The sequence below is a fragment of the Aquila chrysaetos genome, chromosome 3 (assembly GCF_900496995.4).
Source record: "Aquila chrysaetos chrysaetos chromosome 3, bAquChr1.4, whole genome shotgun sequence".
NCBI classification, from domain to species: Eukaryota; Metazoa; Chordata; class Aves; order Accipitriformes; family Accipitridae; genus Aquila; species Aquila chrysaetos.
In genome coordinates, this window is record NC_044006.1 from 32,186,187 (window position 1) to 32,328,437 (window position 142,251).

The following is a 142,251-nucleotide window of genomic DNA, read 5'->3' on the forward strand; positions in this document are numbered from 1 at the left end:
GCTATTTCCTTACCACCTGTATCCAGAGAGAACATACTGTGGTGCCAACCTTTACTGTCTTTGCTTAGTTGGTGGTTAAGGGTATAAGTCCAGACCCAGCAGAGAATATAGATATCTGCCATACATTTCTCTCCTGGTGAAATGTGCAGCCATCAGTTAGTCCCCATGGCTGTCTAGATTGTGCATAGAGGCAGAGAAGTGCCTCCAAATAGAATTCATTATATCCTCCTCAGAAATGCCAGCCACAGATAATGGAGGAGAAAATACTGAGGAGTAAGTTTTAATTCCTGTTTGTCTCTGGGGGGAAAGAGCCTTACTTCGTGTCATGGAGAAGCACCTTATTCCACTCAGGATGAGTGGTTTGTCCTTCTTTCCTGCAAGTGGGTGTCAGGGTCCTTTTTGGGAACTGGCAGAGGAAAATCACCCTTTGAAGCTGAGCAGGTGGCAGGTGTTTTATCCTTTTTGCCAATAACAAAGTCTGTTAAAACCTCTCTTCCATGACATAAGAGACCCAGATCCAGTTCTTGCCTCCTCCAGTGGGGATTCACATACATGCTTTCCATTTCCTACAACAATGTTGGGAACAACAGGCAATAAACTATTGTGAGTGGAGGGCTGGGGGAGTATTTTCTGTCTTTCCTGTTGAACTGAGCCCATTTTTGCATTTTCACCATTGCGTCTGTGGACTGATTTAATGTCATTTGGTGCTGAAATGGATATTTTTGTTTTGGAATGAAAATTTTGATCAAAAATACCCATTCTGTTGCCAAATTTTCATCTTCTAGCAGCAGACTGATTTTTAAAAACACTTTTAGGTGGGGAGGTTTTTTAAAGTCTCTGCAGAAAGCAGATTCCTAGTCAATAACTGAATTTTCAAATTATGGAGAGTCCCAGTGTGTGATTTATGTTATGAGTGAAGTGAAGAATACATGAGATTCTACCTTTGTGTCTCATTTCCAGCCTTAGGAGAGCATGTATCTTGAAGCAACCTTAACTGTCACTAAAGAAAACAGTTATATGAATTTGTCGCATGAACTAATCCATTCATATTGTTAGCTTCAATGTATGAAAAAATTCTGCAAAGAATGAGTGAATTTTAATTTTGTCTGTGAAGTTTAGCTTTGTAAAATTTATGACTGCAGAATTCAATTAAAGTCAGTGGAGTTGAGCCAGTAGAGAATTTGACCTCAAAAGAGGTCTCATGGTCTCTCATGGTCTCAATAGATCAGTTTGTTAGTGGGCTGTCAGTTCCTAGAAGTCAACTGCATTCGCCCTGGAAAACAGGAATAACTGTAAACAACTCTAGTAGAAGCTTTAAAAAAAAATTGTTTTCTTTCATGCCTGGGTTTTCTGTTTCATTGTGGGGCAAATGTACCCAGCTCTGAATTAGGCAAAATTGCCCTTCTGACTTGGAAAGTGTATTGGCATATCTCCAGGTAAAAGGGATGAGATAGGTATTACTTGGAAGAGGAGGGAAAAGGGATGAAATAACCGAGTGCAACAAATTTGCTGTGCATTTTCTGTCATTTTTATCTCAGATATATGAGGTGCTTAATGAAAGCTGCGTCTCATAATACCACATTTCCACGCCCTTGGCAGCACTACAGAGGTCATATGTTCACACAGAACAATTCTTCGGTGACCTCTCTGATGTGCTGAGCACAAGCACACTTTTCTTTGCCCTGGGCATGCTGTACTTCTATTCCCACTTGTTTCTTCAATAAACATACATATTGTGTCAGGTATAGAGAACTGCCAGTGGCCTCATTTCTGAAAGCTGCCTCTGTGTCTGTCTCAATATATCTCACTGAGGAGCCTGACAATTCAGGAGAGCACTTTTCATTTGAGTGGTCCCTTAATTTCCAGTCTATCACCTTTGGTGATCAGTGGCAGGAATGTGGACAACCCCTGCGGGCAGACATGACAGCAGTAGGTGTAATGTTTGTTGATTTTTGACCCTTCCTAGGTGACAGCAGCAAGCCCCTTTCCTGAAAGAGACCAGAATGGAATCATTGTGGTTTTACTTGAATGAACTTTCTCTATTTTTTTGGTTTGCAATTAGGATGAGGTGGCACTAACAGTTACTTCTCCCGCTGGATTTTTCTTATGACTGTATGCAGGAATGGATGCAATTTCCTCATAAGGTCAGGTTGTTCTAAAAGTCTGTGCAGAGTCATGCAGATGTATATAAATTAATTCAAAAGTGAATCCTATGTTTCTCAGAGTGTATAGGCTGGTCTTTAACTCTTGTTGGTTGTTAAATTCTGACCCTGAAAGCTTAATTCCCATCATTTTCTCAGGTGTTTGATCATCCCAAAGCCTTGCAAAGTTATACCTAGTGCGTATTAAAGGTCTGCTAGAAGCATGAAGCAGTGGCCAGAGGGACGTGCAGGAGGTGGTCCGTGGGTCACAGATCGGGTCCAAGGCAAGTGTTGTCTGTCAGACTCCTAAAAAGACTTGGAGATTCAAATTCACGTCTGGGTCAGAAAGCTCTGCCAAGGCCTGACTGTAAAAGTGATACATGTAAATAAGCTGATTAAGAGACAGTTTAGTAGTGATGAAATTCAACATGTGCAGGGAGCCAGCAAAAAGCCTCCGTACCCCATCACGCTCCCATTAAGCTCTTCTTTTGACTGCTGTATGCACCCCGTGAAACAACATTTCACCTACAGCAAAGACCATATATACACACCGAGATTTTTTTCTGTGATGCTGTCGGAGTCCGATATTCTCTGACCAGGCTCCTTCAGATATTCCACAAGGAGGGTTTAATGTTTAATATCAAATGGACTTATTCGATATATTTTTACATATGATTTTGATTTAGAAGAGCAATAGTAGCAGTGTACCGAAGGCATAACACAAGCATGGTATCACAATAGTAATATACAGTGGAATCCCAATACAAATGTGATTCCCAGTCTCTGCATGCTCCACTGTGACCACGCTGGGTGTCCCCAGCCACCCAGCCTGTTTGGCGCGGCGCTTTGCTGCACGTACAGCCTGGCCTTCAGGCCCGTGTTGTGCTGCACAAATCCCTTGGCCACAAGATAAACTTTGCAGTTAATTGTAGTGGAGGAGCCTGCAGGCAGCTCCCTCTTGGCATGGGTGATTAGCCCTCCTGCGTGTCCATGCCGTTATCTAGGTGTGCGGCAGCAAGTTCTCATGTGAACATCCTTTCAGTTTGGCAGTGGAAATGATGAATAGAGTTGTTTCTTGTAAGAAAATCCTGTAGTAGCTCCAACAACCAAAATGGGGGAATAAATCCTCTTCGGAAGGATGTGTGGGGGTCGGAGGCCCATTTGATGCTACACCACCTGCAGTTCTCACCGGCTAACGGGACATAAGATCATCTATACCATTCTCTCCTCATAGAGTTAGCTATAATAAATAGCATTTTAAATGATACCTTACAGAGTCCATGTGCCTTTTTTACTGTTATCGTAATGGACTTGCACCTCCTGGTGCAACACAGGATGAAAGGCGGGGTGCCTGCAAATTTAATAATTGCTATTATTACCATAATTACTGCCCAGGCTTTTCTAGTCCTATTTGGGCTTACACATGCAGACTTAGGAATTTGAAGCAGCAACATTAGAGCATTTAATGTTTTCATTTTTCATCATTATACTAAAACTAATAACCTAATAGTAAGCAGTAGGCTAGCATAAACATACCCTCAAAAAACCCCAACAGCTGTAACACTGGATAAATATACCTCAGTTTATAAAAGAATCAAGCATGTCCCAGAGAATTAAAAAAAAAAGACATTTTTTGACAAGGTTTCTCTGTGCAAGTCTGGAACTTACTGAGAGAGCCAAGCCGATTAAACTAGACTGCTTCTGGCATTGGAGCTGCTGTTGAACTTTTAAGAAACAGACAGGCACCTTGTGGATTTGCTGGCTGCACGTGCACGGGCTCAAAAAGCCATCAAATACACTCAGGGGCAGAGAGGTCCATCAGGGGCTATTAGAGTGGATATGACATCTGGCTCAAGAAGTCTCTAAGGCCTGAGATGGCAGCAGCTGAGAGGGTATTTCAGAGGAATTACCCATGCATGGTAGCCCAGTCCCAACAGCCTTCTCATAGACATCTGCTCCTAGCAATGTTTAGAGACAAGACACATCCACCTTCCATCTGATCCCATATGTCTGTTAGTTCTTTTGATTTCTTTTGTCTTGGGAAAGCAGGGTTGAATTATTGAGGTGAAGGAAGAGAAGTGAAAAATACAGTATTAAAGTATGCATAGGCATATTCCCGAAATACAGTTAACCTTGCTCAGCAGATAGAAGTCAAAGTGAAAATGTCTGTCTGGCAGCCTCTCACATTTAAAACTTTGCATATACAGGTTTAGATAAAAAGCTATATATATACAGTACAATAAGAAGCTAATTTGTTCTTGGCAAATAAAATAGCTTTGAAACCGTAGATAAATGATTTGTTTGTGTGTGGGTGATAATCGTTTGCACTGATGTGAAGCGACCTCAGAGAGGTCAGCTTTTGTCCTCATGGATCTTAATCAAAGTCAGCTGGACCACGAGCATGTGCGGCTTCATGGAGCCCCATTTTGGATTTGTGATGATTAATGTTTTTTGTCACAGTTCTGCCCTGTACCCTGGCCAAATGAGGGCTCCACTGTTCTTGGCGCCATGCCTGTTCAGTGATAACCCTTTCCTCAGAGAGCTCACAGGACAGACCGTGACGAGGGGGGAAGATCAGAGAACAGTGCCCTGTCTGTTGTCACAGGGTAGCTGACTAGGGTTTAGGCCCAGTGCATTGAATCCCTGTCCATTATCCAGTGTTTGCAGACCACTAACCATGGCTCCCATGACTATAATGAACCAATGACACTTAGGGCCTTTAGCTTTTGGTCATCTGGTACTGAGCAGTCATCCAAAAACTTTTAAAATCAGGCATTCAGTGGAAATGTTAGGTTCCTGGTACATTACTGTTTCCTTCTGCCTCTCCTTGACATTCCATGTTCCCACATCTCTTATTTCCCCAGGAAATAAGTATTCTGCCATCTGTCTTCCCCCTCTTGATGTCTGCCTTACTCCAAAGAATTATGTCCCCCCCCCCCCTTTTTTTTTTTCCAGAAACAGTCTACCAGGTACTATCTGCTTAAAATCCAAGCAATCATTCTAAACTTCTCTGGCTTTGAAGTCTGCTGCTGTTATTTCAGGCCAGAAGAAGGTCTGGAGGGCTCAAAGCTTGTCTACTTTTCCCAACTATCCCATCTTTACACAAGGTCTAGTACCAGATACTGCCTCCATCTACAGACTTGTCCTCCCCATGTACTTAGACCATCACAGCTGCAAGGGCACTTGTCTCTTCACGCTTACCCAGGATACAACAAAAAATATTTATCCTCACCATGCTGATGTACAACATGTGCCGTTTGTCTCTCTTCATATGTCCATAGTAGATTGGCACACATATGTTTTTTTAAGGGGAGGATTGTTTTGTCCTGAACTTATTTAAAGGAATCTGCCACCACTGGTAGATGGAAACATTTTGGAGGGAGGCCTTCCTTATATGTGTGAGTCATTTGAGGAGGAAAACCATTTCACCAGAACAGTATGACCATTGGGAAGCGCTGAAGACGACTGAGCAAGGAGTGAAGCAAGACAGGTAAGAAGGTGCAGGATGCCTGTCATGCTGAGGGGCCAAAATGTGCATTTGGCTTTGGAGGAGGAACAGTGGGACAGGATACCGTTAGGATACCTGTCTTGGGAGACAGAGGAAGAAACTAATACCTAGGCAGACTGACACCAGCTTTCGAAGTGTTCATATGAAATTACCACCCTTCTTATTTTGTGCTTATACTGCTGATATGGCCAAGCAAGTAACTGCAGTGTTTGAGAGAGACAGCACTCTTGGGTGTGGCTGGTCTATACATCAGCTGCCTTTAACATGTCTGCCTTTGCTGTGCAGGTACAATGAATCCTATGGTTGACAGGGCCTATTGCTTAGGACTGACATAACAGACTCAAGTTACAGGCAGGATCTCTGTCACTTAGATTTTATATTGTCCCTGGCACTCATACTTACACCCAGGGCTGACTCAAGGCACAAAGCTGCCTGACGTAAGCCAGAGGTGCTGCCTTGAGAGGGTTCATAAACCCATCAGCCAATGCTAAAACGGTGTGTCCGATGTGCCCTTATGGAGGTCATAAATATTCAGGGCACCAAAATGGAGACAAAAGGAATGAACAAAAGGAAAAATCACAGATATACCGAAACTGGATGCATTTTTCACATCCAGTGTATTATTTACCATTACTGTCATGAACTGGAGAGATGGTACTGTACTTTTGACTGCAAAGGTGAATGAAGATAATGAAACACAGTGAAGATTGCGGGAACATCGCAATCAACGTGCACCTTGCCCTCCAGCAGACCCAGCTTTGCACTCCAGTTAGCAAGGAGTTCTCTTCCCCCATACTGGATAAGAAAAAGCTTTTCAATCTGTTAGAATCAAACCCGTGATTTTAGTAAGTCTCTCTATATTTATTCAGTTGGTGAACAAACAAGCTATTTAGTGTAGGCTGTTTTCAAGGAGGAACTACATAAGGGTGAGTCTGAAAATTAGAAATGGTTGTTATAATCACTATTGCAGGAATCATTCTACTCCTTTGTGTGCTGGTTGTTTCCTCCCATGGGTTTCTTGTTCTGTACAACTGAGTTTAATGGCTAAAATTGCATTTCTGAGCCTATGAACAATCCTAAACAATTGTGGTTTAATGTTAGTGCATAGAAAGCCATGAAAAGAACTTGTTACATTGACTCAGAGTTAGTGAAGTAAAGCAACAGTGATAACAATGCTGGCAGCTGGACTTGGAAAGAGTTGTAATAGAACTTTTTTCATCCACAGCTCTTGCACTCAAGGAGATAACCTGACCTGCATGGAATTGCAATGGAAAGGATTTTATTTAGGAATTGTAGAGTTCTCAGTCAATTTGGTCCATTCCTAGAAGAGCACAAAAAGGTGATAGAAATGTTGCTACAAGGACTACTTCATACTTTTTTGAAAACATAGGGAATGAATCTCTTCTCCTGAACTAGCAGTTTGTCAGCAATTACTTCTGAACCATGAAAAGTGAAACATTATTCATTTAGAGTTGTCAGCCTCACAGAAATATTCCATGTTGAGCAGTTTTTCACAAAGCAATTTTTAAAGGATTAAGTCCAAAGGAGTAGTTTCTGGAATTTATCCCCATTCATTGGAGATGGTGCATTTCTTTGAGTACAACAGTGAATTTCTTCTAAAAGCATGGTATGTATTTATCAGATTCCTGTGGTCAGTTTTATGACAATGGAATATATATGTCAGAACATAACATATGTTTGTAGGCATGGCTAAAAAAAAAATGAACAAGTTTGCTGCAAAGCTCTGTGAGCTTGGCTTGCAGCTTGAGGGCAGGGAGCAAGAGGGATGGGAACAGTCACTGTTACTCCTGGAGAGCTCCTCCCCTTCCAGCAGCATAGCATGGCTGTCCCACACCCTCTCCTGCTACAGCAGCTAGTTTGGCTTTCTAAAACTCAGGCATAGCAAAATAGACAAAGGGCTGTCTTTTTCTGCTGTCCCAGCAACCTGCTGCCCTAATTATGTGCTTATTTAGCCCGTGCCTACAACTTGTGCTGCCTCATAACCATGTGATCAAGGCTGTCCCTGGGGGATTTTAATTGATTAAAGCAGCTCTTGATTCTTTGGACAAGAGATGCAAGGTATAAAGCTTTAAATCTCAGGAAGGGAAATAAATAGATTAGAAAGTATTTTGGTTCAGCTTCAGAATTAAATTCTTATCTGTTTCAAGACCGCACAAGAAGAAGATGTGGACCGCAAAACTATTAGTAGCACAGAGTCATATATATGAGGCAGAAGATTCAAAAGCTGAATCTAAGACACATCATTAGCTTTACTGCTGCCATAAAGGAATAAAAACATAAACCAGCAAGTAGCTGTCTAAGGTAGTTCGAAGGAGCCATCAGTGAAACTCCGAAAGAGAAGAGGCAATGTCTATATCCAGCTGTTATTCAAAACTCAAAAAAGAGGGACAAACTGAATTTCTCATGCCATAGCTGTGAATTTGCTTTACGGGGTTTTTTTGTCTGTGATGACAGAAAACTATAGGGCAGTAGATGCTTCCAAAGATTATTAAAAATTAGTTTTGCCACTGTGTAAAAGAAACAAAAAACTGCATTCTTGATCTCTGAGGAGAATCACATGTGACATTCTTCAAAAGGTAGATTTCAGCTGTGATTTGTGACTTCCTTGCTTGAAAACCTAGGGAGCTATCTTCCTAAATTTGGCAATTAACAAGGTATGCTGCTATAATCATAGAATCATACAATCATCTAGGTTGGAAAATACCTTTAAGATCATCAAGTCCAACCTAGCAGCGCCAAGTCCACCACTAAACCATGTCCCTAAGCGCCACATCTACACATCTTTTAAATACCTCCAGGGATGGTGATTCAACCACTTTCCTGGGCAGCCTGTTCCCAGTGCTTGACAACCCTTTCGGTGAAGAAATATCTCCTAATATTCAATCTAAACCTCCCCTGGGGCAACCTGAGGCTGTTTCCTCTTGTTCTATCGCATGTTACTTGGGACAAGAGACCAACACCAACCTTGCTACAACCTCCTTTCAGGTCGTTGTAGAGAGCGATAAGGTCTCCCCTCAGCCTCCTTTTCTGCAGACTAAACAACCCCAGTTCCCTCAGCCCCTCCTCATAAGACTTGTGCTCTAGACCCTTCACCAGCTTCGTTGCTCTTCTTTGGATGCATAATATGCAGAATGTTCACCTGAAACAAATAGAAAATGTGCTTTTTGACTTGGAATAAAATGTTGGACACAAAAATGGCCTAGAAACTTTATTTCATTTAAATGTCCTGACTCCTGCTGGCCCAGGGGGTGCCAAATTCTTTAGACAGCTCTGCCTGCATTGCTAGTTCTCACAGTTGATCGTGAGGTAAAGAGGTGAACGTGAAGACAGGAGGTCTTTGGGAGCAGAAACTTAGTGAATGAAGGGTCTTTGTCAACACTGATGAAAAGTCCTGGGAAGAAAGTGTCCAGGAATATTGATGGAAATGATGAACTGAGCTAAAGGACTTCACGCCCTTCTGCTGACATCAACACGAATGGTAAAAAAGGCAGTGAAAGCTTAGGAGGAAAGGGAGAAGCCGTTTGTTTACTGGACTTTGCAAAGAACGCACAGAAACAGGAGACAGACCTTGCTCCTGCGAGCTTGCAAAATACCACGCAAGAAACCAGATTCATCTTACTGCAGCTACCAGTATCTTCTTACCTCCATTTTTACATTAGCACTTCTCTCCATTTCACCCTACTGCTCTCTCTTCAGAGAATATTTTGAGGCCTCTTAATATTCCAGCATCAAATGCTGTATGAGCATTACACAAGGAGCAGGTGCAGTTCTGTGGTCTCTTGAGATGTATAATCATCCATCCCCTCTCCTGATGTTGCTGCTGTGCTGTCACTCTATAGGGAAATGGAGCAGTATCTGCTGTGTATCCTGTGTAAATGTGATACCATAAATGCACTGCAGAAATGTGTCTGCAACAAACACTTTATTCATGTCCATAATATTTTCTAGTTTCTAGTGCTTTGCTATTGATCATAGCAACTGGTATTAATCTATGAATCTGCCAATATCAGTCATTGTCTTTTAACTCCACATATTCATGCTCAATGGTAGCAAAAGCAATAAATGTTTCCTTTGGGCTGTTGGCAATCCAGCTCATTTGTCATTTTTAAATGGACACCTGGGGCAGATTCTGTCCAAGCAAAACAAATCAATACAGTTAGTTACACTAAATGCATTCAAACAAGAATACTTGAAGGGGGAGAAGAAAAAGGTGCTGCAGCAAAGGAAATGATGGAGAGGTACACATGCTACAGGCTTGGCGAAGGCTAGGGAAAATGGCAGCAAGTTTAAGCTATGCCTTCGGAGTGAGGAAGGGATTGAGGATCAGGTGAAGGAAACTATAAAAGGGACAATAGGACTGAGGAGGAAACTGAAGAAAGGCCAAAGAGGTAGGCTTAGGAAAAAAAGAAGATAAAGTAGTGGATTTAAGATGGGCCTCCAGGGTTGAACCAGAGGAACCGACGAAACCAGTTACCGTGCCACAGACACTGGGCAGGCCTGGAGAGGAGTCTTGTTTCTAGTTCATTTGATTCAGGACCAGTGTTCTGGACTTTGAAGCAGCTGGGGGATTTTATAGCCCATATCACTTATGCTGCTATCATGGCTTTAGTGTGGCAATAAAAGTCACAAGAAAAGCAGCTCGTGCAACAGCCCAGTGCTTGGAAATGGCGCAGAAAGAATCTCTTATGTCTGGTTTTATAGAAGTAGATAATATAGAAGGTAGGGTTTGTTTTCTTTGCAAGCATTAAATTTTAGTCACTGGTGGGGGTTAGTTGTAGCACTGGCTGAAGTGGGTGTCGATGTTTTTTTATTATTATTTCAAACTGTTCATGTTGGATGGTAGCAAAAAGAATATGCTTTTCTGTGGGGTAAGCAATCCAGCTAGCTTGTCATTTTAAATGGACACCTGAGACAGATTCTGTTGCAGCAGAGCAGACCAATACAGTCAGTTGGACTACATGCATTAAAACAAATACATTTCGATGGGAGAAGAAAAAGATGTCACAGGAACAGAAATGACACAGGAAAAAAGAAAGGCGTTACATGCAACAGCCATGGAATCAGGAGGGATGGGAGGCTTTGTGTTCACGTGCTAGATATATCTGAACTGATGCACCAAGACCATGATTAAACCAGCTTTAATAATGTGTTGTCATCAAAAAGAGGAAATTACCTCCACTCCCAAAATGAGCAGACTATGGAAGGCTGCTTATAGATGTCTCACAAGGCTGCAGCTGGTTCCTTGTTCTCCTTTCTTTATTCAAAGGCCAAAGATACTGTAATCCATTAAGATCATTATGAGAAAAGAAATCAAAGAGGTGCATTTAGTTTTTTAGATTATGTGAGTCTGAATCCTAGAACAATAAGCAAATGGTGGCAAAGTGGTTGAAGTGTCTCACTGTGATTCCAGAGCTCATGCCTCTGGCAAACCCATCCTGCACGCCGCAGGATGATCCTTGGCTGTAGCTGATCACACAGGTCGGACAGGTGATGGGAGCAGGATATCACTGACGTTGGTTTTACGTATGTTTCCAGGTATGTGCTAGCTCCACTGAGCAGTCTAGGTTTGGCAAGAACTCCAGCAAGACTGCAAAACAGGTGGTGCCAGTACGCTTGAACTTGAATAGAAAGGTAGCCCTGAGACCGGGGGGCTACTAATTTCGGGGGGCTGAGAAAAGGCCTCCTGAGAAAGCACTTGTTCCTTTTCCAAGAGGCGGGGATACGCCATTCTTTCACCCGCAGTGTCATCTCTAGGCAAAACCCTCTTTCTGTCTTTGCTCAGGAAGGGAACTGAGGAATACGATTTAGGGACAGCCAACATCATCCTGCTGTATCAGCTGCAGGCAAAGCCAGATCCGCGCTTCCGGAGAGCGGAGAGCCGCTGGCGAGGGGGAAAGGCGGCAGACGCGGCCGTGGTGCGGCAGTTTCTGCCGGCGGATGGTCGGTCCCAGCACGACCTCCCCCCACCGCCTCCGCCGCCGGAGCCTGTCCCCCGGCGGCCGTGCATGAGCCGGGCTGACGGGCAGGGACTGCACCCCGGCCCCCCCGGCCCTCCTCCCCGGCGGCGCACAGCGCCCCGCGCCAGGCACGGCCTCAGCCCGCGCCCCCCGGCTCCCCTCCTCATCTCTGGGTGCAGGAACGCTTCGGGTGCGTCGGCCTCCTTCCTCCACTCGAATCAATTCATCCGGATTTTCTACCTGCAACTTGTCTGGTTGGGGCCGTTTGTGGGGTTTTGTTGGGTTTGTATTTTTTTTTTTTTTAAATCTATTTGGAAACACGGGAGCGGAGGGCGAGCGAGCCCCGAGTGACTCGCCACAACCCCCCTGCGGGGCGAGAGGCGCGGGCAGCCGCCACCTCCCCGCTCCCAGGGTGTCGTCCCGTCCCCCCCCGCCCCCCTTTTCTCCTCAGCCCGGGGCGGAGCGGGGAAGCCGCGGCTTACGGAGGTAGGTTGGGAGGCGGCGCGGGGCTGGCCGGCTGCGGGAGAAAGGCCGGCGGGGGGCCGGGGGACCCCCGGGGCGGGGAGGAGGCCCAACGGCCGCCGCCCCGCTGAGGCGAGGGGGGCGGGCGGCGGCGTCTCCCTGCCGCTCGTTTGGGGTTTGGTTTGGGGTGGGGGGGTGGAAACTTGGTGCTTTTTCGCAAATCGCGGTCGTTGTGTGAAGCTTTCTCACCCGGGACGACGGTGCGCTGAGGGAAAGCTCTGCGGTTTAGCCGCTGATTTTGGGGGGCCGTGCGCTTGTTTTTACTTCATTTCTCCTCCGAAGGAAGGCCCGTGGAAACCTCCCCGCAAGTTTTCATTGCGGGCTTTAAAATGCTGCGGGTGTTGGGTTTTGGGTGTTTTGGTTTTTTTTTTTTCCAGCACTTGAAATCAACACTGGCGTGCAGACCACTTCTAAAATAAATGCTAATGCGTTTGTATCTCTCCAGTTATAGTGTGAAGAAAGATATTTATGGTGCTTGCCTACCCACCCTATGAACAAACAGGTCAGTACCTAAAGTAAGTGGGTTTGATGCTTCAAGTAACTTGGGAAAAGGAATTTCAACATGCAAGATGCACTGTCATTCATACATATATGTATTTAACCTAGTTAAACTCAAAATGTTGGTGGCATGAAAGTTTAGCCCATTTTCCTTTGCAGGCAGGAACTCCTTTTGCTTGAAGTAAGGTTTAAAAAGTGATCCTTCTAATATGCTCCTGTGTGGCGCAGTGCACTTAATTGGGTGTGGAAAATACATATTTATGCTTTTTCTTGCTTCAGGATGATGTTGTTTTAATAATGGAATGCAACTGCTTTTTGATTCGTCATTAAAATCTTTTATTTGGCTTTTTGCCAACAAGTGGGCAATGTTAGCAAGAGTTACTTATGTTACAACTCTCTTTAAACTGTGCAGCATCAAGGTGGCTGGTAATTTTCTCTTAAAACTGGCTGATGATTAAGATAATAAAGCTATTACCAAGCCAAGACAAGAAAGTATTGGAAGAGTAGTTTGGCAGTAAACAAGGAGCCCATATACATTTAGAAAAGGGGGTTAATGAGTGTAAAAAATGACATTCTGGAAGTGAGATGTGTCAGGCTGAAATGAAGAGTTTCCAAAAGCCAATCTGAGTTAGATTTCACAACAGAAATCAGAAGACAAGGAAAGCGTCAGCAGTGGGCAAAGCTTAAGAGTGTAGCTAGTCCCAGAACAAAACAAGTAACTTGCTTCTCTTTGGAATGTGAACATCGATGTTGGACCATGGCTACACAGGCTGAAGAACTCATGGGGTTTAGAATATGGAAACTTTGTGAAGAAGCATTTGTTCTGCCTTCTCCCTCACCCCTCCATCTGTTTGGAGCTAAGGAGCAGACCATGTGTTGCAGGTACAACAGGGCTGACCCAGTGTGCTGTGGCTGTGGACTGTGTAACAACTTTTAGCTCCTGCCCTCAGCACAGATTGGCATTGGCAATTGCTGAAACAGCAGGGCAGCCCCGAACAGCCACTGGTATATTCCACGGTCAGTACGGAAGAATTAGGAGATGGGAGTCAGGATAGATCACGCCAGGCTAACTTGATATTTCTGTGCAAAAACAACTGATTTCTGAAAATGAGAAAGGCAGGAAAGTTCTCATTTTTGTGTTCCTCTGACACTTCTAAGCTTGCCATCTCCCACCAGCCACCTCTTTTCTCCTCGACCCATGTGGAGCATAAGAATTTTTGATATGGGGATTGTTGGTACTCAGACGTACTGAAAGGCCCTTTGGGGTGAAGAGCTGCCTGGCCAGGGGCATGCAAAAATAAAGGATGAACAGAAATTACAGGAGATGTAAAACATATTTGAATTCTAGGAAACCTTTCTAGAGGATATGAACGTATAAACAGCCTTATTGTCAGTATGCAGGTTTCATGTCACCTTTGGGTTTGCCTAACATAACTACATGTTAGATTTTCTTAGATTTAGTAACTATTCATCGCAAGATCTGTGAGTTAACTGTATATTTTATATTTTATGTGTAGTGTAGAGTGATAATAATAGGCTCCGCATTAATATGCACACACATGCACACAAACATACTTCCTGAATACATCAGCAGTTAGAAGAAAGATGCCTACTTTAATGTTCTTAAAACCTCCATTGTTTCTTGCTGAAGCAGCCTATGTCTATTACAGACACCAACCTTGCACCTCTGGCAGAAACATCCAACTGTACTCAGCAGCCGCCAGCATTGTGTCTATATGGCTGTGGTTGTGTCTATGTTGTAGGTGTGCATGAGATCCTTGAGTGTGCACTAGCCCCAGCCTGCCCATTGCTCTCATTTCCTGAGGCAATGGGAGATGGTGAGCATGCATCTACTCATAGGCACTGTGGGAAATGAGCAGACTGGCACCTGAGGGTGGAATCTGGCATCATTAGCATGACAATGTAGACACACCCCTTCTAATAAAAAGTTAGTGGCGGCAAAAGACCAGGCAGTTCTTGAGGAAAACACAGAATTTTCATGTAGCGTAATCTAGTTGATGAAATGAGATTTTATGAGGAGTCTCAACTGATTCAGGGCTTCAGGCCTTAAGACAGAATCACTGAATCCTTTCACATTCCTTAAGCATTTCCCATTTTGTTGTTTCAGGATGCTCACCAGAACCCCAAGCGTTGTTGCCCAAGTCTTCCTTCTTCTAAGCATAGTTCTTGTCATTGCTATTGCAGTGATTCAGTTAAATCAGCAACAGATCCTCTCCCCAGGGCTTAAGGTAAGTCTTAGAATACCTAAGGAAGGAGAACAATGTTTTGAACTGATATTTAATGATGTTCCTTTCTAAACTAATTGTTGTGGGGTGATTCAAATGAGCTTACAGTCATAGATTAATGTTTAATCACATCTTCATCATGGGAAAACTGAAGCTGAGAGAAAAAGAGAATTGGTCAAGATCACAGAGTCAGAGGAAAAGCATTCCTTGATTCCCTTTCTGTAATGCCCACCACACAATGTCTTCTCCAGGACTGAAAGGCCAAGCGAGGAGAAAATGCCACTGCTTTTTTAATTTTTGCCAGAGATTGGAAATAATTTTAAAATAATTTTGAAGTGGGAAATACCTGGAGTTTAAATTCTGCCCCCAAGCACAGCTAGGAATTTCATGCTGAAATCTTTGCAAACTGCTCCTGTGGATCAAAAGCATTTGGGCTGTAAGTGTGCACTTCATGATTTACCACATGTTGGGACTTGCTGGATGTTAACAGAAGCAACATAGCTTCATGAGGAGGGGCAGAACAAACTGGAAAAGACAAACTGAAATACTCTGGAATTCGGGCTTTGCCTTGTGCTGCTGGAGTATGTGTGCAGTTATTCCTCAGTGAGATGTACACAATTGAGGACAAAGCTGTAGAAATTAGCCTTCTAGAGATGCTGTGCAGTCTGGCATTTTGAGTTCTTTGGTTTTTCTCACGATAGCTACAAGCATATAAACCTTGTCAGATCCTTCTTTGAAGTCCTTTCTACCTTTCCCTCTGCTTATGTATTTAACTGGATAGTTCACATACTGATGGCGATAGGCTAATGTCTCATTACACTGCATGGGATTACAAACACCTTTGGCTTTGTCTGAATCATTTGGTGGTGTATGAGTCAGACAATGGGATAAAACTGTATTCTGATACCAGTTTTATGTGTTTGTGTGGTGTGGCAGGGTGTGTGTGCTGGGATCTTGCATGGGGACACAGTGCTTCAAGCTTACTCCCTGTTACGCCCCAAATTGCTTGCAGCAGCCTTACATCCTGCCAATTTTCATGCAAGGCAAGGCTGGACTGACACGTAGGCTGAAGCCACTATCTAAAAGACAGCCTACACATCACTTGTGTTTGTCATTAGTTCAGTTACACATTCAGAATGATAAAATTGTCTACCTTACTCTTTGAGCAAACCATCTGGAGCTGGTTGAGGTCAGGAGGTCTGCTTCCTGAATCATAACAGCTTCATGGCTGGTCCTGGAGGAAGACTGGTGGTTCCTCTGCTAGGTGCCTTGGCTTTAAATTTCTTTTTGGGCTGTAAGCCTGCCAATGCAGAAAATCCCAGCTGATTTGGAGGACCCTGTGTTTGATTCCTGAGATTCTGGGTAGTGCTCAGTGAGTGATTAACACTCGCAGGAAGTAATTCTTCAGGAGCAGAGGGAGGACTTTGGTATGCCAGTGTGAAATCCTCCAGTAGTTAGTTGATATGATGGAGCCTGGAAATGGCAGTGTCCTGAAGTTAGTGATTGATTAAAATTAAATATGGCAGTAACATGATTAAAACAGACTTACTCTTTATAAATGGCCTTGTTCTTCTTCTGGCTCTTCTCCATGAAACCAAAGCAGCAACTGAAGGATAACTGGAGTTTGTGTTATCTGCTTCATAATAGCTCTTTCCCAGGATGCGCGTTTAGAGCATCCAGGTTCGTTCCTTTGTGGTACAAGAGATAAATTATCTGCTACACCACTGATGTTTTAAAGTGTTGTTGCAGAATTAAATATTTTGGTTCCTTAGTGGTTGGGTATCTGAAGATTCAGCCAGTGATTTGTGAAGGAAGGACCTGCCCATGTGCATGAGGCTGAGGCACTGAAAGAACTTATGACTCACTGGCACACAATGTGAAGTCAGAAGACTGATGAAGAGAGCACAAACATCCTTAGTGACATAGTTTGTGAAGAAGTCCAGAATTGTAAATGATGCTAGCTCTGAATGTAATGAGCCTTTGTTGTAGTGGTTTGATAGTAGTATCCATGGAGCCTTTCACCTTTTAGTTGATCAGGGTAAGTATCACCTGGATAAATATAAATTTTCATTATCTAACAGTCCTCTAGGAAACAGACTAGACTGGTATTGCTGGTAGTTCTTTGGAGGCCAGGAGTTTGTAGGATTACAGTGGAAGCTGGGAACTAATGAGGTGTGGAAGCTGAATGGTTTGCCACCTGAAGCAGTGATCTTTCTCAGTTAGACCTGAGGCTCCCCAGGGAGGCAGTGGGATGAAATTTATTGGCCTGCTGCAGGGCCTCTTACTGCTTTGCAGCTAGATGGAGGCTCTCATTTTTCAGTATTGTCAGGCTCCTGGGCATCTGTCTTTTTTTAAAGAAAAAAAGTTGACAGAAAAATGAACCCTACACTGTGATTCCTACCAATTAGATGACTTTGGAAGAGGGGCCCAGCTAAACATCCTTTCAGGGGTCATAAAGAGGTGTTGTGGTTTAACCCCCGCCAGCAACTAAGCACCACGCAGCTGCTCACTCACTTCCCCCCCGCCCAGTGGGAGATGGGGAAAATCGGGAAAAGAAGTAAAACTCATGGGTTGAGATAAGAACAGGTTCATAGAACAGAAAGGAAGAAACTAATAATGATAATAAGAACAATAATAAAATGACAATAATAATAATAATAATAATAAAAGAATTGGAATATACAAAACAAGTGATGCACAACGCAATTGCTCACCACTCACTGACTGATGCCCAGTTACTCCCCAAGCAGCGATATCTCCCCAGGCTAACTCCCCCCAGTTTATATACTGGGCATGACATTACATGGTATGGAACACCTCTTTGGCCACTTTGGGTCAGCTGCCCTGGCTGTGTCCCCTCACAACTTCTTGTGCCCCTCCAGCCTTCTTGCTGGCTGGGCAAGAGAAGCTGAAAAATCCTTGACTTAGTCTAAACACTACTTAGCAACAGCTAAAAACATCAGTGTGTTCTCAATATTATTCTTGTACTAAATCCAAAACAAAACACTATACCAGCTACTAGAAAGAAAATTAACTCTATCCCAGCCAAAACCAGGACAAGAGCATAGGCAAAATTGTGGTTTTCTTCCCTTCGTGCAGTTTGCCTTCCGAGTTGCTACGGTTTTCTGCTGCCATAAAAGATGGGAAAGGGGGAAAGACTGGTCTGGTGAGCAGTAGAATGGGAGGGAGAAACCTGTCCTTCAATCCCACAGAGAGTCCAAGTGACCTGGGACAAGTCACTTAAATATTTCTCATTTACTTCATAAATAAACATGGGGTGATATTGATTGTCTTTCCCTCTTTGTTGTCTCACACTCTGGCACAACCTGTTGTCAGTGGCAAACTCTCAGGTGGACTGCCTAAACCACTCAAAGGGAGAGGTTTATGGGGCAATTAGAAAAGAACCAGAATGTTACATCATTCTCACTGTGGACTATTATGTACTTTACCTCTTTGCTCGTAGCTTCATGGATCCCTTGTGCATCCTTGAATCTAAAGCCTGCGCTTAAGTATCAACCCTTCAGTGTGCAGGCAGTGTAGCTGGGATAATGGGAAATGAACTTGCTGCAAAATCAGGTCATAACACAGTGTTATCTATGTGTCAGTGTGGATTCTGAACCTGATGCTGAAAGGAAATGAGCATTCTCCACCCCCACTGAATTCATTATTGAAGATATGTAGTATGTTCTTTGTTTTGCAGCCAGATTCATTCTGTGCTTGGCTGTTGGATTCATGCCTAAGCACCTAACACTAGAATTAATCTCTCTTGTAAATATACTGTGCATACATTTTCTAAAGTGTTTGATGGTGCAAAGAAGTACAGCTGCATATGGGCCTTTAAGCTGTCACTGTTTGTTTCTTGATCTAATGTTGTTGGGTTTTTTTTCTCCCCAGTATGGAATAGTCCTTGATGCTGGATCCTCTCGGACTACAGTCTATGTCTATGAATGGCCAGCAGAAAAAGAAAATGACACGGGAGTAGTAAGCCAAACCTTCAAGTGCAATGTGAAAGGTGAGCTCAAATGGAAGTTCCTTATTTCTTTCTAGCCTCCAAAAAGAGGTTAACTGGAAGCTTATACAGTTTTTTTCTGCTGTGTTCCCTTTTCAGTGCTGGGAAGCTAGAACTGGTGAGACTATGTCTATATCTGTCAGCATCAGTCCTTCACCTACTGATACAGCAGGTGCTCTAATCTGCAATGGAGAGAGGAAATTTTAGCTAAACTGGATTTACTCCATTGCAGTGCATGATTGGTGCAGACAGAATTCTATCTACAGGGAATCAGGCCCTGTAAAAGTTTAGTCCTTGTGCCCTGAAATAGTTTCTTTTAAAAGGAAAGTATAAAATATATTTTAAAATAGCTTGGAATAAAAAATCTTTGAGAAGAATGGGCATCTAGCCCTTGTTAGATGTTAGCCATTAATTTTGATGGAGGCAAAAATGGGTGTCACCTATGCTATAGGAGTTTGACAAATTAGTTTTTATTTTCCGGAAGCCTTAGTGATGTTTAAAAAAAAAAAATCTTTGCTGTTTGAGTCAGGATTCCTAGAGAAACAAGGCTTATGCAGTTCATCTGTAATTGTTCTGTAATTATTTGGAAAGAGGCAACCGAAGGGAAATTATGAAAGGCGTGCAGAAGGTGAACAGGAAGAGCTTCTCCATACTACAGAACTAGGGAGCGTCTAATAAAATTATCAAGTAAAATAGCTAAATTGCAGAACTGTTTCTGACAGGAGGTCATAGTTGTATCAAATATGCAGGTCTGGCCTTTGGCTCGGGAAGATCTATAGTTGTGCACTGCTAGAAGGTGTCCCATGACAAGTACCACTGGCTACCTGCCTTGTCTATTATGTGAGGTTTTGCATTGATTCCTCTCAGAGGGAGGATGCTGGACTAGACTGACTTTTGCTCACACTCCAGTATGATTAAGTATATGTTCTAATAGCTTGTTGTGGATTCCTTCATAATAGCTTTTGAATCTCTTAGTCAACTTCAGTGACATTTGACTAAGCTTTCAAAGATACCAAAGTTCCACACATTTTATAGAGACAGGTGGCCAGGCAGGGGAAATAAATCCACATTATTAAACAGTAGCTAGACCACAAGGGATTTCTACAGGAAGCCAGACTTCATAAATTCTGCTTGTCTGAGTAATGAGCTTTAGCTTGTCCTCTAAAATACTGACTTCAGCAGTACTGCTTTGTTTAGTGTACTGGTTTGGGTTTGCAAGTTAGGTAAGAGGAGAAGGTAGGGCAACTCAGGAAGTCTCAGTGCAGATTTTGTTATCTCTGATAATAACTTGATAATAACCGTGGCATTCAAAGATAATTTTTCCCTTTCCTTCTCTCCATGCAAAATCCTGCATCCCTCTCTGTGTCTGGAAATAGATCCTGGAGGTGTAGCCATAGAGGTCCATGAGTAACTAGGAAATGAGTAGAAGGCAATGGTTTCTTAACAGCACCAACATTTCCATTTTCAGCGTTAAATATATGTGTGGACATTCTTAGCAATTTTAGAACAAGGAAAGGAAAGTAAGTGTAACATGCACAGAAATAATGCACTGTCATGTGCCTGGTGGTGGGTCCTTACAGACTGCAGGAATGGTGGCCAGCCTGTTGAAGTGGGGGGTGCACTCTGCTAGCTCATGTCTTGACTCTTTAGGAATGTTGCCTTTAGGAATTCTGGTGTGAGAAAAATGCACAGAGAAACTGCATTATTCTTCCTCTTACAAAATGACAGAGGAGTACTTTGTGAATTTGTTTTAATTGGTTTAGATTTTGTTTTGCCTCTGGGGAATACAAAAAATTGTGAAATGAAGGAGTCCAAATTTCTGTGAACTGTTCAGGTCCAAAGGGGCCTTAACTGTAGTCAACCAAAGTACTCCTCATCCTCCAGTGTACAAAATCACCAGGGTTCGCTGCTCCAGTCTTGGGTGACTCTGCACTGGAGGAGACAGGGCTTATGGCGGCAGGGACTGGTGAATACATCTGTCAGTGTTTCTTTAGTGACCCTCTAACTATAGCCTTAAGCGCTTAAATTGGAGGATGGTTTTGGGCATACTGAGAGGCAGATGTTCACAGACCTGCTGAACTTGAAAGTCAAATGATCAACTACTCTTTAAGTTCCATGGTGGTTTTATGATTTCATTTCTGCCTTTATTAGGTACCTCTGCCCCTGTATGTAGGAGCCAGCCCCAGATCAAAACCCTTTCTATATAGTGCAATTAATCTGTCCTGGTCAGGCTCTAAGCATCGGCAAAGCAGGCAGTTGTCCTGAACAAAATGGTCACTGCCTTGTTACCTGCTCTGTTTGAACACTGGGAGATGGAGGTTGCTGCCACCAAGGGAGTGTGAGGCAACAGCAACTGCCGAGGATGTAAAACAGCAGTTGCTGCTCTGGTTTCCTCTGATAACAGCTTTCCTTCCAGCTTCAGGCCTGCCTGTGCTAGGCTTAAGACTTTTAGAAAGTCTTACTCCAAACCAGGGCTGTTAACTTCTAATGATGACATGGTAATGTTTATGTTTAAGTTCATACTGTGGGAAAGGGAGTGATGGAGTGTGGAGTCTGTAAAGTCTTACCTATTTCTTCTTCTGTTTTTATCAATGCAGTGTGGCCGAACATAAATGGTTTCTCATTTTAATTCCGTAAGAGCCAGCTTTTCTTAGCTTGGGATCAGGTTGTGAGAGAGATGGCTGTTACAGGAGAACTAGATGGAATTCTGGCACAGTTGTTCTCTGTGGGGCAATGGCTTCATGGGAATGCCTGGATTTCTCCCTTTGCTACTTCCTCAGCTAGGAAATTTTAGTAAGGAATGTTTTTATTCACACCCAAGTTGAGCCTTAACAAGTTGAGGTCCTGCTGGTCCTTGGAGTGTTGAGCAAGGGAGGAAAGACTTTGATGTTAATTGTTCAAATAGTTATGCCTTGTGCAGCATGGTGAACTCTCATTCCTGCTACTTGAAGGCTTTGGAAATTTGGAAAGCTGTGATATACTTAGTAGTTCATGCACCAGCCTAGAGTTGGACCTCTATGACTTCAAGAGCCATTTGCGTGCATCTTGAAAATTCACCAGCAAGAAATTTCACCAGGAATTCCTTGCAGAAGCTTCTTTATTTTATTTTCAGTTGAGAGCATTGAGCTGTAGAGGTGCCATGGTGTCCACGACAGTTGCAGCAAACCCCATTAGAAAATCTTTGTCTTAGGTTATGGAAGGAGGGCTTTTCTATACTTTAGCCGATCAGAGAAATTTTGCATCCATTAGACATGCTATTTTCTACAGCATTTGCCATGAGTAAACCTATTTTCCTCATGAATATAGCACTGCTGTCATTGTGTTGTTACATGGTTATACTGTATATCTTACTCTAGGTATGGTACTATAGGTGTATAAGTATACACACAGAAATACAGGCAAGCAGTTTGCCAGTATCTTCTCTGTCTCACACAGCTGAGGCAGTCACTACATTGTTTATTCCTTAAGCACTCGTAGTTTTCCACCATCCTATCCTTGTTTGCAGTTACAGGAGGGAGGGGGGAAATCTCTTTCTCTTAACACATTTGCTAATTGGGCTAATTTGTAGTTGGCAAAGCAGAATGAAATCAATCTACTTGTTCTCTTTTAGGCCCTGGTATATCCAGCTATGAGAGTAACCCTGGAGCTCTTGCCAAACCCTTTGATGACTGTCTGAATAAAGTCAAGGAGAGAATACCAGTTCATCTGCATAAAAACACTTCTGTTTATCTGGGGGCTACAGCTGGCATGAGATTACTGAGGTATGGCAGAAATTTGCACTCCTCTGTATGCGTACTAGCATAGCGGTTTGTGAAAACAGAATGTGAAAAATGTACTGGATGCATTTTTATCCATTGGAAATTGGCCATCTCGAAAGGAAATGGAGCCCAGCCAATTTAATTTAATTAACTTTTTTGGTAGGGAAAGCAGGGCTGTATAAAAATCCTCTGTTATGCCATATTGAAAAGGAATGCTTGCTTTATTCTGGAGAAGGCAAGAGTTTAATTTTCTGTTCTATATCTGACTTAAAATTCAGTGTTATGTAAACAGATAATGTTTGTGTGTATCTGTAGGCATCAAAGGTAGATTAAAGCTAGACACTGCAGAGTTTTCTGAGTGTGAATGTGGTGTAATGTGGCTTTTGGGGTCTGTCTGTGGCTTTAGCCCTGGCACAAACTGGCTTTTAATGTTTGTTCTGTGGCTAAACAGAGTGGAAGGAAAGACTCCAGGACTGTTTTAACCAGTAGCTGTCATATAAGCACTCGGTTCACTAAAAAGAAAAGTATATATAAGAAACAAAACACCCATGAACTTGTGTGATAAAGAGTGAAGGTTGTACATAGTGGGGGAGTTACTTGCTGAAATGATGCTGGATACTTGGCTGTTCCCTATCATAAGCTTCACTTTTAGGGAAACAATGTCTGGTTTTTATTAGGTGATTGTAGGAGTTTTCTTGAGTTGCTAGTCAGTGAACAATAAACATGAAATTGCCTTTCCAGATGCTCAGTGTCTCATGTTTTGTGAATTGCTTAGGTTGCAAAATGAAACGGCAGCCAATGAAGTCCTTGCAAGCATTCAAAACTACTTCAGAGCACAACCTTTTGAATTTAGGGGTGCAGAAATCATAACTGGGCCAGAGGAAGGGGTGTATGGATGGATAACAGCCAACTATTTAATGGGCAATTTCTTAGAGGTGTGTGGAAAAAACTGCATGCTTTTCTTTTCACTGTTTCTCTCTTACAAATGAGAAGTTTGAGAGGACATGCCTGTTAAAACATCATAGCATCGTAGCCAGAACTTCCATTTTGCACTGAAATACATAACAGGGCCTTTTGTGGCAGCAATAGAACAAAGCAAACATAAATCAAAGAATGTGATGTTACAGGAATTTGATATGGCAAAGGTAAAATTGTTGATCCACAAAATAGGACTCTTCCCTAAATGTCATCGGATGCCTTACCTAGAAACAGAAGCTGGATTGCTTTTAAATGCATTGGTATGTTAAGTGTGACAGGTGTTGATTGTCTTGACAGTGGTGCCAACTAAAGATGTTTTCTTCTGCTTTTCTGTGACTTCCTCAGGTGGTTGCTGTCCCTGCAGCTCTACTGGTAAAGGACCTGCACAGCTTAGGGGTCTCCAAATTGTTTGGCAGTGTTGGCTTGCTTGTCTTAAGCAGACAAGACTGAAGCAGTGAAGGTGGTTAAGTTGGTGTGGCCAAATGTGCCTCAGCTGAGCCAGAAATCACTCATACACAGTTCATTCCAATACTGCTGGCAAGCTGCAGGCTATGAGCAGTGGGCTGTGATACCAACTGTCTTGTGCAGAAAAAAGTGATACCAATATAAAAATACTTATGCCATCCTTGAACTCAGAATAGGGTTAGGCAGGAGACTCATAGCAGAGGGAGTCAAATGTGTTGGAAGATCCCTTTTTATATATAGATTTTCAGTATAATTTCATTCTCAGTAGAAGCTGTACCAAGATGATCAACAACTGCTCATCTGCATTCATGGCAGCAGTGTGCTGCCCTTGGCATTAACTGCACTTCTTCCAGATAGTCTTGCTAGGTTGAAGGAAATTTCAACCAAACCCCTGAGTATTGTTAGCTGTCCTGGTTGAATGGTTCCTGTTAGATCATGGCAATTAGTAAGCAGGAATTAGTTGTTGGTGATCTGAGTGATAGCTCATGGTGAATGTGTTGTTGACTCTTGCAAAGTTAAGAAAAATGGTATTGGAATCACACATTCTGGAACAGTTTTTCTCATCGTGTGCATTTCATGCAACAAAAATGACGTCATGAGGCTTCAGGGTGGTGTCAGTCTTCTACCACATGAATTTTAATAATCCAAAGATCAAATTCCATATGGCAGATTCATAAGGACTACTGAAGGCACTGGAAGACACTGTGAAGCCAGTTTAGTATAGGGAATTGCATGAAGACCTATGTGTGGAATATCACTAGTAGGAGAGAGAAATTTTTACCATTCTTGTGACAGTAGGCTAAGAGTCAAATTCTGCTAGGGACTGTTAATGGCAATCTTTTACTGTAGAATTTTCTTGTGAGTGTTTTTGCTAGCCCATAAAGTTTCTTTTCCCTTCTTGTGCATACATTCATATCATTATGCTCAGTAAATAATACTACAGTAAATACTGAGATAGATAATCATAAAAAAATCTGTATTCTGCAGTGTGACTCTGTAGATCAAGTACAGAATTTGGGGGATGTTTTGGGTAATAGGGAAAAATGCCAGCTGAATGGATCAGATTTATTGCTACGACAGTTTCAGTGAAGGAAATGTGCAGATTATGGGTCCTTGTTCTTTCAACTTTGGAGCATTCATTTGGCTTTTCTGTGGTTTTTTTCACCCTATTTTCACTCTCTTTTTCTGTGTGATCTCTTGATATTCTATTCCTTTTATAATTCTTCCTGCCTTGAAATAAGCAAATCTTCATACTAATTCCATCCAGATTTGTGGGTATCTGGACTTCAATTCCCTGCATTCTAGTACAGATATTGATCTGGCTAGTCCTGTGCTTTGATCATTGTGCTGTCCCCTGAGTTGAAAGCTACACTGCATTCCTTTTTCCATCTTTCAAGATCATTTCACTCTGTGAAAGTACATCCCTCTTATGTAAAAAAAATCTGCATTTTTTCCTCAGAGCTAAGATTTTTTTGAAAGGGTGCAGGACAAAGAGGGGGGGGGAACTCTCAAAAAGTTAAGAGTAGAAAAGCCTGAAGGGCGAACAAGCAGATGATATTTCTAATTAGCCTTGGTTTTATTTTTACATGTAGAGAAACCTTTGGAGGACATGGGTCCGCCCTTACAGAAAAGAGACTATGGGGGCACTGGATCTTGGAGGAGCTTCCACTCAAATTTCATTTATCCCAGAGGACTCTCAGGAGAACTTCAATAGCACCTTGCAAGTGAAGTTGTATGGTTACAACTACAATGTCTACACTCACAGCTTCCAGTGCTACGGAAGAGATGAAGCTGAGAAAAGGCTTTTAGCATTGCTGCTCCAGGTCTGTTTAAGACGCTTTGCTATGTTGGTCTTGCAGGTGTTCAGTAATTGTCTGAGCAGGTTCTTAGGCTTGTGTTCGCTTCCCTTTGGTGGAGTTAGGAGACCCCAATAAGAGCTCTTACGTGCTTAGTTGTGAACAAATGCACTTAGGTTTCATACAAAGACCTTCATATTTGTTAAAAATTGGTGAGAGTTTTGTACCATTTGACAAAAAGGCCCAACTAGTCCTGTAAGTGTTCTGCTGATCTTGCCAATGATTTTTTGAGAAAGGAGTATCTATGACTTAAAATGATCAGCAATGTTGTACTGATCGGCCATGACAGAGAAGAAAACAAAAATACATGCATATGTGGTTTAAAAAGATTCCCATAGTTATTGTCAAATTAGGTCTTTCTTGCTTTTGAGTAGCCTTTATTGTTTGGGGTTTTTGTTTTTGTTTTTGTTTTTTTTTTTTCCAGAAATCAAACACCAGTTCCAATGTGGATAATCCATGTTACCCTCAGAATTATAATACTGTATTAATGATCAAGTACTTCTCTGGCAGCCTTTGTACACAGTCTCTGAGACCAGCAAATTACTACCCAAACCAGCTTGTGAACTTCCATGGAACAGGAGACCCAGGTCTGTGCCAGGAGATGGTTTCTCTATTGTTTAACTTCACTGCTTGCAGAGACAGAGAAGACTGTCCATTTAATGGAATACATCAGCCAAAAGCTAAAGGGAATTTTGTGGTAGGTTTGCAAACACAGCATTTCTTCTTGAGCTTGCTTGCTTTTGATTTCTGTAGTTCTGAAAGTAACAGACCTGTCATCTACTCCTTTTCTATAGGCTTTCTCAGGATTCTACTATACAATTAATGCTTTGAATTTATCTGGGCACTTTTCCCTAGCTGAATTTAATTCAAGTATGTGGTTTTTCTGTTCACAGAACTGGGCACAGGTAAGTAGGTTGGTTTTTTGTTTGTTTGTTTGTGGGGTTTGTTTTGTTTTGTTTTTTCTTTTGTATCTGTAAAAGGGAAATATAAAAAGAATATGGACTGGACAAGTATTCAGAACTTTTCAGAAGGTCTGTATCAACATCAGTGTTTGTTTTCCCACTACGCTTCAAACCATGTAGTATTTTTAGCATGCTTAAAACTTGGACTGGGTTTCGAAATTTCATTTCACAGTTTTAACCATGCTATAAAGATGACATGGAAAATTTAGGAACCATAACATCCTCGATCTTTTATGTGCAGTTTTATGTTTATTTTCATTTTTTACTGCATAAACTGGATTACTGTCAGGGTCTTTCTTTTTCTAAATCTCCCTATCTAATTGTCCACAACTTTACTTGGTGTTTCTGAAAAATGCTAATCAATTCTAATTAGAATCCAAAGTATTCTCTAGTTATGAAAAACAAATGCTTTTGGTTTTTATAATTTACATGTTTTTAAAAAACCTTTTGCTTTCAGCTCCAGTTTATGCTGCCTAAATTTGAAGAAATATATGCTAGATCCTACTGTTTTTCAGCCAATTTCATTTATTACTTGCTTGTATATGGTTACAACTTCAATGCAGAAACTTGGCCACAGATACATTTTCAAAAGGAGGTGAGTAATAATCATTTCCTCTTACTGCTACTTTAATCCAAGGAATTTTAGAAGGAGACACAAAATGCAGCAGTCTACAAAGATATAATGGTTGTAAACAGCCTTTGTAAATGATTGTCAAATGTCTGGCATAAGCCAAAGCCACTTTTCAAGCCTCAGTAGCAATTTCAGCCTGGTTCCAGGGGTTGCAGCTTTACTTGGAGATGCTGCCTAGATTCTTTTAAAGAGCTTTAAGAAAGTATCAAATCATTGTGTTTTAAACTTTGTCCCAGTTTGTTGAAGTAGTGGCTTGCTCTAGGCAGTGATCTGCCTGAAACACCTTGCCAGTCAAGGTCAGTTTGAGCTAACCTTGCTCAGCTGGACAGGAGAACTCCCACTTTTCTGTCTGCTGGCAGAGCCTTGGGGGAACCGGCAGAGCCGGTTTGTAGTCAGCGAGTGGTGATGAAGCAACTAGGGCAGTTTTCATCCTCAGCTGGCACATCCATCTGTGCTGTAATCTGGTTCTCTGGAATAAGAATGTATATTGATGGGGTATTGGCTTTTACTTGGCAGAGGGAGAAAGCTTACATTTATGTAATAGCTGAATTTCTCTCTTCCCTGACCTCAGTTTTTCTCCTAAAAACCAGAGTACTTGGAACGAACTTGTATACATCCATGCTAAAGCTACTGCTAAGAAATCTTTGCTTCCAAATCAGAAGGCATGGCCACTATCTAACCTTGGCTGTTACATCAAGAAGTGTGGTCCCCACAGTGCTCTGTGACTCCATCCTTTCCTCTCTGCTACTGTACAGAGCCTTATTCTAAAACCTTGTCCTGGACTATCTCTTAATCTCCATACAGTTTGGAAATGCTTCAGCACTTGCATGCAAAACCAACACCATAGGTTGTAGATTTTCATGGAGTATTCTTAAATGCAGGGTATGCTGGCAAGCTGTGAATGAGACATCATAAGCAATGTTTTCTGAACAGTCATATCTATTACTGGTGCACTAAGGAATCAAGTAGGATTTTCTTGCCTTATTTTGTCTTCTGGTGGACAACCATTAGCAGCTCTGGAGGAGTGTCCTAAGTTTAGGCCTTCTACCAGGAATCAGCATAAAGCTTACTTTGGGATCTTAATCTGGACCTGGTGGGGGGTGGATTTGTCTCAATATTTAAATATATCCTGCATTGTCCCCAGCAGATAGGAGCAGCCAAACACAGCAACATTTTTCTGTATTTAGCCAAGACTATACAAATACTGAGCAAACTAAAACCCCAAAAGGCTTACTTGAAATTAACACCTCTGTTACCTCGATTTTGCACTAGGGTAATCATGAAACTCCAAAAGGAAAAACTACATTCTCTTAATTAGATCTGCCCCTACTAAAATAATAAGATCTAATGTTAACTGATCAGCTAAGCTACCCCAGAGATAGCAGCACAGTTTCTCCAAGAGTGGAGGGTGGGGTTTTTTGCCTATGCTAGGAGTATATTTCCTTTTATTTGGTGAACACAACCAGTGAAAAGAACCTGTTGCTGTAGCTTTCTTTTTATCAGTTAAACAAAAGGTATTAGGATATACACAACTACAAAAAGGACTAAATATTATAGGCCCTTATGGTCTCCTACAACCAGTAGCTGACTGCTTAAAACTGTTCATTAAAGACATTAAATCATTTATTAAAGTTCATCCCTCAACTTCATCATGATGCTTTTTATACAAGAACAATGAAAGAGGTTTGGTTTCCCAAATTTGCTTCCCCAAATTTAAGTACACTACTTATGGGCAGCCATTCAGGCAAACTCATCTCTGTAGTTGCGAAGTGGGATGACTTGTAATAAAGACGGAAAGTCAAATGAGTTTGGGAGAGCTGGTTGGTTGTAGAAGAACACAACTTCAGCTTTGTCCATCCAGTAGTATACCCTAGAACTACCTGGAGTGATGGTGGTGCAGGCCCTTTGAAAAAGAAAGTAACCTGTGCTAGAGCGTAAACCAAATACATTATCTTGTAGCTGGCCCTCTGGGCTAGCCCTTGTTTAATGAGTTCCACTGATTTCCCTTGAAATGCCCCCCGCCCCCTTATTTTTTCACTCTGTTTAACAATACTTTTTTCTTTTTTCTTTTTTTTTCCATGTTGTGGTTTGATTTGCAGGAGGCAGTCATGTGTACTTATATTTTATATGAATAGGCAAACCATTATTGGAGCCTGGGCATGTGGGAGGAGGACAAGGGACACTCTATCTTCAGCCTTTGATCCTGTGCTTTTCAAGTGGCAGGATGATGATTTAATGAAAAAGGCAGTGGAAAATTTATAAACTCTGATGCTCAAATTGGAAGTGGGGAGACACAGAAAAGCAGGAGGACCATGGAGCAAATACAAACATAACACCTTTGCTTTTGTTTCACCTGTTCCGACATAATTTTCCACTTACATTTTTTTTTTAAATGGAAGAGCCTAGTGCCGGCTCGTTTGCAAGCACAAAACCAACTGTGGAACAAAAGATGATAAGTAGAGTTCCTGCTTTGGGGACTTTACCCTGGTGTCCTCTTTGTCCATGTTGGTGGGACTCTTTGTGGGTTTTTTTTGTTTGCTTAAACTAAATAACATCCTAGGATTTGGCTAAGATGAGGGGCTAATTCTAGGAATTAGCACGGTAGTGCTGATGGGGGGTTTTTTGGTGTTTTGTTTGTTTGTTTGTTTTGGTTTTTTTTTTTTGTAAAGTGTGTTTCTTGCACAGAAAATCCCATAACTGGCTGCTTGCATATATACCACACATCCTTGTACCCATCCATCTAATACCTGTGTCCCACTTCTTTAGCCCAGTGACCAATTTTATTAGCTTCCTCTGGAACTACAAAAAAAAGGTACTTTGAAATGGTTGTGTATCTTCTCTGTATACTCCACTAAAGTTTTCTCCTTGCTAACTTAAAGGGCAGTTGCCAGCATCAGCAGCTGAACTTTTGGAACCTCTTTTCTCTGACTGAAATGTCTATGGGAATACAGGACTTTTCTGTCTTTATTTCAGGTTGGTAACAGCAGTATAGCATGGTCACTCGGTTACATGTTAAGCCTCACAAACATGATTCCAGCAGAAGGCAAGCTGATCCAATTACCTCTGAAACCTGCTTTGTTTGCTGGGCTCCTCGTCTTCCTCACAGCTATGGCATTGTTGTGTCTTCTCTTCCTTGTTTACTTGTGCATTGTATCACATAATCGGAAGAACATCAGTCATGTTGAACATGTATTTATTCCAGAATGAATGAACTTCATGGAAGACAAAACAAAAATTTTATAGTGCTATTAAGTAGGACTTTATTTTTGAAAAATGGAGGGCGAAATAAAGACAGGCAAAAAGACCTTGGGACCAGAAGCATAAATAGAGAAGAGACACAAAGGAATCTGTGATATGGTGAATTTGGAGTGCTTTTGAAATATTTTGGCAATTGTTTCTATAAAACCAGATTGTCCGGTGTGCAGCAGAGAAAACATGGGCAGATAGGTCACTTTGCTTGGTAAGGGATTAATAGCCTTTTCCTTCCGGGTGTGTATTTTTTTGTTCATTAACTCTGCGCTAACTGGTAAACTCAAGTGATGATGGATTTGATCATGGCGGTGGTTGTTTAAGATAAAATCAAACAAGTCGGTAGGAATTATGGGAGGCGGGAACATGGCAGCTGTTCTTGTGTGCAGTGCGACACTAAAAGCCCCCAAATAATCTAAATTCTGAAACTGGAACAAGCACATGGTAATGACAGGAACTGAAAGGAACAGCTGGGATAGAATTGTTTTTATTGCTGTTCCAAACAGATTGATCCCTACCACATAAAGGTGTAATAAACTGCCAGTGCTTCTCAGGACTTTCAAGCCTGTCTTAAAACTGAGCTATATCTTTCAGTACCATGGAGATCTCAGAATGCCTCTGCTATGGTACATAAGATTTGCTTTGAAGGTGGAACAAAATGCTTTCATGCTTTAGTAACTGTACCTAAATTTAACTGTACCTAAATTTAAATGTCTTGTAGTTACCTCCAAAAGCCACTAGGGGTTTCAGTGTCATTTTCTCAGAAATAATTTCACAGAAATACTTTTTGTAGGTTCTCATACTGAAACACTGACCTGTATTCCCCACATATTGTTGATCTCAGGCAGTCGCAGTCAGTACTGACTTGTCATGTACATATTATTTCAACTGCCTGGATAGAGTCTCAGACCCGGGACCTTCTGAAGCATTAACATGTTCAGAGCCAAGAGGAATAGAAGCCAGTCTGCAGGCCAGCAGAACACCCTTTCTCTAGTGGGTTCGGGAACTCATTGCTAGAACTGCAGTCATGACTGTAGTGCCTTGATCAGCCTTTCCACTGTCCTGGCCTCAGTGTTCCTTCAGCAGTTTTGGGATCTACCTAGCAGATGCTTCTGTCAAACACATTAACTCCAGAGCTTTCCTGGAAGTGCTGCTGCCTTCATGCTCCGAAGAGCTGACTTCCTTGAATGCCCAGGTATTCTTCACCAAACCTCTCATTCCCTTAAATCATAAGACTACAATTTTACCCACTGCTCGAGGAGTTCTTCACAGTCAGTGCCCCTTTTACCTGCCTGTCTTTTATATAGCTTTGGTCTTCTTCAGCTGGCTTCTGAAATAGCCCTTGAAAAACCCTCCTGCCCCATAATCTGCCATCTCTTCCCTTTTAATTCCTCTTAATATTGCTCTAACATGATCTGTGAAGCTGCAAGGGGAATACATCTGAAGGGCCTTAGAGTTAGCAGAAAGAAGGGATTGTTGTACTCTTCAGAACCTGCAAGAGGAGAAAAGAGCATCTCTGCTTCACTTCCCTCCTCCCCTTCTACCATGTCCTTTCACGCAGATTCAGTACCTACATGGAGCTCTGTATTTGCCCACGTCTCACAGATAGCTGCTGCCACTCACTTTAATACATTCCTCCTTTTCTGTCTTCTCGGGATTGCTTCCCTCTGTGTGTAGTTTCCCTTGCTTGCATCTTACCTCTCTGAAGGGGTGGTTATTCATTTCATGCGTGGAGCTTTTCAGTGTGAGAAAGTGAAAACTAAAAGGGAAGTTACCACATTCAACATCTATTGCTAACAAGCTAAAGCCTGTGAGGCTGTCCGAGTAGTATTTCCACGCAGATGTGTTGCATGTAAGATATCTACCTGTTGATGCATACACTCAAAAGTCAAGTTAACATTGGATTATGAATCCCAATGGCACATAATGTGATTGCTATCCCAACTTCATCTATTGCCTGTATTGATTAGTTTGTGAGATAGGAGAACAATGGCCAGTATTTTTACTCATGAATAATATTTTCAATTTCTGTCTTTTTTTCTATATCACCTTCTTACTTTCAGGTTTGGTTATGGGGATGGGGTTCTGTTTTCTTTGTTTTTCACAGGCTGATAGATGATTTGAAAGGAACTAAATATCTTTTCAAATGGAAAAAAGAAAAAAAAAAGGAAGAAAAAAGTTAGTGATTTTTCAAGAGGATCAGCAGTGAGAGCTTTGTCCCTTCTCTGTTGGTATACTACTCCATCCTGTCAGTCTTACTGGAGTAGCAGTACTTAAAATAAGGCAGAAGATATTACAAGATGATGAAGTGTTCTGTGGCACACAAGTTACATGTGATAAAACATAAAATTTAACTTCAGAATGCATGGACATTACAGAGGATGGCATGAGATAAAAGCCTTATCTTATTTTGTGTGATTGATCTGGAACTGCAGTTAAGGGTAAAAAAAGACAGTTGGATGACACCATTAAAATGTTTTCTTCAGCTGCTAAATTTCTGCTGAAAACTATATTCTAGGATATTTACTTGCCCTACAAAACCTTTGCTTGTGAAGGGCAGGGCTATTCAGACATGGTTTTCCGCAAACGGAACATGCTTGGAAGTTACTCTCCTTAGAGCTGGCAGCTAAAGAACAAGTAAATTTGTTCAAAAATCATTTGGACTTCCAGATGTATTTAGATAGAGCCAGTATCTGTTCAAAGAATGCCTTCCCTCCATGAATCGCCTTCTGTTCTCCTTTTCCAGTAGTTCCCTCTTCTCCCTATCTATATAATCTCTTTCCTGTATCACCAGGATACCCACCTGCTCAGTGTTCTCTCTCCTGTTAGTTTCAGCTGGGAAAGCTGAAATTATTGAACTTCCAGCCAGGCAGTTGCACCACCATAGCTTATAGCTTCTTCCAAGCCAGCACCATGGCTGCAGTTCAGCGTTACAGTAAAAAACCATGGCTCGGGCACACAGCCAGCTTTGCTACCCTTGGCTGTAGTGGTTGCTTCTGGAGGGGAGGGGAGGCAAGGGGGATGGTAATGGCTTCAGTAACCATGGCTAAATCCTCCCCCAACTGTGAATCAGAACCAGATCAATGGGTGTAACATTGTCCTGTCATCTAGAGCTGAACAGATCCCTGGGAGAGCCAGTGTAGTGAACAGCATTTGGGAATGTGTACAAACTATAGGTCATTAATCTTTTTATACTCTTTACTGCCTGCTTATGAAGATTAATAAAATTAAGTTGTGAAAAGCTAAGCCAAGTGTACTTTTTATTTTTTATTTGCCCAATACCAATATTTTCATCCTGGTAGACAAGTGATTCGTATTAGAGGGATAGGAAATCTCTGAAATGCTTTTCTGGGGGATGGAAATTTGCAAGCTGCAAAACTGATCCTGCGAGATTCTGGAGTGGACAGTGCTCCTTATCTCCAGAATCCATATTCTCAGCAAGGAAACCCTGGTGGTTAAAACCAAGCCACTTTTCTGATTATTATTTTTTTTAATATATATTTACACAACACTTATAAACACATATAAACAACTTCTACTTTTAAACACTGTTAACGTTTCACTCAGGGACACTGACACTTTATAGGGCTTCTTTCAGGTTCACCGCCATAACATCAACCTGAAAGCTTACGTGCCAAAGAGAAGCAGCAATTCCCAGTTATCACAGGCAGTCGATCGAGATACAGATTGGTTAGAAAAAGAACTGTTGGGCATTAGGAATAGGGACAGGATTATGTAATATGAAAATCCTCATCTATGGAGAAGCAGCAAGAAATTAATCCACCAGAAGAAAGAGATGAGAAATGAAATGCATATGGACATTTCTCAAGGGGGGTGGCGAAGTGGCAAACTTCTCCTAAAGCAATATGCAAACTTGGCAGAAGAAAACAGTAACTTGTACTGCATGGCATAATTCAGCATTGATAAGATCAGTTTAGAGGACAGAAAAGTTAACAACACTGAGTATGATAGTCTACCATACCCAAATTCGGGGAGTTTTTATTCAATTTTTAAATTCAATTATTATTTCAGGAACAATGTATGTTCACTTGGATGGCAGTGAAGTCTGTGTATCACAAAAAGTGCTCACCTGTACATAATTTGAGTGCTTTTCTGTGTAGTAAGAGGAAGGCAGTATCTAGTTACTTGCTCAGCAACTGTCGTGGTTTAATCCCAGCCAGCAGCTACGCACCACGCAGCCGCTCACTCACTCCCCCGCCCCCCACTGGGATGGGGGAGAAAATCGGGAAAAGAAGTAAAACCCGTGGGTTGAGATAAGAACGGTTTAATAGAACAGAAAAGAAGAAACTAATAATGATAATGATAACACTAATAAAATTACAACAGCAATAATAAAATGATTGGAATGTACAAATGATGCGCAGCGCAATTGCTCACCACCTGCCGATTGACACCCAGTTAGTCCCCGAGCGGCGATTCCCCCCGCCCCCACTCCCCAGTTCCTAAACTAGATGGGACACCACATGGTATGGAATACCCCGTTGGCCAGTTTGGGTCAGCTGCCCTGTCTGTGTCCTGTGCCAACTTCTTGTGCCCCTCCAGCTTTCTCGCTGGCTGGGCTTGAGAAGCTGAAAAATCCTTGACTTAGACTAAACACTACTGAGCAACAACTGAAAACATCAGTGTTCTCAACATTCTTTGCATACTGAACTCAAAACATAGCACAGTACCAGCTACTAGGAAGACAGTTAACTCTATCCCAGCTGAAACCAGGACAGCAACATTTGTGTAGGCCTAGTGGATGTTTTAATTTAAAAGCGTATTCATGGGAGAAAATGTTTTTAAGTCCTGAATTGTTTTCAGTGTTTGATGCTAAGGCACAGCGCAAGTTTGATGTTTTTTATGATGCCTCGTCCAGTCATTTATGATCTGAACAGATGCAGAAATGCATGCGTGCAAGTTATGTAGAACAGATGCAACCCTCACAGACTCAATAAGTCATCAGTGCAGTCACTAGTGACATTTGAGTATCTCTGCCATAAAACATGCAAAGGTCATTAAAAAGACCAAGATTTTAGGTAACCTCCCTTCCTTCCTCTTAAGTAGTACTGGAGAGTAATGTTAGATCAAATGAAGAAAATGAAAACTACTGTTTTTCCAAATCACTGCAAAATGAAAGAATCCAAAAGCCGTCACCTTTTACTGACTCAACCTAGAACATGTTGTTTACATATGACTGGTTTAATACATGTATTAATATATTACTGTTGTAAAGCAAAGTAAAATAAAATTGCTATAATGGTATTCTGGATGGGACTTTCAAAAATACCTGATGGAGTTAAGTGCTCATTAACATTTTAATGATCCATTCCCTGGGGACTTGCATAAAGTATCTACACCATTTAAAACTGCTTAAGTGCATTTTTTTACTTGCTCTCTTTTATTGTAAAACTGTACAAACTATGCTTTAGACAGCTAAATTGGGATGTTTCATTCCACTGTTGACAGAAGAGACGGAAAAATGAAGGTCAGATCTATTTTCCAGCAGTGCTCTGCAGTACATTTTGCTACTCTTAAAGCTTTTCTTCTCATAGCAAATGTTTTGGCTGACGTTTAGGCGAGTGAAAATCCTGCAAAACGTGATCCATGTGCATGTCATTATCTTGATGCGTGTCCATCAAAGCCAGCCCAGCGAACTGACGCTCACCCACGGAGCTTTTCTGCCATGCTCTGATGGTCCGCAGGGCCCCCGACACCCTGCCTTCCCTCGGCAGCAGCGCCGCTCGGCAGAGCGGCATGTTCTTGCGTGAGGGCTGCGGGGAGCTCAGGGTAAAACGCCGGGCTGGGCTCCTGCAGTGTTGCGAGGGTGCTCTTTGGCTGGGCGTGCGGTGGAACGTCTCTCTGCCTGGCACACCGTCTCTGCAGCTCTGCTCGAGGTTGGAAAGGTCCATCCTGTATGCACTGCGAAGAGCTCGCACTGTGTCTTTGCTCTCTAGGAAGTGTCATTCACGTGGCAATAGGTACCAGGGAATTAAAAATAAGAGCAGTCCCCGTGCTTGTCTCTGGAGCTCGGAGATAACACGGTCCAAAAACGGAACAAACACGTTCTTCTGGCAGCGCACGTGTGCATCTGTGACACCGGCGCTAGTGTGATGCCTTCTGCCACGCGCTGTAGGAGGTGACTCGCCCACCACTAAGGGCACAGGCCAGACGCTCGACTTCTGCATACAGAGTGCTACCTGTCCCTCCGTACTGCGGTGCATATAATGCAGAGTCAATTAAACGTTCCTTTTGTTTGTTTTCGAGCTACAAACTTTTCACCATCAGGTGGCATCACGTACTAAGCTGAATTATAATGCTGGTTTTACCCTCTCTAGAAGTTTGTTCTGAACGTGTACTCCTCCCGCCTCCTTCCCAAGCCCTTTTTGCCTTTGTTGTGTTGTATCCAGAGCGCTGCCTTGCGTATTGCCAAGCTGCTCTTTCAAATCAGGGGCCAGTTCTGCACTGCGATACGAAAACCCGTGCGCAATCTCGGTGTGTTTTTTTACTCATCCCCTCGTTACAACGTTCTGCCTTTCGAAGAGAAGGGTGATTTTGAGAAGTTGTCTCGGAGCGCGTTGGCTGTGCTCTGCCCACTTTCTCCTGAGCCCCAAGGCAAGCCCGCCAGCTTTGCCACAGCGCGGACGCGGCCCCTGCATGTGCTGTCCTCCCCAGCAGCCTTCTCCCACCGGGCCGCTCTCTCACCGGGGCTGGAACCAAAGCCGCGCTCCGCAGCACGGGGCCAGCGGCCGGCTCGGAGCACCGAGGCAGTCCTCACCCCGAGCTCGGGAGGAACCGCAGCTCGCCGATGCGAGGCAGCGGGACCGGCTTCGGGCAGCGCCGGCACCCACGGGCGGGGTCCCACGCCCGATCCGCCCCGCCCCGCCCCGCCCCGCGCACGGGCGGCGGAGAGAGCGCCCGCCCCGCTCCCCTCCGCCCGCCCCGCCCTCCCAGCACGCACGCGCGCAGAGAGGCATGCCCGCCGCCTCCACGCGTCTCCCCTAGCGCGCATGCGTACTGGCACGCCGCCGGCCCCGGGGCGCCCGGCGCACGCGCACTCCGCCAAGGCGCCCCGCCGGCCCCGCCTCCGCGCATGCGCAGCCGCCGGCTCAGGGGCGGTTTCCGGCCGCCCCCGGGACGGGCCCTCCCTTTCTGCTCGGCGGCGGCCATCATGGTACGTGCGGGCGGCCGGCGCCTCCGCGGTCCGGCGCCACGGGGTTCTCCCTGCGTCCTGCCTCCCTGCCTGTGCCGCACCGCCTGTGTCTCCCTGCGCCTAGCCGGCCGCCGGGGCGGGGAAAGCCGCGGCCGCCTCACCCGTGATGGGCCGGGCCCCGGCCCCGGCCCCGGCCCCGCGTGCGGCCGTCGGTCGGGCAGGGCCCTGTTCGGAGGGCAGCGCCTGGCGTGGCCGGAGCCGGCGCGGCCGCCCCTGGCTCTTTGCGGCCCGCGGGCCTCACTGCTTCTGCTTGGCGCTGCTTCCTCCGCCTGCCCGCGGCCTCCGCGCGGGGCCGGGGCCGGGGCCGGCAAAAAGCAGTTGAGGGCGTTAGCGTGGGCCCTTCCCTCAGGCGAAGGGATTTTGTGCAGTTCGGAAGCATGGGGGCTTGCTTCAGAGGCTGTGAGAGCCTTGAAACTAGCAGTGGCCTTAGGTGTGGTTTCGCCTAATTTCTGTCAATTCTTACTGCTCTCAGGTGTTCAAACGCTTCGTCGAGATCGGCAGAGTTGCCTTCATTTCCTTCGGGCCGCATGCTGGCAAGCTGGTGGCCATTGTGGATGTTATTGACCAAAATAGGGTAAGCTAAGGGCGCTGTACCTTTGTTTTCTTCCCATCTTAGCAGAAGCTTGGGCAGTAAAACTGAGCGTATCGATTTTGAAGGAAATTTTCTGTGAATAGATTTTTCAAGGAAATAAGCAGTTGGTAAAAAGTTGGGATTTTTAGCAGCCGTTGTTGTATTTGAAGCTTTCAGTAGCAAGCTTTTTTCGCTGGCAAGTGATATATTCCCCTCTCTGCTGTGTTTCCTTGGAGTAGAAGTGGACAAGTGATGTCAGTTGGAGTCTAAAACTTAGGAATAGAATGGCACTAATGTATGTTTAAAGAAAATGTTTGGGCTAGGGGACTCTTTTCACTTAATGTTCCTGAAAAAGCTGGAAAAAAAAAAAAAAAGTCATAGAATCACAGAATGGTTTGGGTTGGAAGGGACCTTAAAGATCATCTAGTTCCACCCCCCCTGCCATGGACAGGAACACCTTCCGCAGGAAAAAAATGAAGGATGTCATCTTAGTTCTGTGTGCTTTTTTTAAAGTTCAGTTTGTTTTTTTCCAAAGACAGGCCTTCAAAACTCTTTCTGTCAAGCTTGGGTTGTGTACACAAGACGTAACAATCTTGGGTTTTGTCTGCATAACATTCATTTCAATCTTGGAGTATTGTTGTCAAGATACTGTTCATACATTATTAAGAAGCTGCTGTCTAAATCAAGTATGATGGGAAAACTGCTAAACCGCCCCCCCCCCACATTTGTTTTCCTTTTTCAGGCACTAGTTGATGGCCCCTGCAGTGGTGTCAGAAGGCAGGCTATGCCCTTCAAGTGCATGCAGCTGACTGATTTTGTACTCAAGTTCCCACACAGGTGAGTTGTTGGCATTTTTTTGACCTGTGTAAAAAACATGCTGTCACTTGATGACTGAATTATGTGATCTGATGCTTCCTAAATCTAGAAAGGTCATACAACATTAAGTCAATGGATTAACATGTGCGCACAGTAAAAAATTTGGCAGACGGCATTATCGTAGTTGAATACATTTAAGTTTTCGTTACCGATATTGGCTGATAACTGCTGTTTAGGAGCAAAAGAAATAGCACACTGGCCTAGGCAACTTGCAGATAGTTGTGGGGTGAATGGTGTGGGGGGAAGCAGTTGGAGTAAATACTGTGCAGCTTTGCTTTTGCCACTGCTTAGATTACCTTCAGACATTAAATATGTTCCCTGCCTAAAGAATTACACTGAAATTGCAGGAGGCTGAACTCACTCTGTTCTCTTTAGCTTAGTTACTATATGATATTCTGTAATTTAGGAATAAAAATTGCTGTCTCTCTGATTCTGAAGCAGTGCTAGCAATAGTGCATAAGTATGCCTCTTGGAGTCGCTCATCTGTCAGTCCTAGCAAAGCATTTACACAACAAAGTGTTAATTAGGCCACAGAGATGTATGTGGCATTGACTTAAAGTAAGTGTCTGAAGTAATGTAGAAGGGTGATCTTCCCTTGTGGGCCAGCATCAGAGAGAACCTTTTATAATAAAGACTGTGAATATAATTTTGTGACTATTCTACTGCAGTGCTCGTCAGAAGTGTGTGCGACTTGCCTGGGAAAAGGAAAATATAAATGAAAAATGGGCAGCGACAAGATGGGCAAAGAAGATTGAAGCCCGAGAAAAGGTACAGTTTTTCACTAGATGAGTAATAAACATTGTACTGCTTCTGCTTATTAAAATTAGGTGCCATCTAATAAACCATGTGTTTGCAATTGCAGGCTAAGATTAAAGGTAGACAAGGCATAGATTTTTAAAAGTTGCTACCTATCAGCTTCAACTTCTTGTATTTTAACAGTAAATGTGGTTTTGTTCAGTCATTTTTATAACCACCTTTTTTCCTGCACCGTCACTTCCCAGCAAAGGCCTTAAATAGGGAACTGGTTCTAGATGTGCAGCTAAACCTAATTTGGAGATGATCAGTTACTAGTGGAATGCTTTGTAACACTGAGTTTTACTACTTGGATATGTATCAGAGCCTCATGACTGCTTCTTTTCAAACAGAAAGCCAAAATGACTGACTTTGATCGCTACAAGGTTATGAAAGCAAAGAAAATGGTGAGTGTTTGAGTGTCACTTCTTTATGGGGTTGATGCTTGTAGCTTTCACTTTAGAGTCACATACAGATGTTAGTAGCTTTTTATAGATGGCTTGGGTTATGGAGCAACACAAAGTATGTGAATGCCTTGAATTTTTCATGCTGCTTTGGCCACCGCTTCAGTATTTGATCAAACTTGAACCCACATGATCTGTGTGTCAGTCCTCAAAGTTATAGCTGAGGAAGGAATTACCTGCTGATGAAATCAGATATTCTTGATGGGCTGCTGTTAGTATTTCATTCTATAATGAAAGTCATTACGCATGAAGTATTGGGGTGCCCAAGTTACCAGCCAGAATGATGTTGTCCACTTGGTAGATCAGAACAGTTTTAGGTGGAATTTGGCATTTTAAATGTAATATGTGGTAAATCTTTTGACTATATAATATAAATATAATTGGTTAGCAAAGGGTGGTTATCAAAAAGGGCAGAATCTGAAAGCTTAGAATTTAAATTAAGGCATAATATTTGAGCTGTTGCTGTTTTCATTCTGAGGAATAGTAAACATTTTCATCTTTTACAGAGAAACAGGATTATCAAGCACGAAATGAAGAAGCTCCAGAAGATGTCTTCTAAAAAAGGCAAGAAGCCAGAGAAGTCAGAGAAGGCGCCGAAGTCAGAAAAGGCACCGAAGTCCGAGAAGGTGCCGAAGGCACAGAAGGCGCAGAAATAAAATGAACTTCTAGTTATGTATGACTTTGTGTCCTTGTTCTGATTCTTTAAAATTAACAAATGGTTAAACATTTGATTTAAATTGTAATCTTAAGTTCATTTTTGCTTCTGACCAAGAATTGTTGTCCGTCTCATTTATTAATGTCCAAGTATTGGGTTTTAGTGTTTCCCAGGAACACACAAACGTTTTTATCATGTTCTGTGAAGTTGACCATACAGACTATGCTCAGTATTCTATACCCAATACCAATCTAAAAAAACTTCCACCATTCTTTAAGTAGTGACCTGGAATACTTACATATAACACCACGGTTGTCCTGTAAAGCACAGTTACAATGATTAGTGATGTGTTAACAAGATGGAAATTGGTGACTTGTGTTTAAGCATGCTTGCTTTTCAGAATGTTTAAAGTTAAGAGTTCATGTCATAGACCTGAGCCTAATTACAGTTCCTTAAACGGTGCAGCATATAATTCCTGCTTTTTAATCAAAACTATTAAGTAAAAGGGGGCATGGCCTAAAAATTACTCAATCCATCTGAAACACTGAAGTGCTTAATTTAGTCTTTGCACTATACAATAATGTTTACATATCTCAATGTCAGCATCCATCCTTTACTGTGTTTTCTCCTGTGTAGTTTGTTGGCAGGGGATATATTTTCTTCATATTGAATGAAGAAATTGTGGAAGTCTGACATCTCTGGTAATTGAAAAGCAAATTATTTTTACAGTCAAATATACAATGAGGGAGAATATATATTTTAAAAAATGAAGGTTGTAAGATCTTTAAATATATTGTCAAATCTATATTGTCAAATATACTGATAAGCATGTGCTTTTACAAATGTGTGTTTTTAAGTAGTTAGGTGGGTAGTGTTGCTTATTTCAGCCAGAATCAGGCATCTGTATGTTCAAACACTTAAAACTACATGATGTTGTCTTGAGCTATTTATATGCCCTTGGAAATTGAGTTCAAGCACATGGTTGATAGAAATGGATGTAACAGCTAAGTTAAAAAAAACCCAGAAATTATGCAAATGGGGATTAAAACCCCTGTTCAAGCATCTGGAGATCTTGATTTTAAATTGGATTTAGAAGTGATTAAATCCACCTACTCTGAGACTAACTTGAAAGTAACTTGAAAGGTATATCAACCTGGAGGTCCTTTAAGGTGAAAGAGTTGTTCCTTAGGGTTGTTTGGGGTTTTTTATCTACTACTATTAAGCTCAGTTATATAAGACACGGGAAAAATTGGTAGAAGTGCCTGTAGAGAAGATGGATGTGCCTTCAATCATAATGAGCTCACAAATGCTTTTTCTACATTATTTGCTCGTTTTCAGAGGTACTTGCTTCCAGAGAATAACTTTGGCTATGACTCCAGCAATTTATCCAGTGGTTTTGTTGCCGCCAGTAGCACTCAGCAGCTACTGAGGTATATGAAACAAAGTGTGCTGTAACCTGCCAAGCTGCCTAGCAGCTGTCATCTTCCTGAACAGGAACCATATAATGGTGCAAAACATGCCTAGAGGGAGGGATGCTTCTGTGGGCTGCTTGTGTCTGCCCTGGCACTGCACCATGGAAAGGGATGTGCAGGGGAAGGAGGGCATCAAATTATTAAGGCGCTATTTGGGAGAGAGAGCATTATGTGCCTTCAGAAGAAAACTTGGTTCTGTAATGCCATGTCTGCCATCAAGTGCTTCTGTGAAAGTACCATTGTTTTAGTTTGGAGGAAAGGGGAGAAGAAAATACCCGTCTTTGGTACCTGCACTGTGTCTTTCCGACAGCATGTTCCACGCGAGCAGCATCTGGTGCTCTTGTTAGCAACTCACAAAACTTCTCGGAAACCTTCTGCATCTCTGTATCATTGGTAGTCCACCTTTCAATCCATGAGTGTTGTGCCATCTGTGCTGGTGTGTCCTTTTTTTAAAGCTATGGGGATACAGAAAACTACAGAAGTACAGTTTTGTTTCTGGAGGTTACCACACGGTGGCAACGTTAGCTCTTTGCAAGGTTGTTCCTACGGCTTACCCAAACCAGGCAACTGTGCTGCCTTTCCGTGCAAGGAACAGTGCCAAAGGGGTTGGCACAAACATTTGAGAGCAATGGACGTGCTTATCCAATTCTTTATTTTGCCTTTATAGTTGACTAAGATGTCCTTTGCTGGACTAAAGATATACTTCTTTAATATACTTTGTGGAGCTGAGTGTAAAAAAATAGGATCTGTTGTTTAGAAAAAGCTTAAAGTGAAGTCCCAGTGTTTATTTTTTCATCTTATTTCACACAGAGCATGCAGGGGGCTTGCTGGGGACAGAGGGGGGAGTGTACCCTATCCCAGTTTACTCCTGAGATCAGCAGGTAATTGCTGTACTTCCTAAATTGATACCAATAGTTGGCAAACCCAGTCCTAATCTCTGTGCTGCAAAGTCTGGGAGACATGAGCAATTCTAGGAGTAAGATTGGACCCTTTAGCATGATCTGTAGTTAAAAGGTGTAAAATCTGCTGGTAGTGTGAACCAGCTGCAGTTCTGGGCTGAGTGATTTGCTGGCGATGCATATTTCTTCTTCTTCAAAAAAACTGTATTTAAGTGCTTTTGGTTCTTGACTAAACAAACATGTCTGTTGCTGTGTTTGGCATCTGAATGTGTTTCAATTTTTTTTTTTTTTTTTTTTTTTTGAGATGTAATAGACCTGAAAGAGGAATCTCTAGATTTACCGATCTTCCTGGTTTTCAAATACTAGTATTCAGACTGTCATTCAGTCGAGCTTTGCTTGGTGACCGTGACATTTTCAACTCATTTGGTCTTGTAGTTACCTACATGTTAATAGTAGATAATACTGTCTGTTCTGAACTACTTCTGTGCCACTGATGCTGACCATGGACTTGCGGCAAATCTGGTCTGGTTTACAGCTGGATTCCCTCTATTTATTTTGTCTTACTTCACTTGTAGTGCCCCTTAAAAGTTTCCAGCCGGTATGTTTCTCTCTTTTCCCCCTGCCCATGTTGATAAGGTGTCTCTGAAAACTCCACGTGCCTGCCTTTCATCGAGATGAAAAGGTGCTGATTTCTATTCACAGCATTATTGGTGTATGAGTAAGTACAGCTTACAAGCAAGAAGTGGTAAGTGGAGCAAATTACGGGGATGACTGTGTGGTTTGGGCTCTACTCATTTCAGGTCTTCAGGTTTTGATTCTTACTTTGTGTAATTTCTGGGTTTTTTTGGGTTTTGGTTTGTTGTTTTTTTTTTAATTTGGAAATAGTTTTTAATGTTGTTTTGAGCTTGAAGTTGCATATACTATTGTTGCACTCAGGTACTTTTGAGTTTATACTGGGATTTGCTTCTCTGAAGCAGAAAGATCTGCTTTTACCTGTTTAGGCACTGTATCCCTAGTTGTGCTGAAGTACTGCAGTCCTTGTCCCTGCCTTGACACAGGCAGTGGCCCTGTGGATGCTGGTGATGTACCTACACCCTCTCTTTTTCCCTGAACTCGTAACAGGCTTCATTCTTGGATGCAGTGCAACCTCCAGTTCATGGTGTCCTTAAGTGGGAATTTGGCCAGCCTTCACTTTGTGCAGCTGACCCCTGTGTCACACTCTTGTTTTAAATAAATGAAGAGTTGGTCATTGTTTCCTCACCTCACCTTCAGCGATCCTAAGCCAGTCTCAGCGGTCTCCAGGTCAGTCTTTGGAGCAAACTCTCCCTCCTCCCCCAAAAGCTTTCAGACCACTACGTGCATCTAAATTGGAGAAGCCTTCCACCTGCAGTCAGCTCTTTGTGCTGATCACCCACCTAAAAATTATGCCATTGCCGTCAGCACAGAGCCACTTCCTCCTTCGTAAGATGCATTGACCTAGTTCTTATTACAGAGGAAGTACTTTTTAACGTTTCCCCAGTGGTCTCCTGGTATGAGGGTATTTTTCGGGATATTTTGTTCTGTAACTGTTTGGGAGCATCGCTCCTTGCATATTGTGAGGAGAGGCCCTGACCATCTCATCATGGCCCTCAGCAGAGCTGAGCTCTTCCCTCGCGTCCGCTTTGGGCTGCTTGTGGAGCACGGGCGGTGTTTCGGGGCACTGTGCTGCTGCTGAAGGTTTATATGGCAGGATCTCATCAGGAAGCTCTGCTTTGATGAAAATGATAGATGCTTTGAAAAAGTAATAGTGTTCATATTTAAATAGCATGAAAGAATATTATCTTTGAGATCAGCTGGAGCTTTACCTAAGGACACACAGTGGGAGGGCACAACATCTGAATATTTTTCATGATAACTCAGCAGCCAAGACTTTTTAGAACCACTGTTTGAACCTCACATTTACAAAAGCCATCAAACAAAAGAAGGGCCTGTTGCTAGCTGTGTTATTGCAGTCAGGTGCCATATAGAGGTGATCTAAAGAAAGGATGGGAAATAGGCTCATGGGCTTTTGCCTTCTTCCTTCTCTTCTTCCCTGGAGCCCCTGAATAACTTTAAAGGGTTTGGTTGGTTTTTGCTGGTTGTTTATCATTTATTTTTACTGCTTGTCTCATTCATATTGCACATGTGAGTCTTAGCTCATCCTGGAAGTCTCTGTGGATAATGGAAAAAAATCAGAGAGTTTATAGCATAATGAAGTAAATTGAGTCTGACTAGCTGTAAGTGGCATTGTTTTTGCTCTGGTTGCTTGAAGCATTTTTCAAGGTCCGGGGGGAGGCTGGCAAGCTGCTCCTGTTGGCGACACATGCAGGTCCTCATCCCAGATGTGAGCAGGCTTCCTCAACTCCCAGCCACCTGAACGTGACCTTGGAAGGAAAGGTGTTCATGCAGTGGATATATGCCTGGCCTTTGCTAGCAGTGCCACAGTTCTGCTTGAGTGGGAGGCAGGTGTCAGGGCACAAGGGATAGAAACCAGGAGATGTGAGGGTTGATGTGCTTCTCCAGCCTGTAGCTTCACAAGAAGTGGGGCACGGTCCCTGCCATGGCACAGTGCTGTGGTCCTCACGCTCCCTTCGCTCTCCTGGTCCCCCCTGCTCACCGGGCGGTTTTGGGTTGCTCTTCAGAAGGCAAAGGCATGCATGAATTGGTTGATAGGTAGGAATGACCACTTGGTTGTGGCTGCACTAACCTTTCTCATGGGCACTGAACCGCACTAGGCTTTGCCGGCAGCCCCATTGGGAGCACAAGCCATGCTCTGCTGGGTCAGACCAGTGGTCCGTCTAACCCCAGCCTGGGCCTCTGACACTGCTGATGGGAGATGCTGCGTAGGGACAGGGTGTGAGTTTAGTCCCTCCTCTTGCCGTTCCCCAGCATCTATAACAGCAGGATTAGGGGTGCTAGAGGATATACCCCTGCCCATTCCTCTTAGTATCTCTTTCAGATCTACTGTCCGTGAACTTGTTTAATCTTTTGAGTCTGCTTACACTACCTCCCTTCACTGCTGCTGTGTAGAAAACTGCTCTATTTAGTGTTTTAAACCAGTCTCCTGCTATGAGGACTACCCAGTGCTTAAGACAGGAGCTACTATTCAGCCCCGTGACACTGTGTGACATCCTTATCAGCTGCAAGCTTGGAGGTGAAGGTGAGAAACTTATTTCACAGAGGAGTCCATGGAAAGGAGGTGAGTTACGATGAGTCCTCATTCAGAGTGCCATGACTTGGTATTTGAAGGACCACCAGAGTCGCAATTAAATGTCAGCGTAGGCAATTGTGTCATAGGACAATTATTCCAGTCGGAGACTTAAAAGCATCTACATGCTGCAAGGTGCAAAACGCTTTCTAGCATCCTATAGCAAATTTGAGATTGTGGGCAGAAGAAAGTCCCGATGCCATGCCACAGGATGAGAATGCCCAGGGTCACAGGCACAGCCAACAGCCCTGGGTCGCTGCTCAGGCAGGAAATCTGGTGTCCTTATGGTCCTTGGAAGGGTACCTACAGCTTGGAGCAAGGTAGCCCCTGACAATCTGACCTTTCTTTCTGACCATTCTACTCAAAGCCTGTGAGGAGCTCGGCTCCAGGGCTATTGCTTTGTATCATTAGGAGATGATACAAAGCAATCCCTAGGGGCATGGACAGGACAAATGCTCCAAGCCTTCAAGATTCCCCCTCCTCTCCTCCACTGCTCCACAGGGGTGTGACAGAGGTTCCCAGAACTTAATTCCTCTGATTATTAGAAACTTTCTAATTGTCAATTTAAATTTATTCATGACCAATTTATAACCAGGAGGCTCCACTTCTTGCTTCTGTCACTGCAGGGCTGTCAGGAAAGATTCATGAGCCCCTGTGTTGGTCAGGCCCTATTTTCAGCAGCCACAATTCAAAGCTTTCAGATTAAATACTGCCCGATTAATATATGTGTTAATACATACGTTTTCTCCCATCCTACTGTCATGGTGACAGAGGACTTTCCCTAATGCAAAGGTATATAAACAGTCAATACAGTGTCTTTGTGGACCCAACTCAAGCATATGCCAATAACTCCTTTCAGGAAACGAAACAGATTGCTTCTGTCTTGTTTTCTCTCTTTTTTTGGGGGGAAATGTTCTGTGCATCAGCTTGTGTTCATTTTTTCCTTGTTTCTGTCTAGTCCCACAGATTAGAGCTGAAGGTTTGCTGAGATGCTCTGAGGGAAATGAAGTCGTATTCAAGCTCGATGCCCCCCAGGCTCGGGACACCAGTGCATCCACAGTGAATCTGGGAGAGCAGGCTCTGTCTGCAGCGACTGGCCTGTTCCCATGCAGAGGTAGGAAGCGAGTTTTCTGTCTCTGGAAAGGTCTAGGAGAGAGCCGCAGTAACGCTCTGCGGGGAGCCAGGGCACACAGCACCCATGCAAACCACACCAGCCGCGTGCTATGATGTGAATCACGGGCAGCACCACTCTGCGCGCCCGCCTGGCACCATCCGCGCTCCCTTTCAGAAGCCTCCCGAAAAGTCGCCGGACTGCAGTTGTTTTAAGCCACACACAGAGCTGCGGATGGTGCAGGAAAACCCGTGTTCACCCTGGCCCTGCCTGCGAGGTGCGGGAGCAGGCAGGGAGGAGCTGGGCTGTCTAAGCTGGCTGCAGAGCCCCACTGCGGCCCCTCGCCTCTCCCAAAGCACCTCCCGAGTAAGATGAGCTCGGACAACTCCTGCTCAAGAGGCCAAGGGAGGGAGCCAACTAGCTCCCTGAACCACCAACGCTACTTCTTAGCCCCTCTAAGCCCAAATAATTTGAGCAGTAATTTTGCAGCTGTTCAGGATTTTTTTTTCTGTCATGCTAGGCACAGTTTCCAGTGGAGTTTTCCCAGGCTTGCCTGTGGCTTTTCCTAGCCACCTTCTATGAATGTGGTAGCATGGCTGGACGGTAAAACAAAGTCTTTGTCAAGAAGGAGCAAGGAGCAAAGAGTGTCACGATCACCAGCTAACATGGTTTCATGGTCAGACAAACCCGTTACCTTCCTGAGGAGACCACGGCATCTGTGCTGGCAGGGCACATTTGGGTGTCTCCAAGGCAACGGGTGCAGCACCATATGCCATTTTGATTTTGAAAAGTGTATCATTTAGAGGGACTGCTTTACACATTAGATGAGAAACTGTCTCAACAACAGATCTCAAAATGAGACATCGGTGCTAAAGCTTTTTTATGCTGGGGGGTGGGATTGTTCTTCATCCAACATCCAGTATTTTTAACCAATGATCAAGTTAAGGATACACAGACACACACACGCATTTATTTGCTTGTAAAGTTTGCAGATGGTGCAGGATTAGGGGGATAGTAAGTAGTAAAGAGAGATCTGCATCTCTTGATTTACACGATCATGGTCCAAGAAAAGGGTGTTTCTGATTAATCCGAGTGCTGGGGTTTGTATCTAGAAGGGAGAAAGAGTGGAAGAAAAAATTGGACTTTTATTGAGAGAGTGGGGATCTCTGCCTCAGGAAGGACGGACTCTGAAAAGGACAGAGGTGTCTAGGATGAGATACAGGTAGAAACTCAGTGTTGAAGTTCAAGCTGCTATAGCAGCTGCTGGGAGTGAGCGAACCCAGGGGGACGGGTCTCCTATGGGGCACGCAGGACATGCCGCCCGGGTGGGTTCGGGTTGTCACGACATGGGTGGGCTCTCAGCGACTGTCCGCTCTCACACAAGACTGAAGTTCAGTTATTTCCAAAAGCTGGTGGAGGAGGGAGGCCGACAGACCCTCTGCGGTGCGGAGCGATCATAAAAGCTGCCTTTTCTTGGGGGAGCAGGCTAGGAAATGGTTGCTTCTCTAATAACCCAGTAAATCTCTTGGACACAGGACATGGGTGGTAAGAACTATTTCTGGCTGAAGATGGGAGAGCTTTAAAAATAGCCCTGAGAAATTAACAAATTAAAAGAAAACCCTAACTCATTTGAATCTTCACAGTTCGTGTCCTGCAAAAACAATGCTCCAGTCTGACAAGCGATCCAGAGTTTCCAGCGCTTATCTAAAATGTAAACCGGAGGAATGAGTAATCACCTCTGAAGGACTTAATAACTCTTTGTCCCTTCCTCCATATACTCGCATTTGAGTCATCATAGCAAGGAGGATACAATAGGTATTTGTGGGAGGCATAAAGCCTGCCCGCTCAGGGAACGTATGGTTCCTCTGCAGATGTTACTGTTTTCTCTGGCATCTTAAACACTGCTTATAAAGAATTTCTCTCCCTTTGGGCTGTGACCCCCAGCTTTTTGTCTTGAGTCAGACAAATGGAGACAAAAGCATCCTGGCAGCATTAATTTACTCTAATTATCGGATTGGGGGTGTGCAACTTCTTCAGCATATTTATGAAAATTCAGTGTGTTCCGTAAGTGACCTGGGTGGGCTTATTTCCATGTGAACAATGAAGAAAACCTGGGAGATAAAAGTCTGTTCCCACACACAACGCATTGAACGAAATCACCCACATCCAGCATTTTGTCTACCTTAGGGACTTGGCGCTTGTCCCCCTTTAGGGACAGTGGCTGGGGAAGCAGGGCACGAGAATTCATCACGCTCTGAAACCAGATGCAAAACTCAATTTTGCAGCTCGTCTGCTTCTCAACATCTTCTGGGTCCCAGCACCAGACTCAGAGCCACAGTGCTGAGTGGGAGCCCAGCTCTCTCCCCGTTCTGCTTGATCCTTATAGCCTTAATTTCCCATCTTTTTCACAGCTGCTGCAAAGGAAGGCTGAAGTATCAGGGTCTCCTCTATAGCCTATTCCTTAGTAAAGTATTGAGGCCCATTACCAACAGATATAAGAGATAGCAGGGAAAAGAAGAGAAATTTGAAGGCTTTCTGAGCGGTTTGTTTGTAATCAGTGGTGGATAGGCAGTGATTTATCTGGGTAGGGTTTGGTCTCAGAAATCCATTCAAGCTTATAATTATCTTGGCATATGTAGAAAGTCATATTTGTAGTCCCTCAAACCCATTAAAGCCTCACACTTTTCTAAAAGGGAGAAAAAAACCCTTCAACTTTACTTTCTCAGAGGTGGAATAGCTTTCTGTTCCTTGTCAGCTCTTGAAATCTGTCTCCTCTCCGCTGCCTGTCTTTAGCTCCCAAGGGAGAAAGAATGGAGGTCCACTGGGACAGAAAGGGAAAGAAAAAAATATTTCTGGGGAAAAAAAAAAAATGAGTCAACGTATTTCCATCCTTTTGCAACAGGTATTTCTCTGTGAGGACATGCGAGGGGAAAGGTGAGTCAATCTGTGAAATGAAGGCAGGATTATAGCAGAAGCTTTTGCTAATGTCTATAGTGGTGACATTTTGGGAAGCACAGAGGTCCCTGTGCTGCTGCAGGTATACCAGAGCCCATGGCCGCCTTTGCTCTCCATCGGTTTCCTTGGGCTCTGCCCCGCTACTAGTTTTCCCTCAGGGAGAGGTCTCCGCTCTTCTACTTCAAAGTACTTGCTCATGGCTAAGCTGGATCTGCCCGGTGATACCAGCAAATTGAGAAAATGTCTGTACGGTCTAGCGTGAGCCTCAGGGGAGCCCCTCTTGCTGCTGCTCTGTGCCTTGCAACCAGGACTAAACAGCTTTTCCTCTTGCCTAAGTGCAAGGCGAGAGGGAGCAAGCTCAGGAGATCTTTGATATTGGAAATCGTGGGTCATATGGCCTGAGACCCTAATATGAGACCTGACTGTTTTGGAGGCCCGTGTTTTGTCTGTAAGCTGGGTGCAGTCCCACCTCCCTGCTCTCCTCTGTATCCTTTTGCTGCCTACACCATATGGGAGTTTCTTGGAGCAGGGACCATCCCTCGTCCTGCAGAGGTGGCATCAGTCTGAGCGAAGGACTGGCCTCAGCTAAAATCAGGGAAACCTCAGGGAAATCTGCGTGTGAATGAGCGATTGAGCTCTGTTTTGAGCTGTAGGCATGGCTGTGGGAACGTAGGCAGGGGTGGTTAGGGGCTAGAAAAGAAAAAAAGAGAGAGAAGAAAAGCAGTTTCCACTATTCAGGTAATTACTGATTTTCCAGAATGAAGTAGAAGCGATGCTACCGATGGGGGCCGGGGCTGCGCTGACGGGCTCAGGACTACCCAGCTGAGGTACAACATAGGAATGGCTCTGTGGATTTGGGGGGACATCCTGGGCCTCCTCAGCAAATGGGTGCATAGCACACTTGGTTCTCAGGTCTCACTGCATTTTTAATCTGATTTTTGCACTGTGAACATCATTAAAAAACTTCTGGAGGGGAAGGAGGGGAGCAGAAATCAAATCAAAATTTCAAAATGCTGAGATTGGAGCATTTGTTTTGAGGCTCAGTGGATTTAACATACTGGTTTGGCCACTGATCCCTTAAGTCTGCCTCCCACAGCAGCCATCCATGCCTGTTTCTGATGGCAAATTCCTCAAATGTCAGGCATGCATTTTAAATGGTTATGTGTATGGAGAGGCAATCCAGAGAGACCAGCCGGAGCACTTGGCCTGTCAGTCAAGGCTCGCAATGCCACTGCACCGACAAGAATCATTTTGACAGAAAATTGCATATAAATTGAATAATTTCAAAATTACGAAAGGGAGATGAAAGCAAATGCTTCCGAAATGAAGTGCCACCGACGAGTCGTGACGTGCAGAGTTCAGCCTCGGGAGCCCTGCAGATCCCTCCTCCGGCACTCGGCTGCCGCCTGCCCGACAGCCACGGGCTCGGTCCATCTTTGTGCTGAGGCTGATACTAGGTTATTGCTAATTACCTAATACTACTAATTATATTAGAAATATTAGGTTATTAGCTGCCCCAGGGGACTGACCTAAAGAAAAATGTTCTAACATGTCCAGCGCTGTAGTGCCCAGGACAGCCGGGGGGTCAGTGAGCTCAGCGGCAGCAGTGGGGGGGCCCAGGACTTAGTTTCCATACCCCTTTCTCCCACCCAAGGGTGCCGTAGAGGGGTGTGTGCTGAAGCCAAAATCAGACTCACTGCTTTTGTGTGTAACCTTCAATCCACTTCTTTTCCTAGCTCTAGATTCGAGTAGCAATGAAAGGTGTTGGGAGATGTACCATATTAAAAACAAAATGCTCTCGATGAACCAAGGGGGTGTGAAGGAGCTGGGGTGCTGGGACTAGCAGAAACCTGTGCTGGGCACAGCATCGTGTTGCAGTCGTTGCTTATGCTGATCACATGAAATGTCACTGTAGGACCGTGCATGGTCGGTGAGCTAGAGCTGGGCTCGGGGACACAGGAGCCTCCTCCCGGGCTCTGCCACTGCCCTCCCGTGCTACCTTGGTCAAGTCACTTGGCCAACTTTCCCTAAGCTGCCTCCTCTTGTCTTTTTAGACTATCGTGTCTTCAGCGTCCTTCACAATAGTTTGTACTGCACCTTTATGGGACTTTAAAAAATGCAAATATCATTAAAGAATAATGCTGATCAGCCCTGTTTGATTTACAGTTTCCTGGCTGAGGTAGTTGCCCAGGTTGGAGAGCTGGAAACCCCCCACGCCTGAGACACAGTGTTCCTCCTGTCCCCAAGCCGGGCTGTCGGGGGCTGGAGCTGGGACAGGGCTGGGGCAAGTGACGGCATCTCCTGGCACAGTGGGGGACTGATGGATTTTGCTTGGCCATAGCCCAGGGCTGGAAGGGGGAAGTTATATGAAGGAAAAAACCCGCTTTGCAGACTGACAGCTGCCTGTATGCCCTGCTTGGCCATGGAGGGCTGGCGGAATGTGCTGCTTTCCAAAGCGATGCCTCCACCTCCTCTTCTCCCAGAGGCCTGAGGAAATGGCATTTAGGATGCACCCTACACCCGCCTGCTGAGGGGGAGCTGCGTTGGCCGGGCACTGCGGGGCTCACTGTGCCGCAGACGTGCCGCGCGGCGCTGGTGGGTGCGAGGGTCTCCTTCCCCAGGTCACCCCTCTCCTAGCTGCCTGTGGGTACTGTGCGCAGAAAAGCAGGCGCCTGAGCACCCTAAAAAATGGTTTTAATGCGTTAATGCCTTTTAAGCGGGTAAGAAAACTTCTCCCAGAGCTGCATCTGCTCCAGGCGCTGATGTGGTACAGCTCTTTGCTGGGCTGTTACTGAAGGGCAAAGCAAAGTTAATAAAAACCTGCAAAGGGCATTTTCTTGGGCACCTGTGAGCAGATCTGTAGTTCGCCTTCCCGGCTCTGGGGCCAACATGATTCCTGGGGCTCTGCCTGTCCCTCTGCTTGTCTGGCACTGTGGTCACTGGGAGCTTGGGAGGAGCACGTGTCCTCAGCCTCCTTTACCTGTGCCTCCTGGCTCAAATCGGTCCTCGGTATTAAAAAAAAAAAAAAAAAAGAAAAAAAGCAGCAAGAAGGGCTTTTATTGTGAAAAAGAGACTCTTCAAATGCCTGTTCCCCCCTTCCCAGCCTCTCCACTCCCCTCCCCACAGGGAGGTGGGTCTGGGATGATGCAGAGTTTGAAAACTCGCAGCTGAAGTTTGAAGGGTGTCCTCCTGCCCGGGGCGGGGGGAACCGGAGGCACCCACCGGTGTGTTGTGGCAGGGACCCGGCAGCCCCCGGCAATGCGGAGTCGGGCAGCAGGGATTGCGGAGAGTCTGGAGGGGCACCCCTGGGTGACAGCCTCCGGCTGTGGTGGAGAGGAGGCAGGCTGATTAGTTGCTGGAGGATTATTATTATTATTTTTTTAATCATTGCTTTTTTTTTTTTATTTATTTTTGTATTTTCTGTGGGTTCCTGGTGTTGCATGGAAGCGGTGCAGGTGGCCGGTGCCCAGCTCAGGAGGTGACAGTGTGCTGCGGGCGGTGAAGCACACGAGGAGGAGCGCATCAGCCGGTGCTGCGAGACATGGTAGGATTTAGGGGTTTCCTTTCTGAGCCAGTGGCGGGAAACGATGCTGGGTCTGCTCGGGGACACCAACCCCATGGGACGAGGTGCAAGGCCGTGTCCCAGCTGTCTCCATCCTGGGTGCAAGTCCAGCGGGACCCCTCTGAGGGTAGGGGCATGGTGAGGCAAGCAAGGCACGGACCTGGTCCGACATGTGTCTGTCCTTAATGGTGGACAAAGCGGATTGTAAGGATGCCTGTACAGGCAGTGCCTGTGGCTGCTGTAGCTAAATGCACTGCTGTTGGCCAGGGAGGCAAAATCCACCTTTTTTAAGAGCCTGGGTCACATCACTTCAGGCAGGTGACGAGCAAATAGGCAAAGGCAGCGAGGTGCAGATAGGCTCGGAGAGCATGAAAAGCCCCTCCGTGCTTTCCGTTTGGCCCTCAGAAAGCACAGTGCTTTCATCAACAAGTCACAAAACCAGCCAGTTTGGCAAGTGAAAATGCCCCCCCCCCCGCCGAAATAGCGTGTTTCCCTGGCATTAGCAGATTCCCCTGCATCTGCGGCACGTTCCAAACCTCAGGGTGGTTTTTCATGTCGTCTAGTTTTAGCACTCAAGTCTGGGACAACCCTTGGCAACTGGTTTCCAGGCCCATCCGAGCAAGCACGAGCCAGCTGAGCTGGGAAGGGGCCCCCACCACTCCCCGTCTCCACCGTCCCACCGGGGGACAGCCGGGGCGTCACGCAGGGGGGATTGCACCGGGGTGGGGGGCTCCATCTCTGCTCCGCCACCTCCGCCCTTGCAAAGCTCGTGTTAGGCAGGGTTTGCAAATGTGTGTGGTGGATGAGCCAAGGAGGCGCCTGGTGCTGCTGCCAGAAACTGGTGCTTTGGTGTCACTTGTGTCGCTGGAATGTTTTTCTGTCCTCGAGAGTATGGCGATGACTCAGAGCATCTCTGGGAGCAATGAGGCCGTGCCAGCCTTCACCAGAGTGTGTGTGTGTGTGTGTATATGGGGGACACTGCTGGTGTGCTTTATACTTTCCATCCTACCGTTTGCATGGGCTGTTTTGAGTTTCTTAATTAATGAACTTCAGCAGCAGGAAAAGTAGACAAGACTGAGGCTTGTGCCACCCATTTTGGGGTTGGAGATTACTCCTCCCTGCCAAAGAAAAAAGCAAGACAGCTCTCCCCGCTCCAGCCTTTCATCTACAGTAACGCTTTCCGGTACGAGTCTTCACTGTGAAGCCTTTCAAGAGTATATAGCTTGTGCCAGGCACCTGGTGTGGTCTCCCCTGTGAGTGCGGGGTATTCAGGTTTTGCCAGGATTTTCATTTTGCCTTGGCAAGGGAAGGTCTGCTTCTGCAGTCCTTTCGCTTTGGTGAGCTCCCGTATTGATTGCTTTGATTTCACCCATAATCTGGGTTTGCTCTGGACACCTGTAGGCAGGGCAGTGATGGTCATAAGGAATAAATTCAGTGATCACATACAGAAAGGCAGAGAGATCCCAGCTGTGTGCTTCACTGTTAGTACGGAGTGCGTGCTTGCAGCTGGCTGCTTGTCGGATCCGGCCGCTGTGTGTGCCCAACCTGCCGGAGCAGTGAGTGCTGGGGGATGACTGCATTACAGAAACATCTTCTTTATTCTGGTTTCAAAATCTACCAGTGAATAAGTTCCAACTGCTCTGTCGTTCGCCTAGTATGAGGCAGTCTAAGTAAGAGGGACTGATTAAACTTTATTAATCCTCTGGCATAGATGCCAAATGCCGTAATTACCCCGTCTGTTTCAAATGCTCAATAACTCCAGCCTGCCTGCAGCTCTTTGCCTTGCCCTGAAGGAAGAGCCCCCTTTTTTGGGAGCTGGGCCACAGTGGTGGTTGTACCGTGTTTGCTCCGCTCGCTCACCCCGTGGGGTTCCTTGGGAGAAGGAGAAGCGGGCTGGAGGGTGGCTGCTGGCAGGCTTTGCCCCAGACAGGGTCTGCGGGACACAGGTGGCACTCAGAGCCGAGCAGCGAGCAGCTTTCTTCCCCTTTTTTTCTCTTTAAGAAGTAATGGTTTAAATGGAGGAAAACGGGGTTACCTTTCTGCAACTGAGGCAAGGGCTTTTATGAACAATTCTGTTTTGAAGAAAGCCCGCAGGGCTGAAAGGCCCTGCTGTCCTCCTCCTCCCTCCCCTTTGGAATCCCACGAATGCGCTTTCCTGCTCTCCAGGAACGGAAAAAACCTGACAGCCAGCTCAGGGAAACTCAACCAGCTGACTTGGGCAACGTCCGCTGAAAAGCCGACCAGGGAATCCGGTGCTGCCCCTCGCCAGCACCCCGAAGTGGGTTTTGCAAGCCCCTGCCAGGCACTGAGCAAGCACTCCTGTTCCCTGGTGTTGGTCCGCCGGTTAGAAACGAAAACTGAAAATAAGTAGATCAAAATCCCCCCCTCCCCAAAATATAGAAAAAAACGTGACCCCAGTAAAATAAATAAAAAGGGACTGAGTGCCAAAATCTGTAAGAGAGTTTTAGTAGCTTTTCAGGCACTCATCGGCAGGATTGGTAAATACATCAAGAGTGAGAACGAAATAAAATTTTATTTTATTTTAATGTATTCCTCCCCATATTAAATGCAGCCCCGAACATGTTGCAAAAAAGATGTGGCTTTCTAGCACTTCTGCTCTTTGCTGCTGTTACGCATAGAGGAGCCGAAGCAGTGCAGCCCCGCTGGGGATGCCAAGTCAAAGCTGGTGAGTGGCCCAGAGGTACAGCGAGAGAAGCTACTGGCTTGAGGGGGGTTGTGAGGAAGGGGATCTGTGGTGGCTCCCAGGTTCCGACTCTTACTTCCCCGGGTTTGGGAATCCCACAGGCATCGTCAGTGTGAGCCGCCGGCTGCAGCTGGAACTGAAGCGCTGAGGAGAAGGACTGTCAATTCCCAAATGCCGCGGGGAAAAAAGCGTATTGCTTTTCACCAGAAGAAACCCAGGCGTTTTGAGGCAGTTTGCGTGTGGGACTCGAAGGGAAGGAGTCCAGCCCGAGGGCCACAGGCTGCTGCCCTCCTCCAAAGCATCCCCAGCACAACCCCTCACAAACAAAGGCAAGCCTGTTCAAAATGAACCGGGGCACAAGGCACAGATGTTGCACAAAGGCGAGCCACATCTGTTTCTCCAGGGAAGGGGGCCCCTTCTTGCTGTTTCAGCAGGCAGATGGGAAAGCCGCTCTGAAAACCTCTGGAGCTGAGTGCAGCAGGCTGGCCGGGAAACTGGGACGAGGGGAGGGGGAAGAGGGAAACCTGGCAGGATCCTCCTGCACAGCAGCGGGGGGAGCGAGGGAGCGACGGCCGCCCAAAACCACTGCTCTCCCTCCTTGACGTCCCTGCCAGGATTTCTAGGTTGTGCTGCTGTCATGTAGGTGTGAGGGTTAGAGGAACGAGCAGACAGAGAGGAGGGAAGATGAGGCGGACCTCCCTTGTCCCGTGATGCTAGCAGGACAGTTGTGCATTCAGGGCTGCTCAGATCCTCGCTGCCTCCTGTGAATATGAGGTGCTGTTCTGGGTCTGCAGTGACCTGGATGGTTTGGGTGCAGGTTGGTATCACTTAACATAAGGCTTTCAGTGGTGAAAAGTAATGGAGATATTTGCACATGTAAATGACAGCAGGCCTGTGTGTCTCGGTGACATGTCCTGAAAGGCAACCAGCAATCTCTTAGGAGATGTGTCTCCAAGAAATAGAAGATCCAGCTAAGGGCAAGAGTCTGCAGTAAAAGCCCCGACTCTGAACTTAAGCAGGAGAAGGATGAGGCATCTGAAAGGTTTTAGTTTGCTTACTTTAAGCAAAAGTATGGCATCCTGGAGACTGTTTATTTTTGTGGTGCTTTGTGTTGACTTCTGGGATTAAACTGGAGGGGTCTTGAGCTGTGCTGTACATAGCGTGGGGATGAAAAGCGCCCTGTCCATCCCTCACAGAGCTGAATATTAACTTCCTGCAAACCAAAAGATTTACACAGCGGGAGCGAGGAGAGCTATGAATCTTTCCTTTTTCTCAGTGGAAACCACACAATTTAGGGGTAAGGACAGTGTCGTCACAGGACGAGCAAATCCCCGCCGGTACCCTGCAGGGCTTTAGTCCATCCCAGGCGCAGGACGCGGCGTGTGTCCCCTCTGGGTCCCCCCAAGTGGCAGCCCTGCCCTTGACTGCATCAGCTGCACCCTGTAGCGTGGTGTCCTCCACCAAGGTGATGGCCATCCATCTCCTCCATGGTGTTCTCCGTCTCCTGCCCCAGGACGTCCGTAAAGTTGCTGAACTGCACTTGCAGGCTGCTCCTGGGGGTTTTACGAGCCCGTGTTTCATCTGTACTTGTTTGGTCTGTAACTCAACTGGGACCAGCCAGTGCAATGGGAATGGCACTGTTACATATCGGTTAAGTGCTGGGATTTTTCTCATTACACAGAGCAGTTTCCAGCACTAACTGAAGATTTTGTTCAAACGGTCTTTTGGATGACAGGGTGTGTGAGAAGAGCCAGGGCAGAGAAGCACTTCCAGCATGAGAGGCCTCCTCAAACCAGAAACAGTGGGTCTGGGTGGGGGGGATTGAGCAAGAAATGGGATGTCTTGTTCCTGAGAAGCAAAAACTCCAGGGGCTGACGCAGGGCCTGGAGTCAAAGACACGCCAGGTTATTACTAGAGAGAGGATGTGGAGCTTGAGGGTTTCAAGGTTTTTATAGTTTGCTGTCCCAAGGCTGTAGCAATAACTGGGAAGAACTATGAAGGCAACATTATTTTAGAAGTTAAAGGAAGCATGTTGGCACCATCCCTTTAAAGTCAGTGCTCAGAGTGGACGGTATCAACACCTTTTCATCCCTTTATGCTGCTGCTGGAGAGTTGTCCTATGCTAGTACAAAGCACGCTTGTCTCACAGTTGGACTATAAATTATCCCCTTGAGGCAGAAGCTTTGCAGACTGTCCAAGATTTAGCAAAATACACCATGTTTTAAAGTTTTGTCCCGGGCAATTTAACTTGGTCATTTTCTGGTTTGGTTTTGAACACGCTGGTGAGAAGGTTTGTGTGCCAGCTATGAGGACTTCACTGACTCTGCAGGGAAGGCCCCAGCACCATGCGGCGATGTATCATGTTTCCATCTCCCGGGCTTCAGCCGACCCAGCGTTTGCTGTGACTCCCTTGCATATGGTTTGTGGGAGCACAGTCCCCTTTCCCACCTCTGCAGCGCCTGGCTTGAGCTTCCCAAGCCACTTGTGAGGAGCAATGCACGGAAGCAGGTCTGCAGGGGCACCTTGAGCAGGCAGGCAATGCCTGCCTGCCGCATCCCTGCCCTGGCACCGGGCAGGGTGACCTTCAGGGTGTCCACAGGGTGCCAAAGTGCAGTGGGGTTGTGGTCCTCCCACCTTGAAAGGGATTTTGGCGGAAAAAACCTGCAACCCTGGCAGAAACAACCCCAAACACAAAGCCGGTGCAGGTCTGCTAGGAATTATGGCCACTTTGATGGATCACGAGGCTGCATGAAGGAACGTCCTTTCTTTGTGCCCCGTGGCAGCACAGGTGCAGGCGGGTGGTGGTGGGACCTGGTGCCGTGGCCGTGTGTCGGGGGAGCACAGTGGACCTGCCTCCCGGGGCAGCTGCTCTGAGCTGGGGCTGCCTTCAAGGCTGGCAGTCCACACTTAATAGCTGTCTTTAGTAAACTCCCACTCTGCGAGCCATCTATCTTCCCCGAGCAGGATGATATAGGAAGGTACTTAAGCACCTGAATGATGGGTGACAGACGCTGCCCAGGATTTCCTTTTGCTCAGGCTTGCCCAGAGTCACTCTGGGGGTGGAGGGGTTTTGTCTTCTTCCACATCCTCGGCACGGTTATGGGTCCCCAGCAGCAAGCTTAGCCCACGTGCCATGCCCTTAACAAGCCAAAAAACTCCTGGACAATGCCAAAAGGAAGAGGCTGTTGCCCTCCCAGATGTGGTTGACGTACCTGCTCTCAGCATCTCTCCCCGATGCACTGGGAGCTGCCCCAAGCACCACGTGTTGGGCGCAAGGCTCTGGAGACGTTCCTGGAGGTGGGGGGCAGTCAGAGGAGGTTTCCCAGTTGCTTTTTAAGCAGTCTTTGTTAAAATTGGTCACAGCAGGCTGCATCTCCTACTGCCCAGGCAGTTTTGTGGTTCATCGGGCGGGCAGCGAGCACAGTGCTGGGAGGGTAAGTACCGCTCTGTGTGTCGCACCCACCCTCTGCAAAATATAGCCCACATGGTGTGCATCCAGATAAATGCACATACCTGCTTTTAACCTGCTCACCTCCGGCCTTTGGCAAAGTCCTCTGAGCTCAGGAGCCTAGAGCAGGCAGGTGGCCAAGAGGGACATGGCCATGGCTGAGCCATCCTGGGTCCCTTGGGCACCTCTTTCGGATGGTGGGATTAACTGCTGGAGGGATCTGGCAGTGCCGCTGCAGGGGCAGGAGCACTCTCGTGGATGCCAGAGGAAAGCAGGGATCAATCCCGCTTTTAAAGGCCACGTATTTCCATGGCATCTTTCTAGTTTTAGGGCTGTTTCTTACATTCTTGGGTAATGAAGTTTGGGGTTTGTTTTTCTTTTCTTTCAAGCTTGACAAAGCCAATTTGATGCGCTTTGAAAAGAAATTGAAAACAGGCTTCTCTGCTTCAAATTCTGCCAAGGTTCAAGTGTCCCGGGAATACAATGTCAAAGATAAAACCCTCCCAACCACACTTAGAAAGTTTTATCCCCAAGTGGCCAGGCTGCACAGGCTCTCCACTATGCCTTTGGGAGCCCAGGCTGTGCTGTATGTCCCTCTGATGATTGAGGATATATATTATTTACCTATTGGCATCCTGGAACAAGCAGTACCTCTCTTAAGCCTTTTTATGGGTTTTGCCTGTAGCTTGCCCGCTGGGAAATGGACCTAATTTCTAGCGAAGACGTGCTGTACTGTCAGTATGTCAGACTGGCAAAGCAGAGCTCTACGTATGGTTTGCATTTCAGGCTGAATCAAAGCCATAGCTTAAACTACAGCATTTTTTTACAGCATGGGCTCAGAGAAAGTCTTTTTGGAAAAGTATTTACCCTGGGCTTGTAAATACAGTATTATTTCTGCAATGTTCTATCATCTAAATTATTATTAAATTTGCAATATCGACTGCCAGAAATAACACAGAGACTGTACTTGCACTTTTTTTTTCATTGTTGATGTGGCAGGGAAACCCTGAATGGTACTGGGGAAGGGAGCCTGCAGTGGCCCTCACCCAGCTTCACAGCACAGGATTTGAAGCTCAGGGTGGGAAAGAAACGAAACTCTAACTTGCGGTGCCCAAACCCGAGCTCGCTGACAGAGAAGACAAAGTGGGTTTGGACAATAATGATTCCTTAGCCACTTGGACTGTAAACTGACTTGACATTAAAAACCCGGCAATCATTGCCATCCATTTGGCATCCACTGCTCCCCAGCTGTGGATTAAAAAGGATTTTTCCTGCAGTATTTCCGAGGTTCTCCAAATGGCTCCCGCATACACACCTCCCTGGCCTCCCCCAACCCCCCGGATATTTGGATTTTTGGCAGCCAGGCTCTTTGCATGCCCAGGCATGGTGTAAGAGACCAATGGGTTATTATTGGGTGGATAACAAAACCAATCACCCTGCAAATCCTCCATGTAGCAGAAGAGGGTTATGAGGGGTTTTGGCAAGAGTGGGGTGGGCCATGTCTCTCTCCAGAAGGGTGGGGGAGGCACTGGGAAAAGTTGCCCAAGGAAGCACAGATTGGGAAGTGAACTCAGCTGGGTGCAGATGGGAGTACTGAGATTTACAGTTAATCCTGTCCATCAGGATTAACTACATAGATGTCATTGCAGTTAATTCAGTGTACCTTGAGGTTGGACGGACAGATTGTGAAGCACTTACAGTGATGACTTGAAAGGAGTATGGATATCAGGATATCAGGATCTGGCCTTTTTATGCCACAGCGTTATTTTGCTATGGTTAAACTATGATTTAGACACTGCACCTCCCCTAAATTCTTGCTCGGGATGCCAGACCTGGGTTTTGGTACTTGGGAATAAGGGTGAGTCTGCACTCTGCAGGTCTTGCTTGAAAACCAGGGCCTGAAGATTTTGGGTAGCTAAGCTCGGGTGCCACCTGTGTTAGTTGGCGTTGGCTATGGTTCCACAGCAAATCGTTATCCCATCCAAGTGGGAGAGAGCTGGGGAGGCATTGCAACCAGCCACTTGACAGAAGTCCTGCTTCCCGTTGGGGCTACCCAGGGGTATTCATGCTCATTGCCTGCCCAGAAAGGGGGCTAAGGCAGTAATTTAGCCATGTAGTATGATGCCTGGGACAGTTAATACCAAGCCTTGAGTAACCCTGCCCGTGATCTAGGACAGGACATCACTCTCTGAACAGTCTCACCCCGGACTAGCTCCTTTTCACGCTGGGGCTTTAAGGCAGAGCTAAAACAGTGGGTCCCCTGGCAGGTCCCAAAGCCGCACAGCAGACAGCCCCGGCTCCTGGCAGAGGCCAGTGTAAGCAAGCCGTGTGTGAGCAAAGAATTTGGTCCAGAGGATATATTTTGCTGCACTACATTGCATTGCTGGGAGCAAAATAATTAAATGAAAGCTATAAAGCTGAATCACTCCAAATGCATCATCACTAGCTCTTATAAGCTGCATTAAATCTACTCAGTCCTTGGGAGGGAGACCTCGAAGGAAAACCCCCGTGGTTGCTGCCAGCGAGTTGGTGGCTTTGTGGCTCCTCTTATCCACCTCGGCTGATGTAGTGTGTCTTTGGGAGGGGTATAGCTCCTCACCCTGGGGCCATCTGAAGCAGCCTCCCTGCGGTGAGAGTATGAGACCTGATGGATTTTAGGATAGTGCTGGATCAGCTTATGAAAGGGCTCATGGGCTGGGGTCGCCTGGGGCAGCTCCTCTTGGGGCTGGAGTTGTGCTAGTGGTGGGTCCCTGCAGCCAGTGGGAGCCTGCGGTCCTAAAAGCTCCGTGGCTGGAAACACTTCTGTTCATCCAGCTGCCTTCTGGAAGTCATTCTGGCTGCTGGCTCTCACCCCACCAGCTTTTTAGCTCTTTTTTTTCAAGCTTTTCCTCTTATAAACAATCTCTTATCCCTTCTTTGGCAATATATTGTCCCGCTGTGTCTGCCATGGATATACTTGTGCTTCCAAAATAAATAATTGCAAAAAAATGTATCCACTTGAACGTTGCCTTGACTTCCAACGTGGGTTCAAGCCACGTGGAAATGCCTGTTGTAAAGCAGAGCAATGGTGCCAAGGTGCCTTTTGCTGCTCCAGCCCCCCCTGAAGCGTGTTAGACTGCCCGAGCCTGGGTGAACGTGGCACAGGTGCAGCGTGGCCTGGGGATGGGGCGGGCTGGGGAGGATCTCCCAGCACTGCCCCATCGCTTCCCCCCACCTCACCCCGAACAGGAGGCTGCTGTGCTCAGGGCAGAGCTGCACGCCTGGGATTGCTTTAGGCCAAAGGGGAGATACGAGCTTAGCAGTGCGGGGAGGCTTGCACAGTATTTGCTCGTAACTGCCTTTCCAGCCTATATAATTTTTATAAGGCTCTTCAGAGTAGAAAGTGTGACTAAAAGGGGGGAAAAAACCAGCTGTGTGTATGAAGATATATACACCAAAACTCAGTAGTACCCATCTAAAGACAGTTCCTTGGTGCTGGGAATCAGAACGTTTTAGGTTTCGCATACAGCAGTTTGCATCCGTTTTAAATACAGGCTGCCACAGCTCCCAACTGGCACTCGGAGCTGCCTTGCTTTTGCCGGACGCAGCGGTGGGCAGAGCTCCAGAGGCCGTGCCTCGGCACGCATTGAGATGTCCTGCGAACGAGGGCGGGGGGATCCGGGTTATGGGTTCAGTGGGCAACCGGGATAGGAACCACTGAGGGTGCCCAGAGTAAGGTCTGAAGATCAAAACCTCTTAGGAACTGGAAAGCGTTCGTATCCAGCCAGGAATTTGCTCTGGTTTGGCCTCTTTTTTTTTTTTTTTTTTTTTTTTTTTTTTCATTTCTTGAATCTTTAAAGCAAAATATTTGACCATGAAGAATTCATTGCCCATAAGGTGATCCTGTACATCAGCGCTGCAGACATGGCAACGTCTGTGGCGGGTCATGCCTTGCTCTGACTGCCTTCTGAAGGTCATTGTGCCTAATTTCTGGCACAAAACACGCCGCCAGCCGTACCTCTCCCGCTACAGTGCCGCGGAGGCAGCGAGTGCTCGGGGAACAGCTTTCCCAGGGAGCACACAAGCAGAGGGGCCGCTCCTCCAAAGCAAACCCCGTCAAGCGGGCGGGGGTGCACAGGGTTCTGGGGGATCCTTGGCCATAGCGCCGCGCGGGGACCCCCGGTAACGCTCTCCCTTTCTCTCCCCGCAGGCCCAGCGACTGTGGCGAAGGACGGGGCTGAAGCCCCCCGCCCCGGCGGCCCTCGGGGTGCTGCTGGCCCTGGCCCTGCTGGCTCTCACCCGCCTGCCCCCGCCGCCGGCCCGGCCCCCCCACCCGCTGCCAGCATCCTCCCCACCAGGCCCCCGGCGGGAGGCGGCCGCCCCCCTGTCCGGGGGACGAGCCCGCAGCGAAAGGCTCCCCGTACCCCCCGCTCTCCGGCAGCGGGACCACCCCCCTGGCCGGGGCAGGAGGCGGCGGCGGGGGGTGCGGGGGGATGCTCCCCCGTGGCTCTCCGACGACGACCTCCAGAAGATGCGGCTGCTGGCCGGCGGGCAGGTGGTCTCCAAAACCCGTGTCCCGGCCCACGGGCAAGTCCTGCGAGTGGGGCTGCGGGCCGCGGGGGATGCCGAGGGGGACGCCTCGCCAGCCAGCGCGGAGGGGGACTGCTGGGACGGGCGCTGCGGGCTCATCAAGCGCCCCGGGGACCTCTACGAGGTGCTGGCCTTCCACCTGGACAGGGTGCTGGGGCTGAACCGCAGCCTGCCCGCCGTGGCCCGGCGCTTCACCAGCCGCCTCCTGCCCTACAGCTACACCGACGGCTCCCTGCGACCCATCATCTGGTGGGCGCCCGACCTCCGGCACCTGGAGGACGCCAACAACGACCAGAACTCCTGCGCCCTGGGGTGGCTGCAGTACCAGGAGATGCTGCGGCCCCACAGACCGACACCGGCAGGGAGGGACGGCCCCTGCTCCAGCGTCGCGCGCGGCGAGTGGAGCCGCCTGGCCCTCTTCGACTTTCTGCTCCAGGTAGGGCTGGGGCGATGGAGAGCACCGGTCCCACCGGCTGTGCCGCCCAGGTCCCCCTGCACCCGCACCTGGCTTGTCGGACTGTGGTCTCCTTCTCCTCTGTGGGGTCGCATAGGCCGCGGTTTCTTGGGATGTATTTTTACTCGTTAGCTAACGGGGAGCAGCAGAGCTTTGTGCAGAAGTGGTTTGGCCCGAGCACGATCCGTGCTCGGGACTTGCAGAGGAAACACAGGTGGGTTTTGGACGCGGCAAGCCCGCTCTCATGTGCCCAGGCTTTCTCCTGGCACGGGTCCGTTGGCTCCGCTTCGCACGGATGCCAGCAGCAGCTTGGGATGGGGCATCCCTAGGGACAAGCAGCATGTTCTGCATCAGCCCCATCAGATCCAACTCTGGAGATGCGCTGCTGGTGCTGGAGATCAGGAGCTCTGCCCCTTCGTATGGCACTGCTTTCCTCCTCCTCCTCCTCCGCCTCCTCCTCCTCCTCCTCCTCCTCCTCTTCCTCCTCCTCCGGATTAGTAGTGCTTAATTTTCTGTCTGGAAAATCATACCCTGCTGCTATGAGGGATTACGACAGCGTCCCAGAGAGTTATCATTTCTTAGAGGGCAGCTGTGAGGAGGCAAAAGTGACTTCTATGGAAAAAAGCCTGTTTAGGTACCTTGGGGCTGGAGCTTTAGTTATCAAGCTGCAGCAAGGAGCTTGATACGTGCAAGGGGAAACCACCTGAAAGGGCAAATATTAAAGTAAAAAAAGAAAGAAGAGAAGAAAGAAAGAAAGAAAGAAAAGACTGTTAAAATATGTGTTCTCATGATTCTCTCTTCTTTTTTGGCAAAGCCTGACCATTAATCTTTATAACCTCAGACTATGGCTGGCAGAGGTGGAGCAGTCCTGGCTGCGCTTGGAAATATTTTAGCTGAAACAGCCAGAGAAATGAGAAGATTAACCAATTCCCTTCCCCAGGCCAAAATGCCGTCAAGTGCAATGGAAAGGCTGAGTCTCCAGGAGAAAGTATCAGTTTTAAGGAGATTTTCTCTTAGAGGGCCAAAGCAGCACAATGATAAATCCAAGGGCAATCCACAGGTTTTCCTCAATAACTCCAACGGGATCCTCCCATGCAGAAAAGTCACGTAAAGAGGCACCAAGTCATCAGGATGTTATAGAATTGAAATAACATCCTTCAGAAATGGCTTTAGCCTCTCACAGCCCTTGCTGAGAAAGGAGAAACGGTGAGCTTTGAGCCCTGCTGTATATTGGCACTGAAATCTTGGTTGTTTTCTTCCATTAGCCTTAAAATTTAGCTTCTTCTATATTGATGTCTCTTGGTCTTTGCCATAAGGGAACGCCCCTCTCACTGCAAAGCTTTACCCAGGACAAAATACCGAGCATGGTGGAAAAAGGGCAGCTGCTGATGGCTTTGTCCTGTGCTTTAAAAAGGGCCAAAAATACATCAACTCTGAAGCCCTGCAGCCACATCCATGCCCTGCAGCACCCCCTTCCTAGCCAGCAGGGGGGAGAGCAAGGAAGTTTTCCCTGGGGGAATCCATCCCAGGCTAAGTCATGGCTGGAAAGCCCTGTTGGACCCAAGGGGGTGCTCTGGGGTGGCTGAGCTTCATGTGGGACCAAAGAGGGGCTGAAGGGAAGCTTCTCACAGGGTTTGAGCTTGGATGAGAGAAGGTGTGGCTCACGTATTTGTGTTCCAGCAGTAAGACCTAATGTCCTGTTCATTAGAGCCGTTTAGGCTTTGACAAGGAGAAATTAATATAAATGACCCAGGGAGGGCCAGGGGTAGGGAGGGCTTGTCAACATGTCAGCGACACTCTCAGCATCTTCACAACCGGGTGGTCCATCTTCTGGGACTCCACTTGGACACCAGGTCCAGCCCCCACCTCACACCTCCGTGGGTCCAGCACCAACCCACTTTGGTTTCACAGGCACTTGCGGGCGGGTGAGTGGACGTCTGAGCCCATTTAATGTCTCTGTAAGTAATCTCAGGTTGTCTTCACCTTCTGTGCAGCCTGGAAAACAATGTAGCAGGTGAGAGAAACTGGTGTGCTGAGCTTTCCAGTAGGTAGACCAAGGAGATGTGTGGAGGAAGTCTGATGTTTTCTTTCATTTCAATGTATTGTGTGTCAAAAGACGCTCTAGCATTTTTAACCGGTGGGTCTCCTGATGGAGACATGCTGACCTGAGTGCTTCATTAAACCTCAGGAAACTGAAGGATTTGTTAAGGGGCTCCAGTGTGGGACTAATCTTGCTTCTCAAAGGGTTAAGAATATAATGGCCATGGAAATCAAACTTCATGTTTCCTGCAGCATCTTCTGCAGTACTTGATTAGTGTTTGGGTTCAGACTGAACTCTCTCTCAAAGCACAGCCTGTAATTGATAAGTTTTGCTAATTATCAGGGTGAGGGGAATAGGCAGCCGCAGTGGGTCACTTGGCTTCTGTCTAGTCATCGCCTGTAGATCGCCTGGGCTCACCTAAGACCTGCTCCAGCCCTCCCAGCAGCTCTAGGAGCCTCTCTGCACCCCAAGCCCTGGCTCCTGGGTTGGCTCCAGCAACTCCGAGCAAGCGAGCGAGTCAGATGCCTTCGTGCTGCAGCTGGAAAATATATTTATTTTATATATATTTATATATGTTTAAAGGAGATTTTTTTATATATACATATATACGGGGGGGGGTTGCTGTAATGTTGCAAACAGGCCTCCAGAGCTGGAGGTGGTAAGCCAGCTCCCCTACATGGTCATGACAACACGTAGCCATGGGGAGGGCTGTCAACAGCCAGCGAGGTCCTGTCTGCCCCACAGGCCACTGCAGAGGGTACGCTAGCTGCTTCTGACAAAGCTGAGGAAGCTTTGTGAATACCGAGGCAGGGTTACTGAAGCTGGGTCTGACAGAGATTTATGTCTTTTTAAAAGTCCCTCATCCCTCTGAGGGTGCGGTTGAAACACTGGAAGCTGCCAAGCAGCACCGGGATTCCTACAGGAATTTGGGGTGGGAAGGGGGGGGGCTTGACAGCCTCGACAATACAGAGCCTTAGCAGTGCCTGCAAATAATTAAACACAAATGTAGTTAAAACAAGTCACCGTGGCCCAACTTAAATGTCAGACATGTTCTGTGTAACGCACAGATCACTTTTTCCCTTGCCGACCCTTTTCCATTCATCTTTCCATTGAGGGCTGCTCAGGTTACCGTAGGGATGGATGAAAGGGCATATATGTAACAGGAGCCAGATGAAACCATCATCCAGTGCACCAAGACTCAGCCTGAGAAAAAAAAAATCTCTTTTTGAGATTTCAAAACCTAGGTTTCCTTAGGTGCGTTTGGTTTGGGTTTTTTTTTACATTCATCACAGTGTACATCTTCCCTTGCTTTCAGCTGGAAGCACGGCCCGTTTGCTCTGTGCAGTATGGAGTGTGGAAGTACCAGGCACAGAAGGTGTCTGAACTCCATCAGGAAAGCCTGTCACCATCACCTTTGTCAGTCTCTTCTCCAAGCCACGGGGGTTTTGCAAGTCAGCTCAGCTTCTGAATGCTTCCCTGCCTCTCTCTCTCACCCGTGTACGCAGCTTTTCCATTTCATGTCTACTGAGGATCCTTAGAAACTTTTTATTTTTCTCTGAGCAAGAAAAGTTCACAACTGGACCCCCCTGTCCCAGTTGCCTGTCCCCGCTAAGGTCCCCAACTGTCTCCCACAGGTTCATGACCGCCTGGACCGCTACTGCTGTGGGTTTCAGCCTGACCCCTCTGAGCCCTGCATGGAGGAGATGCTCCACGAGAAGTGCCGAAACCCGGCGGAGCTGGTCCTGGTCCACATCCTGGTACGTCCGCCTGCTCCCCAGGGGCTGCTCTGGGGCGGAGATGGAGATGCCTGGGAGGCGCTTGCAGGGCTGAGGTGGCAGCAAAGGGGATGTAGGTCCCATGGTGATGCTGGGTCCATGGTGGGAGGTGTGCCTTGGCACGGAGGGACCTGCGCTTAGGCAGCTGCTGACCCCCAGATACTCTCAGGATTTCTCAATGCATTAAAAAAACAGCCTAAACCCCTGAACTGGTGACTGCCCGCAGCAAGTGAACTTTTCCTACTCATCCCGCTGGCAGGTCCGGAGGAGCGCACCGTCCCGCCTAGTGTTCATTGACAACGCGGGCAGGCCACAGCACCCCGAGGAGAAGCTCAACTTCAGGCTCCTGCAAGGCATAGACAGGTAGGAAGGGCAATGCGCACCCTCCTGGGAACACGTCCTGGGCGAAGGCTGAGCTTGCACACGTCGGGTGGACGCCAGCCCTATGTGCACCCCTTTGTGCTGCTCCTAGCCTCCCTGGTCGGGCAACCCTGTGAAGTGGGGCCATTTCCCACCCAGGACGGGGCAGGTGGGAGGGCTCTCAAACCCATCACACATGCCCCTGCCCTGAAACTAGCTCTTCATCCTACTCTGGGTGGCTGACGGCAGTCTCCAAAGCCTATTTTCCCCTCTCTAATTGGCAGCTGCACAAAAATAATGAATAATCAGGTATTTCAGCATTTCTTGCATCGTTGCCCATCAGGCAATTTGGCACACTATAGGCCCCTTGATTTGGATCCGTTTCTGGTGGAGCTGTCCTGCACGCTCGCTGAGGGCAGAGTTCTAAGCAGGAGGCTCCTCATCCCGTGTTCCTCTGGGTGGACTTGCATTAGTTCTTGAAGCACTAGGGTGGCCTTTGCTTGGGTACCCTGTTGCTCCCCTCCTCCCTCCTCGGCCTTCCCTGAGTAACCCCTTCCCTCCCTCTCTCTTCTGCTCCTCCACTGCAGCTTCCCGGCTGTGGCAGTGGCCACGCTGCGGTCGGGCAGGTTGCAGAGCCTGCTGCTGGAGTCACTGCGTGTGGATCGGGAGCTCTGGGAGAGCCACGGCGGTGCCAAGGGCCTGAGACCCCTGCTTCGGACCATCGACAGGCGGGCACGCATCCTGCTGCGGTACATCCAGGAGTGCAACCTGACGGTGTTCGAGGACTCGCCGCGCTGAGCTCCTCTGGCCGGCACGGCGCGCCTGCCTTGCAAATCCCAGCAGCAATGGATGTACCCCACGCCCTCAGCGTGGGAGATGTAAGACTGCATGCGGGTGCTTGGCTCTCCAAAAGGTGTTTCCCCCCGCCTTGTAGAATACCCTGGAGAAGGAGACAGGATCAGAAGGAGTAGGATAGAGGAGGAGATGTCTCCTGAAACAACCCACAACTGCTTGAGAAAGACAAGTTATCAAGTAAAGGTCTCAGCATGGATTTTCAAAGGAGGGGCACATCCGTGAGACTTTTTGGGTGCCTTCACCCCCTCTACCCCAGCAACTTTGAAAACTGGAGGCTTGGACAGTTGAACAGCCTACGGGGACCCTGGGAAGGGTTAAAGAAGCAGTGAGAGGCACTGCTCAGGGCTAGGGGAAGTCACTGGCAGCCTTTCCATGGCTTGCACTGGGCTTTTTGATGACGCCTTCGCTGTTCCCAAAACATCCCAGGCAAAGAGGCTGGAGTGGCATGGGGGAAGTGGAGGGGAGCTTTCTCAGTGGATTAAGCAGGGGCAAGTTGCCCAAGCTGAGCTCTGTCTTTCCCCCCGCGGAGGTGATGCGTGCCTGGGAGTGAGCGCCGAAGCTGGGGCCAGGCAGGACCCCGACCGCAGGCAGCACATGGCAGCAACTGCCCTCACAGAGCTCGTGGTGCCGTCCCCAGCGAATACTGTCTGTGTGCCTTGCGCCATGCCGCAGCAGGCTTGGGCTGCTGCCAAGGTGCATTTTTGAGTGTGGGATTTGGAGATTTAAATCTCTTACTCGCTCTTTCCCTTCGCTGTCAGGGGATTAAAACGCAAACCTACCCCAAGCTCTGCCACTTGTGAAAAGCACTCCTGCCTGCTCTCTTAGGCACGGCTGCGTGAAACTCTTTCCAAGGCTTGCAGAAATATCTTCCTGAAACGCCAGGCTATTTCAGCAGAAGGCAATCAAGTGCAAAATGCTTTCTGAGCACCCTGGCACCTCCGGCAGAGCCCATCCCGCTCCTGTCACCCCTTAGGCTCTTGCCCAGCAGCCCACTGTGATGGGGCACAGCAGCGTCCCAGCCAGGCAGGTCCTCAAATGTCAGGGCTGAGAGATAATTCAAAAGCAAAATGAACATGAGGAAAAAAGATACAGGGATGGGCTCTACCAGAGCCTCTCACTCTGTGCAGTGTGTTTCCCAGATGAGGCATGCAGTCAGTGTTTGCTTGCCAAGAGCAGCCGGTTCCTGGCCTGTGGGCTGATGGTTTGCCACCAGGAGAAGACTTCTTAAAGGGTCCTCAGGGAGCAGCCCTCCATTTCTTGAGCGGTACATCCTCCATGCTTGAGGCACCCCAAGTTACCTGTGCCTTTGGAAAGTCTTAGTGAGACCGGCATGGGCACCTGCGCTGTGCTGCTGTCCCATTGCCCTAGCTTGGGAGAACACGGGCATCCACGCAGTGGGAGAGGCAGAAAAGGTGGGCACTGATGCTTTCCCTGCTCCATCCCTCTCAGCACCATGTCAGTTTTAGAACCTGCAAGGGGATACTTTAACACCCATGCTGATAAGCACAAGCAATTACCCTTTCTTCCCTTTTTCCTCTTGCTGAGGAGAAGATGAAGCAAGGTGTGGGTGACATGAATCAACAAGTGCGAGTGCTCTCAGCAAGTGTCGGCACTCAGCATCGCGGGCATATCAGCATCCAGATCGCCGGCAACATCTTACTGGAGACCTGCCCTCCAGCTAGCCAGGGAAAGCCTTTCCCCCATCACCCCCTCCACCCCATGAGTTATCACCCAGTTTGCTGCGCCGTGGGATGGATGACTGTTGGGGAAGCCCCGCTAAAGCCCAAATCATGGGGATTCATTATCAGGAGGTGAGCTTAGCCTATAAGCATGGAGGAGAACAAAATAACTCCTCCTGGGTCCTGTGAAAAGCCATGCCCTGGTGCGACCTTATACGAATGAAGGAGACTAAATGTAACATAATTAAATCCAGAAAATATGCTGTGAAAAGCTATGTGGTAACAAGAGCATTAGTTAGGATGTGTAACATCAGTCATAGTCTTGTTTTTCTCATTAAAATGAGAAATTTAATTAAAAGAGAGGTTTTCATCCCATGTAAGCCAAGTTCTCAGTGAGAAGCAAGAGGAAGGTGGGGCACTGTGCAGTGGCCAAAGCTGTAGACTTTGCTGTGCTGGAACAGCAACAGCTTTTGCCTTGCCTTTGGTTGCATCTGCTTGACCTTAACATTGCACAAGATAGTGGGGATTTTTCTAGGGTTTTTTGCATGTCCTTAGTTGTAATATGTGAGTTTGCTGGCTAAACACATATGGGAGCATCCGTAGGCAGTTACACACGTGAATAAAAATTGCTCTTGATTTAACAAAGAGCCATGTATGTATAAATGAGAGAAGCAAAATCCATGATCTTGCTGAGACTGATCATTAGTCTCCTCCAACCAGTCATTTTTTCCATGGGCTTGTCTATGTAGCCAGCAAAGTGCACAGGCTCTGAACTGTGGTCACGGCTGTTTTGAGAAATCCTGTGGACTGCTCTTGTCTGAGCCTTTACAATGTAGTGTTGGGTTCAGTTTGCTCCAGCTATGAATGTGTCATATTTCCTATGATAAACTTATTTTTATGGTTTTATAATGTAGTTATAAAAATTCACTTGGGGCCATGCTTGACAAACAAGATCTCAGCTCAGCAGTGATCCTGTTCTAACCAAATTTCACCCGGCATCATCACGGATCATGTTGGGGTGGGGTAACAAAAAAAGGACACGGTCCAAGCTGGCTGTGGTGCTGGGGCAGGACTCCTTTGGCTTTAAGAAGGCAGCAGCAGCTAAGGAAGGGAAAAAACAGTGGAGAAACAAGTTAAGGCACCTTCCCTGGGCTTGCAAGTGCTGAAGTGCAAGTGAGTCCCAGTGGGGGCAATTAAAAGCAACCCCCATCCTACCAAGGATGCTCTTGCTAGCACCACTGGTGACAGGATGGAGGAGAGCAGCAGCAAGGAGCCAAGGCCATTGGGAAAGTGAAGCTGTCTGCATGCGAGTGCCCCTGGGGGCCCAGAAGCACGGGCACGAGCTGCCGCTCACGCCCCACATCAACCGAAAAGACCCAGGGTGAAAGCCAGATGCAGCCATCCTCCGCCTTGTTCTTCCCCTGGTCACTTCAAGACCTGCCAGAAAAGCCCGTAAGGTTTTCCTCGAGGTGCCAGGCAGCGTTCCAGCCAGGGCTCCTTGCAGGGGGGCATCCCTGCGGCACCCTCGTGCCCACCCTGGGCACTGCGGGAATGTGGGGCTCGAAGCCGGTGCTCAGGGAATAGCGTTTGAGAGCGTGGGCGTGCACCCTCACGGGGCTTCATGAGGAGGGAACCGCTTCTTTCCACAGTGATCCAGGTGGCATGATCTGTGTTCAACACAGCCCATCAGCTGGCAGAAAACAGGGCTGGAGGAAGGCAGGCAGGGGCCAGTTCAGCTCCAACCAACTGAACGCATGCACATGCATGCATGCAAACACATGCACCCCCACCCCTGTGCATGCATGCACCCGCATAAACACACAGATATGCATGTGTGCACACATGCATGCACATTCCCCCATGCATGCACACACTTGCATGCACATCCCCCATGCACGCATGCACACGCATGCATGTGCATCCCCCCATGCACACCGACACCCACCCAACCCCCCCACCAGGCGCACTACTCCTGTTCAGCCTGTTCTTAACCCCCCCAAAGCTGGTGACCCCCAAACGCCGCCCCAGAAGCCTGCTCCAGTGCTTTGCTGGCCTCACCCTCCATAAAATGCTTTTTTATTGCTTTTAAGGACCACTTATTGAGCTGCCCATCGCAGCCACAGGACACCAGATAGCCCTTGCAGCAGTCCTGTCCAGACCTCACAGAGCAGCCCAAGCACCCGCTGAACCCACGCACTGGCCAGAGATGACACCAGTGGGGTGGCACTCGGGGGTGACACTCAGAGACCCCACAAGATGCTCAGCAAAACTCACCCAAGCAATCCCTGTGTCGCATGGGGGAAGCATGGGCCAGCAGCTGCCTGAAAGGCAAGAGCTAGCAAGTAATTCCAAATTTATTGTTAAATTGCTGGATATAAAAATAATCTGACTTTTAGAAAGCAATTTATTTATGCTTTCAGTACTTGCTTAAATATTTATGCGGAAAAGGAAAAAAAAGTCCACTCTGACATAGGACTATCGTTGTAGCAACCGCCTTTAAGATTAATGGAAGTAAATTAGCCTGATGTTTTATTTACATCCAGCAAAGCAATAGATAAACTCTCCTCGTGATGGATTTTCTTCATTAGTTGGGCGAACGCCTAAGGTACAGCTTTTGACATTGTTTCTTCCAAGCGGTTAGACAAACAGTTTATCAAAAGAGTATAAAATTGTCAGGAAATGAAGCAGATTAATGACCAGTAAAGGGAAGATCATTGAATTTATGATATAAGTAGCAGTATCAGTGGAACTTAAGAAATGGCTTATTAGATAACCGACATGTACACGCATGCAGAAGCGCTCAGCCCCCCCTGGATCCTCTGCCCTGGCAGCGGCTGCTCCCCAATTCATCCCTTCATGGAGGTCTCTCCACTGAGGCTTCACCTCCCTCCTCCTTCCCTCCCCTTAGGTCTGGGTTTATTCTGTAACTCTCTCATTAGAGCTTGTGAACATATTATTTTCTCCCAATTAAAAACCTCTTAGACTGGAACAGCTTCAGGGACAATAACCTTGTCTTAGTGCCTGCACAGCAATAATGGTTTCCGCAACCTCATTTGGTGATTTTGGCTGCTATTACAGCAGTGATAATCATACCAATAGCAACAACAATAATATGTAGGACTTCTCCGGTCTTTTGATTCTTTGGAAAAAAAATCCCCCAGCATTAGCGGTTTATGGATCCCATATGGCTCCTCCAGCAATTACCTCTGGAATGATAATTAGCTGTCAGATAAGCAAATAAGGGAAAGGAGACCGGGAAGCTGGGGGAAAGGAAACATTCCTTGCAATGGCAGAGGGGCTGTGCTTGTGGGTGTCCAAGGTGTCTGCCCCCCCAGGCATGAGCTCGGGTTTTCAAGCTTCAGAAGAGGGATTTTGGGTGCAAGGACGACTAAGAAACACCAATTTAACCGCTGCCATGGATCTCGGTCTCCCAGTGCTGTCTCCAGCAGGTGGCATTGACTCGACAGGCTGTCTTTTCCCTGCGCTTGCCAAGAGCGTCTTAAAAGTTTCATCTCTGGACCGGCAAATTTCAAGCTGCTAGAGCATCATTAATTCTCTAATTCCCTTGCAGCCTAATCTGCCCAGCTGTACTTTATATCCCTCCACCACCACCTTTTTCCTTCTGTTACTGTCTCTTTCCAATGAAAATCCAGATTTGTGGAAGCAGCAGGTTGCTCCAGGCTGGGAACATCGGGAAGCAGGATGGAGCAGGACAGCTGCTTGGAGGACGAGAGGCCGCAGCAGCCAGGGTTCTGCCTGCCCAAGTGTGGACCCGTGTGCTCGGCAGCTGCGTGAGAAAGCAACCTTTCTTCCCTGCATGGTGTTTAAAATGCAGTGCATGGTGTTTAAAATGCAGCGCATGGTGTTTAAAATGCAGCTGTGCAGAGGTGCAGGAACGGCTCTTATTATTTAAAAACCTATTGCAGGGACCAGTCCAAAAGTCCTGAAGTTTAGGAGTTCTGAGGAGCGCTGATGATCCTACCAGAATAGCAGGCCTCCAAATACTTCCCAAAATAGCTCTGGAGGATGAGGTCTCTTAAACTTGACCTTCCCATTGTGCCTACTCGAACATGCTGTGCCTCTTCTTCACACAGCACAGAGCGCCATGGGCATGGAGGGGTTTAGTGTCTCCAAGCTTGCAAATGAAGTGTAAGGACAATCCCCCCAAAGGAGACACCATTAACGAAGCGATGGAGGTAAAACTCTTGCTGTAAGTCTTTGACAAGGTGGACTGGATCTGAGCGTGGACAAGCCTTTCTCTCCAGGGTCACCCAGGCATTTGTTCTTCTCTGGTCAATCAGCTGTTGTGGGGTTATGCTGGCCTGCACCTCGGCTCTCTGCAAAGGGCATCTTCATGGCTCTTTCTGGACTGAAGACCTCAAATGGTGGTCAAGTTTCCAAGAACTCGTCCTCTGGAGTTATTCTGGTTGCCCGCTGTTTTGGTAGGATTGTCTCTGAGACAGCAGGCTGTCCTCCCCCCCAGCCCGTGGAGAGGAGCGGGGGAGCAGATGCCCACCTGCAGCCTGGGGAGGGCCCCACGCCAGAGCAGGGGGGTGCCCCTGAAGATGGCCGTGACTCCATGGGAGAGCCTGCGCTGGAGCAGTTCATGAAGGACTGCAGCCCGTGGGAAGGACTCATGCCGGAGAAGTTCATGCAGGACTGTTTCCCATGGGAGGGACCCCATGCTGGAGCAGGGGAAGAGTGAGGAGTCCTGCCCCTGAGGGAGAAGAAGCGGCAGAGACAAAGTGTGATGAACTGACCCCAACCCCCATTCCCCGTCCCCCTGCGCCGCTGCGGGGGTAGGTAGAGAAAATCAGGAGTGGAGTTGAGCCGGGAAGGAGGGAGGGGTGGGGGGAAGGTGTTTTAAGGTTTGCTTTTACTTCTCATTATCTTGTTTTGATTTGATTGGTAACAAATTAAATTGATTTTGTGTTTTTTTCCCCAAGTCAAGGCTGTTTTTTGCCCATGACCATAACTGGTGAGTGATCCCTCCCTGTCCATGTCTCGACCCACCAGCTTTTCATTGTATTTTCTCCTCATCCCACCGGGAGGGAGGATTGAGCGAGTGGCTGCATGGTACTTTGCTGCTGGCAGGGCTTAAACCACAACAAGGAGAGGCGAGGAGGAGGAAGGGCAGAGATGTCAGGTCTTTTCTTGAAACTTGTGAGCTTTCTTGACCGATACCAGGAAATAATATTTCAGTCTGCAGGGGTGTTAACTCAGCATATGGGCTGCCTGACCTTTCCCCAGCTGTCTGGAAGTGGCAGCGTGTGGTGATACCTTCAGAAAGCACCAGAAAGTGGTGAAGATTTTTCCTACTAGATACTCAGCCTTGGGAAAGCGGAGAGAAACTCTCCAGAGATGGTTCAGTCCTGTCACCCCAGTGCAGCCAGACGAATATGGGATTTTTCAAACCAGGTATAGGGAGGAGCCCAAGGAAAATGTGAGTGTTGCTCTGCATACAAACAGATGGGACATGCCCACGCAGGGGGTATTTCCCCGGGGGGCGGGGTAAGCACGGCTCAAGCATGCTGCTGGCCAAGCTCTCTGCTTGAGCAGGCATGGGACTGCCTCTTCCAGTCCCACTTTTTGGGTGAGTTTTGCTCCATTGGATTTCATTTGTGGCCATATCCGAGCAGGCATGGGGTTTTTATTGCAGGATGAGGCTCGTGGCGCAGGCTACGCTGCAAGTGTTGCCATATTTTTGCAGGTGTTCGATTTTAATTGCCCATTCTGGCTGCATCAGAAAAGGCTTGGAGTAAGAAACGCATGTTACGTCCCAGGGCTGTTTATATACATAAACAATCTGGGGTTTATTGCCTTGACCTTTTCTGAAACAAGTTCTTGGCTCCTCTGAGTTAAGTCTTGAAAAAGGGGGGATCTATTAAGCTGAGCAGCAGATTTGGGCTTCTAGGAAGCGCATCTAGGTGCCAACAGGATACCAGGAGGCTGAGATTTGCCACAGTTGGGACAAATCTTCTTTAATGGTTTTTGTTCAGTTCACGAGGGTCTGCCAGTTCTGCTCCTTGCCCACAGCAAATAGTCTGGGAGCAGGGAATTGGTGATCATATTCAATTCAGGGTGATTCAGCACGGTTTTCTTTGATTTGGAGTGAGGGGGAGAGGTGGCTCAAAACGTAGGCACAGAATGGTCAGGTTAGGTCAGACACTTGTTGCTTTAGCCTTTGAGCGTGAAACCTGGCATCACATGCAAAGACCCATAATTAGGTATACAGAAAGAGTTCATCCTGGCCATTCAAGCCAAAGTTGAAAGCTAAGGGTGCAGAGACCACAGGTCTCTTTCCCCTCTCTGCTTCTACTGAAGACCAGAGCAATCTGCCGAGGAGCTGCTCAGAAGCTGGTTGTCACACCTGGCTGGTGACCTCTGCCTGGTGCTGCCAGGCCTCTGCCCAGCTCACAGCGGGTTTGCACACCCCAAGTGCTATTCCCTTCTCCATCCCTTTCCCCAGGTCCGTCCCCTTCTGTGTGTCCTTGCCATCCTCAGCTGTAGGGTAAGGGGGGGCAGGATGTTGGCCTTGGGTCCTCCAAATGGTTGGGGTCCAGCTGGAAGGTTAAGATGAGGTAGCTTGTACTGCTTCCTCACCTCAGATAAAAGACATGAAGGTCTCCAGGACCTTTAGCAACCCTAACTGGTCTCAGAAAAGTTAAACATGTGGACATATGCCCATAGCACATGGAGAGAGGAGGCGCAGAAGCCTGCTCTCCACTACCGGCAAAGCTGCCCGTGTTGGCACAGGCGAGCTATTCACTGCCACAGACAGCTGGGAGGCTTTGCAGGGTGCTGCAGCTGGTTGCAAAGGGCGAGCAGCCCTCTCCATCCCCACCCCACCATGGAGGCCTGTTAAAGAATTTTAGTCATGGGTTTCTCTAGGTTTGCTTTATTAACAATTCAGAGTTGGGCCACCACCGCAGTGAATGGCAACCTTCCAAAATTTTCTCAGTCTTATATACCTTTTACCACCTATTATCCCAGCCCAAAGTCTTTGTAATTTTCCAGTTGATCTCGGTTACCATGTCGTTATCATTCATCATCATCATCTTATCTCATCAATTCTCGTGTCCCGATTCTTCTGAAGTTAGTGGTCGTAGGCAGAAAGTCTCCGGTCACTTATCTTCTGACACATCAAAGATCACCTTTGAATTTCTGAAAATCACTCAGGTTGTTTTATTAATTCATCTTACTCTAAAGTTAATCACTTACTCTTATCTATTCTTATGTCTTAGGTCTAAGATATTTGTTATGATCTTTCTTCTGTTGATTCAGCTTGACTGGGTTGTAAGCCAGCCATAGTGAAGGCTATACAAGGGACGAATAAGCAGCTTATGCATATTGTTTTATAAGCACCTGCATTCTATTAATCACATCTAAACCAATCTCTAATCATTAGTTATATGTCTGATATGAATAGTCTTAGAAACAATGAAGCTTAAGGCCTAGTTCCCTTTACAGGCCTGAGAAAGGACCTTCCCTGCAGACCTAAGTTTGCAAACTTGTCTTTTTCCCCTATGTGGAGGAACTATATGGAGGGTCACCCCATGCCAGGGACTCCTGGTGTGCATTCAGCCCCTCCTAGCTAGCCCCGACACTAAGAAAAGTGGTTTCTGTGGCGGGGTTGAGCAAAAGCACACCCACCAAATGAAGTCCAGCTAGTTCTTTATTTGCAGAGCAAACAGCAGAAGGCAAGCCAGTGCTTGCTGTCCCCATCCTGGGGGATGCCCTTGCTGGGCACTGCAAGCCCTGGGCTGAAGAGCATTCAGGACTGATTTCAACACCGGCCTCCTGCCTGCGCTTCCCACCAAACAGCTGGTTTCAGAGCAGAGCTGGTGGCTGAAGTGAGGGTGAAGTGGAAGGGCTGATGCCGGTCAACTAGGGAGGCTTTGCCTATGGAGAAGTGCTGGCAAGTGGTCTCAGTGCTCCTGGCTGAGGGATGAGGCTGGGGGAGCTGGCCAGGGGTAGGCATCTCGCCTCTCCCATGCCAGAAACAGCCAGAAAACCACTGCTCGTACAGCACACCTGAGCTCCAGCGCTGAGGGGACTTTGGGGCAGGTTGGGGCAGGATGCCTGGGTGGAACACGACCAGTTTACCTGCCCAGCTGCTTTGCTGTGGTCCCGAGGCTTAGGAGGCAGCTTTGGGAAACCCTTTGGCTGCCATTCCACAGCTCTGTTGTTATCCATGGCCAAATCTAATCAAACGTCCCTGATGTTCCTGAGCAAACAGTGTTTAAAACTTCAGAGACGCGGGCTCAGGGTGGCTAAGGGAGACTAGCGGGCAAGAAATGCAGCCTCCCTCATAGGCCTTGCGTCAACCAGAAATTTAGGCTGAGGCAGGCAACAGCCGTGGAGGGGTGAAATCAGCCAGTGTGGTCTTGCCCAGGGTTTTACAGGGAGAGGAGACAACTCATGGGGGAGAACAGGTCCACCCTGCCTGCTGAGCTACCCCCCTGGGCGATGCTGGGGCCAGCCTTGTTTCAGAGGGGCGGTTTGGGTGCCACCAGCCCCTGTGTCACCAAAGTCCCCCGTAGACTCCGTGGAGATGCCAGCACCACCTGGGAGCCGTGTACTTTGACTGCACTCAAATAAGCCTTTTGAGAGCAGCAGTGAGGTGATATTTGTCCTGCTTTCTGCCTCTACGAAGGCGGGATTAGGACATCAGGAAGTCCTGCTGCTTAATTTTCCCTTGAAGGGACTTGGAGAAAGAAAGGCAAGAAAGAAGAGGGAAGAACAGAGCGCTGAGAGTGGGCAGCCTGTGTGAGCAGATGTGTAGGAAGAAAGTATTAGGGTAACATGTCTGAGCTTATAATTTGTGATCTTGAGGTGTCCTCAGACACTCAACCCTCCCTGACGAAAGCTGGTATTTTTAGCACAAGATGCGAAACCTGAGCCAAAGGCCTCCACTGTGGTCCCTGCAGCGATGAGACATGCCCCCCCCCCCCCCCCCCCCCCCCAGCCAGGCAAACCCCAGGCTCCTGCCCCACCTGCAGCCAAAACTACATCGCCCTGACCATAGGCTGTGACCCCCTCACCTCCGCGGGACCAGGAGGTATGGCACCCACCTCCCTTGCTGCCAGGGCATCAGAAACCAGCCTCCCTGACACTGCAGCGCGCCGATATACCCAACCCCAACCCAGGCAGTCCTGGCTCTGAAGGGTAGTCCCGACCGCTCAGCCTCACACGGGGCTTCACCACAGCCCCACGCTCTGGGTCATCACCAGTTATCATCTCAGGCGCTGTCACGTCCCCGTGCGAGGCCTCTTTTTTTACACCCCACTGCTGTGGTGCACAGCAAGTGTTTTGCATGTGCCAGGGATGTTCAGAGGCAGCTGGGAGGAGCTGGATGATATTCAGGTAGCGCTGAGCTGGTGGAAGAGGCCAGCACTCGGTGCTCGTGCGGGGCCACCATATCGACTGCAGTTTCTTCCCTGCCTTTATTTCTCCTCCTCTTCCAGAAATGGGAAACAAGCAACACGTGTGGAAGCCGTCTCTGCTTCAGCTGGGCAGGGACTTTTCAACTTGATCACAGTTCAAGAGGTGGAAAAAAAAGCCCCCAAAGCATGTGTGCTTCTGTGCCAGCAGCACCCGGTTGGGCAGCTTGGCTTTGCTCTCCGGGGCTCCGCTCCAGCCTGGTCCGGGGCTGCGCGGTGGAAGAGGCTGCTCAGTCCTTCCCTGCCTCTCCCACCTAGTGATGCTTTTGCACATGTGCTGCTAAAAAATCTCATCTTCACGAGGTGTTTTGATTGCTGTCGGTAGAGACTGCCTTTTTTTATGCCTGCAGTGTTATCACTTCCCTGCCCCTGTGTGCTGGAGCTGCCTCTTGCACAGTCCGCAAAGCAGCCAGGCAATGTCTATTTTAATTGCTTTCGCCCACCTCTTTGCCTGCCCTCACATTAGCTTTAGGGGATATGGGGCAGTGGAAGGGCTGGGAAATAGGGAACATTTGGGTGCTGAGAAACAGTGGAAGGCGGGGGAAAGCAGGTACCTGCTGGGCTGCTGGAATTGAGCCCTGGCGTGGTGGGAGTGGAGGTGTTGATGCAGGCACCTGCACGGACATGGGCAATAAAGTAATTTCTCTGTCTTTGCAGCACTACAGCCTTGACGTTTGCCTCTTTTATTCCGTAGGGACCACTGACTGCAAAAACCAGATGCCATCTGTCCACCGTGCCTCGTAAATCAGATTTTAATCATCTCAGGGAGAGGGCTGTCTCCTGCCGTGTGCTGCAAGCCAGGTCTGCAGGAGTTACTCTGCAAAATTTACATTTCTGAGATGGGTTAGTGATTAGGGCTCCAGCTTCACACTGAGGAGGCTGAAATTCAATTTCTTCCCCTCTCACAGATTTCCTGGCTGATGGTGGAAAGTGGCTTAGGCCATGCCTACGTTAATCAGATAAGTGCAGATCTGGTTTTCACCTCCCGGCTGATCTCCCTCCCCAACACCCTCACACTGCAGCATATTGGCATCCAGCATGGGAAGGGAGGCTCCTGTGATGGAGGACACCTTCTAGTCAGGACAAAGAGAGACACCTCCAAGATCCGGTTTTGCTCCATGAAAACCAAAGCAACAGATCGCAGAGATGCTGGTGTTGGTGTTGCCATCTCCTCCGGCACTGTCAGGGCCTGATTCACACCAGCTAAGGGCTTCCTCAGCTGATAATGCATTTGTTTCAAGGGCTGCTGGGTGCTGCGGTAGGTTACAGTGGGCAGTGGAAGAGAGAGCCAGGGAGAGAAATGGCACAAGGTCAGACTTGCTCTGATCTCGTACAGCCTTTATACAATTCTCTAAGGCAAACGGTGTATTCCTATAATAATAAAATGGGCTGCCAAGGATGCTCAAAAGTACAGTGAACCATCCTTATCCCTTTTTTTAATCATTATATATTGAAAAATCATTGCTGGTATTACAGGGAGGCTGCAAAGCTACCTCTTCGTGACTAAAGAATCAATAATTTGTTTTCTTTTTCCCTGTATGAAAAAATACCATTAAATCATATTGGTTTATTAAAAAGGCAGCACCCCCCCCCCCCCCCCCCAAGCACAAATGACAAGGATGATCACAGCCTGCCCATGGGGAGGTACAGCTCTCTTATCCACAGCCTCTATGGACTTATTTTTCAAAAAAGAGCTTATCGAGGCCTCTAACAACATGGTTATTTATTAGTTCGCATGGCCAAGATTTGACCCCCACAGAGGTACTTGCAGAGGCAGAGCAGATACAGCCCAGCGTTACTTGCTGCAAGCTTTGAGACAAAACTCTGCTCCTTCTCCTCCATCCTCACCATGGGGATTTTCTGGGCAGGATGGCTCCCCACAGCTGGCCTGCAGCTCACTCACCTCTGCCATCTTACACGAATGAAATGCATCCTTCCGGACTGTGTATCGTTAAATCGCAAGAGGGTGGTTAGCTCGGTCGTATCCCGGGATGAGTCAAGTCCTGCCAGCTCATAAAAAACCCCAAACCCCAGCAAGGAAGAAAACGATGCATGAGACAGGAGGAAAAAAGAGAACAATCTAATGGTTACAATGATCCAATCCATTAGTTTTTTTTTAATCTGATGCCATTAGAGTTTAAGCTTTTGAAAGGGTACAGGAGAAGAAAGATGCATCACATTCGCATCTTCTGACATGCTGCAGAAGCAAACCTGCATCCTTGGTTCACATGGGCGGGGGCAGCCGTCATTCATTTTGCATGAAATCTTTTTCCCCCACCTCTGCAGCACAGCAGCGGTTGCAGCTGGGCCAAACATTAACTAGATGGGGTGGAGGGTGCAAAGGCAGTATGGCTTGTATGGAAGCCATTTCATGGGGAATCACTTAAAGAAATGCCTCCCACACACACTCGATCCACACCCCCCACCCCCAAGAGCTGGTCTGCAGGACATCTCCATGGAGGTGCTTGTGATGGAGCTCGCTGAAGGTTTGGGCAGGGCTCACGAGGCTGGTACCAGGTGTCTGATGAGCAACTTCTGAAACTAAGGCCATCACAGCAAGTTTGTAAAAATGTGCTAATGAGAGACAGCGTGGAATGGGGAGAGCCCAGCCTCTGCTGGTTTGTGGACTGCCCTGACTGGGCAAGCCCTCTGCAGCGCTGGGATGCATTTTAATCAGCACACAGATAACTGACAGGAAAAGAAAATAATCCCCTTCTTTTTCCGTAAAGATTTGATCATTTATTCCACCAACACCCTGGCAAGGCACCTTTACCAACAGATGTGTCATGAATAAATATTTTCAAAATAATTAATTTGACTTAAATGTTAACAAAACCCACTTCTGTTATACAGCTAGTGGTTGTGGAGCTGGTGGGGGGGAAGGCGGGCACCCCCTTTTCAGAGAACCAAAGGAGACCGCAGATTAGACCAATTATTGAGCTGGTTTCTAATGAGCGTGCCACAGCTTCACTGGGCAGATCAAAGAAATTAAAATCCTGGGGCAAAATAAACATTTCCATTGAACCCCTATTAGTCTTCCTTATCCCCTCCTCTTCCCCAAAACTCCTTATCCCTGACTCTCAGTCCAGCCTCAGTTACAAGGGCGCTGGGACTGAGGTGTCGCACCTATTTCTGGGTGGGACTACGTGGTGTCTGGAGGACGTCGGGGCCATCAGCCAGCCGCCTCCGGGTGTTTCCCAGGAGCGGTGGTGTTAGCACCGGTCTAACGCTGCCCTCGCCTTGGGTGCAGCTAACCAGGTGCCGGGGGATGCTGTGCTCCCCCAGCAGCACTATGCAACCGGTGCTGCTTGCGAGGTCCTGTGCGGTGCAAGGTCCCGGAGCTCAGCCTTCCTTCAGAGGTGCAGGGGTCCCACCGCCACACCATGGGGTATCTGGCAGGGCAGCCTCACGCTTCTCTTGGCACGGGGACAGCAGTCCCTGCCCAGCCCTGTGGCTGTCACTGAGCTCTCCTGGCCCCCAGACTCCGACCAGGGTCCCCACGGGCTGGCAGAAGACCCCGGAGCTGGCGGCGATGCGTTGGAGGGAGACAACCAGCACCAACCAGCCTCCACTTGGCCTCTCCTCCTCGGCTAGCGTGGGCGAAGGGGCTGCTGGGTCCTGGGCAGAGGAGGGGGCAAAGCTGGTGGCCTGGTGTCTGAAGCCAGAAGGACTTCACAGCGTTTGCTGGGAAGCCAAACGCAGGGAGATTTTGTTTCCAAGCTCTGATCTCCAGCTGTATTTGAAAGCACAGAGCAATCCCACAGCAAAGGAGCTGGCCAGGGCGATCCCAGCGCAACCTTACTGGAGCCTGGGGAGCCATCGCCAAGGCTGTCTTGGTCCTACACCTCTCCATGAGATCCTTCACTCGCGGCCCTTCTCACAAGCACTGTCATTTATCCCTTCTTTCTCCCTCTGCAAAGGAAGAGAATTTAAAGATTAAACCCTGCTGAGAAATAAAAAAAATCATAGGTCGCTTGAGACACAAAGTACAGCTACAACCAACCACATGAGTGGGGGAACAGCTTTTGTATGTGTTGGGGGAGGTTTGGCAGGTAGAAAAATATTTCTCAGCTGAACACTCTCCCTCAGGTTTGGATTAATAGCTTGGCTTCAGCTTCACCCCACCCATAACAAATAAATTTTAAAACATAACTAGCCCAAGAGAAGAAATATCTGCTGGATGTCTTTTTAATGCTGAATTTTTTTCCCCTCTGTAAAGCATTCCTCTTTTAAAAGTGCTCTGGCTCTTCAGAGCTCATTTTCCTTGGGTGTTATAGAGATGCCTATGCTGAGCACATGTGGGCAACTAAGTTTTTGTGTTGCTTTTAATGTGGTGATATACACAAGATACATGTAATAAAAAGAATAAAGCAGGCTGTTCCAGGCAAACAATGTATTTCTGCTTGTGAATTATTACATGAGGAGACCTAGATAATGTGGTTTTTTTTTTTTTTTACGTAGTCAGCTATTATGTGACCGTATTTCACCCTGCAGCTTGCGTCCACAGCCCCTCTGCCACCACCCCTGCCAGCAGATTTTCTCCTGCCCATCACCTTTGCCCAGGGAGACGGAGGTTTGCATGGATTTTGACCGAACACATTCCCGTGGCTTCGTGATCCTCTCCCACTTTGGAGAGGGCCCTGCGCTGGGATTAAGCTGCCACTGTGTTGGAGCACTGCAGGGACTTATTGAACAAGAACTCAATATATTCTTTGTACTTCTCTTAAACTAATGAACAATAGACGTTCTCTTCAAAGGTAAAGGAAGAGCTAATAAAACAGTCACAAGCTCTGCCTTTCAACCCCAATAAAACCCCAGCAAGACAATGCCAAAATGATCCTTAAATCCAAGCATTGAACTAGAAGTCGAAATGCCAGCCCCCAAACGCGAGAAAAATACATCTGTTTTCTCAATTTGCTCGGGAAGAGGTGGGGTTTGGAGGGCTTGCTCTTTCCCTTTTGCCATTGGGTGGATCAAAATGTTTCATCTAAAACCTGGTAGTTAAAAATCAGGTCTTTGATCAACTGCAGAGAAGTCATCGAGCAGTTCTCAGCTCCAGGTGTGGCATGGGTTTGGACAACCTTTATCTACATTTTAGAAATATAGAGGCAAAACAGTGTCTGCTCCACAATTTTTTTTACAGTCCCCACAAATGAAACCCTTTGGCGGGTACCCTTTGCTATTCATCGCACGGTCTCTTAAGATGGGAGGAAAGAAAGTAAAGATGGAGAATAGAGGGGGACATGTGGCTCCTCTGAGATAGCCCTCGTGTGTCGGAGGTCCTCTCTCTGGACAGAGAGCCTGATACTCACACCTCGAGGAGGAAATGACTCTGATAGATGTTGGGGAGTGAGGCCAGCACACCCACAGGACACGCTGCTTATTCCTCGTGCTGCTCCACAGCCCTTCGACTTGGCCAGCAAACAGTGGGAGAGCACAGGGAAGCTGCCACCAAATGCAGAGAGGCTTGTGGCACCGAAAGCAAACTCTAATCCCACTTTAGAGGTGGGAGGTGGTGCACCAGTCCCAGTTCAGGCCTGGCAAAGCATGGCCTTGCATCATCATGGGCTCCTGGCACGCAGCCAGGCTGCACAAAGGGGTTAGCCCAGGACTCGCAGTCCCAGGAGGTCTCCAAGCAGGCTCAGAGGGGTGGTGGAAGGAAGGTACGTGCTGTGCTTGGCCCGGCTGCGTGCCGTTTTGCACAGCGGAAAGGAGAGCGTGCGTGGTGTCTGGCCGTGCATCACTGCAAATTCATGGTTTCTTGATTCTCCTTTGCTCAGGCTGACAGCCAGCTCGCTTGGTTTGGTCGAAGGAGGAGGAAGCAAAGGAGCAGACCACGGAGAAGCTGCTTGGCAGAAGCCCAGTCCCAAAGCATCACATTTTCCAGCGCCAGGGGTGGTGCGTGCTGCTCTCCCTGGCTGCTCGGGTGTCTGAAACATGAAGCCTGAGGACCAGCTTCCTAGAGACCTCCAAGGGCATCTCTCCCAGAGTCTCTTCCCCCAGGGCGACTCTCCATTTTTGCCTCTATCTCCTGACAGTCCCCTTGGTCCTTTCCCCTGCTTGCTGCTGCTCTGCTGGCACCAGGGAGACAGCTGAAGAGAGCTGGCAGGAGCCTGAGCACGAGTCTGAAAGCCGGAGAGAAACGGGAAAGATGCGGCGTTAATTATGATGGCTTGGGACCAGCTGGAACCGTCGGGCTGAGTTAACTGAGGAGAAAACAGCTCACGGCTCAGGGACGAGGCAGCCCGGGGAGCTCGGCAGGGGACAGCAGATGAAAACCACCACCACGTGCCAGCCCCCTGCCCTTTTCTGGCCTCGGCCCTGGTTCATCGCCCCAGTGTCACCACGGACGCAGCTCGGATAATGGGAAAACAGAGCGAGCCCACTGGCAGCAGTGTTTTCCTTTGAAGCCCTGCCATTACATGTGGGCTCCCAGGCTGGCAGGGTTTGAGCTGCCTTCTTGGCTAAATTGGGAAATTAATTACCCTGAGCTGCACCTCCAAGTGAATGACGGGCAGCTAGCTCTCGGCGATGCCTGGTCTCGAGCGACTAAAGCAAGCTCAGCGAAGCAGCCTGGAGCCTTGTTTCTCAGCGTGCTGCAGGACGGTGGCTTTCAGTAGGGAAACACTGCACATCAAGGTCCGAAATACCTGGAGCTCTTGGTAGCTGGGGAGCTGGGCTGGGGTAGTGGCAGATGCGCATCAGGTGGGCGCTTCTGCTAGAGGTACCAGTTCGGTTATTTAAACTCTTTAAATGGAAATTGACAAAATCTATTAAAATAAATGGCACTGGTTTTATGCTTCTTGTTGCCTTTGCTTCAAGCTGTTGATTTACACTTAGTTTGCATTTATAGATTGCATTTTTGGAGTGTTTCCTTTTGGAGTTGTAAAAGGTCAGCCTAAAAAAATGCATTTTGAGTCTGTTTCAATTCCGTGATAAGGGGTGGGTCCCCCTGTGAGTCAGGGAGCTTCAGAGTTAAGCAATAAATGAGTCGCTTTTATAGCCACTTACAGATTTCCCCTTCTGCTGTAAATCTGTGTAAAGGTAAGGATGGTCCCAAGGCAGCCCAGGCAGCAGGAGCCCCCCTATTTCACAGCCCCGGCAAACCTGGCTGTGCCTGCAACGCCGTACACATATTTCATGGCTTTCTGCTTTGGTCTTTTTCCCAGTAAGCAATTGCATTCAAGGGCCTGATTTTTGTTTATTCCTCTGCAACCCGTGTGGTTGTTTACATGAAGGCAAAGGATATGAAAAAAGCTATCAAACCAGAACAGGAAAAAAAAGGGAAAAACTCCCTGGAGCTGCAGTTGGATGCACTGACTGCACCTGGCTGGGTTCAGGCATGTTTGCTTGCTCCTGAAGCTGTTGATCACCTGATGGTGGTAACATTTTCCTACAGATTATATGGGATTGGCTTTAAAGGGTTCTTTTTATTTCCACCAAGCAGAGAGTGTTTCCACGTAAATGGCTTATCTGGCCTGGAGCAGCACAAACCAAGGGGCACTACTGCTCCGTGTGGGTAATTTTGCGGTTTATTTTTCCCCTGAAATGTTACTGCTTTAACAGGCAGCTGAGAGCACAGAGCCAAAATCCTTGCCTAGAATTGGGTGGCTTGTTTGTGTGCTTACCTAGGCAGCCCTCATCTGAGCTACTGGTGAGAATGCATCAAACTGGCCATGGATATGCTCTGTTCTTGCTTTTTATGAGATAAGGATAAGCTGAGCAGGAGCAGGGTAAGACTAGTGATGCTTGCCTTGGGAAAAAACACATAGGCATCAATAGCCTGGTATTATATACCTGCCACCCTTGTCTACATGACTACTATAGTAAGTGTAATCCACTGGCTAGAAATCTCCCCAGCCTGGGCCATAAGAAATGCTGTCTTTTTGGATGGGAACACGCTTAAATTAGGTCCTTGCTCAGGAAGGTGATGGCACCTAGAAGGGGATCACGCAATATAGAGAATGAAGCCAACTGCTCTTTGCTAGTTTTCTTTCTGTTTACCCAGCTGCACCCAAGCTTTGCAGCACACTTTAGCGGGGGGAAAAGGCTGCCCTGAGATTTCCACCAAAAATTCTGCACTGCCGGGAGTTTCAGGTCAGCCCCACTGGTTTCTCAGCCCTTCGTCTAACCTGGGAAAATGGTCTACATAAAACACTATTTAATCAGAAACCACCCTCTAACCCCTAAGGAATTGTTGAAAATTGTTTCAAAACTAGTTTTGAAAGGGAACCTAACACTGGAATTTAGATTTTTCAATTAAAAAGCAATTGTCTCCCTAATAGAGCTTTTTTTGTGGAGGGATGGAGGAAAAATTGTCAAAGAAACAAAGTGTTTTTCACAGAAGCAGCTGGGATGTGAAACAGTGGTGTCTGGCTCCTTGGAGCTGTAGTAGCGATGTCTCCTTGTCCCCCTTCTCCAAGGAGACAGCATCTTCTAGGCATCAGCATTAACCAGAGGATGTCCTGCAGAGTCACCTCCTGACCAAAATTTAGCAACTGGGAGGCAGGAAAAGAACAAGAACCCAAAGCACCTGAAACCCTCACTCCCAGACAACATTCCCAAACTGAATCCTTCTTCCCCCCAAGCAAAATACATTTCAAATTACTCCTCTGAAGCACCATCATAATCCTGGGGAATGAATTTGGAGGAATAAGAAGGAAAGAGATTTTTCACGACTGTCTGGCTCTGAAAATGAAAGGTATTCATGCATGGAGGAAAGCACCTTTCTCTGTCAGAAGGAAATAGATGGGAAAAAAAGATGTTTTTGAAATATGGAGGGCTGCACTCATCTTCATTGGGCCGCAAAAGCGATGCCATCAGGGGGTCCCTGGCCACGACTGGAGACACACTGGTGTTTTCCCATGGAGCTCTCACCCCTGCCCCCGCCCCCCCTTGCCCAAAGTCCAGCTCAAATTTTCCATCTTCTGATGGCAAAATGGAAGATGGACTCTAGAGAGGAGGGAATAAAAAGAACAAAGTAATGGAGAACTATATAAATCCTTGAAACAGAGGAGCAGGATGGGGAAGAGGGCTTGTACAAACAGCAAATCTTGCAGTCCCTAGCTAAAACCAATGGCTTGAACCTACAGTCCTCCACTGGTCTCTCACCTAAAAAATACGAGACTCTCCAGTAAGTCACCCCAGATGGCAGTGCCCCACGCACCACCTCCCTGTCCTCCATGCTTCTTGCAGTGAGAATCCCATAAAAAAACCAGGCATATTTCATGAAAGTGTTAGCCAGATGGCCACCAGTCCCCCTACCCTGCTAGTCAGCTCAAGCAGCAGCCTGAGCCTTTGCTTCCTAACCCAGGCCTGTCACAACTTGCCACCAACAAGACACGCAAGAACACCAGGATGTCGCGTGATCCTTGCTGAGTCGTTACAGAAGTCTTTTTCCTTGAGCCATAAATTGGGGGGTGTTGGGGGGAGACGTGTGGCTGGGTAAATAAAACAAGTATTAAAGCTTTCTCAAACGAGGAGAAATGGGCCACCACCCGCCAAAAGGTGGGGGTGAAGGAGGTGAAGAGGCTGCCCAAGCCAACCTGCACAGCTCCACGCCATGCCCGTACGGTGGTAGCTATGTCAGGAAAAGCAAAATAGAGGGAGAGATGCCTCCAGCCAGCCCAGACGCGGTTGCGCCTGGGTGGGATGGAGACGCAGGGTGCTGTGGGGCGGGCAGCCACCGGCCCCGCTCCTCTCTGCCTCCAGGCAGGTCCCCCTGCGGTGGGGGCAAGGGAGCTGCCAGGCAGCAGGCACAGCTCTGCGCTCCCCCACGCCTGCGACGTGTATCTGCTGGGAAGGCACTGCCACCCTCCAAGGAGCCCATGCGGACACTCCTGGCATAAACGGTCCTTGAATACAAGCAGACCTGGCCCCCGGGGCTCAAGGGCAGGGAAAGGCCTGTATTCAGCTCTGTTTTTTTCAACATTGGTGAAATCACCCCAAAGCAAGAGAACCATCGGAGTCCGCACAGCAGCTGCCGTCTCAGTACCTGTTCGTGGATGGCAACAGGGACCCAGCACGTTTTTGCCGGGGGGATTGAAGAAGCAGGAGGAACTGACTTATCATGGAAATGTCACAGCAATAGAAATGTCCACAGGAAAATGCCGTGGGAAATCCGCACGCAGTGAGAAAACGACTTTGCTGCTGGTGACAGTATGCCTGCGGACTGTCCCACCTCCATCCACCTTATCCCCACGCTGGCCAAGCTGGAGGAGGCGACCGCTATTGCTAGTGACCAGAATAACATCAAAGTAAGGAAGGACAAAGGAACAGGGAGTCTCTAGGACAGAGAAGAGAGATGCTAAACTGAGTGGGTTCGTCTGTGGATGCTACATTATGCATACAGGGACAGAGCTAACCCAGAAGGTAAATCAGGCAATTTGAGCGAGCCGTTTGAATAAACACCAAACAAAGGGAAACTCAATTAAATTTTAAAGGCAACACATTTTCAAATGGCAGGACTAAGCAGCATTTCAAGGTGATGATATCTGCCAAGTTATTTCAAGCAAACAGGAGGCTATTCGGTTTATCTGCTTGAACGTGCCAACAATTAATTTAGTAATCAGCATGTTCTGAAAGGACAATTTGAGAGGGTGACAAGGAGGGCCAGGCCCTCAGTCAGTGTAAATTCGCACTGGCTTGCTGTGTCACAGCCAGCCCCGTGCTAGCGGAGGGTTTGGCTCAAGCCCCCTTAGGGGGGACATGCTGGGGGGAGGTGACTTCTCTTACATAAGGGCGGTGATGTGCCTCACACACATGCAGATGGTGATGCTTCTCGTACCACCCACAGCACAGATGGACTGTCAGTCATCACATTGAAAGTCATTCCAAGAGTGTGCCTACCCCAAGTCCAGTAGGGAAAAATTAAGTGCTCTTTTATCCCCTAAACCTACCCTGCCTTACATCGCACAGACACCAGAAGCAAAAATATTCATAGAAGTAAGTTTGGTATTTATACAGCTCAGCAGATGAGATACAGCAATAAAGATGCTGAAGTCACCCTTTTGTTTAATATAAATTAAATGACATTGTGCTTATAGAGTCCCTTTCACCCAGGGATCCTGGAGAGCAACAACCTCCTTGCTGTGCAGATGGACCAACTTCTGCCCTAAAGAGGTTAAAGGCTCAGGTCAGAGCCCTTGCCAGCCCACCTGCAGTAAATGTGGCTCTGCCTCAGAGCCATCTACACCAACAGCCTATGGGGTCTTAAAATAAATCATTTCGTGTCTTAATTTAATCTGGGTCCTGTGAGGCACTGGTGTCTCAGGATAAGCCAGCCACAGATCCTGGAGTGGTGGACATGCAGAGCCTTAGAGACAGGGGCAAAAAGGTGGCCTGAAATGAAAAAAAAAAAAAAAAAAAGAAAAAAAGAAAAAAAAATCAATAGACAGCTTTGAAAAATATTCCAGTCATACGTTTACCTTGAGTAACGTATTTAGTTGTTAGAGACTGAGGTGATGAAGCCAAAAAAGGCACTTTGCATTATTTCTCACCAAAATCTTCTAAGAAATGGTCTGGTTTCTCCTGCAAACGTATTTCCTAAGCTGCCTTTTAAAGGGTTTGTTTTTCCTTTTCATTTTCCTTCCCTCCAGAGTAGCTCTTAAAAGTCCCAAGTTATTGCTCTTAAGAATTATTATTTCCTTAAGAAAAGGATCTGTCCAAAAGAACCAGGGAAGGGGAGAGGAAGGAGACAGAAAAATCTCAATTTGAACTCTGCAAAACCAAATCTTTTTATTAAATATCTCCAGTCACTTTCTGAAGGTGTAAAATCCACACCAAGTGACCAGTCTGGATTGCAGCTGGTCCGTCACTGCCTGCCCCTACCACCCACAGGCAGTGTGTGACAACAAAGAAGCCAAAAGCTAGAGAAATCCTTAGGGCCAGTAAAAAAAAGTGCAATAATTTTGCTAAGCAAAAACTAGCCAGTAATAATTTACAGCAGGCATAGGTTTTTCTGGATGAGGTTTAGGATTCTGCATGCTTGTCAAGGGCTAAGTGCACTGTGTAAGCACTGGAGCATCTCTGGCTGGTGAGATGATGATCGGCTGGCGGCCACCAAGGCACCCCACTGGTTGTGCAGAGGGAGATCAGGAGGAGCCGGGTTGCACCCATATGAGAACATCACTCACAGGGGACCAGCACCCTCACCGCTCCTCGCCTGGCCAATAGCTCAGCGACGTCTTCATGCTGCACCCAGCCGAGGGAGCAAGCTCAGGACACCCACCTCTAAGCCACTCTCCATCACGTAGAGGCCAATTCCTGCTTGGAACAAGGGTTTAAAAGCCATGCAGAGGATGCTGGTAGTCGCTTGGCAGGACACAGGCTATCTCAAAAGGACTATTAAAATATATGTATAAAACAAAAGAAAAAAATAGGATTTCATTATTATTTCCCAGTGGTTTATGTTCCCGAGAAGCTGACAAACAAGCACTCTAGAAATTTTCTGATGTGAGCTCCCACAGGTCATCACGACAAATGCCTCCTGCCAGGCTGCTTGGAACAAGACCCTCCAACCTCTCGATAGTCCTGGAGATGGTCTGACTCAGTGGCTTTTCAGGCCTCAGGTTGTGCTACTCTAACCTGCTCCCCGCTCTTCCAGGCTACACCTCCAGAGCAACTGGTCTTCCACTGTGTTGAGCAAGGGATGATCCATCTAAGACAAGCGCCATCCGTAAGTCTCAACTCTCCACAACCCCGGTGGCAGCGTGTCCTTCTCGAGAAACACACCCAAGCCAGATTGGAGTTGAGCCTCTTCAGAAATGTTTCTATTCTTGGATATGGTTTTTGAGGGTGAGTTTGGGCTATAAGCAATGGAAAATAACAGTAGCGTGAGCTGCTCTGGCTCTATTAAAGTTACTATCACACTTGAGAAGTCCTGTCCCGTAGGGAACCGTATTACCATACAACCTGCAGCTCCTGCTCCACCACCTCACCCATGCAAGCTGGTAAGTGCTCCATTCGGTCCTTCTTTATCGTCATACATGTCGGCAAGCAGCCCTCCCACAGCAGCTGGCTGCTCCTTGCGCTTTGGCTAATTAAAAGGAGATATGAAACTGCAGCCAGAGGAAATCCTCCTAGATGATCCATCTCTGTAAGCACGGCCAAGCCCGGCAGCAGTGAGTTCAAGACAAGCTTGCTATTAGCATCCTGCACTGCCCCCAGAGGGTTTTGGATTGAATCCTAGCTATTTCCCTTCTTCCAGGACAGTGGGGCCAGACAGCACCACAGAGCTCAATGTATTTGCTCTGGGAGCAAAACCAAATGATGCAATGGTGGAAGATGCAAGTCTCTTGCACAACACAACTTGTCAAAAGGAGCCCCATAAGCTTGCCCGAGGAATAAGCTAATTTGGAAATACAGTAACCCAGCTCCAGCCCTGCCTTCCTGCGCATGTGAGAGACGCAGCCTCAGCCCCTGTGCATGGAGAGCCTCCGTTCGTTACAGGAGGAAACTTTAAGCAATGTCAGGCAAGCATTCCTTCTGATCAATTAAGAAGTGGCACTGACAGAGAAAAGTCCCACCGGGTTTTCTTGAAACGAGAAAGGCTGGAGGCTGTGTGAGAGGATATTCATGTGAAGCAAGGGAAACAAACAGCCCATGGGACAGGTGAGGATCAGGGGCGAAAAACAGAATAGGCCTGCAGAGCACTGATGGCAGTTATTAAAAGGAAAGAAAATTCACTATGGGAAGATGCTAGCACTCCAGAGTGGTTCTTGAGGTAGTATAAATCAGCATAACATTACTGTGCGCACTTTATGACAGCTACAGGCTGGGCCACATACTCTCAGTGCTGCGTGCTCTGGCAGAGGAGGAATTCAGGTATAGCAGTGAGGCACCGGTATAGATATTGGTACCGGGCAGGTGGCAGAGGAAAATGGCAACATCACCGCCACAATTTCAGTGTTCAGCTATCTCAGAATTTGAAAAGGAAAAATCCTTTAATTCTGTTTCCACCTTGTAAAGTACTCATAGCACTGATGAGAAAGACAGAACCTGAATGCACATTTTTAGAAAGCACATTTGACTACGTTCTGGAAAAAGCGAGTCTCTGAATGCAAGAGACTCCTTCATGCTACAGTTAAGAACAGGGAAACCCACGTATATGATACTTCATTGCTCTGTAGCCAATTTTGTTGATTAGAATCATTAGGATATGAGAAGAAAATAGTTAATGTGGTGTAACCAATCTGCAAATGTTAGAAAATCTACAATCACATGAAACTAATTTTAGGTTAAATGGGATGGTCTACAAATTACGGGCAAAGGATTGCTACAAAAGGCACTGAGAAAGGCAGGCAGGAAAGCAACACACAGACCAACACCCCACCCAGGATGAACAGTGGTTAGGAGAACACAGGCAGCTCACACAGTCGAAGAAAATTATTTCTGAGAACTGATGCAAAACGAATGCTGATTAAATTTCAGCCTTCTGAAGGGTCACTCGATACCAGCTTCATAGGGCGCTCACATCACCACCCTTGCAACAGCCAGCAGGACGATGGCCACTGGCCACAGGGCTACCTTCAGCCCGAATGGATGTGGGAGTGCGAGATTGCTGCAAAACCCTTCCGTGAGGTGGAGCTATCCAGCCAGTGAGGTCCTGGGGAGCTACAGGTCCTGGTGGCTTCCCTAAACAGCCTGCTCTCACGTCTGTCACCTGCTTATGAAGTTTTTCTCACCTCAGCTCTGATGTACGTGGCATGTGATGTGCAGCCATGTGGAGACTTTGGGGCACAGCTCACTCGCTTCAGCAAGAAGCCCATTTTGTCCTAAGAAAACAACAGTGGGAGTATTCACGTGCCCCTTTAAAATATCAAGGCAAAAATTATTACTTGGCAAGGTTACAATGGCGAAGCAAACAGACTTTGGGATTGTCGTTCTGGGTTTTTTCCCCCCCTTTAAATCATAAACATGTTTGAAAACAAAGTGAGACATAATGAAAATAAATATACAGAAGTAGCACTTGCCTGAAGGTCCAATGTTGTACTGCGGTGTTTCACTCATTTTTCAACCCTCCTGTTTCTTGCCTGATTTGTACAGCAATGTTTTTCTCCTCCTCTCTCTAGAACTCATGTTATAATCCTGCCTTGGGATGCTCATCTATCAGCCCATCACTCAGAAAGCAAGCCATTTATCCTACTGTTCAAACATCCATCCAGACCTCAGGAGGATGGTGGGGACCGGGGAGGGAGAGAAGAATACGCTTTTCCTGTTGCGTTAATGCTGGTTATAAACTACGGAGGATGCTAACATCTATCAGGGAAACATCTCACGCTCCTGCCCCTTTTTTCCTTTCTTCCCCAAGAGCTGTACTTTTGACACAGAGCTGTTTTTCAAAGATGGCATCATTTAGGGTCTCCACCTGAAGGAGAACTGTGCAGGATCAGGTCCTAAGTAGTCAGTGTGTTACCCCAGCAATGAAGCCAGATTCTGATCTCAGGGAAAATGAGTGTAAGTCTAGAATAAACTACTCCCCTCACTGGAGCAACAGACGTGCGAGTGCCATCAGCCCGACCCCTGCCAGTCCAGCCCAATGCCACGGCACCCGCCTACCTGTCCCCTGCCTGACTCTGTTTCCTCCCACCAACATCTAGGAAAACCTGTGCCCAGAAAGCTTCCCTTTGCAACCACCTGCCTATCACTTAGCAAAGCACGTACCTGTTAGCAGCTATTACCAACAGATTATTCTGATGCAACACCAAAAAAAGGATTTTCTTGAGCCGATTGCTGTAAGTGCAATCTCTCCCCCAGCACCTCTTCCAAACCACCCCCCTTCCTTTCCCACAGACCTGTACGTAACTCACAAAATGAAAACATCTTAAAACACAGTACATTATTTTACCCACTCCATCCTTTCTATCTCCTACCTGCTACTCCAGCCTTTTCCTATTGAGGTGCAGTAAAATCTGATTTTAAACATGAAGCTGACACTGTATGCTTATTCTCTTCAGCCAAAATATGAAAAATAAAAAGCTAGCCATATACACATTTTACCACAGCAATAGATAAATCTGTCACAGTAACGATTTTGAGATATAATAATAAGCAAAAAAATATCGAGGAGGTTTACAGCAGTTTAATGAAGGCTCTCGTACCAAATCTTGAACTCAAAGTTACAGTCAGAGTTATTGAAAAAAATAACTTACAATGAAAAGCTGATGAGAATTGCCCACCTAGCCATGGAATTAACTGCAGTTTAACGCTGTGCTTAAATACTCACCACACAATAGAAACAAATTTAAATCACGACCAAGGTACACACAATTCACTTCCATTCTGTTTTCAATTACATGTATTCAGAATGTAATTTAACCTCTGGAAGTTACTCTGAAGAACACAGAGGTTTGTTTTTTTTTTTAAACTCACTGGAAATAAATACCATTTAAAGAATACACATGGAGTGCAGTAAAATGGACACTTAGGCACTGGTACAGTCTAGTCCTCTTCAGCCCTCTACAAACTACAAGACAAGAAGTTTTAAAACACAGATGGAGTGGAGAGCAGGGCAGAGCTGTACAGGTAGCGCAACAGGTTATGTACTACACAAGAGCACATCTGCAAAAGGTCCCAGGAGATTTTTGTTGAAGATGCAGCGTATCCACACCAGGTATATCGTGAAGGGCTTAATGTTTTCTGAGAAGGTGTGATTCTGATGGGACAATATATAAGGCATGTAAGTGTTTTCTCCTTGCTCTTGTATCCACACTTCATATTTCACTTCTCTGACCTTGAGATACTTCAGGTTCCAGGGGATCTGCCAGGACACGGCAAGTTTAGCTTCACTCGTGCCCTGGACAGAGGCTTGACACTTGGCATCCCTCACTTTGCCAGGGTAGAGGCTGCCAGACCACTTCTGCTTCTTGAGTCCGGGCTTAGACTTCACAGTCTGCCTGATCACATGGATGAGAGAAGGGATGTTCACCTTCGTGTCCTGGTAGGCACGGAACAGCCACTCAGGGTTGCGGCAGCAGAGGTGCCGCGGCACCTCTGTGCTCTTAATGATGCGCTCTTGCTCAGTTTTGTCCAGATGAGCAATCCCACCCTGATCCCAAGGTCTGTCCGGGTAGGTAATGGTGTCTTCCCTGTCAGTATTCTGCCAGGCAATGTACTGCAGGTCCATGCCAGGAAGGGTTGCCAGGGTTTTGTAAGGGGTATAGTGTTCAGGGTTGATAGCATAAGGAAAGAGCTCCACCACTGTGGCACCTCTTGGCAGGAAGAGAGACATGACTAATTGGGCCCCATGCATGCTGACCAGCATGGACGCATTGCTGATCAACCGGACGATGTCAGAAAATGAATGCTCCTCCAGAGAGACGGTAATGGTTTTCATCTGAAACTCCTGAGCAAGAGCCAGGATTAGTTCTGCCTCATTTAGGATAAGTCTGTTGATTGTTCGACTGAACACTACGATGTACTCCTCACTGGAGCTTTCCTCCAAGCTGACGTTCAGCTTCTGCATCATGAATTTGGTGAACTGTCTGATCTCATTACCAGAAACCAAGATGTTAGCCTTTGGTCCTTGTGGCTGGACAAATCCGTATTGGTACCAGGTGGTGATTTTGGACAGTCCCACATACGATTTGGTAAAGCAGAGGAGCCTGCCCAGGGTTTTAAGCTGCTCCCTGAGGAGTGGCTGCTTGTTACTCAGTAACTTGTAGAGGTCAAAGTGAACACCTTCACTCCACCCTTCCATGAAGAAGAGCCGTGCCTCCAGATCTAAATCAGAGAACTGCTGCATGGTGTAATAAATGGGGAGGAGGTCGTCATGAAAGACGTGCATCAGGTTGTCTGGGTTGAACCTGTTAGCGATCAGCGCCACATCAGGCACGAAGACCGGCTTTGGCATAAATTTCAGCGCAGCAGCTGGCAGCTCCACAAAGTTGAAGTACTGGGTGTTGTGATCTTCCACCGAGGAGAGGTCGAGCAGAGCTGGCTGGAACCTCCGGGAGCCCAGGTTGGGCAGCATGACCGAGGAGTTGCTGTGAAAGTAGACAAACTCCTCAGCCTCGGTAGAGTAGCAGAGGGAATCAAAGCGGCAGATGCGGTCGGTGTGCATCTTGCCGGTGCACACCATCCTGGTACCGTCCTCCACCAGTGCCTGGAGAGCTGCATGGTAGTCAATCTGAACCTGAGAGAGTTCCTGAGACTGACGCGTGAGGACCAACTCCTCTTCGACCATGAAGACATGCTCTCGCAGTTTGATGTATTTCCACAGCACAGCAGCGAGGACAGACACGAGCAGGGCATTAAACACAGCTGCTATGTTCATTCTGTAGTTAGATCCTAGCAAGATGACAGGTGGGGAATGCAATGGAGAAGGAACACATCATTAACACTCCTTGACATGGTGAGGGAAAAGACCTGTGGAAAATAAAACAAGAAAGGAACCATTTAAACATCAGGTTTACAGCTCCACCATAAATCACATTTTATGGACTATTCAAGAGAGTTTAGGCTTTTTTCAGTAATTTTTCTCCCCTTTCAGGGAATGAGGGAAAAGAAGAAAACAGTGCCAAAGCACTACCCAAAACTGTAAAAAAAATAAAGCAAACAGAACTGAGAGCTGCTCTACAGAAAGGCTTCCTCTCTTTTTCGTTTCTGCCCTTTTGGAGAAGTAAGAGATTGAGGATGAGCTCTATGAAGCTTTGTCAGAAAAATGGTATGTTCCCTGGGACTTTGGCTCACTTTGCTTTTTGCAGACCACTCCAACAGTGAGAGGAAAGAGAGCACTGCAATCACTGGGCAACTCGCACAGCGCTTGGGACACCTTGCTCCTTCTCTTGATCTGCTGTAGGCCTTTTGCATGGCTGCGAGTACCCAACTCTGCCTCTCGCCTTTACTGTGCAGGTAACAATACTACAAGGAGTATTGCCAAGTATAGATTTTGCTACACTCCATTCCAATATGAAATGTGAACTGGTGAACATAACATTCAATTTAATTTTATTCGGCGGGTTGGGAGAGGACTTGCAGGTCTAGGGACTGCCCTGTAGTCTCTCAGTTTTTTCTTTGGCTGCAATCCAGGATCAAAGGCTAGGAGCTGCCATTGTCTTCCAAAAGAAACATTGGCATGGGAGAGAGGAGAGCTGCGCTCTTTATGCGAGGAACTGATGTTTCATTAAAGCAATCAAACCTTCATTAGTGAGAGTCTGACTTGCACCAGCACAGCCAACCCTTATACAAATGAGAAGGTAATATATTTGAAGTGTTTCCAGTGTTGGTGTTTTCCCAGCCCAACCTGAGAATCTTTTCTGTGCTGCTCCAAGACCTCCCTGTTTCTTTTTCTGTTATGGGAGAAATACTGCCACTGTTTTCTTTCTATGTAGAAACACTACTGGCTTATATCAGAGTATCGATTCTATTTTCAACTGTGAACTTCAACTGAGATATTGATTCACCTACAGTATTTATGGGCTCCAATCTTCATTACGCATCAAGGTTCACTGCTAGTCAGTCAGTAAATAATTGCAGCCCTGACTCATGTGGAACTTTAGGAAGGGAAGTTTCTGATTGGTATATACCTGATTAGACTGTTTCTAGGTGCGGTTTTTAAAGGTAGCAATTTAAACTCCCTTTGATGTAAGTTTGCAGGGAGGGAAAAAAAAGCAATGTCTCAAGCACATGCTCCAACATCCCAAGCAATAGTCCCTCAGCATTTTAACCCAGAGATGCTTGTTCTTATATGGCAGAGTGGATGAAGACAGCAAGGCATATTTAGGACCAATGCAAGCACCTCCTCTACCGCCAAGGGAGTTCTTTTGAAAAAGAGATATTGCAGCCTGAAAGCTTGACCCTGCAATCTGGTTCATGCAGCTTAGAATTGAATGGAGAATCATTCATGGAATTCAATGAAATTAGAAGGGATCCCTACAGCTTGTGAGGTCCCAACAGCCTGCGGGATCCCTGTCTTAGGAAGAACTGAAGGTACGTAAGAGACTGAATAATGCCAAAGAAACAAGTGCTAGCTGTAAGCCACACAGATTCAAGAGGTGGTCTCTGGGGATCTGAGCAACAAATTCATATCAATTTCGGAGCAGCTCTAGCTACTCAAATGAAACAGAAATGAAGTCCACCTCCTTTGGCAAGTAGTCTGAAAAACTGCCTCATTTAGCAACTCCCTAAAAGCAAGCAGCAAATTAAAAAGGTGTTGGCTTTGATTTCAACCATGGAAAAGGAAATGGGAAGGGACCCAGAGTGGTCATCTAATTACTAGGGATCAGCTCTCCCTAAACTACTCCCAAAAGATGCTTATCTATCTCATTCTTAATACTCATTCATCTCTTCAGCCAGTCTCTTGCAATAAAGGCATGAAGGACTGTGATAAAACTCTTTCCTAACACTCAGCCTTTGTTTTCCACCACAGCAATTTAAACCTGGTCTTGTTGCAGGTGCCACAGATATCCTGCACAGACGAATGATGGCTGTCGCATCACCTCTCAATCTTTCCTTGATGACTGCTGCTCCTGATGGCTTTGCAACTCTCAACCATGGCTGTTCCATGGACAGCCTTGAATGGAAACCTACTGGGCACAGTGGTATATCACTCAGGCTCTGCTAATGCAACCAAACCAGTTTTCAGGAAATAAATTTTTGATGGGGATGGATCTTAAGTTATTTTGTTGGTACCAGACTTCCAAAGCTTCATTTTACTTCTTCACTATCTTCGAAAGATGTCTAACGATATCATCCAACTCTTCATTGTAACTTCTCCACTACAGACCTCTCAGCTTGCGAGTACAGCTTTAAATGACTTCAGCAGCATCACCAAGCAGAGGACCAGGCCCAAGCAGCTATGTGCAAAGCCTGCTAGTCAGTATGTGAAGGAGACCTTTGACAATCAAGTCCTCTGCTACAAGCACAGACTTCAAATGAAGGCCAGTCTGTGGGCATTGTGAAAGTTTACTGCTGGTCAGAAGAACAAAGCACCTACAAGTTCAGTGGAGTCAATGCGCATTGCAAGAACTTGGCAGAGGGGAAAAACCACATGGCCTCTTCATTATTCCAGTATGGCGGGGAGAGTGTCTACGTGTGGGTGTTTCAAAGGCATTAGAAGCAAGCAGTCCCTAAAAACACCACCGATACCACCTGCATTTCACAGGCATCTCAGCGGTGGAGAGCTCTGCCGACCATTACGAACCCCTTGAGCCAAACAGGCCTCCTTAGAAACAGCCTGTTCTAATGTTTCACCCCTGACTGATTTGTTCTCTCCCCTCCAGCCCCAAGGGAAGGGCATAAGAGGCACTTCAGAGATGCAGCCTGATGGATGCAGCCAATGTTCAGAGGTTAAGCAATTTTAATTTCAGACTCTGCTACAGCAATACCCACTAAATGGCTACAAATGAACAACTCAGCTTTCTAATAAAAATCACCTGCAAGGCCCTCCTCCATCTCTTCCCTCACTGCAGCTCTTTCACTTCCCTGCACTTAGCTGAAGTGAGTGCATGTGCTTTAGCCAACCAGGTGTCAGGAATGAATGTTAAAAGCTAGCAATGCTGAAGGAATCCATTCCTGTTCCTCATTGCCAGTTCATAAATCCTGGTTCATGCTGCTTGGCTGAAAGCTGCTTTTGATGGAAGTGAACAAGGGGATGTGGACAGGAAGGGGTGTCACAGGCAGAACTGAAAGGAGAATTTCACAGGTACTCAGAGAACTATCTTAATTCTTTGCCTGTTTTCCCACATTTTATCATCCACCTTTTTTTTAATCTGACACTTTCAGTGAACACAGACCTTAGAGAACGAAAATCTTTGGTCCTTCTAAGAGTGACAGAACATAAATAGTAACAAACCGTCCTGCTGTTTGCTTTTACATACCCAGGAGGGGCTGCACCAAGGGGGTAAAGGCAAGCAATCACCCTCCATGTCTCCTGGTTCCTCAGTCCCCCAAGCTGAGATCAGTCATTAAGTGTTGTCAGCAGCAGTAGTCCTGGGATGGGAAACTTTCCCAGGAGGCGGCAGGTAACTCTGAAACAGGTGAAAGCATTTAATCTTCCACCTGAAAAAAGCTGCTTCACAATAAAAGAAACTTTCATTACTAAATGTCCCTCACAAAATGGGTCTAGAGTTGCCACTCCCCTCCCACAGCGTCATTGGAGAACATCTTAAGAACTGAAAAGCACTTGCAGAAGTAGCAGGCCAGACACACTGCTACCTTCCTTAAGAGCAGAGTCCTCTCTGCTCTTTCTTTCTACATATAGGTCAGCATCTGGCTGTTCACACCCCCAGTTGCCCACAGACTTATCTCCTCGCCATTCCTACCACACTCATCCACCCTCTCACTTCCCAGTGACACTGGGATAATGACTGCTTTGCTCCACATGAGCAATGCGTCCCAGTTACCAAGGAAATTGCATGGACTGACTTTTTTTACTCTCTACTTTGAAATGCTAAAGCACCATCCTTCAGCAACAGAAGATGCGACAGCTGATAGACTAGAGCCTGGCCAGAAGAGACATGCAAGTAAAAGCAGCACTGAGCTTCTCACTGCCAAGCTGGCAGAGGTCAACGATGCCCCATAGGAGGGGACAGGGTGCGCCCTTGAGGATTCCTGACAGGAGTGGGCTGCAGGGGAGGAGCTGGAGTGAGAGAGGGAGACAAGCAGCAGATTTCCCTAGCAGCGATGCTGACAGGGCGCCGGGGCAGCTGACTTACAGTGCCACAGAGTCAAAGATAGGAAGCTCAACAAACACACTGGCATAGGGACAGCTCAAGACTTTGCAATGGAAATAAAAGCATATCCTGAGGTTTGCAGCTCACCCTCAATGGATGCCGCTCCAGAGGCTAAGAGCCTGTGGGAGGGACTCTATTTTTGGTCAGCTCATCTTTGCTCTTTTTCCAAGAGATCACAGGCATGAAGAGCTTACCCCATCCTCTTCCTCCAGTCCCCCCTCACTTAGCAAAAGGGTCACAGCTGCATCCTCTCAGCCCAGCTACTACTGCTTCTCTAACTAGCACTGAGCAGGTAAAGCCTTCAGGAGCATGCATCTGGCACCTCTGGCAGAGACCTCGAGCACCTTGCAGGTCTGTAATACTCTCATGGAAGTTTGGACACAGTAGCACCTTCTGCCTGTTAGCTGCCACCCATCTGATGTTTTAAACATCCTCAGGAAGTGGAAAAGCAACAGGAAGCATAGATGGAGACACTGTTCTTCATCACTTTTTAACATGTCGAGGAGATCAGAGTGGGTGGGATGGGAGAGATGAATTTCTACTAATAGGCAGTTAGCGTAAAGGACTGTTTGGATTCATTTAAGAGACGAGTTCTGTTGTTCTTTTTTTAATTGTGAAGCTAGGGTAGGATGAATTACTACTTTAAAGCTATTAATATGATGGACAGTGTTTTAAATCTCTTATCCATTTTAAAAGTTACTATCTAGGTAGGAAATTGGGAGAAAAGCTACAAAGCCCACACAATAAAAAGCAAACAAAAACAAAAAGACACAAACATACACTATTAAGACCCCTAAAGGAAAAAAGCAAGAGCTTCATTAGGGAGAACAAGGGTCATTGGGGTGAACAGCATGTCTAAAGGGGGACCACCTAGTCCTGCAGCTATTAACAAAATGACAAGTGCTGGTTTTGTCTACTTAGGCCTTGCCAAGCTTTTGTTACCAACTGCCCAAGCACTTCCCAAGCCAATGCTCAGTTTTCCAGAGCTACAACAGGCTAAAAAACCTCAGAAAATGGAAAAAAAGCATGAAGGACACACATTTCCAGACAGCATCACCACTCTGTGCACAGAGAGAAATGCCTCTACATGGAGGCCAACTTGGGTTTGGCCCAGCTGACCAGCTCCCGTGCAGGGCCTGCCAGTCGTGGCAGCAGTGTCCAAGCAGAACCGTCTCTGCAGTTCCCAGAAATGTGGTGCAACTGGAAGTGGTCTGGGGCTGCTCCTGCTACAGGAAAGGGAAGGAGTCGGGGTAGAACCCCATGGGCAGGAAATGGTCAGGGGACCCTGACCCTTCTTGTTACAGCAACACAGTGGGAGGCGTGGGAGCAGATATTCCCTCCTCAGGGACATTTTCCCCATTAGCACTCCCTACCCCTGGCTCCATCTCTTGCTAGACAGGCTTTCCAGGACCAGTACAGGAAAAGAAAAGCATACAAACATGGCATTTCACACTCCCCCTGCAAAATGTCTTCTGTTCTTTCTCCCATCTCTGATGCAAGAGGCTTAGCTAAGGATGCAGTATATGTAATACATGCAGTTTTAAATACCTACTTCATTCATGCTCAAAGCAGAAGTTGCTAGAAGGCAACTTTCCCGATTGGAAGGATGGGGAGTTAGGATTCGGTAGCCAAGAATTCGCTTTTATTCCCATCTCTGTCACAGATTCCCGCAGAACTACAAGCAAGTCAATCCCAACAACCCAAAAGGCTGTTATTTTATTCACTGTATTTATTTAATGAGATACATATATCTTTCACAGTACATATGACATTAAAGAAAGGATGGTACACTGAATGATTGATATACCGGAACATTTTCTCTGTAAAAAGCAGCCAAGTGTAGAAGTGCTGACTTTTTAAACAGGGAAAGAGCAGATTCTTGAAGGGAGCAAACCCAGCAGTTAAAGATATAAATATCATTAGTGAAGCCTGATACAAAGAGGGGATACAAAAAATAAGAACACCCTAACTCTGTAGTTTCAAGTAACATTTTAAAAATAGAATTTTATTCAGCAAAAATAAAATAAAAATATATTTTTTAAAAAAAAATGTCTCACAAAAACATTAGGTATCTATAGAGAGTTGTGATCAAAATTAGGTTTATCTTCAGTTTTTATGGTTTAGCATAAGTGAGGAATAGAAAGCAAAACTGTAAATCTTTCTATACAAGACTGCAACCAAGGAGACTGAGGCTCTGTGCAATGGTCCCTACTGCAAACATACCATCAGTATGAACAGGAGAATATTGGTGGCTACTGGACACCTTCCAGTTGTGCTTATGAATAGAAAATCTAAGTTTTCTTCCATTTAATTTCAGAGTCTGTGAGAGCTGGGACAGGAAGAGATCCAACCTGACTTTCACGTTGACTAGCAGCCATTGATTTAGTATTTGTTGATACTGCTGACTTGATCTACAAAACAACAGGTAAAAAAAAAAAATTCCAACACTAAGCAGTCAATGCGTATAAGCAAGCCACAAAACTGAGCTAAAAGTATGAAACTAAAAACAATACTTCTTGGGCTTTTAAGGTCCACATTTCCAAGATCTCTTCTCTATCCAGAATGATATGGAATATGAAATCCTTTACTCAAACAAAAACTAATCCTGATCTCCAGAAAATTCCCCTAAATAAGATGCACTTCCAATAAACAAGCTTGAGGTGGGAGATGTAAGAAAAATGAGCTGAAAAAGAAAAAAAAGGAGAAAAAAAAAAAAAAGTACTTCACTCAACCCTCAAGTCTTCACCTTCTGACAGTCACAAGCTTAAACATGAAAACCCAAGGTACTCAAAATATTCATGGCTAGACAGAGGGGGAAGCTTAACAGACAGAGTTCATTCCAGCTGTTCTTTGTTCACCTGAGTATCCCATCGAAACCTATCAGGTTATATTGGCATTAACAGCACTGTCATACGAGTAAAAAACCTCCTTTTGCCTCATCTCTTCCTTTTAGTGTGTAAGCAAGATACCTTTGTCAGAAACAAAAACGTGTCAGAGAGCAGCAGGTTTATCTTACTTCACTGATCTACCTAAAGCAAAGACGGAGTGGGGCTGGCTGAAGGGAAAATTTACTAATGCTGCAAAAGTGAATTTAAAAGAATATAATGCGAAATCCCAAAGTACTGAACAAGATGAGCTTCAGCCACTCCAACTGTGCCTTTGGGCTTTAGCTGCCATCTGTTATTCTCTGTATTTTATCTATCCTTTATTTCTCTATTCTCCAACGGGAAGAGTACCTGTGTTATTTGGATACTGGGACTGGTGCTTAGCAGCATTTACAGCCCAAGCTCTCCCTGCTTCCCATCAGCACGGTGCCTAAGACTGCTCCTGTGTGCTGCAAATTCTAAGCAGGAGCCGAAATTGTTCGGAGCACAGTGCAGCCAATAAGAACAGCGAAAATCCCTCCTTGGTTATCATTAGCTCTACATTAGCATGTTTTTAGGGGAGGGAAAACAAAAAAAAAAAGTAATCCCAAATCAGCACCTGTCCAGTAAGAAATACATTTCTGAAAACCTACAGAATTTAGTCCAGATCAAAGATGTTTTCCCCATGAGACTTTTGTTTAAAAATGTTAAAGCAAACCACCAGTCAAAGAAAGAGGGACTACAAAAACCTGGGATTACAAATGAACTACTGACCTCCTTCCCACACATGTACAGCCATAGAGGAGAGATTCATTGTGAAGTTGCGGGGTGGGGGGGGGGTGGGGGGGCAAGAAGATAACATCAAAAAACATGCTAATCCCCCCTCCCCCTGAAAGTACACTGCAGCCAGGAGTGCCAACAAAACTGAATTCAGAGCCCTATGTCTATGTGATCAGCACAGCAAACAGAGCACAGTTACAATAACACCCAGCAAAGAAACATAGTAATTCAGAGCATCTGCAACCTCTTTAATCTTGGAAGTACTATCACTGGTAGATTAGTGTTTCAGCACATGCATGCATACCTGGTGTTGTTAAATAACAGGAAATGCTATCCGGTGCCTCTCTTTCACAGAAGAAAGAAAAAAGAAGACACCTTAAAGCTACGGTTTGCAGGGGAACGAACAGTCTCCAGTCCTCTTCTTTCCCCACCACCATAAAGAAAAAGAAAAAATCGTATCTAACAGCTCTCAGCACAGTAACCCATGCACCATCTGCAGACTGAACTACCTTTCTCCCCCAGGTCTGAGCATGCTCTGTCTGTCGGCAGTGTCCTATCGCTCCAGCTGGCTCACCTCAATTTGTTAGCCTCCCAGAGGTCAGCCTTGCATGCAGGATGATTTGCTGCAGTATTCCTGCAAATCCCCAACGGGCGGCCACACTGAAACAAACACCATCGTGCTGTTTCACAAAGCTGAGCATGTCTTGGGAGACAGGCAGCAAACTGGTTTGGGGGGGGGGGCGACACATTTTAGAAATCCTGCTTTTGAGTATCATTGCTACTGCCACTACTACTCTGAACATTTCACACAAAAGAACAAAACAATAGGAGAGAAAGGAAAAAAAATGCCCCTTGCTAGAGGACATGAAAGCCATTCGGCATGCTTTCTAGAAATTCCCTTGGCACCAGGGAAGCAATTTCCCAGCTGTGATGGTCAGCAAATGGCTTAGTATTGAACAAGGCTGTGAGTGCCCTCCTTCAGCAATCTGGGGAACAGTATTTTCAAAAAGAAGTTATCTTTTACTGTGAAAATAAGTAATTCCTAAATACAAAGGCACAAAAATGAGCCAGGAGCTTATAAGAGAGTCTCTTCCTGCATACAAGCTGAAGGTCGTGGAGGCAAAAGTGTCTTATACCAACCTTCTCAGCAGAGCTTGAACCTGTGGGGACTGAGCAGCTTCTTGAAGATGGCAAACCAGGCGGTACTGGCTGGGAACTTTGCAAGTCCTAATCCTGCAACTGGATCTACATGTGGGATCAGAAGAGCAGCCCAGTTCTGCCCACGGAACTCACCAAAAGGCTTATGGCAGGGCAGGAAGTCACACCACTGAACACAGCTAATAGGAGTGAGATCCCAGCCCTGTAGGAACATACTTGTAGATAGATCACAAGAAAACACATAATGCTCGCTGCAAATGTGTTGTCTGTATATTTGCAGGATTCATATTGTTGATTATCTGGGAGGCTTTTTCCCTTTAAGTCAGACTTAACAGGTGAAATAAGAATGATGAAAAAGAGGAAATGTTCTCTAACACCCACATGTATACACATGGCTATGCATTTAGAATAGACTGTTTCAGTTGGAAGGGACCTACAATGACCATCTAGTCCAATTGTCACACAGATACTCTCAGATGAATGTAATAAACAGGTTAACTTTGTTCATGAAATTGAGAAGGGGGAAGAGACATATTGAGAGTTAACATATGCCTTGTATAAATAACAAAGCTTGCTTAAGTGATGCGTAAAGGTCACGGGAAGAGGGCAATGGCTATAACTTACTAGATGGGGGGAAAAGAACAACAGCTATAACTTACTAGATAAGGAGAGGAAGGACAACAGCTGCAATTTACCAAGACTGTATTTCTCCACATCAAAAGACATTCTACATCAAAGGATACTCATCCTTGAGAAAATTTACCAAATCTGCATAGTAACAGACCTGCACGAGTGAAGAAAGAAGAAGCAGGACAAGGCGGAGACTTACAAGAAAGGGGTACATGAAATGTATATAAGGAATGTAACGGTAACATAAAGTTGTGGGCCTGTGGTGGAGCATTGCCTCCCCGGCCGCCCAGCGCTGTTTTGCTCTTTTATTGCTTGCTAATAAATTTGATTTTTTTTTTATCCAATACAAATTGGCTCCTCCAATTTGTCACGAGCGTCTATAACAAACTTGGTGCCGTGACTCGGATCCAGGTTCTTTGGTGCGGACCGTCGCAAGCGGGGAGGCACCCTACCCTTGGATAGCCCCGTCTTGAGGAGGTGTCGTCGCCACACCCTGGACCCACGAACCCCTCTAAATTACGATAACTGAGCAAAAGAACCTGCAGGACCCCTTAAATTTTGTGCACGAAGACCAAGCGAAGACCCAGGAGCGGGTGAGTATATAAAGCGTGAGCCGTTTGGTTGGGGTGGTTATCCCGAGGTGCGACTGTGTGAGAGGTCTCTCTGAGATCACACGAGTGCGGACCCTCCAGTAGTGCAGTCATCGTAGCCCGCGAGGGAGCGAGTCACGACCGAGGGGAAGTGAGTGTGTGTGTGGATAAAGGCACCTCGGAAGATGGGACAGAGGAAAAGCAAGCCCTCTGGACCCATGGGGATGGGGAAGAGAAATAAGTTACCAGACATACCCCCGGATAGTCCCCTAGGCCTGATGTTAAGATATTGGGACAGTTCACCAAGGAGAAAGGATAGGTCTAAGGAAAAGATGATTAGTTATTGTATTGAGATTTGGGGTGGAAAACCTCTCAGCAATCCTCATGTACTTTGGCCCGTGTTCGGGTCCTCTGAGGATTGGGTGTGTCAACAATTAAATATATGGGTAAACAATAAAAGACCACCAGCCAGCCCAGAGGAGAGTGAATATGCTGCCTTATGGATTCCCCAATCTTGGGAGCCATCATTCCTCTTTGCCTTAAGGGAAAACAGATCAGATAAACCTCGAAAAAATGATGAGGACCCCCTTTGGCCCCCTCCCTATGCCCCTCAGGCCCCTCCGCCTCAGGACCCACCCCAAAGCCAGGAAATAGCCCAGGCCCAGGGGGGGTCAGATTCGGAACCTGATTCCCCAATCCCGGCACCCCCTCCCAGAAGGTCTGCACGTAATAGAATAATGCAAGGAAAGCAAAGATTGATTCCTCTTCAGGAAATGTTGGTGCCTGGTGGGGATGGACAGGGGGGACCGGGAACGGGGTATGTGGCAGTCCCCCTTAATACAGGGGATGTAAGGAAATTTAAGAAGGAAATGGGGAATCTGTTAGATGATCCCCTGGGGGTAGCCGAAAGGTTGGATCAATTCTTGGGACCAAATTTGTACACATGGGATGAATTACAGTCTATCCTGGGCATATTATTTACTGTACAGGAAAGAGACATGATTAGAGGGGCGGGGATGAGAGTGTGGGACCAGCAGCATCAGGCTGGTCCGGCGGCGGATCAAAAATGGCCCTTAAATCGGCCAAACTGGAATAATCAGGATCCAGCTCATAGGAATAATATGTCAGACTTGAGAACAATTATAATTCAGGGGATACGGGAATCTGTTCCCCGAGGACAGAATATTAATAAAGCCTTTCGTGAACAGCAAAAGAAAGATGAGACCCCAACGGAATGGCTTGAAAGGTTAAGGAAAAGTTTCCAGCTATATTCTGGGGTGGACCCTGCCACTCCTGTAGGACAAGCGTTGCTGAAAACTCAGTTCGTGGCCAAGTCATGGGGAGATATTAGGAAGAAGTTGGAGAAAATTGAGGACTGGCAGGAGCGGGGGTTGGATGAATTACTTAGAGAAGCTCAGAAGGTGTATGTGAGGCGAGAAGAGGAAACGGAAAAGCGACAGACTAGGCTGGTGGTTGCAGCGGTAAGAGAGGGACAGAAAGGTGTGATAATGAGACCCGGTCGGCCTGGTGGGGGGGATAAGGAAAGAATTCGGGGGAGAGGAGATAAAGCCGTGGAATGTTTTTATTGCGGGAAAAAAGGACACATGAAGAGAGAATGTAGAAAAAGGATTCAGGATGAAAAAGTGTTTTGGGAGGATTAGCGGGGTCAGGGGCTCTATGTGCTGAGGACCCCTGGTAAGAAAGAGCCCTTGATAACTTTAAAAGTGGGTCCTCAGCATCAGGAGGTGATCTTTCTTGTAGATACCAGGGCCGAAAGGTCTACGGTACAATCATTACCTCCGGGATGTAAAATATCTGAGGATAAAGTTAATGTAATTGGAGCAAAAGGGGAACCTTTTAGGGTCCCCGTCATAAAAGATGTGGTGGTGGAATCAAGTTGCAGATACGGAATCGGAACGCTGTTGTTGGTACCTGAAGCGGAATATAACTTATTAGGTAGGGATTTAGTCGTAGAAATGGGGATTCGGGTGGATGTGGAAAAGGAAGAGTTGAAAATCAGGCTTTGTCCCCTTACAGAGGTGGACGAGAAGCAAATTAACCCCGAAGTGTGGTATACTCCCGAAACAGTTGGAAAACTGGATATTGAACCATTTGAAGTGGTTATTAAGAACCCAGAGATTCCAGTGAGAGTTAAACAATATCCCTTATCTAATGAAGGGAGAAGGGGACTAAAACCGGAGATTGAAAGACTATTGGGAAAGGGGGTACTCGAACCCTGCATGTCCCCTTTTAATACCCCAATTTTACCAGTAAAAAAATCCGATGGTAGCTATCGGCTGGTGCATGACCTAAGAGAAATCAATAAACGGACTGTCAGCCAGTTCCCGGTAGTGGCAACCCACACACCCTGTTGAGTCAATTGGGGCCCGAAAACCAATGGCATAGTGTAATAAATCTTAAAGATGCATTCTGGTCATGCCCTCTTAAGGAGGAACGTAGAGATTATTTTGCCTTTGAGTGGGAAGACCCAGACACTCATAGGAAACAGCAGTTAAGGTGGACTGTACTTCCCCAAGGGTTCACGGAATCCCCAAACTTATTTGGACAAGCCCTAGAACGGATTCTACGGGAATACCGGTTGCAAGATGGGGTCGTGCTAATACAGTATGTGGATGACTTATTGTTGGCAGGAGAGAATCAAGAGACAGTCAGAAAAGAAAGCATACGGTTGTTAAATTTCTTGAGCCTTCAAGGCCTCAAGATATCATGGTCAAAACTACAGTTTGTGGAAGAGGAGGTAAAATATTTAGGACACTGGATAAGCAAGGGGACTAAGAAGTTAGACCCTGAACGAGTAAATGGGATTTTATCACTGAAAGCCCCGAAGAGTAAACGACAGATTAGACAATTGTTGGGGCTATTTGGGTATTGCAGGCAGTGGATCAAGAACTTTAGTGCGAAAGTGCGATTTTTGTATCAAAAGTTAACTATGGATGGATTGCTTAAGTGGACTCAAGAGGATGAAGAAAGATTAGAGGGTCTCAAGGCCGATCTAGTTAACGCCCCTGTCTTGAGTCTGCCTGATGTGAGGAGACCCTTTTATTTATTTGTGGCCACTGAGGAGGGGACGGCATACGGGGTTCTGACCCAGGAGTGGGCAGGAAAAAAGAAAGCCGTAGGGTACCTTTCCAAATTATTAGACCCCGCCAGTAGAGGGTGGCCCACCTGTTTACAGGCAGTTGTTGCTGTAGCCCTGATAGTGGAAGAAGTGAATAAGGTAATGTTTGGAAGTGAATTAAGGGTGTTCTCCCCTCATAATATTCGAGGGGTTCTCCAACAAAAAGCTGAAAAATGGATCACCGATGCTAGGCTTTTAAAATATGAGGGGATCCTAATCCATTCGTCTAAATTGGAGATCGGAACAACGAACTTGCAAAATCCGGCGCAATTTTTGTATGGGGGTCCTGAAGAAGAGTTAACACATAATTGCCTTCAGACCATTGAAGAACAAACAAAAATTAGGCCAGATCTAGAAGAGGTAGAATTGGGGGAGGGAGAAAAGCTATTCGCTGATGGGTCATCTCGAGTAATAGCAGGGAAAAGGAAGTCAGGATATGCAATTGTGGACGGAGGGAGCCTAGAAGTAAAGGAATCCGGACCCCTCAGTCCTAGTTGGTCGGTGCAGGCATGTGAGTTATACGCAGTACTTAGGGCATTGGAACTTTTAAAGGATAAAGAAGGAACCGTGTACACGGATTCAAAATATGCGTATGGAGTGGTACATAGTTTTGGGAAAATTTGGGAGGAACAAGGACTTATTAATTCTCAAGGAAAGGGTTTGGTTCATGAGGAACTGATTGTCAAAATTCTACAAGCAGTAAGAGGGCCCAAGCGAATAGCTGTGGTACATGTTAAGGGACACCAAAGAGGAACAACCCCTGAAATTCGAGGGAGTAATCTTGCTGATCAAGAGGCCAAGGCGGCAGCACTACTTGCTGTGACCACCGCCCCGCCGGCAGGTGAAACGCCGGCAAGAATCCTAAGCCCACAGTTTAGTAAACCAGAAATGGATAAATTGAAGGAAATGGGAGTAGTGGAAAAGGAGGGTAATTGGGAACTACCCGATGGGAGACAGGTGTTACCAAAAGCACTAACATGGAAAATAATGAGAGGTATGCACTCAAAGACTCATTGGGGTGTCCAAGCGTTGGTTGATCAATTCACAATAAAATACATGTGTATTGGGGTTTATAATGTAGCCAAGGGAATCGTACAAGGGTGCCTAACGTGCCAGAGGATCAATAAGCAGCATCTTAGAGAAAAAGTACAAGGGGGGCGGGAATTGGCACACCGACCATTCGCCAAAATACAGATTGATTTTACTGATCTCCCTAAAGTAGGGCGATATAAACACTTACTTGTAGTGGTAGACCACCTCACTCATTATGTCGAGGCGTTCCCTACTGCTAGGACAACTGCCAATACAGTGGTAAAAATACTTTTAGAGCATATCATACCGCAATATGGAAATATTGAAACTATTGATTCAGATAGAGGCCCACATTTCGTTTCCAAAGTAGTAAAAGAAGCTCTAGCCCCCTTTGGAACTAAGTGGGAGTTCCACACCCTGTGGCATCCCCAAAGCTCCGGGAAAGTAGAACGAATGAATGGAGAAATAAAGAAACAATTAACTAAGTTAATGATAGAAACCAAAATGTCATGGGTAAAATGTTTGCCAATTGCTTTATTAAATATTTGGACTCAGCCCCGAGCGGATACTGGAATTTCCTCATTTGAAATGTTATATGGCATGCCCTACGATATGGAATGCCCAGCCAATTATCCTACTTTAGATGAAGATAGTATTAACCCTTATATTGTTCAGATAATGAAAAGGAGAGAGTGATTGCGAAAGAAGGGAATGGTGGTACAGAGGCCACCCTTAGATATATCCATACATTCAGTGAAGCCAGGTGATATGGTATTAATCAGAGCCTGGAAAGAATCCTCTCTAACTCCTAGGTGGGAGGGGCCCTTTCTTGTTTTACTTACCACAGAAACTGCTGTCCGAACTGCAGAACGAGGATGGACTCATACAAACAGGATCAAAGGACCAATTCGGAGTTCTCATTGGGAGGCGACCAGAGACCCTGACAGCTTGAAAATCAAGTTCCGAAGAAAAGTGGAGGAGTGAGACTGTCTTTTGTAAAAATCCTCACTGTATATGTTATCTTTGTATGTTACAGGTGTAAACTTTGTAGAGAAAAGTGGTGGACACATTGCTCCTATGGGTATTCCCCTAGTGACATTTGCCACGAATGTTATAATTACGAACAGGAATTAATTGAGCAAGCATTACGTGTGGGAGTATCAACTGGGAAAATTATAAAAGACTCCAAAGAATGGTGGGATATTTTTGCTAAAGGCATAAACCCTGAGAGGTGTTGTCTTTATGTAAATGAGTTATGCCCAACGAAGGCTGAAATAGTGCAAGTATCCCGCAGACGAACAGTGGTCAGAGTGGGGTGGGGAGCTTGGGAAGTGAAGGATACAAACTGGGACGCATATAAGTCAAAGCAAAGTAAATATAAAGGAGGTTCCCCTGAAGAATACGACTGCTGCCGAGAAGATGGTACACCTCGCTGCTCTAAGCAACAGAGTAGGCAGAGAAGAGGGCAGAGACGTACTGCTGTGGGGATTAAGGTTGATGAACTACCTCCAGAGAAGGCTCATGGAGCCTCTTGACTTATTACTCCCAAACGAAACGTCCTCAGAGCTTCCCCAAAGTCTCCCATCTCTCACCAGGGATGAAGACAAAAATCAAAATGATTATCAGCACCCTCGGAATACCTGTCGCAAGGGTAAAGGGACACCACTTTTCTCAAACTTGAGATTAAGCACTTAGATGATAGGACTGTTACTAATGCTAATAGGGACAACCCAAGGCAAAGGGAACCCCCACCAACCTTACAAATGGATGCTCTATAGGTGAGAAAATCAAAAGATACTACAGCAAGTAATTGCTGCCGGGGCCCCAAGCTTTAATCAATCCTTATGTCAAATCGTACCCAGGAACCCATGTCTACATAACTTAGGCTTTTACTTTTGTCCCAGTTCTAACCCTGGAAAGGGGTATTGCAACCATCCCGACTCTTACTATTGTGCTTATTGGGGTTGTGAAACTATAGCTTCTGATTAGATTCCTGGGGGAGGTCCAGATAAATTCCCATCCATAGGATGGGGGCCTCATGGATGTACACCTGCTTCACATGGTTGGGATGGAAGCCAAACAGGACCATGGAGTGGAAATTGCCCATATATTTATATTAATGTAACCAACCCGAAAGATCCTGCTTGGTTAACCAGGAGAACATGGGGAGTCAGACTTTGGAAACCAGGCGCAGATTCAGGGGGAATAATTATGATAAGGAAAGAGCTGGTGCCAAATGAATCCTCTGGTGTAGGACCAAATTCGGTTGTAGCAGAGGAAGATGATAGTAACAGTATTGTACAGACTGCTACTATCCTCCCTAACATAGACATCGCTGAAAACAATATCTCGGGCGTATCAACAAGAATCAACCCATTGTGGGATATGCTCCAAGCCAGTTATCAGGTACTGAATGCCACCCACCCTAATATAACTGAGCATTGTTGGTTGTGTTACGACATTCGACCGCCCTTTTATGAAGCTATTGGGGTGGACAGTAGATTTAAAAAGTCCAACGGAACAAATCCAGCTCAGTGCATGTGGAATAAAGAATCTGGATGTAAGCAAGGGATAACAATGTCCCAAGTATCGGGAAAAGGAAAGTGTATCGGAAATGTCCCAAAGGACAAACGACACCTGCGTAACACAACTCGCAAATCAGGAGAAATAACAGCTGAGTGGTTAATTCCTGCGGATAATACTAAGTGGATTTGCTCCCAAACTGGGGTTACACCTTGTATATCCCTAAAGGTCTTTAATTGGATAACTGAATATTGTATACAAGTAGCTGTGATACCTAGGCTTATTTACCATCCCAAAAGTTTCATTTATGACTATCAAACTACTCAGGCCCATCACATACAGAAACGTGAGCCCTTTACAGCCCTCACGGTAGCAACCCTCATAGCAGTCGGAGCTGCTGGAGCTGGTACAGGAATAACCTCCCTCGTACAAACAAAATCAAAAATTTCAATCCCTAAGGGTAGCGGTCGACGAGGATTTGGCTAGGATAGAAGAGGCCATGACAGCCCTAGAACAGTCTGTTAGGTCTTTATCAGAAGTAATATTGCAAAACAGACGGGGCTTGGACTTAATGTTCATGCAGCAGGGGGGGTTATGTGCAGCCCTACGGGACGAGTGTTGTGTATATGTTGACCATACTGGAGCAGTTAGAGATACAATGGCCAAGCTACGGGAGGGGTTAGAAAAACGGAAAAAAGACTGGGAAGTACAACAGAACTAGTATGAGCCCATGTTTAATTATTCACCCTGGTTAACCACCCTATTGTCAACTATTACAGGACCTCTTATTTTGTTGATCTTATTTTTGACTTTTGGGCCATGCATTTTTAATAAGTTGATCGCTGTTGTTAAAGGGCGCTTAGAAGCTGCACATTTAATGCTGCTACGAAAGCAATATGAACAGATCGGAGATGGAGGAATTACTCCCATTCTCGGGTGGGCAAAAGAAGCATTGGATCGATTTAATGAACAAAATCAGGATATAATAGAAAAGGGGGGATTGTAATAAACGGGTTAACTTTGTTCATGAAATCGAGAAGGGGGAAGAGACATATTGAGAGTTAACATATGTCTTGTATAAATAACAAAGCTTGCTTAAGTGATGTGTAAAGGTCACGGGAAGAGGGCAATGGCTATAACTTACTAGATAAGGGGGGAAAAGAACAACAGCTATAACTTACTAGATAAGGAGAGGAAGGACAACAGCTGCAATTTACCAAGACTGTATTTCTCCACATCAAAAGACATTCTACATCAAAGGATACTCATCCTTGAGAAAATTTACCAAATCTGCATAGTAACAGACCTGCACGAGTGAAGAAAGAAGAAGCAGGACAAGGCGGAGACTTACAAGAAAGGGGTACATGAAATGTATATAAGGAATGTAACGGTAACATAAAGTTGCTGGCCTGTGGTAGAGCATTGCCTCCCCGGCCGCCCAGCGCTGTTTTGCTCTCTTATCACTTGCTAATAAATTTGATTTTTTTTTATCCAATACAAATTGGCTCCTCCAATTTGTCACGAGCGTTTATAACAATGAAGAGCAACCATTTTATATAAGGAAACAGAGAAAAGAATCCCTAGGTTTTTGCTCATGGCAGAAATTACCCTTACTGCCAAAATGAAAAAGTTCAAATGGCTCTGCATTAAAAAATGCAATTAGGTAAGATACGGGGTATTCAAAACTCTCATCTAGGAGAGTCTGGCAGCTATGAGGGTTAGCATGTTACCTAAACTCTCTCTCTAAATATGCATCACAAACTGGTGTCTCCAGCTTCTTACCTTCCCCAAATCATGCTGGAAGTCATCTGAGGGAGGGGATAAATGGATTTACAGCATCTGTGGTGGTTCACTGCACTATGGAGTCATGCTGCCTGGGCTGGTTACTGTTGACCAAGTCTGCAGTCACTCTGTCCGTGAACAACCCCTGCTTACTGTGTGACCCCAGCCCCTAGAAACCTTCTGTTTCCATGCGAGAAGGCAAAGCAGCCCTGCCAAATTAATCTGTGGCAATTGACAGGCTGAAGGATTTGCAGGGCAGTGAGGGGTGATACGTTTTGAACCACAGTAGCAATAGAGCACAATACCAAGTACTGCAATACCCTACAACTTTTGGGGCAAGGGTCCACCAGTGTTTCAAGTTATTACAGGTGACAGGTCCCTCATTCACCAAGTACCCTGACCTTACTGAAGTCAGGACTCCCCCCTAGGGGAGGCCACTTCATGCGGACAACCTGCAATCAATGACTTGGGTATCTTCTCCTCCTCCCTCCCAGCCCATAGATTGACTGCCTCAGAACAAGCATGTCCCTCATCCAGCTTCTCCTGCCTGATGCAGCAGAGGCAGTGCTTTCTCCGATATAAGACGAAAACAGGGTAGTCCTGAGGCAGAGATCTGGTGAAACTGGGAGGCACAAAGCAGCCCCAGGAATATCACAACTTGTTCTGTGCAGGACACAAGACCCCCAGCCTCAATACAGCCACCATCAGAGCTGAGAAATGTGGGTGTCATTCAGCATCACACATGCTTAGAAACACAGTAATACCATGGAATTTATAGCCTTGGGTTTCTGACTGCCAGTTAAAAGCCAAATACAGAAGAAAAATAAGCTGAAAGAAACAAAGAATAAACCCAAATAACATTCTGCAAAATCGACAAAAGGTTCTTGACAACACTAGACCTTCAAAAATAAGCCTGCCAACATGATGAATAAATACAACTGTTGTATCTACTGAACTAGGGCATCACAGAAGTAAAACAGACATTTTCTCTCTCCTGCTCTGGAGTGCTGCTTTTACACCTCTGCCTTCTTGGTACAGAACAAGCAAAATGGTTCTGGCCCACTTGGAAACATTAAAAAGCACTAGGATTGACAGGACAAGGTGACATCTACCTCCAGTACCCTCCTTTCCAGGCCTGTGCCACCTCTTCCCACCAATTCAAGGTGGACTTTGAACTACAGCATGAGCCTATGCCCATCCTGAGAGGATCGCAAAGGGACACTGGTCGGTCACAGCTGCTTGGGGGAAATAAGAAAAAAAAAGAGCAAATAAAAGAGATCCCCTCCTTGGCAGGCCCACCCAGTGTCCCCAGCCTGTCCAGTCGGGACTAAGGATATCCAGAGTCACCCTTCTCTTTTTAGCTCATCTCACTGCCCTCTGGCCCCTCTGAACGCAAAGGTGCTGTCTTGTGTGGAACAAGTCAGATGTTTTTCCTCTAAATTTTGAAAGATAAGGTGTGGAGTTAGATTTGTAGCTGACTTCACTTGAGAAAACACATCTTGACTTTGTGTTTTCTGTGCTTCGGAAAGCTCCACTGCATGACCTAGCTTCCACTGATGCTAATGGACAGCCTTTCCACTGACTCCACAGAGCTTCAGTTCTGGTTAGGGACTTTATCAGTGGGACCTCTGATAACCCAGAGAGTTCCTTATCTTAGTCAAGCTTTGACTTTAATGGAGAAGAAAGTACAATGTTTACAGACTGGTCTTGTATTTATGAGTAAGCTTCTTATCTACTCCTGGAATGAGGTATATGCATAGATTTCACAGGTAAAATTTATCACATCACATGAAGTTGGGTAGTTTAATCCCACTCCTGAAGAGGGCCCTATTGTCAATCTGCCACACCACAAAGTAACTGAACAAAACTACATCATTAAGGGGAGAAAAAAAACATAATAAATAAATCCAGCAACTCTGAAATAATCACTGTCTATTACTACTGCACCACAAAGAACTGAAAGTGGCAGTCCCAAGCTCTTCTCAAACAGTCAGCACCACCAGCCTACTGCAAGTTGGTGAGGTTTGAACAGGTTGTCTTCACTCAGAACTAAGAGTTTGATAAATATTTAATCTCTCTCATAAAGTTGCAGCCTCCAAAAACAGCGCCACCAAAGAAAAACAATTAACATTTTTAGAACTTCTAAAAAGCAGTACAGCACAAACAAAACTCATGAAGCTAGCAAAGAAGTCTGAATAGATCCCTCTTGGTTTAAGACTGACAAAGAGCAGGTAAATCATTATTTACTGAATCTTTGCCTTGCATGTATATGTTGCAGGGGTGCCTGCATCATTCTGAGTTACAGCATTTATTATTTATAGTCCCAGAAGTACGGTCTACAACAAATTGTTCTTCCTGCAGTGCTTTTGAACCAAAAGTGCATCTCAGCTTGAGAGCACAAAAAAATTTCATACCTGAACTGACAAAAAAGAGTCCTTGTATTGATAAATACACAAGGAGACAAAGGAAGCATTAGGTTTCTGGACATCAAGATCGGGCCTCCACACAAAGATGATGGCATTTTGATTCTGCAGAAGCTAACATTAAAACTGATGTCAAAAGGACCAGGACTTCAGTCAAATATTGAAAATTCCTAAGCAAGAATATACTTTGACAGGGGAAAAGGTATTTTTTGAAGAGTATCTCAATGGCCAAATCCCACTTTGCTCAACTGCTTCAAGCATGACATACTCCCAGGCTTAAGAGATGCAGGATGCAAGTTTTACACAAATATTAGGTTTACAAAGGTGTAAGTATGATAAAACACATTTTACACACACACACACTTAGGTTACATGTCTCTACATCAACCTGACAAATTCATAGCTATTTATTCTTCTCCACAGATAAGTGCATATTTTATACATATAAAATATATACTTGTTATGGAAAAGCACACTATTTCTCAAATGCTAAAATATTCACTCTAACAATCCCCCCATCCCCATTAGGATGGATCCTACCCTAGGATCACTGCAGGGACATAATGGCCTGCTCCTGCAGCTGTATGCAATGTGTGTTCAGACGAATGGTACTGGAGAGTCACCTGCTAGTTCCCAAGGCAGGAGATGGCTTTGGTAGCTGTTCTGACTCAAGTTAGGTGTCACTTGTGCTCTTTCAGGTTCCCATTTTGTCATAAGCAATGACAGGTCAGCAGGGTGACACAGATAAACCAATTCCCTCTCCTACAGCTATGCCAACTGTGTACCTGCAAATGTAATTAGTGCCAATGTGCCTGTAAAGGAAGCAGAGATAATTCATGCTCATAAGAGCAGCTTGGTAAGTAAATGATGTTCACCTAGACTGACATGAGAAACCAAGGGTAAAACATTGCCTGCAAGACCCCCGGGTATTGCTCATGGCCTCACCATGGTGCTTCCCACAGCCCACTACTTGTTAACTATTTTTGCCTACGTGGCAGTAAGATTGTCTGCTCTCTCTCAGACGACACTTAATATTAGGCCTTTATCACCTGAAGAAACACATCTCCCATTTTACAGATGAAAAGATTGAAGCTGTCAAAGGGATCTGGGTAGGACACACCACACCAGCAGCCACAACAATGGTAGCAGCTTTCTGTGAATAACCCACCAACAATCAAACCCTCTTGTGTACCCCAAGGTTGTATTCGCAACCCCATGGGCTCCAGGGCTGAAGGCAGGAGCCAGAGCCTCCAAGATCACAGAAGACAGTTTAAACATGATAAAGGACAGGGAGGATTAAGTTATCAGCTCTGTCACTGTTGCTCTGAAAGAACTGCTGGTGGAGCAGCCATAAGCCTGACATGCTCTGCTCCCAGCACACCTTCCTCCCATCTTCTACCCCCATCCACACTTACCATGCAGAGGGCCATGTGGCCTCCTGCACGCCTGAGAGATCCCCTGCAGCCACAACTTAGCCTGAAGTTGGAGGCCCTGTCAGCATGGACTTATCCTGAGAAGGGTGGAGGAAAAAGAAGAGACCCCCTTTTTCCTGTCTGTTGAGACAAACAGGGTAGTCACAACCAGTAAGTCTCACAGATATCTTAGGAAATTAAGATGCTAATACCACAGCAAGACATGGCTGTTGAAAGGAAAAACATCCTTGAATGTGAAAATCACAGAGGCACCAAGGTATGTAAAAGAAGAGAAATAACAGAAATACAAACTTGCATTTTAGGCTAAACAACAGAACTGTCAGGCACTTTGACAGATCTCTAGGGGTGAACAGCTAACAAGTGTGTGGAAGTATCCAAAGGACAGGGCTTAAGATGTCCAAGCATTCACTGCCTTTATTGGATTATGCACCCATTTGCAAGTGGGCTGCAGTTCCAGAACTGATGAGAACATCTCAGTTCACAAGCAGAATTACAGCAGGACTGTTCCCTGCAGCTGCCTTTGCCCTAAGCTTCCACTTTCTGGTATGTTCAGAGACTTCGTGCTTTCCTAAAAACCCTGAAGCACTGTCCTGGTTTCAGCTGGGATAGAGTTACTTTTCTTCCTAGTAGCTGGTATAGTGTTGTGGTTTGGATTTAGTATGAGAATAATGTGATAGCACACTGATGTTTTTAGTTGTTGCCAAGTAGCGTTTATACTACGTCAAGAATTTTTCAGCTTCTCATGCCCAGCCAGCAAGAAGGCTGGAGTGGCACAAGAAGTTGGGAGGGGATGCAGCCAGGACAGCTGACCCAAACTGGCCAAAGGAGTATTCCATATCATATGACATCATGTTCAGTATATAAACTGGGGGGAGTTGCCCAGGAGGGGCAGATCGCTGCTCATGGACTGGCTGAGCATCAGTCAGCAGGTGGTGAACAATTGCATTGTGCATCACTTGTCTTTCTTGGGTTATATTTCACTCTTTTTATTAACTTCCTTTTCATTACAATTATTACTATTATTATACTTTATTTTTTATTTCAGTTATTAAGCTGTTCTTATCTCAATCCACGATTTTTACTTGTTTCCAATTCTCCTCCCCATCCCACCGAGGGCAGGGGGGGAGGAGTGAGTGAGTGGCTGCGTGGTGCTTAGCTGCTGGCTGGGGTTAAACCATGACAAGAACCAAAACCTACAAACCAAAGTCCTAGTACTTCATGAAAAGAACTCCACAAGGAAGCAACAGCAGCATCTACAATCTTGATCGAAACAGCGGTTTCGATCCAAGCTGGAGCGTGTGCTTCAATTAGCCAGTCTCTGACAAATGCCTGGAGGTACCTAGCACAGCAGCATGACAGGAATGTAGTTCAGAGCCAAGGTGAAGGAGAATCTAAATCAAATCAGGGGAAATAAAAAGGTTTACTGCCATTTTGAGTCCCAAAATTGCAAACAGATTGTTTGACCTCCAATGCCCCCTTCAGCCACACCTGTACACCACAGCCTCGCATTTTAAAGGGTACAGCCAGCATATAACCCAACCCTATTCATATGATAGTAGTGTAATATTAACAACTGATAGGAGCACAGTTACTGGATACTACCCCTCTAGTGCAACCACTTAGACTGATGCTAAGGGAGCACAAAACATCCGTGTTCTGGGTTGGCAGCATATCCCAGGGGTGCTAATATTCACATGAAAATTCAGAACAGAGCGTAAAGTCTCTCAAATCATCTAATATAACTTATACTGGAGCAAAAAAAAAAAAAAAAAAAAAAAGGGTGTTTCCTGACAGCATAAGCCATAGGACTGAAAAATATCTGCTGGCCAATTTAAACACTTCTTTAAAATTGTTTTTCGATTAGTACTTAAATACCCTAGTCTGATTTTCCCTGCGGAAAAGAACAATTCTTACCTTGTCTCTCATCTGATTACAGTATCATCAGAGGGCCCAGCAGAGCAGTAGTAACACATGGCTGTGGGCCAGGCATTTACTGTTTCGAATGTTGCTCTGAGGGCTACCGCTGCTACTGACAGTGGGAAGAGAAGAAAGCAATATGAATCATCTTTCTCAGCTTCAACATGAACCACTGCACGCAATAGGGAAAGTGTGATGAATACACTGAGTTACTTGTACAAAACCATTCCAACTCCTCCAGGTGTCATATGCAACAATTTACAGTTCAATAGCTAGGAAGAACTTCTTCATGCCTTTGGCAGCTTGAAAATTCATGGAAGGACTACTGAATCTAGGCATATTTATCAAGGGCACAGCAGCAAGAAGAAGAGGTTCAAGCCTGATTTGAGGGTGGGGTTTTTTTGTATAAGACTTGCTGTTATATTTATTTGAACAGTAATAAAAAATAAGGTGGTTAATTTTTGCCCCATAAATCCCACCAATAAATCAATGCATCATTTCTCTACAGCCCTCTCATCCCACCTCTGTGGAGGTTACAACACTCCCATAAATAGCTGATAGGACATTTAATACACACAAGAAGGTGAAAGTTTCAGACAAAAAGCAGAAAGCATCTGTTGGGAGAGAAACATCTGCAAACCTACCGACATAGCTGCTATTCACTGGTGGCCCTTAGATGATGGAAGATTCCTTACCCAACCCTAGCACAGCAGCTCATTTCTGTTTCCTTCCTTCCCACTGGCAAGACCTGCTGCCTCTGTGGAGTCAAATGCTGAGTCAAGTATTTGGCAACGAGAATCTCTTCAAATAACTGAAGTGTAACCTGACTGTCACTGAGAGAAGAGCAACATCAGACTGATAAACCAACTGCTGTTTAAAACAACTCCACTTAAAAACATCTGCCCCCATTCATTATATACAGCTCTGGATCCATGTGCAGATAATTGCAAGGACAAGAAAAGAGTGGTCTTTCAGCTACTTTACGCAGTATTTCAAGACATCAAGGGCACTGCAGGCAGCATCCTACATCAAGATGTGCTTCTCTACCTCTAGACTTCTGCTAGCATTGCTGCTGATGCAGCCATTCCCCACTGAGGCCACCTAGCCATTATGAAAACCCTGCAACATTACCCAAGCACAGGGAGGGTTGGAGCAGGTCTGAACCCTCTCACTTGCAAAGAATTCCCAAGATGAGATGTAAAAACATATGTGCTGACACACCCATCATCATCAAAGAGAAAGGTTCTTGTGACCTTGGAGAAAAGACTAAAATATACATATATATCAGCCATAGGCAGCGAGACCCATTCCAAGTCTGGAGGGGTCAGAGATGGAGGACATACATCACCCCAGGCAGAACCTTCCTGCCTTGGCTCATCCAACTCCACCCCCTCCATGGCAGAATGATGTGCTTATCTGTCCTGGAGGCCGATAGAAACAGTCTGCTGAGGTAGCCATCGCTTCTTCCAAGGCAAAGGGAGCCACAAAAACCTCCTCTTGCAACTATGAAGACTCAAATCTGCACCTGTATTAATGCAGCAAGTATCTGAAAGGAGAAAGCACCCAAGTTGGAGGCTGAGGACTGACTAGAAAACAGCCATCTTGCTAAGTGACTTAAGGTTACACAAAATAACCAGCATTTCTTTACCATCAAGGTGATGAAGTATACTAAAATAAAAACTAAAATATACTAAAATAAAAACCCTCTTCTTTAATTTGCTTGAATATATTCAACGCTTAAAGACAAGCATGTACCTAAGAGCCCTGTGTTCCAATGGGACAAAGACATGCACATAAATTCAGCAAGGACTAGAGAACTTTTTGTATAATGACTTGACTTTGTGACCTCTGTGCTAAATATATATATGTAGGTATATAATACATATGTATGACTACTACAAAATTCATATACAAGTTTACAATTAGTATATAGACTATCTATTGCTCTTAAGTTTACACCTGCATTAAAAGATGATTAATCAGTGGCTTTATAAATTTAAATTAATTTCAATAAGCTGCTAGCTTCCCAGCTTTAGTTTTATACCTTTGACACAACTGTAACACAGTCAGAAGCCAAGAAGCTGCAAAGCCATATATGAACGTGCATGAAGCTGTCCCAGATAACCTTACAGGACAAGGGAAGGGAAGAGCAACTCCAATCTTCATTTTCTATTAACGCTCAGGTCTCTGCATGAACATGAGTAATAACCTAAGTAGTAAAGAACAAACAGCCAGAAGCAAGGAGCAGGGGTAAGAACAAATCATTAAAAAGTGATAAGCACCAAAGGCCCTAACTTAGCTAAAGGCAGTAAAAATGCACACGCACAGGAAACCACCTCATGTCTCCTCAACATGAATCTGGTCATATAGTTTTAGTGCTGAGTAAGTGACTACCTCAGCACGACACCAGGGCGTCTATTAGAAAGGACAATATTTCATCTATGTGCTTAGAGGTCTGATAACCTATTTTCCCAGGTGTGTATCTCCCTCCTTCTAAAAGAGGAAATTACACAGCAAATTAATCCTTGTGCACCTTTTTATTTTCCACCTCTTCCCTCCCTCCCTCCACTCCTCCCATCTATTGTGAAAGATAAATGGGAAAATATTGAAATAAAAATTGGAATAAATTCACAACAGCAGGAAAAGCCTGAGTCTGGTTTGGGTCACGCAACTGGGCTTGTGATATAATAAGTCAGTGCAAAAAAAAGAGGTCATGAAACTGGTGTCACACACCTTTCTGAAGTGGGCTTTTTGTCCACACTGTGGCAGCACATCCCGCCCCCCCCATCCTGCCAGCAGGAAACAAAACTTTTCCAGGAAGGGAGAAGGGGAAGGAAACCCTGGAGGCTGCAGGTTGAAATTTGAACTGGCCAATCGAGACGCGCCAGGTACACCGAGGTGACCCTCCTGGCCAGTAGCATTAAATGACCACAGGCCAGATTCGACAGGGGTACAAACGGGGTCCCGCTGGAGGACACGTTGGAATCAGTCCTCCTTGGAGCAGCAGCGGGTCTGCAGTCGGGGACTCCCCCTCGGGCTGGGGCACCGCCCGAGGTAACTCCTTGGGGGAGAGAGCCCTCAGCTTTTAGGGGAGTGATATGCACGTTTTGAGCCGTCACTTTAAATCTTCGAGATTCTTAAGTCGGCCGTGTAGTATTAATTCCCTTTACATCATTGAGCCTGTGGTTTTATAAAATGTTACCGGACTTCTAACTTACTTTTGCTAAAGAATAAATCTGAGCTTTAACACTTGTTGGATTTGGTTAGTCGTGCATCCGTAACACACACGTGTATGGGTGAAAGGCTCATCTGCCCGGGGACCAAACACTGTAAACTAGTCTTCCCAGTGCAAAGGGATTTCAATTCACAAACCAAAAACATCCCACCCAATTTACATTACAAGTGGCCAGCTGGGAGAGGGGAAACCAACAGCAAACTAAGACACAAAGCAATTCACAGCTTACTCATTTCCAGTGCATCAGAGGCTCATCAGTGACTGCCCCATGCAATGGACCATGGTCATCTAGTAACTACATTTGACTGTATGCTTGCCAGAAGCAAATGCAAAACCCCATCACATCCAGGGAATCACTGATGATACAAAGCATTACTCTTCAGAAGAGGGAGCGCAGCCCCTACACCCAAACTAAGTAGGGCTTTTTTTCTGGTACAAAAGAAGAGACAGACCCACATGGTTTCAAAATCCTTCAAGGCATTTGCAATTGCCAGGGTATTTTACACAGACTGTACTTAGATGTTTCATTGGTCACCAGTGATCCAAAACTCACATACAGCTTAAAACTATACATGGGTTTCTGATCTTAAAGAAATCAGGGGCTAAACTCTCAGTTGTGTACCACTCTTCAAACAAAACACATTCACACTAGTACACAACTGAAGGGAACCAAACTGTCAAGAATAAGTGTTACTCAGAGAATAGTATGCAAAAGTGGGCCCTAAAACATAATGGGTGAAATTTTCCAAAAGCAATGGAAAACTCACAGCATGGCTTTGAGAAGAATGTAGCAGAAACAACCCAAACAGGCTGGTTTTGAAGACTGGAAGCTCCGAGAAGGGGGAGCAAAGCTTATTTTTCAGTGCTAGCCAAAAGTCTTCATAAAGGAATCTTTTAAAAACTATATGGTCTACCGATTACTGTATCAGAGAGCATAAATAGGTGAGTAATAAAGATCTGTATGCAAGCCCACTTCATACAAGAGGTACACAGAACACAACTAGGAAACTCATTTCCTTGGCTTCATGCAAGCATGGTCCTAGTATCTACACAGCTCTAAGCTGAAGAAAGAGATGGTTCTCTGAAACAGAAGTAGCCTATGCCAAATTTACACAACAAGGACTTCCAAGCAAGGACCCAAATCCCAGAATTCAGCTCCTCTTTGCTCCTTGAGCAATAAAGCAGCAGGCAGATCAGACTTGAGACATCTTTTCCTGCTAATTACACGATAACAGTTTAAAACAGAGTTTAATCACACCCACTGTCTCTCAAGAGAAAAAATATACATGTAATCAAATTGTTAAGGTAAACCAGTAAAAAGATGGAAAGGAAATTAACACTATATACAAAGAAATCTTTGCAATCAAAAAATGAAACCATTTTTATTGAGAATTACATTTTCTCCATTGAACTTTGGCAAGTAAGCTGGATGGTACAAAAAACAATTTTTCACAAATACAAAAAACCTTTCTGTTATCAAATAAACTCTTATTCCTCTCATTTTTAATCCCCATCTCCATATATGCCATCTCCACACAAGAACCAGGCAATCCTTGTTTAACATCAAAATGGCCCTTGACCCCTTTTTACACATGTGTGGTCTTCAGAACATCTAGCAGCTGATGAAGGGGCATCTGGATGCAACTGTGCAGAGTCCAGCTGTCAGTAATTACTAGATCTCTGTTTCAGTTTTATAAGGCAGAGTCAAAGGCCAGGAGAGAGGAAGACACTTGAATGTGTGTTTTGAAAGGAAAAGGTGAAATATTTTACAATGGAAAAGGGAAATGTCAGTTGGTTCAGTTGTAAGAATTGTGCAGCACAGCCTCTCATAGGTATGGCAAAGCAAGCTTTGGTGCACAAGACAGTCAAATGGCAATGGAAGCTGCAGGCAAGATGGGAAAAGTTAGTGAAACTTTTCAGCCGTCAGTGAAAAAATCTTTAAGGGGAAAATTATTGAGCCTTCGCTTACAAAGCATTTCTAAGGAAAACGTCTAAGTTAAGTCCAAATAGCCAACTATACTTAAACTCAGGTGTGTCTCTTCTCAAATATAAACAAAGCAAACTAAAAGAATATAGAAGACATAGAACTGAAATAAAGGGAAGGAAGAAAAGAAACAAGTAGGAAGGGAATAGAGAACAAAAAGAAGACACGCTTGGACAAAGGATGTACAGCAGAAGAATGTGTAACCTTCAAAGACTGCTCCAGAGAAAAAAAGACCAGACTTGGAGATTATCTTTTTGATCTGTGTTTATCAGTAAAGCACCAAGGAATTTTCAATTATGAGCCTGAGACCTCATTGCACTGTATGAAGTAAATAAAATCACTTAAAACACAGGAGATGGATGTGAGAACTGCAGTGCCAGCTGCAATGCTCTGGGACCAGTTGGAGGTAATTCAGTGAAAACGAACAATGCTATAAAATTAGCACATCAGGAAAACTCAGCCCCTATCTCCCTTTTAGGGCCTGAAGGATGCAAGAGGGATGACATCTAATTCAGCACCAAAAACCCCAAGAAAAACATTTCCATCTGTACACAAAAATGATGTCTCCCCTCCCAGTTAGAATGCAAGCTCAAATCCAGCAGGAAGCGGGTAGACAACTTCACACCACCAGAAGCACACAGACAGCACCCGGAGCGTACACTGCTTCCTCGGAAAGCACACATCCCATTAAATTCAAAGGAGCAAGAAACATGGCATGAAAATGAGCTAAAGTGGAGGAAAGAAAACAGAGCCAAAAAGAGTGCTTCCACTAAAGGACAACCAGAATAAGAACCAGATGAAGAGCAGATCTAGACCACTCTGCCTACTGCACACTGCCATCAGCAGCCAGAAAAAATCCCAATCCTCCTTTAGACACTTTTCCAAGAGGTTTCTTTCTCAGGCTGGTGGAGAGCAAGCTAGTGTACAGAGCTTTGGTTCAAAGCCTTTTACACTGGGCAGGAGGGAAAGGGGTTGAATTGTAAATTATTGAAAATTTCTACATATTTCCCTATTAGCAAGAGAGGAAAAGTTATGCACTCCCTTGTAACATCCTCAGTCTCTTTGAATGCTTCAGCCCTTCTAGGCAGAAGCACCGCACTACCGTACCACCTACGACAGACAAGGTGTTCTGCTCGTGGTTAGCAGACATGGACAGAGTGTGAAAAATGAAGAGGGGAAATGGACAGATGCACTGTAAGGTAGCAAATGCCAAACCATTAGGGTTTCCATCTACATCAGTTCACACTGTAGAGTCAAGGACAGTAATGCAGAAGAGCAACACCTCCACTACTCACAGGTTGCTCTTCCAGGTGACTGGAAAAGGCTCATTTCCTTTTCCTACTTCCAGCCACTAAAACAAATCAATCCTCCTTTCATAGCAAGAGCTTTGCTTACCCCACATAGCATGGTGCCAGGTAGATACATCCAATGGAAGCAATGCTTGTGCTTAGATTCAAGCATGTGCTTAAGTCTTGGCTGGATCAGCACTTCCAACCACACATCCTTATAGGCCAAATATTTGCATTCTTACATGTCTTTAAACTTTCCAGGACATGTAATTTATCATTCTGCCTGTGATAAAGGATGGCAACACCCTGTTCATTTCTCTTGGTCTCAGTACGCTGCAGAAAACAAAAATATAGATTTCTCAACAGCAAGGTGGAGGACACCAATATCCCTTTCCCCCTCTGATAATTTAGCTATAGCATATCATTACCAGGCTTGAATCAGAAAAAGGCAAAAAAGACTCAAAGGGAGATGGAAAAAAAGTGGGGGAAAGGATACTTACTGCAATAGAAAAACAAAAAAATCCATTTGCAGATCATATATGAAAAGAACTTCTATATTAAATGTGATCTCAGAAGAACTGACTAGGATAAATCCATGTGCGGTTCCAGGTGTTTCAGCCTAAATAGGGAAAATACACATTACTCTGAGTTTATGAAGGGCTTAGTTTTATCAGTACTATTTATACACACTTTCTTGGTTCATTTTAGATGTAACGCTTATACTGTACACACACTATAAACACAAAATGCACAGCAGTGCATTTATGTGTCACAGAAACTAGATTTTAAACCAACAGACTTGAGTGCTCACTGATTTTAAAAGACAATAGCTCCCTATTTTTTAACACGTTTCTAAATTATATATGGGCTGTGTATCCTTCCAGACAAATGAACACTGATAAATTATGTTCTGTCTGTAGTCAGGCACTTCAAATAATCTCCTCCCTCCCACCTCCTCGTCACATGAAATAAAGATGAAGCACCGCACAACGTCAGTCACATTGCAGATCCATTCAGCAGCCACCTCTACCTGAAACAACAGAATAGATGGCTCAAGATCTTCGTCAGTCTCCACTATCAGAAGCTGAAATTTTTGCTGCAACCGAGTCAGGCAACCCCTGAGAGGGTGCTGGCTAGTACTTGCCCTACACAGCCAGCATTACGCTAGACTGCATCCAGCTCCTCTCACAAGTTCCTCCCAATGCGATTGCTCTCCTTCCTAACTGACTTTATCTTTTATGCCTGAACAAGTGATTTCAGCTGCATCTATGGACTGCGATACGTTTAACAAACAGCACAGTGTGCTCCATGACCTGGCTGCTCCCCAGCCACATGCCTGGGGGAATGCTGCTTGTAGTATTAAGCCCACTGCATGTGCTTGAGCACACACATCCCATTTCTGACCCGCTTCATTACCCTTTTCCCAGCAAGCTCGCCCAGAGTTAATTTAATGCATTTAAGGACTGAAGACCAGCCTCACCTCCCTGCAGTGCTATCAGACATGTTACAGGCAGAGAATTTGGCCATATTCCATCTGTGGGGGTTCCTCCAAAGTCCACTTCTTCTGACAATAGCTGAGCTGATGCTTGATCAGTATGAGAACAGTGCTCCATCCAACACAACCCACCATCACCATGGAGAGCTGCTGTACCCTCACACTGACCTTTGCATACCCCAGTCCCTTCCCTACAACAGCACAGGAGCTGGATCATTTCCAAGTCTCCTTATTTGATAGTCACAAAGTATGGAACTGCAGAAGATCAGAGTATGAAACAGTGGTTACGTTTTCCTGTATTCAGGCTCTACTGGCCTGGTCAGCTTAACACGTTGCCTCTCTACAGCTACAGAAGGGCACTCGCATTCCCCAGGCCAGGAAGTAGCACTGAGGAGACACAGGAATAAGTAGAGGCAAGTAAATGCTTTCCAGCTTCTTCCTTAGCAAGCTGCAAGAGTCCCATAAGCTTGGGGACTGTCATCTTCAGCTTCAAACCTCCACGGAAGAAAGTTTTTTGCCTTTCCAAGGGTGACTTCCAACTTCATCAACATTTAGGCAGGATGTAATGTGCAGGAGGCCCAGTATAACCACCATGGCTTTGAGATGGAGAAGAGGGGAGAGTCTGTGTTCAGAACCACACCTGGACGTGCCTTTGCAGTGCAATCCCATCTCTGTTTACAAACAGGCTTCCTTCCAACCCATTCATAAGTACCTGTACTACGCTTTCTACCAGTACTATATAAACTAAGAACCTTTAAAGTTCAAACACAAATCACTTCTTTACCAATCTGGCCAATTAAAAAATGAAGAATGATAAGTTGTGAAATTTATCTTGTCACCAGCCTAATTGCTACTTAGGGTTTCAAATTATGGCAGAAAAAAACAAGGAACAAAACTGAACTGTTCATAGCTTGTTTGGATTCTGGTTTATGAAGTACAGCATTATCTTTGTCAGTGTGTGAAGAAATGCAATTGCACTGTGGACCTTTACATCAGAAAACCCTGCTTTAGTTAATTATTTGAGTATTAAACCAGCAAGAAAAGAATTACTATAGTTATTTCAGAGTTGCTTATTGCTTTCATATATGTGATATGTCTGCAAAGGTTAATACTAATTTGCCAAAAATCTTAGTTCATTACAGAATTATTAGGGTATTAGGATTCAGGATTAGGATACTGGGATACTACAATTAATAGGATACCTGGTGGTACCCTAATAAAAACAAAAACGTTTTGAGATCTCCTTTCTAAGGAGAGACTGGGGAAGGATTGAGGAGTAAAGGAGGAAGGAAAGGCTGCAACTTAAATAAGTGTGAGAGTGTCTACAGAGAGTTAAGGACAGAGAAAGATTAAGTGAAGGACTCAGTGTCAAAGAGAAAAAAAAAAAAAAATTGACAAGACTAGCAGTGGACTACAAACCTTCCAAGTTTAAACCAAGTCGATCTAAGGTACTGTAATTAAAGTTCACTCATTTACCTTTCTCTACTAAAAAAGTCAACCATAGGTACCAGAAATTAAATCCCACCAATCAAGAGCAGTCAAGGTTACATTTTTAAAGCTAACTCTGTCCCTCTCTTCTTTCCCCCAAGCTTCCAACTTCCCATCTCAGGGCTGTCAGTAGTTGTCAGCACATCATATGAGAAACTCATCTGAACATACAATATAACTTGACAGGCAATACATCAGAAAACCTAGATGTGACAACAGCAAATTCCACCAGATGGTCCTGGATCATATCCATCCATTAAAAAAAAAAATTTTTGAAAGAAAAAAAACCCCAAAACAACAATGTAGAAAAGCAGAACTTCTGAAGAAGGGAAAAAAAACCTGCTATATGCACTGTTTCATCCTTTGTCCTGTCCATGCTGGAAAAGGAGACACACAATAGCTACCTCTTGTCCTCACCAGCTCGTCCTGTCATTAATATCAATATATGTATTTCATCCTCCTACTCTAAGAAAAGCCTTCTAATAGAGATGCCACTCCATTAAAAGGCAGTATGTGTTAGTAATAATGGTGCTTTCTAATTGAGAAAACTCTCTCAATGACTCTGAAGCCTGGTCCTGCTCCAGCATCAACATGGTCTCCAGGTACACCAATCCCAAGCAGTTAGCCCTGGGAGTAGCTGCAAACTCGGAGCACTTTCAAGACTCCCTGTTTGCCACCCTTCCTATCTCCCTGTTGCTCTTGTAGGCAGCACAGATTCTGTTTGGGTTCAGCCTGCCTACACACCTCATCAGCCTTTGCAATGGCCCTTTTGTGAGAAACCTTGGATTGCCTTGTATGCTGTCATCCACACAATCCTGTGAAGGCAGCCGAGACCTGCAGGTCAAACACTGACTCTCCAGGCCTAACCTCAATGCAGGTAAAACTGTCTTTGATACACGTGAAGCTCAAACCACCTTCCAGCAGGTGGAGAGCACAACCCGCTCCTGATTCTGGCCTCAAGCCCACACAAAACACAGTGCTGAGGCAGGGTCAGGGTCAGGACTCTGTGCTACGCTCTGGGAGGTCAGCACAGACCCATGCCACAAAGCACCAGGTTCAGAGGCAGCTCTGAGGTTAATTCACTGCCAGAAAAACACTGAAGCTGTCACTGTTCTTCAGGTGAGCGTCACCAGCCTGGCCACAGTAGCAGCTCTGCTGGGACAAAAGTGACAGGCCTATGAAATATAAATCAAACCTGTGCAGGCTGTCACTGCTCAAGCGAGACCTTCAGGGACACCATTCCTTGCTCCTGTTCTGCCCCTACCATCAATAGCTGTGTGCAGAAGTACATGTTTTACTCTGAAAAGTAACTGTGTGTAACTGGAAAAAAATACCGTGTATCCTTGTCCTCCCAATTACACATGCTCTGAAGTAAAAGGCATTTAGTCAAATATATTCTAAATTGATAAAGCAAGTAGATATGAATCTGCATGCTCAAAGGGAATGAAGACAGTAAATAACGTGGTGTTATTTTACCAAACCTTTAACAGGACAGGATAGTGCTTCAAAGTTCTTTGGAAATCTGAGAGCTTCTTTGAATACAAAGCTGTGACCGTGGTAGAAAGCAGATCTACTCCCTGCCAGTGCACAAGCTGCACTTCACAGCTTAGGACTGAAGAAATCTCTCTTCAGGCCACTGTCGCAAAATCAGTTTCCACCAAGAAACTAGACTGAGCCTTTAACAAAGCAGTATTTCTGTATATTATAAATACCTATTTTCCTTCCACTATGAACTCCCCTTTGCTATTAAACAAAGTCCACGTATTTCCTGAGTGAGAAACACCTGCGAGGGGGAATACTCCAGTGCACTGGTGGGGAACTGGGCTGCAGTTGTGCTTCACAAACTGCGAGTGGACTGGGTCCCAGAGATTACTAATGAAAAGGGCTTTTTTAGCAATGGCTGATGGCTACTCGCTGACTTCTGAAGCAGCAGTTTATTGTCTCCATCCAATCCATTTTACAATTATCACCTTCAGCGCAGAGAGGAAGCTACTTTTACATCATGGACCTGAGAACAAAAGGCTTACAAAAAAGTAAATTCTCCCTTCCTCCTCAAACTTCAACAAGGAATATCTGATTTTTTTACTCTGCCTTTGTCATTTTAAGATAAAAGAAAAAGTCAGTGACATTTTCTAGTTTTGCTGTTGTGCACCAGTGGGGTTTCAAATACTGCAGAGGAACATAATTACATTTACAGACACTTGACTGGAACTTCCATGTTGCGACAGCACATAATACTCTCTTACAGGTAAGAAAAAAAGCATTTATCTCAAAATGTATGTTCTGATTAAACTTAAAATGGACACCACCTTTTTAGTAGAGTGCCTTTTGGCATCTAAAAGTTTTTCTATAAATACTAGACTATGATTTTTCAAAACATCAACTCTCTACAGAGAGAAAAATAAACAACTTACTATTTAATTGTTCTCAGCAGATATACTGTAAAACAGAAGGCATAAGAATAATGTATTTAATAAAATTGGTAAAATGTCACCTCCTCCCATTTTGATATTTAATTATAGCTCATTAGAAAAGCAAAAATACTGCAAATCAAAGTCCAAGAATCAGCTGTTTATTTATTTATAGCCATTTATATAGCGCCTCTCACCATAGCAACCAGGAACCTTTTTTCCTTCTTGTTCAAAGGAAAAGTTGTAATTTTGAAATGTGATCCTTTGGCGTTACAGTGCAAATAGGTACTTACGTCCTATGCTGCAAATACTTCGGCAGGTGCTTAAAGTACATGAATAGACCTAGTCAAAGGCATGGTGAAAGAGACAGAAACAGAGAAAGGAAAAAGGAAAGGAAAGGAACCAAGAAGCAAGTGAGAATGAGGGAAAGAGTAAAGGGCTTTCCTATGAAAATTCACGGTGCACTGGGTCCTACAATAAGCCATGATCTCCCTGGTGCTTTTTTCCTGTAATAGTGACTGGTTCATGGAGCACAGTTCAATTAATCAAGAGCAATCAACAAGTTCCCAATTTATGCCAAGGACACCGGTCAATATTCTTGAGCAAGGATTTCTAAGAGGACAGTAGCTTACAAATGAGGCAGCAGAGGGCTGCCTCTCTTTTGAGAGCAGAGAAGTCAGGAGCCTCACTATGACTGCTACTCTCTTCTGATCCCCCAGCAATTAGCCATTATCAAATTCCCATAGAATTAATAGACCTTTTTAAAAATGCCATCTGCTCACAAAACATCAAAGAAATGAGTAAATTAGAACATTGCTCCTGCATACATCATTATAGAATGAATTACTAGGTCTGTCATGCAATTGCAGTTTCCCCACGATCCTCCTGGTGTGCACAAGCACACAACGACTTTTCAGACCCTCAGAAAGAGACTGGTTTTATACGATTTCATCTGGTTGCTTCCCACCACCATATAGATTATACACATACATGCACAATGTAGTACTTCAGATCCTTCTAAAAGCTAATGAACTTCTAACTGGGACTGAAAGAAAAAAAGCAGAGATCTTTTGCCTATTGTCACTTTGTTATATAAGAGATCTTATAATCAAGATTTCCTCACGACACAGGTATATAAAGTTATTACCTTCAACTCTGCATTTAGTTTGATCCTATCTTCTTCATAAACCAATACTGTCCAAAGCAATTAAATAAGGAGTGTTCAGTTGTTCCTAAATGAAACACATAAATCTTTACACAAGACTAGTGGTTATTTTGTAGTCTTTTTTTTTTAAGCTGTATTCTAAATAGGGCAGAAGCTGCTTGTATGACAGCAGGAAAAGTGACAAGTTCCTTATCTGGAGAAGCACCAGCTGGCACTGTTATCAGAGCAGACCAGCTCTTTTAAAGTGGACTGATGAAGCCATTTTTAAAAACACCTAATAACATCACAGAGGAGAATCTGATCTCTGCAAAGGTGAGCTGCACAGCTCGATACTCCTGGGAGGCAGCTAATGAAACTGAAGCTTGTCAAGACACAGACTGCGTCCAGTAATTGGCTTTGAAAACTTGCAGTTTAAATTCCACCACGCTGAGTTCAATGCCCCGCTCGCAGCTTTCTCCAAATGCAGGCAGAGCCGAGGGCTGTCTAGCGTGACCAAATGTGAGTGGCCGCCTTTCCACTGTCTGTGTCGCCAGGCCCAGTCTGCATACTTGGAGGGCAAAGAAAGAAACCTACTTTCTTCCAGCACCTCACACCTACCAGTTCACTTCCAGGACAGGGACAGACAGTTGCAGGGGGAAGGAGGCAGAACGGTGTCAGAGCAGGTGGTGTGCTGATGGAGGAGGAGGGAACACATCCTACCACAGAAGGTGAAAGAAAGGGGTCAAGACCTAAAAGGAGAAGGAAAAGGGTCCCATGTCATGCATTTATCCAGCACAGCAGAACCACCAACCAATGCTAACCCCCAGTCACCGCTCTGTGCCGACTGTGCAAAGTCCCTTAGGAACAGCCACTGGCTTCCCCAGGAAGGTTGCCAGCAAAACAGGGGAAGTGTGACCCATTTTCCCTGAAACTCCACTTACCCTTCCCAGACTACTCCTCCCTGAGCTTTACGGGCCCATAGACCCATTTCACTCCTCGATCTGAACCACAAAACTGAATTCTGCCACCATCTTGGATAACAACCAAAGAAATTACTGTCCCATAGTCTGAGAAGGCAAAATTTTGTCTGTACAGCTAAGAACCTCCGATCTGGTTCTAGCTCTTTGGTTTAACGCTTTCCTTTGCGCCACCCTCTTTTTCATGATTCTTCCTGCCTCCCACTACTTCCTAGAAAAATCTGCTCCTTCACAGCCTAAATATGCTCCAGTTGGAAAAGCCATTTTAAATGGAAAGCAGGTTCTTCTGCTGAGAAAAATCATCTATGGCTTTATCTATTTGAATAAAACAATAGTTTTACTAGTGGAGGATCTCTAAGCCTCTATGTTTTAAAACACCTCCTAAAGACCTTGCTGTGTCAGAGCACAGGCCAGATATAAATCTGTTAAAAACTCTGGGGAACGGTAACTGAATGTGGGCTGCTGTCATAGGGAACTGTTTAAACCAACAGCACTTACCGAAGACTTTAAAGCAACAATTTTTAAGAGAAGGGGGTGAGAATAAGGGGAATGAGAATACCCAATTTTCAGATGATTGAAGCAAACCTCAGCAAGTCCACAGTGAGAAGTGACTCAGGAGATTGGAAATTTAACTGGAAAAAGATTTCCATATAGTCGATCCATTTTGTACATTGCTTAATAGAGAATGGGCTCTAGGTAATTAGTCCCAAAACATTAACCAGGTACCTAGAGTGCATGTTCATGGCATGCTTCACAAGTGTTGGAAGCTGAACTCCAGTTTTGATGACAGCTAATTAAAACACAAAAGTGAGACTCCAAGTAAAACTGCCACCTTGCAAGCATAAGCCATTCAAAATGCACTCTTGCAGAAAAGCAGACTGCAAAGCAGGTTTCCTGTATCTAGTTCACACATTTGGTATCTACCACGTTTTTGAAAATGACATTGCAAAATAAACGCCCTGTCTTACCGTTGATGTGTTTAGCATACGTCAGATTTGTTTGGGCGAGAAGGTCCTCCCAGAGAATAAGAGCTCTTCTGGTTCTCAGCTAAGTCAAGGCTTGAGCTAACAAGCCAATCTATCAGTTAAACTGTTTTGAGATAGCTACTAAAAGAAGCCATTACTGTTTTATTACCAAAGTCAACAGATTCTCCTGAATCAGCAGTCACCGTTTAAAAGTCAGCATTTGTCAATAGTTATCCAACTATGGTATTGGTGTGAGAACACCAATATGTTCCCTCGCCTTTACCAGTTGTTCAGATACAGTCATTATTCTCATCACCAGAGAAGAGTGGGCCTCTTCACTTCTTTTTTTTTTTTTCCCCAAAGCAGCGGCCATTATTTTAACAACCCATTTAAACATTGGATTAATCGAGAGGGGGTGGAAGAAAGCAAGGGGACACAAGCAGACCGGTCAGCCTGACCTCAGAGTAGGCATGTGCAACGCACCCACCCAGAGCTGACATACGCAAGAGAAACTTTTCCACCATGCTTAGTCAGCACACAATAATTAAAAGGGGGCAGGATGGGATAAACTCAGCATCCGTATCCACCGGGGCCAAACTCACAAGGACTGCTAAGCTTTCAAAGCTGAAGACAGGTGTCACGGGGGGTTCCCAAGGCACTCTGCCGTCAAGAAAAATTGTCAGGAGAACATAATTACATCTTTGCTAGCCCTGGTAGGCTTTAAACCTGCAGCGTCTTTGACCTCTAGGGAGGTTATTAGAGTTTTAATTGAACCGCGTTTCTGTGGTGCAGGCAGCTGCCTACAAGAGCTAACCCTCCCAGCGTCGCCTGCCCCTGCTACCGGGCCGGACCGCACCGCCTTCGCTCCCCGGCTTCGGAGAAGAACGGTTTCCACATCCCAGGTATCAGCTCCGCTCGGTGCAATCCTGGCGGGTCTCCGTGGGTTAGCCCCCCCCCCCGCCCCGTGCCTCTCCGCTGTGGAGTCGCCACCGACCACGAGAGACATCGCCCCGGTGCCCCCGCCTCCCCTTCACCCGCTTTCCCCTCAGAAAAGAGGCGGCAGCCGCCGGCCCCCGCCAGCCGCCCCCGCCCCACCTCACCTGCCGCCCGCGGCGCCAACGGCAGTAACCGCCCCTTCGGCCCGGCCCGGCCCGGCCCCGCCGCCCCTACCGCCTCCTCACGGCCTCCCCGCCCGCGGCGGGCGGCGCCGCCACCTCCTCGCAGGCGGGCGCTGTCCGCCGAGGGGCCGTGGCGGCGGCGGGGCGGCGCGGAGCGGCACCGCCTCCCCTGCGCTCCCGGCGGCGGCGGCGGAGAGTGGTGGTGATGGGGAGCGGGGCGGGCGTCCCCTCACCCGCCGTGCTCGGGAGAGCGGCGGCCGCTGCGCATGCTCAGTGCCGAGCGCCGCGAAAGGCATTCTGGGGGGTGTAGTTTGCGGGCGCCTGGGTGCCACATCTCCTGAGGGCGGGCTTCCTGTCGGGGTTTGTCGTACAGACCCTCCAGCCGGTCCCAGCCAGCCCTGCTCCCACCTCAGCCCGGTGGTTTCCCCTCACAGCTTTCTCCCCAGGCTGCCCCAGTCCTTGCCTCCCAGTCCAGTCCATTTTCTTAACCCCTCTACTTCTCCCGGTCGCCTGCATTGCTCACCCCCGCTCCTCATCTCTTCCCCAAATCTCCTTTAGCCTGCACTTCACTCTTCTGCTGTCCTCCCACACTGACCTTCCCCTGTCCCTCAGGGTCCCTCCCTGACCCTTGGCTTTCGTCTGCCCAAGAGCCTCCTTGCTTGCTGCCCACGCTCCCTGGCCTCTTGATTTCTTCCACTCAGAATACACGTGCTAGAGCGGAGGGCAACCATCCTTGTTATGAGTACATGGCTTCTAATCTACCAGAAAAACCAGGCAGACGGCATGCACCTGCACCTTTTCCAGAGGAAGGTTCCTTCCCACCAGGGAAAGCATGACAGCAGCAGCAGGTCACGTTCACGTGGCAGGGTTTGGTAAGGTCAGACTTTGTTGTCCGAAAAGTGGATTCGTTACCCGGTGTGCCAATAATCATACACTCAGGAGAGACACTGTTTATTTCATATTTGCGCAAAGATGAGCGCCAGGTGGTAATTCCACAAAGCTAGCACACCCTGCAGTTAAGCACGCAAGCAATTTATGCAGTTCTAGATTCACCCACTCGTTTCCAAAGTCCTTCCCCAAAATCATTATTGGTAGTCACTTATCTGCCACCATTTCTATTGGGCTAAGGTTTTCTCTGCTTCGAATTAAAAGTACAGTGTTATTTTATTCCACAGCGCATGCTCAAACAGTGTGTGTGGGGGGTAAGTCTTTTAGGTGTTGAATTGAGTGGGTGGTCGTGATCTCCCCCTGCCGCCTTCGCCGCCTTCACCTTTCG

The 142,251-nt window shown here is 46.2% G+C and overlaps 4 protein-coding genes across 19 annotated transcripts; 3 read left to right on the forward strand and 1 right to left on the reverse strand.

The window, feature by feature from the left end:
- Positions 1-11,448: 11,448 nt before the first annotated feature.
- ENTPD3 (ectonucleoside triphosphate diphosphohydrolase 3) lies at positions 11,449-34,047 on the forward strand. Of its 10 annotated transcripts, XR_003922827.2 has the most exons (12): positions 11,640-11,909; positions 12,601-12,644; positions 14,773-14,896; positions 18,788-18,905; positions 22,513-22,663; positions 23,436-23,595; positions 25,696-25,926; positions 26,384-26,656; positions 26,754-26,864; positions 27,379-27,516; positions 30,526-31,041; positions 31,646-34,047. XR_003922827.2 is itself a non-coding variant. In XM_030010202.2 (11 exons), exons 3-11 carry the CDS (start codon positions 14,777-14,779, stop codon positions 30,757-30,759), a joined length of 1,536 nt encoding a protein of 511 aa, XP_029866062.1. In that variant the 5' UTR covers positions 11,449-11,610; positions 12,595-12,651; position 14,776; the 3' UTR covers positions 30,760-34,047. The 10 variants fall into 10 exon arrangements, 9 of the variants coding, with proteins under 9 accessions (XP_029866062.1, XP_029866058.1, XP_029866057.1 ...); XM_030010202.2 differs by lacking the exon at positions 11,640-11,909 and adding an exon at positions 11,449-11,610 and having other exon boundaries at positions 12,595-12,651; positions 14,776-14,896; positions 30,526-34,047; XM_030010198.1 differs by lacking the exons at positions 30,526-31,041; positions 31,646-34,047 and adding an exon at positions 29,688-30,195 and having other exon boundaries at positions 11,639-11,909.
- Positions 34,048-37,873: 3,826 nt separating this feature from the next.
- RPL14 (ribosomal protein L14) lies at positions 37,874-41,393 on the forward strand. Its single transcript, XM_030010236.2, has 6 exons — positions 37,874-37,975; positions 38,487-38,588; positions 39,328-39,422; positions 40,130-40,229; positions 40,607-40,660; positions 41,224-41,393. Exons 1-6 carry the CDS (start codon positions 37,895-37,897, stop codon positions 41,371-41,373), a joined length of 582 nt encoding a protein of 193 aa, XP_029866096.1. The 5' UTR covers positions 37,874-37,894; the 3' UTR covers positions 41,374-41,393.
- A 12,774-nt stretch (positions 41,394-54,167) lies between these two features.
- Positions 54,168-73,154, forward strand: GASK1A (golgi associated kinase 1A). The gene is made up of 5 exons (XM_030010744.1): positions 54,168-54,579; positions 64,939-65,754; positions 69,448-69,570; positions 69,848-69,951; positions 70,536-73,154. Exons 1-5 carry the CDS (start codon positions 54,577-54,579, stop codon positions 70,744-70,746), a joined length of 1,257 nt encoding a protein of 418 aa, XP_029866604.1. The 5' UTR covers positions 54,168-54,576; the 3' UTR covers positions 70,747-73,154.
- Positions 73,155-97,991: 24,837 nt separating this feature from the next.
- On the reverse strand, positions 97,992-141,219 carry POMGNT2 (protein O-linked mannose N-acetylglucosaminyltransferase 2 (beta 1,4-)). 7 transcript variants are annotated; one of them, XM_030009709.2, is made up of 4 exons: positions 140,958-141,219; positions 138,534-138,664; positions 103,744-103,893; positions 97,992-100,291 (listed from the first exon to the last, which is right to left on the reverse strand). In XM_030009709.2, the coding sequence occupies exon 4, from the start codon at positions 100,197-100,199 to the stop codon at positions 98,463-98,465; it is 1,737 nt and encodes a 578-aa protein (XP_029865569.1). In that variant the 5' UTR covers positions 100,200-100,291; positions 103,744-103,893; positions 138,534-138,664; positions 140,958-141,219; the 3' UTR covers positions 97,992-98,462. The 7 variants fall into 7 exon arrangements, with proteins under 7 accessions (XP_029865569.1, XP_029865570.1, XP_029865566.1 ...); XM_030009710.2 differs by lacking the exon at positions 103,744-103,893 and adding an exon at positions 137,919-138,003; XM_030009706.2 differs by lacking the exon at positions 103,744-103,893 and having other exon boundaries at positions 140,958-141,218.
- Between the last annotated feature and the right edge of the window lie 1,032 nt (positions 141,220-142,251).

Excerpts from the sequence above, each read along its gene's own strand:
- ENTPD3 (XM_030010197.2), top strand. The coding sequence starts at position 11,676 with ATGAGCCGGGCTGACGGGCAGGGACTGCACCCCGGCCCCCCCGGCCCT. Across the intron at positions 12,645-14,772 it reads TTGCCTACCCACCCTATGAA|CAGGATGCTCACCAGAACCC; the intron begins CAAACAGGTCAG and ends ATTTTGTTGTTT. Across the intron at positions 26,657-26,753 it reads AAGCTAAAGGGAATTTTGTG|GCTTTCTCAGGATTCTACTA; the intron begins GTAGGTTTGCAA and ends CCTTTTCTATAG.
- RPL14 (XM_030010236.2), top strand. The coding sequence starts at position 37,895 with ATGCGCAGCCGCCGGCTCAGGGGCGGTTTCCGGCCGCCCCCGGGACGG. Across the intron at positions 37,976-38,486 it reads GCTCGGCGGCGGCCATCATG|GTGTTCAAACGCTTCGTCGA; the intron begins GTACGTGCGGGC and ends TACTGCTCTCAG. Across the intron at positions 40,230-40,606 it reads AGATTGAAGCCCGAGAAAAG|AAAGCCAAAATGACTGACTT; the intron begins GTACAGTTTTTC and ends CTTTTCAAACAG.
- GASK1A (XM_030010744.1), top strand. Across the intron at positions 69,571-69,847 it reads TGGTCCTGGTCCACATCCTG|GTCCGGAGGAGCGCACCGTC; the intron begins GTACGTCCGCCT and ends TCCCGCTGGCAG. Across the intron at positions 69,952-70,535 it reads CTCCTGCAAGGCATAGACAG|CTTCCCGGCTGTGGCAGTGG; the intron begins GTAGGAAGGGCA and ends CCTCCACTGCAG.
- POMGNT2 (XM_030009711.2), bottom strand. The coding sequence starts at position 100,199 with ATGAACATAGCAGCTGTGTTTAATGCCCTGCTCGTGTCTGTCCTCGCT.